This window comes from Cololabis saira, chromosome 17 (assembly GCF_033807715.1).
Source record: "Cololabis saira isolate AMF1-May2022 chromosome 17, fColSai1.1, whole genome shotgun sequence".
In the NCBI taxonomy this organism is placed as follows: Eukaryota; Metazoa; Chordata; class Actinopteri; order Beloniformes; family Belonidae; genus Cololabis; species Cololabis saira.
In genome coordinates, this window is record NC_084603.1 from 7,950,376 (window position 1) to 8,094,554 (window position 144,179).

Sequence of the window (144,179 nt, forward strand, 5' to 3'; positions counted from 1 at the left end):
AGTGTAATAACAAAGTGATTAATGCTGCCTGGAAATCAATAGTATTTTATGATTATAACCGAGGATTTAAACCTCAAGAGAATGAGAAAATAACTGTGTCTATGTTGATAAAAGCTCATTCTAAATATATTAGATGGCCCATTTCCCCAAAGATTAAGGAAACTCACTTTAAAATATTGTATAAAGTGTACCCGGTTGCAGAATTCCTTAAAAAAGATTCAAGTTCGAAGTTGATCAATGTGCTTTCTGTAATGTAGCAGATGAAACTTTAGAACATATGTTTTTCCTGTGTACTGTGTCCAGATCATGGATCTCTGGTTAGAATTAAGAAACTGATTAGTAATTAGAATAGAGGACATACCAGTCTTTGATATCTCTATATTTTTTTCTATATAGATAACTTGAAGTCGAATGTATCTGACATAATGAATATAGTTATTCTCATGGGTAAATATCATATTCATTGTAGTAAGTGGAGGAATAGCAAACCCTCCTTTAATTGGTTTTTAAATTATTTTAAATTATTCTTCTTATCCCTAAGAAAAATAGACTTCAACAAAATGGCTAAAAAGATTTGTGATGATATATCTTGTTTTCTGCTTTTTTGATGCATGCCTCAGTCCTTGCTCCTCTTTTTGGCACTTTTGTTTGCCTGATTTTAAATACTGTGATACTTTTATAATTTGTACTTTATAAAAACCCCTGTTTGTCTTTTATTTCAATATATAGTTAATTGTTTTTCTATATAGCTTTATATTTGACAGCATGTCATATTATGTCTACTAAGTATACTATCATCCTGATGTTTAATTACTGTCCTATGTTCTTCTTCTTCTTCTTCTTCTTCTTCTTCTTCTTCTTCTTCTTCTTCTTCTTCTTCTTCTTCTTCTTCTTCTATTGGCAGGTCGCAAACAATTTTAAGGTGCATACCGCCACCTACTGTACAAGAGTGTGTAAAATAATTTCATTTAGCCTGTTTTTAAATTCTATTTATCAGCCTAGTGGCTTTTAAGAAATGAATCAGTGCCTTTCTGGTGATTTCAACCCCCTCTTTCTCCCTCTGTTCCCAGTATCCCCCTCAAATTCCACTCACGTCCTGCCTCTCTGACTTTTTCCTGTAGCCTTTTTCTTTCTATTTCATATCTATTGCAATGCATTAGAATATGTTCACTGTTTTCTTTTACTCCACAGTTCTCAAACTTTTCACTGTCCCTTTTTCCCATAACATACAAAGTGCAATTCAATCCTGTGTGGTCTAGTCTGAGTCTTGTTATAACTATTTCCTCCCTTCTGTTCCTTTCTGTATAATTCTTTGTTATGATAGACTTTTGTATTTTGTAATATCCCTGTCCTTTCTGATCTTCCTCCCACCTTTTCTGCCATATTTCCATTCCCTTTTTCTTTATTACTGATTTACCTTCTCCTTTTCATAGTGCTATGTTCTATGTTGTTTTATTGTGTTCAATAAAGAAGAAAAATAAAAATAAAAACACGTGTTGTGGTTAAGCTTAAGCCCGGGGGAGGGTATACGTCATCGCAAGAGGCCTTCGCAGTCCCTCATGTCACCTGCCCATGTAGGGATAGAAGGGAATGAAGTGGTGGATATTCCGGCCAAACAAACACTCAGATCACACACACTGTAGATACTGAAATTCCATTATGTAGGGCAGAGGGTAAATCAATAATCAAGAAGCATGTGGGGAAAGTGTGGCAAGAATACTGGGACATCCAAGACACGGGAAGACAGCTCTACAACATACAGAAAACAGTTGGGTTGGGAAGAAGGAGGGGCAGGAACCGGAGGGAAGAGGCAGTCATTACACGACTCAGGATAGGGCACACAGGACTGAACAATACACTACACAAAATAGGAAAACACCCTGATGGCAGATGTGACCAATGTGGGCAGGCTGAATCTGTTCAGCATGTGTTGTTGGATTGTACGGAGCCCTTCTGGTGACATTTGAAAAAAATAAAATAATGCGTGGCCACGAGATAATTAATGCATGGCCACGAGTTATTAATGCGTGGCCACGCATTGATTATCTCGTGGCCATGTTATTACTACACTCGCCATACTCTTGCCCTTTAATATAAATAGACTATAATTACCGTTATTAATGATGAATAACCATCCCACCAAGGAAGTTGCATCCACGAAGTCCAGACAGTAGGTTATAATGCCATCCATGAGTAAAATAATGCGCGGGCACGAGATACATAATGCGTGGCCACGCATTAATAACTCGTGGCCACGCATTGATTATCTCGTGGCCACGCATTGATTATCTTGTGGCCACGAGATAATAACTCATGGCCACAAGTTATTAATGCGTGGCCACGAGTTATTGATGCGTGGCCACGAGTTATTGATGCGTGGCCACGAGTTATTAATGCGTGGCCACAAGTTTTTAATGCGTGGCCACGCATTATTTTATTTTTTTCAAATGTCACCATAGGGGCTCCGTAGGATTGTGAAGGATATGAGGTGGAAAGAAGGACATTAGCAGCAGCAGCAGAGGAAGCCAGGATGGCTTTAAATATGGGGAACTTGCTTGGAGCAGAGTCAGGAATTGTGCTCAAGCATTTGATGGCATATCTGAAAGATACAGGGCTACTGGAGAGGATTTGATGTCCTTATTTAGTTTTTGTTTTATTTTATTAATTTATTTTATTTGTATTGTAGCAAACTGTTTAGTGTTGGCTTTGGGGGCCTTCTTCAGCACCTTCTTGGGGCTCTTGGCGACCTTCTTGGGGCTCTTGGCGACCTTCTTGGGGCTCTTGGCCGTCTTCTTGAGCGCTGCGGGCTTCTTCACCTTCTTGGGGCTCTTCTTGGCCGCTGCTGGTTTCTTGGCTGCTGCGCTCTTCGCCTTCTTTGCTGCTGCGGGTTTCTTGGCGGCGGGCTTGTTGGCTTTAGGAGCCGCTTTCTTCACGGGAGCTTTGGCCTTCGTGTCAGTGTTCTTGCTGATCTTGAAGGAGCCGGAGGCCCCGGTCCCCTTGGTCTGGACCAGGGTCCCCTTGGTCACCAGGCTCTTGATGGCGGTGTTGACGCGGGCTTTGTTCTTGTCCACGTCGTATCCTCCGGCGGCCAGAGCTTTCTTGACGGCGGCGGCGGACACGCCGCTGCGCTCCTTGGACGCGGCCACGGCCTTCACGATGAGCTCTGCCGCGCTGGGGCCGGCCTTCTTCGGCTTGGACACCTTCTTCTTGGCGGCTTTGGCCGGAGCCGGAGCTGGAGCTACTTCTGCCATGTCGAGCTGCTGCGAGAGTCACTGCTAAATCATGACAGGCTGAAGCCGTACACCTTACCTCTGCCTGCACAAGCTGCACCTGCCTCCCCTCCCACCTTTGGGAGTCCTCCTGCCGTGGGGGCGTTGCCTGTCCCTCAGGCAGGGGAGTTGGACTATGGACTGTGGGGGGACTCATTGGAGCCTGTGCCCGGGCAGACTCGCAGGGGGAGAGTGGTGCGACAGCCGTCGCATCTTCGGGACTTTGTCATGTTCTGAGGTTCCAGTGTTCTAGCCCAGGAGATGTGTTTAAGAAAAAAAAAAAAAAGAAAAAAAAAAAAGACAAAAAGAAGATGAAAAAAAAAAAAAAGTGAAGTAATGTTGTTTGTGGGTCCAACTTTTGTGCCTTATGGGGTGCCGGACATGTTGGGGAGGTTGTTTTTTTTTTTTTTTTTTTTTTTTTTTTTTTTTTCAGCTTTGTCGAGTACTGCACGGGTTTGAATGCGCTGGGAGTGGCTGCATTGTGGGGGTTGTTTGTTTATTTATTTTTTTTATTTATTCATTTATTTATTTATTTATTTTTATTTTTTTTTTTTTGGTTGTTTGGTTTGCTCACTGGTTTGAGTATAGTGAAACGGGGACGTTTCTCAGTGAGGGGGGGACGTATGTAGCAAACTGTTTGTGTTGGCTCAAAAGGGGATTGTGTTATTGAAGGAGGGGGAGTATTTTATCCTGCCTGAGTTGCCGTACGGCTGTGACGTCATTCATCCTGTTCCTGTTTTTGAGTGTGGAGGAGGAAATAAAGAAGCGGTGGTTACCGAATCCACTTTCTCGGCTCCTGTCCCGATTATAAGTCTATGATTAACACCTACCGTACAGGCGAACCCAGTACGCTCGGCTACAGTATTTTTCTTTTTTTCTTTTTTCTTATTATTTTGTCTGCTAGTCTACTGTTTCACACTCCAGTCCAGTAGGTGGCGGTAATGCACCTTCAAGTTGGTTTGCCAACCGCCAATAAACACCATTGAAGAAGAAGAAGTCCATCATGTCAAAGTTACAACATGGTCGCCTTTGAGCTGGGAGCAACGATATCAAGTCCGTGCCAGCATTAGAACCGAGAGCAGTCATGCCTCGCTACGAGCTGTCCCTGATCCTGAAGGCCATGCAGCGGCCGGACACGGCGGCGGCTCTGCGTCGCACCGTGGAGTCTCTGCTGCAGCGCGGCGCGGTGGTGAGAGACCTGGAGAACCTGGGCGAGAGGCAGCTGCCCTACAAGATCACCAAGCACAACGAGAGGCACAACAGAGGCGCCTACTTTCTGCTGGACTTCTACGCCCCTCCCAACATGGTGACCGGCCTGCTGGATCACCTGCACCGAGACGTGGACGTGGTGAGGCCGACCGTGCTGAAGAAGGACACGGGGGTCGCTGACAGCAGCTGTTGCGGGATCCAGCAGTGACTGCATGTAAGACACGGCTGGAAAAACTGGAAAAACGAGGAAAAACTGTTTTTTTTTTCTGCCTTTAGCTTTTGTATGAGCATGTTTTCAAAAGTGGACCCATAGTCCATGGGCCAGAGCCCAAAATTTCACTGGTCAGTACCACTCAAGGTGACAAAACTTGATTATGATTTATTTTAAATATCCATGTCTGTAGATGATATTTTAGTATGATAATCCTTCCTGAGTGGCAGCTGTATCATAGTTATCAGCTCATGAAGTTACCCAGCCCCTTCAGAAAATTACATTTTAGATGCTGGTGCATATCCTGGTTTAGACTCATGTACAGGATATCTGTCGATGTTTCACAATATTGTCTTTGGTATCATTTTAAAGGGGACCCTTTAAGCATTCATTCAAGCTAAGATGTGAATCTTAGATGTGAATCTTTCTGACCAACATAGAGGTCACTGCAGCTCTTTAAACTATAAACAACACACATTTTTACACAATTTTCGCCTAAATTATATACTATCTTTTAGCCCTGTGTCATCTAGGAACAACAGAGAGACAAAATACAAAAACTGGAATACTCACAGCACCATAAGGATTCAGGAAATGTATAATATACCCATACTATATCATTGTTACAGGTCATGTGAGCCTTAAACTAGAAGAGCATCATTAGGCTCCTATGAAACTATAACAGCCACTAGGCTAATGTCCCAAACTGGTCTTTATCATGCAAATACAGGACATAAAGGACACCAAAAAGAGATCAGGAACAAGCTTAGTTTTATAAACAAGCATCTAAAATGTAATTTTCTGAAGGGGGTGGGTAACTTCATGAGCTGATAACTATGATACAGCTGCCACTCAGGAAGGGTTATCAAACCAAAATATCATCTATAGACATAGATATTTAAAAAAATTATAAGCAAGTTTTGTCACCTTGAGTGGTACTGATATCTGGTCTGGCCCATGGACTAACATGTATAACTATGCCCTGCATGGATTTAGAGATACAGCAAATGTTGCTCCTGCTTGCCCTTAAAGGAGCTTGAGGCAAGAATAAGAAATGACTCATTAGCGCCACGACGACCGTCGGGGTTCCTGCAGCCAACAGCGAAGCCGGCACGGGAGCGCGTGTGTAATCATGTGATTTTCAAATCAAGCTCTAAATATGACTTACAATGTTATCTTACCGGGTCAGTAGGAAATGAGCCGTCACATCCGCAGGACAGCGCGGGAAATTCCGGTCCGGAATTGCAGCACATTTTGCAGCACACAGCCTGTTCAAGGCAACGGAGAGATACGCTAGAGGGCTCATTCTTTTTGGTTTGGAACGCTTCATCTGACATTATTACTAGAAAACTTAAAACGTATACGAATTTTTTTCATAAATCCTGCCTCATGCTCCTTTTTTTTTTAAAAAGAGAAAAAAAAAAGAAATCGGACCAAATATTTGTCACAATTTGTGTTCAATTTTGTGCCAAGAGTTGCACATCTGCACATTATAAAACAATCTGCATAAGCCATTTCATAAAATGTATTATCCTGAGTGCAGACTTTGATTATCCTAAATTTCTGTCAAATATGAAAATGTTTAAGCAGTGTATAAAATAAGTTGAATTGTATAGACACGTCTACTTTGCAGCAGCTTATATTTTCCTCCTGCAGAATCTCTTCCCACCCAGAGAAAGTCCTTTTTCTGATTAAATTGTTTTTAAAATACTGTATATGTATTCAGCATCCAACTAATGTTGGTTCACTTCAAAATTGTGGATGTGACCCTTAAATCTTTCTTATATTTATTTAACAAAAGCATTTTTGGTTTTATGTAGGCCTACTTTAATGTCTCACAAATGTATTTACAGGACTCAGCCCTCAGTTATTGATAAAACATTCAAGCAGGCCTAACCATGTAGCTCAAACACAAGCTAGTACATCCCAAAAGCTTGTAATTGAGGAAAATAAAGGACCAGATGATCTTCATGTTAACTTATTCTAAACACAGTTTCGATACTGATTAAGATATGGTTATCCAAAATAGAGCAGCCCCCACTCTTGGAAATTTGTACAGGTCGTGAAAATCAACAAAAGCAGCCGACCAGATCAGCATATGTCACTACATCAAGTCTCTTAACTTTAAGGTTTTTAAAAATTGTAGTTGTACTAGCAACACAACAAAAGCATGCATCGGAGCTTGCATGCAGGCAGCAGATGATTTACTTGTATTCAGGAACCAAAATCTGGTGGGTTATTTTATTTTCATCCTTCTTTGGTAAGAAAACTAGGGGAAAATGCATTGTGCATAAATCATGTGACTAGAATATATTCTTATATAGAGGTGTGCAAATTTACTTTTTAAGGTCATTATGAAGATAAAGTTGTGAATGGGCAATGTCAGATTTTAAACTTGACTTTGGGCATTTAAAAAAATATTGTATATGAATCACATAGATGCTTTTTCTCTCAATATTTATATTCTGAAGCCATCAACCCTAAAGTCTCAGTAAGTAAAAAAAAAAAAAAGTCTAGCACTGTAATTTTATTATTTCCTTGCCACCTGTCTGATAATGATATACATGTCACCTGAACCCTTTGGTTCTCTGAGGATATTAGTTTCACACCCTGTCGACATTGCAGTAATCATTTTGAAAACACTGTGTTGTGCTGCAAATATGTGGCACTTTTGTGTATAAATGTCCGATTAAAATTAACAGGAGTGAAAGTTTCACAGTTGCTTCTGCTCACTTCTTTCGATTCCTTTTTAAAATATGCCTCTTATAGAAATTAGCCATTATACCATCCAAAACATGACAATGTGTAAGAGTAATTTTCTTCCTCTTAGACACGTGCTGGAGACACAAGAGAAGGCTGTCGATCCCAACACACACTTTTATACTTAAACTGAAAAATTACCAAATTGGTGATAGAGGTAAAAAGTTAGTAGAAACACAAATCGCTCAGTCGTGCGTTTCAGTCAAAGGTTGCAGATCATCTCATCATATCTGCAATAAGAGGAAAAATGCAAATTAAAAAATGTATACTCATAATGATAAAGCACAAACACCAGTGCTGCAGATATTTTATCAAGTTCAATGCAAATATGTCTCAACACATATCAAATTTAGTACCCCAGTGTGGCAGTTTGTTTCACAGCAGATATTTTCTTTATCGCAGAAACACAATATTAAAGGCAGTTTAATGGTGTTCTTAGTTGGTGCAGGAAGAGGAAGCCCAGAGTGACATTAAAGAAGAATTTCATGTACAGAAACTCAACTGATTCAAATTTTTAATCCACAAGGTGTTTAGACCGAAATATAAGTATCTTCACAAGGTTAACAGGTTTTGGGGTTTCAGTTCAGGCCATACGGGTTGTTTATAAGAATACTTCCTCTCCACAAGTGGGTGTGTAGAAGTGACATGCACATCATTCTGAGAATGTTGTACATAAACTCCAATCAGAATTCCTTTCATACCAGCTGTGCTGTTTTTTAAAGGCCCTGCTAAGTGCAATACAGTACTCCAACAGCAGAAATTATATAGTTGTTTTTTTGCAAATGCAAAAGTAAAATTATACATGGGCAGTTGAGACATGTTTCTTTGTGGGAAATTAAACTACATGCTGACTTAAGCCAGTGCTCAAAGTTCTGCCAAACTCAATCACAGGAACACATTGGATAAATTACTACTAAACATAAACCTTTCATTAGGAAACTATGGCTTTCTCCTTCAAAATGCTATTCTGCTGGGATTGAAAACACTGTGGCACTCAAACTGTCGCACAGATTTTCTTCTACTATAGTATTTCTCAGTGTCACCTCTTCGAGAGACACATAAAGAGATCAAAGGGTTTACAGAGAAACAAGTGTGAGACATCACTTTTGTATATTTATAGCTCTCACATGAAAAATGTGCTCTGTGCTTAGTTCACTGAAACATATTTTACTTTCTGTTTGATCACCTTGTGCTGACTGTACTGTAACCTAATCTTATGTGATGTTTGCTCTATTTGTTTTACAGATTTTCACTGCTCATATCCAGAAGCTGTACAGTGCGATGCTTCCTTCATCAACCCTTTCCATTGCTGTTGGCCTACATTTGGATGTTAAACTCATATGTTATAATAAACTTTTCATTTTTCTCATTTGTGAGCTTTTTTTGAATTCTTGGTACCGGTACTTCATTAAATCCACAGCGTTCATGTGATGTCCAGTCTTGTGAGGAACATTTTTGTTCTTGTCTAGTCACAGATGCCGTTTATGCAGTTTTGAAATGTATAGTAATCCAGATCTGGTCCCTGTCCCATGAGAGAAAAATAATTTAATAAATAAACAATGGATTATTTATAATTGTTTCAATAATTGTATGAATATCTTCAAACCAGAATTCTCTGATGTCAGATCAAGTTAAACAAGCTTGTTTTATTTTATTAGATCAAGTTTACTGCAGCATTTTTGGCTCTGGATCACTACATGGAAGGATTTAGGGATTCTGGACAAATTATCTTATATATATATATATATATATATATATATATATATACACACACTTTTTTTAACAAAGAAATATTTTTTTAAATATATAAATATATTAAAAAAATGGTGAATTACACTTCTCTGTGTAGAACAGAGGGAATGTGGGGGGTCAGTCAGTCTGACCAACAATGAACCAGACTGCAATAACCAGGACTGTGCAATATAACTGCAATATTACATAACACTTATTTCTTTTCTATCCATATAATTCTATTTATGGCACTGGACATTTTTTTTTTTTTTTTTTCTATTTTTTTTATTTTATCTTTATTTTTAAATATTTTATCTTTATATGGGCGTTTGGTTTTTGGGGTGTTTGATTTGTATATGACAGTGCTGTGTGAGTGAGATGGAGATTTCAATTTCCCCGAGGGAACCTGCCAAAGGGATTAATAAAGTCAAATCTGAATCTCCAAATGGATCAAGCTTGGAGGAAAAGTGATGATGAATCTGTTGTTGATCTGCGTTCTGATCCAGAACGCTGCCACCACAGTCCTTACAAACACCAGGAAACTGGACCACATTACACCGGTCATGAAATCACTACACTGGCTTCCAGTGAGTCAAAGGATAGAGTTTAAAATCTTTTTGCTGGTCTACAAAGACCTGAATGGTCTTGGACCAAAAATACATGCTTGATCTGTTAGTTCCTATGAAGCTCCCAGACCCCTGAGGTTCATCTGGATCTGCTTTGTTTTGTGTCCCAAGAACCAGAACCAAGCAAGGTGAGGCAGCGTTCAGTTATTCTGCTCCTCACCGGTGGAGCAAACTTCCTGTCTGCTCAAACTGTCAGTTCCTTTAAATCAGGCCTAAAAACATTACTGTTTACTGAAGCGTACTCTTAAATTAAATACTTACCTGCTGTACTCTACTGCCCTTACTTTTTAACAACTTGTGATTTTTATTATTTTACCTATTTTCTTATCATTTTATTTCATTGTATTTGTTATTTACTGTTTAATTGTGTCTTGCTGCTTTTTTTAATATTTTGATTACACTAGAAAAACAAACAAGACAAACAAGACAAACAGTCAAACGAAACAGTACAAAACAACAAAGTAAATGTTTTTGCACAGATTTCAATCAGGTGTGTGCGTATAAGGGTGGGCTTATGTATGTATGCACGTGTGTGGTGTGTATGGGTTAGTTAGTTAGTTAATTTTTATTTCGGTCAATTATAAACATAAAAATCAATAAGCAAGATAATAAACATTTACAGGTTTTTCTTTGGTCAACATGATGATTATTTTGACCGAAAAGTTATGGGCGTAAGCATAAAGCGTGTCTTGCCCACCTTGTAACATAATAGAATATGCAAAAAGAACAAATTAAGTATCATGAGGCTACACAAAATAATAATAATAATAATAATAATAATAATAATAATAATAATAATAATAGCTGTAATAACTGTAATAATAGTAATATTAATAATGATAGCTCTGAAAACAGAAAGTAAAAAGATGCTAAAGAAACCAACAAAACCAATTTAGGTTGTCATTTCATCTCATGCATGTGTATTGTGTCTATACATCAAATCCTACATACTATACATGCATATGGGTATGATGGGTGTTCTACAATGATGTTTTTTTAAGGAGAGGAATGCAGCCAAAAATAAATAAATAAGGAAATAAATAAGTAAATAAAGCTAAATAAAAAAATAGGGTTTAAAAGGGGGAGTCATTAATGCAGGATAAATGAGAGTGAAAAGGATGTGTCTGGCCGCTTTTAATGTTGATATAAAGCACCTTGTGTTGAATTGTGCTATACATATAAACTTGCATTGCCTTACATCGCTTAAAGCAGCAGAGTGATGTTTGATGGCGATGTTTTCCACAAACATCGCCCTTTATATTATATAGTATTATTATATATATATAATATATACATATTATGGGTGAAGGTCTCGATCTTTGACACCCTGAAGTCGAGGGGAGTCACGTGGTTCTCGGGAAGTCAGCTGACCGCCGCGTCATCGTTATAACGGCGTCACAAGGCTCCGCTCCTGCATTGCAGCTTTCGCCGAGTTACAGTCGACAACAGCTGAAACATACGAGCCCAAAACAGCGCCGTCATGCTGCTACTAACTCTGCTCTTCGTGTCCTCGGGTAAGATTTACAAGCTGAGCAAAAAAATATGATCAAAAATCAATTATATCGACGGGTTTTGAGCTAAATTAGCAGTGGTTTTGTTGTGTAACTAAGTGCGTTACACCAACGCAGAGCCTACGCCGTAGGTTACGCCGTAACTTTACGGCATAGTCTGCGTTGGTGTAACGCGGAACCATAAATCAGCCTTTAGTGTGTAATGGATACGCGGAAGCGGTTCAAGTAGCTTCAGCTTTTGGTAAACAAGTCAACGTAACGGCGAGACGCGACCTATGTGCGAGGTTATAATGTTATTGTTCGAATAAACCAACTGCTAATACATATAGAAATGATAAAGTAACAGTTGCCTGTAAGAACACGCAACTTGTGAGCTTCACTGTTGTTCCGCTTGGCCTTTTATTGGCCAAGCCTCGCTCATTTTAACACATCAGCAACTAAATGGTCTCCTAACAGTATTAGCCTTGGATAAACTAGTTTTTTTTTGTAAATTAAGGAGACCTTGCAATGAGATTAGTAATCTGAACAGTGGGTGTATTGTTATCTTGCATGCTGTTTTGTCTGTGTCTACCGCGGTTGAATTGGTTTGATATTATGAATTCAACACCCATAAAACTTGTGATACATACCACTGATTTTGGTCAAACCACTTGTGATGTGTTCATGGTCATCTAGACCATATATCACAAAACAGTAATTATTAAAAAATCATATTATGGGCTGATTTAATGAGGTTTAATGAATTCAACACCCATAAAACGTGTGATACATAACACCGATTGTTTTCATTAAACCTCATTAAATGAGCCCATAATATGATTTTATAATAATTACTCTCTTGTGATATATAGTCTAGATGAACATGAACACATCACAAGCAATAGGACCAAAATCAGTGGTATGTATCACAAGTTTTATGGGTGTTGAATTCATTAAACCACATTAAATCAGCCCATATATATGATTTTAATAATTACTTTTTTGTGATGTATAGTCTAGATGACCATGAACACATCACAAGTGGTTTGACCAAAATCAGTGGTATGTATCACAAGTTTTATGGGTGTTGAATTCATAATATCCAATATCAAACCAATTAAACCGCGGTTCTGTGCCTTCATGCTAAATGCTCAGTCCTGTGCAGCATGTCAGGTGTTTGTGTTGATAGGATTCAGGTTTAGGGTTTATAAAAAGACCCAATCCGCTGAAACGAGACACCTGCATTTCAGTTTTTCACTAAGCTTTTCAGAACTCGTCAATGCAAAGTTTTCGTTTCCTTTTTTATGTAACTCCCATGTTTTTGTCGTCTTTCACTTCAGCCTCTAATAGCTTTATGATCCTGTAGGTTTGTCAGTAAAATACCTTTCTTTTTTTTTTTTTCAACAAAGTTTAAACAAGTTAACTTATCATAGTGTTTGCTTAGTCTTGTGGTATTTGGAATATGGATCTGAGGTGACTGTCATCTGTTTACTTCTTATCGCGAGGCTTTCTCGCAGCCCACAAGTAATATTTTCTTTTTCAAATAAAAAACATTTTATGTTTTTAGTCCCTATCTTCAGTTTTATTCTTAGTTAAAATATTTTACAATCTTTACTCTTTCACATTCTTGCTTGTGTTACTCAAAGACATTCCAGTATTGACATGTCACAATTTGTCCGTGTGGTTTACTTTGTACCCGTTAATCCAATCTGTTGTTTTTAAGACGGTACAATCTGATTTCGATGTACAGTCAGTTTTCCTTGTCATGTGATACAAATGGCTGACATTGTGTTACACAAGTTTTCGTTTGACTCAAGATCATAGACACCTAGTCAGACTGCCAGATGTAGCAGAAATGTCTGCTGATTGACTAAAGCTTTTTAATGTTTAGAAAAATATTATTTCAGTGTACTTTTCCCACCCTCTCTCTCTTTTTTTTTTTTTTTTTTTTACTGTACAGTTTGTGCCCTGTGAAGGCTTTACTGTGATCCAAACAGCATATGGGGAAGTTGATCTCATTGGAAGAGCCTGTTTATATGAGAACAGCTTGTTGTTTTGTGTGACTGCTCATGTGACTCGGGTGGAGGGTGAACTGTGCGGGGGGACTTGTCTGCTTTGTGTTGGGTGATCAAGGTTTTGTCTCTGGAGCTTGAGCTGCATTGCAAATTCTTGGCTGTTATCATCACCACCAAAGTCCACTCAGAGTTTGAGTAATTCAAGTCCTGATGATTTAACATCCACGGTTAACTGACTAGTTTTCAGTTGTTTCATGTGAGATGGGTGTTTACTAAAGCATTTTTAAATGTAGTTTTTAAATATAGTTTCAAAGGGGAAGTACCGGTATTAGTGCAGGAAGTTTGGTGCTTCCCCACTGTTTTCACTTCAGTAAAATGGAGATCGGTGGATACTGTTTTTATGTACTGACTGAAAAGATGACTATCAATCTTAACCACTACAGCTCACTTCTTCATCTTTAGTTCATGTGAAAATAACTTGTTTTTGCTTGTTGGAAGTGCAGGGGAGGGGGGAAATGAGACGTTCTAATGCTTAGCAATTCATGCTAATAGGATTTGTGTGTGTTGGGAAACATTTGATCAAGCTATTAAATGGCCTCGTGCTTGCAGGGAGTCGACCTAGCTGACAGATTTCTCTTCCTGCATTGTTAAACTGAGTGTTGGTGACTAATATGGGGACTTTTCTTCTGAAACTCAAAGAATACCAAATTTTCTGCAAGTCTGTCATTATCGAACTAGACCACATTTGTGTGCAGTGTAATAATTTATCAATATTATTATTTATCAAGAGTTAATAGTCAGTTTAATGTATGAACTTTTTTTTTTTTTAACACTTTTGGAGGGGGTTGTTTTTAGATAAATACTTTATTAATCCTGAGGGAAATTCCAGTAAACTTGTCAACAACTTTCTCCTGGAAAATTGTGGGGAAGTTGGTTTCTGGCATCTCCAGATCTATTCAAGGAAGTGGTAAACTAAAAAATTTGAACTCTTCATATACCCAGCCTGACAAGTAATTCATAAACGCATGGTGGTTTTATCTCCACCTGAGAATTACCCACACTTGGATAGCTTGTGAAAATGTGGTTTAGATTAATTAAAAGGACCCTTTTTTAAAAATAAAAAACTTAAATTGTTTTAATTTCATTAAGCAGCTTACTTGGTTAAAGGTATATTGTGTAAATCTTCCAAAGGTTTTAATTATTCTCCTTAAATTTTTGTATGTGTCTACCGTACTTTACAGCCGTGGCAACCCCTCTGCTCGGCACTGAGCAGTGTGCTCGTGGCCCCCCCTACTGGTGTCAAAATGTAAAGACAGCCTCTCAGTGTGGAGCTGTGACTCACTGCCAGACAAATGTGTGGAACCAGCCCCAGATGGTGAGATTTATCTACATATTTACATCTACATTTAAAGGTGCTGTCAATATGTATTAAGACAGCAATGACATCTGCGCTTTCCGCTCTATTGAAATGTGACCAGTCGCACAAGCATGCTTCCTGTATTGGTTTCTTATTTGCATTATGGAATTTTTCTTTTAAAGCTGAGAAATGTTTACCAAATCTATAATTTGTATTACAATTGTCTGGCTCCAGAAATCGGTGCCATGTGACCTCTGTAAAGAGGTATTGATGGTGGTGGAGCAACTGCTGAAGGACAATGCAACTGAGGTACGAGCTTCGATCATTTAAATACGTTGTCTTCAAGGTTTATCAAGCTTTAAACACTGTTGGAGGATTATGATGGATATTTGTGGTTACAGGCTGACATTCTGAGGTACCTGGAGAAGGCCTGCCAGCTCATCCCTGATCAAAGTTTGACTGAAGAATGCAAAGAGATGGTTGATAGCTACTACCCCATCATCATTGGGATTATCACTGGGGAACTGGTGAGCAATGTTATCTGAACCATAAGGACTGGCATCAATACAGTTTTGCAAATTATCCCATGAAACTATTCAAGAGTTTGGTTTCTGTCAGTTTATCATTCCGCTTCATCTAAGTCTTTTGAGTGAATGCCTCATCTGCTCTTTGGCAATAAGGAAGAAGGGAAGGGAAACACAGAAGTGGCTCTGTGAACAAAGTGCAGTCAGTTGAAAAGGGCTATTGATGAGGAAGTGAGTTTAAGTCTAAATGGGAACAGAGCCGTCATTGTGTAACACTAAATCCCGTGATGAGAAGCATTTGCTGTGGTTGTCTCCCAGCGTTCACCTGCCACCTAGTTTTTAGTTGGTTTCCCCCCCTAGATGTTTGTGTGGTGGCGGCTTTGTTTTTTAAATGAAGATAAGTAAGCATAGATTATGCAAGTACTTGGTTAACGTGCATGACCTCCTCCCTCAGGATGATCCTGGTGTGGTGTGTTCAGCCATGGGCCTGTGTAAGTCCCAGCAGGCCTCTCTGGCCCAGGTTCACGCCCAGGAGCAGCTCGTGTCCAATGAAGTACCTCAGGTCGACCTCGCCCAGCAAGTGTCTCCCTTTCTCCTCAATGTGCCCGGGCTGCTGTATCCTCAGGAAAACCTCAAGCAGGAGCCCCCCAAACAGGAAACTCAGGTTCACAGCTCAACTCCCCTCTTCATCCAAAAGAATTAGGGCTGGGCGATATATCGAGATTTTAATATATATCGATATATTTTCAAACGCGATATGGTACGAGACAATATCGATTTAAAAACATTTTTTTTTGGTTTTTTTTTAAATGATTTTGATATAGCTTATTTTGTGACAAATTGACTTGAATGTTTTATTTGAGATTTGCACAAATGTTTTGTTATTTGCACAACTGTCAACCTCAGTGGAAAAGTCTGCCTGTTACCGTCTACATTGTATTAATTACAGTGTATTTTAATTTAATTGTTATGCAGGAAAGGGATATTTGTTTTATTTTATTCAAGAAGCATTTTTATTTTATATATGCAGGCAGTTTATTTTTATTTAATTTGTTTTATACATTTTGATATTGTGCAGACCTCTGTTAATAAAGGTACATGTGTGACATTTGGCACGAGGCTTTGTATTAAAACTGACTGTTTTTTTAAGGGTTTGCCTCAGAAAAAAATGAAGCTAACAGAGATGCTATGCTATAATGCTTTGGGGGGAAACCCCAATTATGGCACAGAAAGTATCAAGTATCGCCATTCAGCTAGAAAAGATCGAGATATGACTTTTGGTCCATATCGCCCAGCCCTAAAAAGAATTATAATTTTTTTCCCCCTTCCTTTGTGCCATTGTTGACTACTGTCTGCATTTGTCCCCACATCTCACCTGTAGGGAGGTGAGGAGGTGTGCCAGGACTGCATCAAGTTTCTGACTGATGCTCAAGCAGAAGCCAAGGCCAACTCCACCTTTGTCAATGCTTTAATTCAGAATATTGAGAGCCAGTGTGACCTGTTGGGACCAGGCTTGTCTGATATGGTGAGTGATGTGGAATATTTCTTAAATACACACTTTGTCAATTGAAACTCGTAGAAAATGTCGCCCATTGACTGTATTTTCTCGACCTGCAGTGCAAGCAGTATGTTGGCCAGTATGGGACCCTTGTTGTCCAGCAGCTCATGTCCATGGTGAGTCCTCAGCCCTCCCACATGCTGCACTTGACTGATCTAACATGTTCAGCAAAGTCCCTTTGTCTGTGTATATAAGCCACATTGCAACTTGAATGCTCATTACATTCTAATAGTCAGTGACAAGCTTGCTATCCTGTGGTCATCAAAACTAATGGCTCTGTGATAATTTGTACATTGTGATGGCGCTGAGTCCATGTTACAACAACCTGGTCTGCTGATCCTTATTTTATTCTCAGCTCTAATTTGCTTTCTTCTATTTCACATGTTTGTTTTTTTAAATTCTACATTTGTGTTTGTTTTTTGCATATGTCCTTTTTGTTTATGTTGCCTTTTCATTCTACTTCTTTTCCCCCCCCTCCTACTCTGAAATGTGTGTGCCGCTCCCCAGGACCAGGTAGGTCATTCTGCATTCAGCCTGTAGCCTTTTTAACCCTTAGTTTTGGTTCCCAGCGCTTTCACACCCCCCACTGGCGCATGTGACTAGTGATCTGAATTGTGAAAGTTGTTACGTCTACTGAAACGCCCCCGTGCGATGCCTCAGTTGGTTCTGCGGTGATTAACATTTTTGCCACTGTGGGTGTGTGTTGCTGTGTTTGAGCCATTGAAAGACTGTTGCTTTAGCCTTGCGTGGCGTACATCTGCACATTGCATGGATGGTATTTTTGTGGAATGACATGCAGATGACACATTTTTGCTTATGGCATGACTTGAAGCATTTCTCCATTTCGTCATGTGACTTTGAATTGAGTAGTGATATTCTGTCCGTCAGCAACCCAAGGAAATCTGCACCATGGCCGGTTTCTGTTCCGGTATGAAGAAGTCTGTTCCCATGCTGTCGCTGATTCCTGCCAAGACTGTCCCCGCATCCAAAGCTGTACCTGCATCAAAGCTCATCCCTGCCTCCAAGCTCTTCCCTGCTCTAAAAGCAGAATCTGCCGCTGCCAAAGTAAGTCATGGTAGACAAACTTGTGTGCTGACACTTATCAGTACTTGAGAATAAGATAAATCACCTATGGTATAGTATTTTAGGTGCTCATGTGATTAATATTTTGTGTTCCAGCCCCTGGTGCGTGTCCGTGACTCCCCAGGATGTGCCATCTGTGAGTTTGTGATGAAACAGCTGGAGTCTATGCTGCAGGATCAATCAACAGAGGTAGGATCCTTTATGACATTAAATGGACAACAAAGCTGCTGCCAACATGGATATATTTACCACTGATGTCTGTCTGGCTCATGTTAGGAGGAGGTTATTGCCGCTGTGGAGAAGGTTTGCACAGTTCTGCCGTCCTCCCTGACTGCTCAGTGCAAGGACTTGATCGAGACGTACGGCCAGGCCATCATCGAGCTGCTGGTGCAGGAAGCTGATCCCAAGACTGTCTGCACAGCCCTGGCGCTTTGCAACGGTGCCGGCCGCACTTACGTTGGTAAGTTCTCACTTATATGTTGGGAGAAATGTGGAGGTGATTTGCATCAGTGCAGTGTAAGTTTTAAAGTTTGGATTACACACAGCAGTCTCAAAATACTGAAATGTTTTGTTTTGTTTTTTCCTCCATCTGTGTGAGAAATGCCATCTCTTAGTGAAACATGATATGCAACTACAATAACAAAAACAATATTTTTAAAAATGGTTATAACTTAATTCTGTCCAGTGGCACTTGACCAGCATCGTTTCAAGGTGGGAGGCTACTGTGAGGTGTGTAAAATGGCTGTTAACTACATGGATGGCATCTTGGAGAAGAATGCTACTGAAGCTGAGATTGAAGAGGCTGTGAAGAAAGTATGCAGCTTCCTGCCCGAGTCTTACCAGACACAGGTGACGGCATTTGACAGGATTTTTTTTTTTTTTTTTTTCTCTCTCAGCCCCTCTTGTAAATTATTTGTATTAACATTTGCCTCTTTCAACAGTGTGACCAGTTGATTGAACAGTATGAGCCAATGCTGGTCCAGCTGTTGCTCCAGATGCTTGATCCAGACTTTGTGTGCATGGTAGGTGGTAGATGTCTTCCCCCTTTTTTTTTTTTTTTCTATATATATATTATTGGAATTCATGATTTTTAGAAATTTAACTTTTGTTTTGCAATAATACAAATTTATAATTTTTGATCAAATCTTAAAATGTGTTATTTAGCAGGGACTCAAAATGTTGTGTGTTACAGAAATTGGGAGCGTGCCCTGAAGCCGTGAACAAGCTTCTGGGAGCAGAGCAGTGCACATGGGGACCTCAGTACTGGTGCAAGAACATGGAAACAGCTAGTCGGTGCAATGTGAGTAGATGGGTCTTACTTACCAAAAACTGTCACTTGAGTAAAAGGGAAGCAAATATGCAACAATTTGGTAACAAATATCAGCAACTGATGGATAAAATGTGTATATGATCACAAATTCTGCTTTAAACTAAGACCCCGTCCACACGTAGCCAGGTATTTTTAAAAACGAATATTTCCCCCCTCCGTTTATAAAAAAATTTGCATCCACATTACATCGTTTTTAAAAAAAAAAACCCTTCCACACGTAACCGAAGATCTGCGTTTTCGACCACATTCATAAGCATTCTAACCTGTAGATCATCTGTGGCTCCCGGGGAAGCTGCGGCTCCGCGGCTCCTCCGTGGCTCCTCCGCAGGGCTCCGCGGTCCCTACGCCGTAGGGCTGCGCGTCGCCGCGTACCCTACGGCGTAGCCTCTGTGTCGGTGTAACGCAGTAAGCAGTGGTCAAGACCAGAGACCATTTATTTAATAAATAGAGAACAGATGCTGGATCATCTGTAGTTGTGTAGTAAACAAAAGTCGCACGTCAGAGCAGATTTGTTGTTTTGGCGCATAATGTGACGTTCGAAAACGCAAAACTCCGGTTGTGTGTGTCTACACGCATCTACATAAACTGAGTTTTCAAAAATCTTCACTTTGCCCGGAGTTTTTTTAAACCTTCGTTTATTTGCGTTTTCGTGTGGATGACAGGTCCAAACGTAGGAAAATATCTCCGGTTTAGCAGATATCTGCAGATATCCGGCTACGTGTGGACGGGGTCTAAGTAAACTCAGGTTTGCCTTGAAAATGTTTGTAACTACTTTTCTTCCCTCCTTCTCTTGTCTCTCAGGCTGTGGCTCACTGCCAGCGTCATGTGTGGGTATAAAGGATTCCAACAAACTGACCTGTAGGGAATAAAAATGAATACTGTAGTGCTGCTTCCCACTTTTAATTTCTGTTTTAATAGGCTCAAACAACTGCAGTGTTTTGATTAAATTAACTTTTGATATTTTAAATGTGATGGTGGAAAGGGACTGGATTTTTTTTTTTTTTTCTCCCCTCCTTGGTCCTGTGGGAGGGCTCGGGGTATTGGATTTGGAGCAGAGGGAGCTATTACATGTATGTGAGCTGAAATCAAAGCTTCAGTGATGTTTTTTTGTTTTTTCCTTCCTTTTTTGGTAATACCCAAGTTGTGTGTTTTTTGTTTTGTTTGGTGTGGGTTGGGATTTTATTTTGCTTCTTGGGTGTGGCAAAGGTTCAAACACAAATCGAGGTTTCATGTTCAGACTCCACCATCTTGATTTGCTTCATCTCTGGAAGATCAACTTCCTACCAAATCATTGTATTGACTGGCGTTACCTTTAGAAATGTGTGACCCCTAAACAAACCCGCATTTTATTGATGTTTTTACGAGCTGATAAGGAGGTTACCTCCCATTGTTTGCACTCTTCTTACTGTTTGTAAATCAATGTTTCTAATACACAAAAGTATCAAATGTCTGCTTCAAAGTCCTCAGTTGATCTCTGAACAATTAAAGTGTTCCAAAACCCCCTTTATTCTTTGTCCTCCTTTGCTGCACGCTGAATTGAGTTCTCCACCAAGCTTGTTCTTCAAATTATAGCCCACAACTAGGCAATTCTTTTATATTTGCCATTTATACAAATATTAACATCTTAATTTCTCTCTAATGGAACATGTAAGTGTTGCCTGAGGCAATGCAAAACACAGAAAATGAATGCAAGTCATTTAAATTTGTTTAATGTTCAGTTTTATCAGCAAGCCTCAGTTTTCTGTGGAAACGCAGCGCGATGTCCTCTGCAAAGGAAATCCCTGTGTAACCCAGAATGTAATTTCTTCAATTATATAATTGAATGTTCCGCAATATTTGAAATTAAGTTCTGGAGCATCTTGGTGTCCATTGTAGGCTGCAGCAATGTCACATTGCTGTAAACGTAGTGAGGTATGAAGGCGTTGCTGGACCAGTGAGAATAAGGAGCTTGATTCCTCGAGCTGACTATACTTGTGTAGTTGCTTACTTGTTGGCTCCTCTTCACAGCTGTATGATACTCGGATTACAGTTTTTAAAAATCCATGTTAGATACAGTGTACGATAAGCACGGAGAAAGCAGATCCAACAGCTAATCCCAGAGTGAGAAAGAATGTCATGATGACCCCTGTGGCTTCTGCCAGCTCCCGCGGTACCACCTTTGGGCCGTAGATCATGGGCAGGGTGCCTAAGTAACCATTGGTAAGACCTAGCAGGCAGTTAAAAACCACTGGGTACACATCATGGTTGAAGAGTACTCTATGGAGGTGGTCTCGTGGCTGGTAGTTGCAGAACATGAAAAGCGGTATCATGATGGAGCGACACAGCACCAGCACGGGCAGGACTCTGCTTGTGGGACCGGGGACCTGCACCCACGCCGTTGCCTGCCTGCCGCAGAAGTCCGCCACGTTATACAAGAGGAAGCTGGTGAAAGGCACAAAGTAAGTGGTTGTCCAGGGACTGCCACTGTCCACGTTGACGGACTGGATCCCTGACGATACGGCGGGGAACACGGAAATGGAGACGAAGAAAACATAGAAGACACACAGGCCAAGCACCCAGGACTTCTTGATGATGGTCTGTAGTGGTGGGACAACGCCCGCAGCGCTTCGGCCCTCACCGTTCCCTCCTGAGGTGATGGATGTTGCTGCCAGCATGTAGTGTCTAGAGGTGAGGAGCAGAAGAAATGGTCGTGTTGCTGATATTTCCAGGCTGACGAAACCATTAAAATGACTTAATGTAATTATTACACTGCAAGGATTCCTGCTAATATGAGTCAAGTAGCTGCAAAGTCAAAACATGTACAGAAATGTAAGCCCACTAGGAATGGGCGATATTTTACCGTTCACGATAAACCGCCAAAAAAATTCCTCACGATAAGAATCTCGCGGTAAAAACGATAAATTCCTGTTGATGACGTTAAATACACGCAGAAGGATGGGAGGAAATAAGCCAGAAAGAAAGAAAGAAAGAAAGGAGCCTGAAAGAAAGAAAGAAAGAAATGAGCCTGAAAGAAAGAATGAAAGAAAGAAATGACACAGAAAGAAAAAGAAATGAGACAGAAAGAACGAAGGAAAGAAAGAAATGAGCCTGAAAGAAAGAATGAAAGAAAGAAAGAAATGAGCCTGAAAGAAAGAAAGAAAGAAAAAAAGAAAGAAAGAAAGAAAGAAAAAAAGAAAGAAAGATAGATAGATAAATTCCCGTTGATGACGTTTTTGTGTTACCAACATGGCGGATCTGAGAGTGTGATAGATTTATAGTTAAAAAGGTGGAGTTGAATTGGTATTTTTTCTATCGTCATTTTTAGCGTTATCAGGATAAATGCCAGAAATTATCGTGATACATTTTTTAGTCCATACCGCCCATGGATGCTAGTGTACATTACATATGTATTGGGAAAACATTTTTTTGTGTCGAGGTGGAACTCACCGTGAATACTCCATCCTGGGCAAAATCAAGTATAAAATGATACAGAGCAGGATGAAGACGTCAGCTGTGAGGAAGTAGGCCAGCGCGTCGTCTGTCACATCATCAGCCACAGCTAGGTTTACTATTGATGCTACTGAACTCAGCGTGCCACCCATGGCTTGGCCTGCAGACAGAGAGAGGATAAAACTAAAGCTTAGGAACTGAGCATTTAGTAACCACACTGTAGAAGCCTAGGGTCTTTGTATAATCACTGAAATTACATTAAACATAACATAATTTGGCTCTGCTGATACAGCGGGGAGTTGCATTGGCTAAATTATACACGTTCAAAGAAAATGAAATTAAGCTGGTGATGAGTTCTCTGAAATATCTAAAGATATGACATCATGCAGAAATTGTTCACCCTCTGGACAAGTGGTAAGAGCTTCATAATGAAACTAATATTTGGGGGGGGGGGGGGGGGTGTACACTAGGAATGGGCGATATTTTACCGTTCAAGATAAACCGTCAAAAAAATTCCCCACGGTAAGAATTTGTATCTCACGGTAAAAACGATAAATTGAGGAAATGAGCCTGAAAGAAAGAAAGAAAGAAAGAAAGAAAGAAAGAAAGAAATGAGCCTGAAAGAAAGAAAGGAGCATGAAAGAAAGAAAGAAGAAAGAAATTAGCCTGAAAGAAAGAAAGAAAGAAAGAAGAAAGAAATGAGCATGAAAGAAAGAAAGAGAGAAATGAGCCTGAAAGAAAGAAAGAAATGAGCATGAAAGAAAGAAAGAAGAAAAAAATGAGCCTGAAAGGAAGGAAGGAAGGAAGGAAGGAAGAAAGAAAGAAAGAAAGAAAGAAAGAAAGAAAGAAAGAAAGAAAGAAAGAAAGAAAGAAAGAAAGAAAGAAAGAAAGAAAGAAAGAAAGAAAGAAAGAAAGAAAGAAAGAAAGAAAGAAGAAAGAAATGAGCCTGAAAGAAAGAAAGAAAGAAAGAAAGAAAGAAAGAAAGAAAGAAAGAAAGAAAGAAAGAAAGAAGAAAGAAATGAGCCTGAAAGAAAGAAAGAAAGAAAGAAATGAGCCTGAAAGAAAGAAAGGAGCATGAAAGAAAGAAAGAAGAAAGAAATTAGCCTGAAAGAAAGAAAGAAAGAAAGAAAGAAAGAAGAAAGAAATGAGCATGAAAGAAAGAAAGAAAGAAATGAGCCTGAAAGAAAGAAAGAAAGAAAGAAATGAGCATGAAAGAAAGAAAGAAGAAAAAAATGAGCCTGAAAGGAAGGAAGGAAGGAAGAAAGAAAGAAAGAAAGAAAGAAAGAAAGAAAGAAAGAAAGAAAGAAATGAGCCTGAAAGAAAGAAAGAAAGAAAGAAAGAAAGAAAGAAAGAAGAAAGAAATGAGCCTGAAAGAAAGAAAGAAAGAAAGAAAGAAAGAAAGAAAGAAAGAAAGAAAGAAAGAAAGAAAGAAAGAAAGAAAGAAAGAAAGAAAGAAAGAAAGAAAGAAAGAAAGAAAGAAAGAAAGAAAGAAAGAAATATTCCCGTTGATGACACTTTTTGTATTGGTATTTTTTTTATCGTTATTGGGATAAATGCCAGAAATTATCGTGATACATTTTTTTGTCCATACCGCCCATCCCTAGTGTACACAGCATTATAAGAATGACTACCTGATATGAGGGCCTGAGAGATCCTCATGGGAAAGTGGCCACTGATCCCGAACACGCTGCCAGAGAAGAGGTTGGAGGCTCCGCTCACAACAGACACGCTGACAAGTGTGCCAATGAAAAACTCGGTTCTGTAGTTTGACACGTCCACCTTCACCAGCACTGTGGTGACCACAAACACCACCAGGATGACGAAAAGGGAAGACAGGATTCGAATGTCTGGCGACAGCCTACGACACAGACAGATGTGCTGGGATTAGGTTGAATCAACAAAAAAGATGAAGCAGGCGGTTTTGTGTTGAGCTGTTGGAGCAGGTCGGGGAAAAAAAAAACAAACAACAAAAAACAGGCAACTCGTTGGTAAATGTACCTGAATACAATCATGATTTTGTTCAAACTAAGTGTACAGCACAAAGATACACAGCAGTGGAGCTCCTGAAGTGAATTAGATGACTATAATTCAGGCGTCTGAAGCCCTCGATAGAACAAATGTGGCCTTGTATAATGAAAACATCAGGAGACTAGGTCACAGTGTGTATTCTGTCTGTGTATTCTATGTGTGTGTGTGTGTGTGTGTGTGTGTGTGTTTGGGAAATCAACCTGTTGACAAGGATGTAGTTGAGTATCAGACAAAGTACAGAGGGCACCGTGGAGGCAATGGCCAGATAACTTTCAAAGTAGTCCTGTGATACAAGAGAGAACAAATACATTGAGAAATAGAGAAGAAAAAAAGTTCAAGAATTCACTTGAATAAGAAAAACAAACACTCACAAGGGATGGTGAAATGGTACTTTTTTGATTAAACTCCTACAGATATTCTTTTCTGTTTGTTCATTTATCAAAATGTCCAATGTCTCACCACCATAAGGACATTTTTCCAACATCTACATCAGTTATAACAGATTAATGGGATAAAAGTGTTATTTTTTTTTGTTCACCATTTAGATATAAAGATTACATGTTTGTAAGGTAGACTTTTCCCAAGTCTACCTTCATCTCACGCACCCTAAACAGCACATTTGGACTTTCTAATAGGTTGATTGTGTTGCAAAAGGATTTCTTTGAGATGTGAAAGGACATTTTATTCCATCATCTGTCACAGGATATTTACAGAACCGTGTCATTTGTGGGAAACTGCATGTCAGAAGCATGGAGAATCGCACATGGATACACTCAGACAACACATACAGCCATAACTGTATTTTGCAGGCCTTTTACTCACGCTGAGGTCCGAACGGTGCTCCTCGTCTCCGCTATGGTGAGTACCGTTGGAAAGTTTGTAAAGCCAGTAGTGTTTGGCTGTTATGAAGAAGTTCCAGGGAAGGAGGGAGCCAATTCCCATCAGAAAAAATGTGATGTACACTTTAGAGTAGGAGTCCTTTGGAGTGTAGCGCATGACAAGAGGTGGTGGGGAACGTTTGGGGAGAAGAGATGCAGAGGGACTATGGTCTTCAACTTCTTCATCATCAGTTGTGCTCTGGTCGCCATATGGACTTTGAAGGTAAGACGAGTTAACGCTGGGTATTACTGGTTCTGCGTGGGCCATTTTCACAGACAGGGTCCGGGAGTCTCATAAAGTAAACGTTAGTGATGAAAGGGAAGGATGAAGCAGCAAGAGCAGCAAAGCATAGAGTTTTAAACAGAAAGCTGTGGAAGAAATGGAGGAAAACGTAAAAAAAAAAAATGATTAAGACACAATGATGCTAGTGGAATAAAGACAACTTAGATGACACTTACTTTTAGTTGTGTTTGTGAAGAAGAGAAAGTAATGTTGTTTTTCCTGAAGCCCTTGTCTGGGCATGTCTCCATGCTGGTGCTTATTAAAGATCAGATCTCATCGAAACTGAAATGACAGAAGTAACACTCAAATTTAATGTATTACTGCAGATCAGCACGTACTTTCAACTTGCATCTCTTTGCAAAAAATGTTTTAGGGATCTGAAAAAGAAGTGCTGTGATCCTGCTTTGATCATGTCAGCGTGAAAACTGTGTGCACGAACAAACAATGGTTTCACACCGAGATTTCGATGTGGAATGTCACATGAAACATTCAGTCTTTTTCTCACTACACCAATAACAACATTTTGAGTCCTGGCTTTCATTAACTCTTGGCAGCACAGGGTGGATTTAAAGTCACTGCTCTCCTACAGTCTCAAATCAGTTGCTCAAGTCAAAAATTTAATCAAAAATCAATGAGTTAAGTAAGTGAAGTCATGGTTTGTCAATTCACACACGGTTGGGCTCCATCAGACAAAGCAGCTCAGCATTTCTCACTTCTCGTGTTTTAGAGCATGTGATTATTTGACTCACTGCACAGACTTTCTGCAGTGACCAACATTTTTTGACACATCTGTCTTTTCAAACCACAAAGTCACGTGAGGCTTTTCAACTATAGAGGTTAATAAATCAGAGAGCTAAGACAGGACTGTGTATATATATATATACACATATAAATACACATGCATATACATATATAAACAGCTCTGCACGAATCCAGCTTCTTTAGATAAAAATAAATCATGCATTTCTAGGTTATAAAGCAAAACTGCAGTATGATCGTGGAAATCTAACTTTGCAACCCAAGTGTTTCAACAATAAGGAACTAGTATATTTATATAAACCCAAGGCTGCAAACAGACGTGTCTTCCGGCATTGTTTGTTTTTGCCATGTAAAGAAACGCTGCTCCATGCAAAATTGCCCTACACATTCAATTACGACTTTCAAATAAGGATATTTAAGGGTTTTGTTGGTTTTATATTGGACACCATTTGCAACAGTATAGCAGGTTAATTATCAGCAACAGCTACACGTGTTAGCCCAAACAGACAGCCAGTGTTTGTCTGTAATAAACCAAATATAAACCAGGTAACGTACCTCATAACTGTATACTCTGTTACCCTCGCTTCTGTGTTTTCTTGAAGACAAGTCCTCCCACAAAAGCCCATTTCACAGCAAACTTAGTTTCTGGTCAGCTGATAAACAATGTTTTTCTCAAAGTGACTCTCGGCACAACTGTGATACTTCCGGCGAGATTTCTTCAAAGTTAAAGTTACTATTCAGTAAAAAAATGGAAACAGAAGACAATTAATTTGCATATTATATATCCATATATGTTACAAATATACTAGTAGTAATCCAAAGTGTGTTTGATAAATGTTTCGAAAAGTACAAATAACAATAATAATAATAACATGTTTTATTCTGATACTCAAAGTACCGGAAGTTTGATAAAAAAAGCCAAATATTTTTCCGGTGCAGCTTTTTATTACACAAGCGAATTTAAATTACTCGATTTGTAATGTTTAAACATAAGATACAGTTACATATATGCCCATGCACACATATTTTTACACAACATATATACGTAGTATCTGAGGCTCTCACAGCGTTTATAGACCATATATTCACTGACAAGTTAACAGCAAAAACATTGTAATACTAGTGTAATACTACTGTAATACTACTTATGCTGCGTTCCATTTACCTCGGAAGTCGGAACTCGGAACTGTGAATGACGTCACAGCCGAGTTATCCGCGTTCCAGTTACAAAGTAGGTAAACAAGTTTGTAGTTCGCATATACCACATGAAAAATGTAAATTACACTATAGCAGCATATATATGCCGAACAATACTTGTATACGACTGATTTAGTGTGACCAAAACTAGAATGAAGTGCTACGAAGCTCTCTTCTACTGTTTACAACCGGGGCAGCCATCTTGGAATGTGAACTCGGGGGTGGTGAAGACTCTCCCACTTTCCCAGTGGAAAATCCCACTTCGAGGGGCGTTCCAGTTGAAAATTCCGACTGGGAACTGGGAAATCCCCACTTCCGAGGACAAATGGAACGCGGCATCACATTTGATGTATTCCCTTAAGACTCAAGAGTCAAAAAATGCATTTAGACTATGTCCATGTGAGAGGGTATCTAATGAGCCTACATTTATTTTTTCTGTATTCAAATTTATTGAGAGGTTAAATTCTCTGATTGCTTGGGGGGTCAAAAACACATAAATAGTGAGCATTATAATAAATAAGAAAATCTGGGAGAAAGTGACATGAGATAATGTGAAATATCACTTCTGAATTTTGATTGGTGTAACAAACTATAAATAATGTAAAGGTTCAAACGACATTGGTTGTTGAGATTAAAGGGACAGCTCTAGGTTGGTGTAAATCATATCTATCTGACAGATTCCACTTTGTTCATGTACATGAGGTTTCTTCAGAACAGACAAAGGTCTGCTATGGCGTTCCGCAGGGTCTGGTACTAGGGCCAATCTTGTTCATGCAACCCTTTGGAAGTATAATCCAGAATCACGGCATACATTTCCATTGCTATGCTGATGATACGCAGCTGTATTTGTCTATTCAATTCAATTCAATTAAATTTTATTTATATAGCGTCTAATACAACAGATGTTGTCTCTAGACGCTTTCCAGAGATCCAGAACATGAACATAAACATAAACATAAACATAAACCCCCGAGCAATTATTATATAAACAATGGCAGGTAAAAACTCCCCTAGTGGGAGAAAAGCCTTAAGCCAAACAGTGGCAAGGAAAAACTCCCCTTTAGGAGGGAAGAAACCTTGAGCAGGACCAGGCTCATAAGGGGGGACCCTCCTGCCGGAGGCCAGACTGGGGGAGTCAGGAACGTCAGCAGCACACAGCAGGCAGGTGGAAGCCAAATGAAACAGAACCGTTGGCTGAACTTCAGGCATACTTAGGGACATCAAGGAATGGATGTCCACTAACATTTCCTCCTAAAATCTGATAAAACAGAGGTTATTATTTTTGGTCCCTGGCATTTTAGGAAGGGATTAGATGGTGTTGCGATGGCCTCCAGTGCTACTGTGCGAAACCTTGGTGTTATTATTAAACAGGTTTGTAAAACAGCGTTTTTTCCATCTCGGTAATATCGCAAAGATTAGGAGCATCCTTTCCCTGAAAGACTAATTCAAGCATTTGTATCTTGTAGACTAGATTACTGTAATGTGTTATTAGCGAGATGTCCAAGTAATACTCTGAATATCCTCCAGCTAATCCAAAATGCAGCAGCTTGAGTGCTGACAGGAATCAACAAGAGAGACCTCGTCTCTCCAGTGTTAGCCTCCCTCCATCAGCTCCCTGTAAAACTTAGAATCCAATTCAAAATGTCATTACTTGCGTATAAAACCCAAAACGGCCTAGCTCCGCGATATTTGCAAGACCTAATGGTACCTTATGTTCCTTATACAGCTCTCCGTTCTCAGATGGCAGGTTTACTTGTAGTTCCTAGAGTATCCAAATGTAGATTTGAAGGATGGGCCTTCTGCTATCAGGCACTGTTACTATGGAACCAACTTCCAATCTGGGTTAAGGAGGCTGACACCACCTCCACCTTTAAAACCAAACTTAAAACCTTTCTGTTTTGTAAATCCTATAGGCCTTGTTAGTGTAAACTCTAGTGTTTGTGGGCCAGTAGTCATAACCGCAGCTACAGGACAAGACAAGAGCAGTTCTTCTTAAATAGCTTTGTTGTAGATCTGCTGCTATAGAGCTACGCTGCAGGGGGATTCCAACATCATCGATTGAGCGGTGGCCATCACCTCTCCTTCTCTTTCCTTTCTTCAGATCAACCCTCAGTTATAAATAATGAGTATCTCATCACCATAATTGTTCTCCATTGTTCTTGTAGTTTGTTGTACTTGTCTGCCCCCTCCTTTTCTCTTCTGTGCATGTTTGCAGGCCAAAGCTTCAGGAGCTGCATGCTGACCTGCAGTCCCACCCTCTGATCACCCCACACCTGTCTTCCACCTGTCCCTATAGATGTCTGGTGGATGCCTGCTGACATTCTGAATGCAGCCCCCCCCCTCCCTACATCTGTTTATATAGACATCCCTGTAGTGCAGCAGCAAGCCATTGTGTCTGTGTCTCTCCTTACTCTGTTTTTCATTCTCTGTCTGATCTCTCTTTTCCTGCCCAGCTGGCCTCCGGCAGGAGGGTCCCCCCTTATGAGCCAAGTCCTGCTCAAGGTTTCTTCCCTCCTAGAGGGGAGTTTTGCCTTGCCACTGTTTGGCTTAAGGTTATTTTTTCCCACTAGGGGAGTTTTTTTTTTTTTTTTACCTCCCGTTGTTTATGTTTATGTTTATGTAATAATGGCTTGGGGGTTATGTTCTGGGTCTCTGGAAAGCACATAGAGACAACTTCTGTTGTAACAGATGCTATATAAATACAATTTAATTGAACTGAATTGGTTCAATGAACTTCATCCGAAGTAAAATATAATGGATTAATTTGATTTCGAGATTTAGTGATTAAAGGTGAACACAAAGGTATCGTTGTTGTTTGGAAACCTAATTTTTAATTTACCTTATTATTTTCTCTTTGACATCAGTAATATTTTTGAATAAGACTGAGTCTTTTGGCAAATAGCACAATGAAAAAGACTAACAGTAACATCAAAGTTTTTTTTATTTTTTTTTAATCTATTACTGTCAAAACTAAAAAGCTTTTTCAACTTTCATTATAAAACGACATTTTTTTTAAATGTAAAAGAAATCTTTTGGACCCAAATCTATTCGTCGTGTAAATTCCATAGAAATGAGTGCACTGAGTCCTGTTTGGCTTTATGTCCAGCAGATGGCGCTGCAGGGCAGCACAGCCTGTCACGTGTTACTGCAACTGTGTAAATAAATAAATAAATAAAATAAATAGGTAAATAAAAGCTATTTTAGCACTCAAAAGAAGAAATAAGGTTGAATATCCACTTCTTGGAGGAGATGTGGCAAGGAGTGAGTTTCTTTTTTTTCCTGAAGAAAAAACCTGCTGAGTCTTGACTTTCAGAGAAACCTATAGAAACCACTGGTTCAACTCGTCACTTAATTTGTCGCTGAACAAGAGATAAATCAATCACACCTAAGCTGATAAATCTGTCTCTCTTTCCTTCCAAAGGATGGGGAGACAGTGGTGCAGATTTTGTTAGCCAGAATACAAAAATGTAATCTTAGAAACTATTGTAATATATACATTAAATATTATACACAACAATCCAAGTGGTCACCAATGGTATCAACTTTCAATTCACCAGAATGAATTCAGAAACCACTACTATTACATCAAAATGCAAAGGAGGAATACATTGTAGATGTTTTTTTTTTTCTGGAAGCATACACATGCATCAGGTTCTCATTTTTACAGTACATTATTTCAATATAACATTGCCCTTGTTGTCATTTTTATTCAATAAAAAAAGTAACAAAAATATCCCCAGTAGACATAGAAGGGTTGTTGGATTGACTATGAAATCAACTGTTATATTACCATTTTATTCTTTATAAAAGGCTCATCTTACTCCTGCAATGACGGGTTCAAAAAGTCTCCAATTAGGCATGAAGTCAATTAATAAACATGTGTGAACAGTTGTCATTAAAACTATACCAGAGTGCACCATCACTGCAGATGACTCACTGAGATATTTGCTCTTGACAGAAGAGCCTAATACGACAATTCCCCTCACATCCTGCAGTCTTAAAAAAGAAATGAAAGACTGAGGTAAGAATCGTCGGTGTTAATGCCAAAACCAATCCTTGAAGGCCAGTATTAGTGTCTTTGTGTCCTTGTTAATGCAAGAGGCTGTCAGCCTGTAAGTTAAAAGCTTTCAAAGTTAAATGGACCTAAGGGGAATTTTCCAGTGGGGTGTGAAGTTAAGAGGGACAGGTTGAGTAGCTCTCTATTCAGTTTAAAATTGGGTGTAATTGATGAAACAGATGCCATTTAACAGTAATTTTGTCTTTAACGTACTAAGAGTCAAGCTCCAGAGAACCATTCAAATGGATTTTCAAGTAGGTTGGTTGACTTTGTAATAGTGGATTTTAATTCAACATTTAAAAAAGGAAAAAAAAGAGGCATAAAAGAAGAATCCACACACAGTGCTGTTAAACTAAGAAATATAATTTATTGCATAAAAATTATATTTAGTTACAGGTAAGAAGGCTAGACATTTACTTACAATTGGTACTTTACAGAGACACTATAATGTCACTGAATCCATTATGTTTCATGTAAAAATGTCTTCCTTCCTGAACAAAGGCTGAGTTTATCTCTTTGAAGGGAGCGGGTTCAAATCCAGTACAGCCCCGTCATGATTTACCCAGCAATATGGTCACAGATCCAGCAGACACTCATAAAATCTGGACGAATACAACACTGTAGTCTAGAACAAGCCAGTCTCTGTAACAAAAACGGAGAAGAGAGAAATGTCCTGCAGAGTTCAGCGGTCCAACATACTGAACTGGTTGCATTCAGGTATTTCTTTATGGCAAAGACCTGCAGGGCATGGGTTCAAGATGTCAGTCATGGCTTGTGCTGACGCCACTGCACCACTTTGTTTTTGTTTTCAGCATTTTGTAGCTTCATTGGAGAGCGATTGAACTCTTCCTGTCCAAGATGGAGAATTCCCACAGAGACCAGCATCTCTGAGAATGTTGAACCACTCTTAACCCAATTTAGGATACAAAATCAAAACCCTGTCAATGTCCTGATCTGAAAAAATAGAATTACTCTTCCAGGAAACAAAAGAAGTGGAGATGCTTCACTTTTCTTTTGTACTTGCATAGCACTTACAAAGAGAGATGACAGATCTTCAGATTGTGTACATATTGTACTGTATGCACACAGCCACCTGCCCACACATACCCATTCACTCACACAAGCACACACACTTGTGCAGCTCATTCACACAAAACAGTGACATGACTCACTGCCGAAGAGGAGGGATACTGACAGTGTTTTGGTTTATGTTGTCTTAAAGATATGAACACTTCTGTTTTTTTGTTGTTTTTTTGCCTTGAGGGGGAAAAAAGACTCAACACAGAATAGAAGTAATAATGATGGTGTAGATGATAGAAATTCATTCCCAACTTAAAAAGAAACAAACATAACAAACGAACTGATTATGCAAACAGCTTGAGGACCCTGACCACAAAGCAGGCGGTTCAGTAAAAAGACCAACATGTCTTCAATCTGAGCAAAGGGACACAGAGAGACTGACATAAGCGGTGGACAGATTGCGACATAATTCAGCTTTTGTTGAGGTAAATTACTGTATATGGCCCCTTGCTGCCCCGTTGATTCAAGATAAGGTTAATTTATTCTATAATCATCTCTTAACAGTGGAAACATTCTTCAGTTACAGCCAAGCAACATTCTCCCAAAACACCTTACAGTTAATTCATCAGGATCCTCCCTCATTTTGACTTATCATTTATATTTTACATTTTTTAAAGATCATCAGGTATTAAAAATAACATGAACATGATTTTGTTATTCACAACAGAGACATCAAGTGTTCACCTAACCTTCCCGTTTGGCCTGCTGATCTACTTGGATCAACAATAATACACAGCAGCTCAGTGGCCTAAATAAGCACAAACGATAACACAGGATCATAATGTCGACTGAGAAAGGGAGGGGAGAAAAAAAAGCAATCCACAAATATGGATAATAGATTAAAGAGCGTTCCCCAAAGGAAACTTTAAGGGATGATGCAGTTTATTCTCAGCAGATAGGAGTGTGGCAGAGCGATACAGGAATGCAAGGAGAGATGAAAGAGAAACACCCCTGTGAGTCAGAACGATATGCCAAGGCTTTGAGGCATTTGTTGGTACAATATAAAGAGTCAGTCTAGTTATCTGCCAATTCTAAAAACAAACTTTGCAATGCAATCTCCTACCACAAAGGAGATGCCGCCAATACAGCCAAAAGCGATATGACTCAAACCTTGAGGGCTCAATCCTTACACAAAGCAATTAGACAAGAAATCCTCGGCTGTGTTTTCCACTTCGTCCGTGTGCATTCTGGAGTGTGTGCTTAGCCATCAGAGGCTGCAGGCAGTCTGCTACCGCCTGTCCTTCACTGCAGAACGAAAACAGAAGTCCCTGCCATGAGGTGGGATGGTGTTGAATCTTGCACCTTCATGCTGCTACTGAATTATGGGTACGTCCACGTTTTGGGGCTGTGCTATAGTGTGTGCTTTATTGTGTTGAATGCATGATTTTTATTCATTTTTTCCCCCATTTCTTCTAAAGCACTTTTATTAATACACAAGAATGTAATTTTCAGTTTGTGAAAATAGTTGACACCACATTCGCCAGATGGGTTTCTACCAATTTTACACCTTGGTGCATTCAAAATCGGTTTCATGTCTTGCAGATGCAACATTGTTTTCAAGACTTCAAGCTGAATCGGGTCCGCAGCTGGATGGCCCGCACGGGAGTGGATCCCAGCTGATATGTAGTTACAGCGGCTGATCATGGGTCAGCAAAGGAGATGAGGCAGAGGTGACACGATACAGGTGACGCAACCAAAAATGCTCCGTGCTTGAAAGGTTTGTACCAGGATGTGCATATTCAAAGGCAGGTATCCTTATTTTCATCGCTATGGTGGAAAAACACTTCTTGCTTGCTCCTTTTGTTCCGCAACGAATCAACAATCCCCGTCTGTTGTCATGACAACTAGAACCTCACTTTTACCCATCTCCTCTAGTGCAGTCGCCAGAGAGACCAGGTCTGCGTCACCTTGGTGACACGCTTCCCATAAGTCCAGGAGAACACCTGTGGGGCTGGGCTTTGTGGCAAAGTAGTTCAAATACCTGCAAGAAAGATGAGGCAAGTGTGTGAGAACAAAGAAGGGATCCATTATCTATAACAAAGAAGTGAAGTCATTAACAGTGCTTGCATATACAGCTGGTAAAACTTAACCTTCAAAGTCACATATCAACATTTCAAATTCATAATGTAAAAATGTATGTTTTCTAGACATCAACATGGGAGACAGACGGATCTCACCTGTCAAAGCCGAGACTTCGAGCCAGTAGCCTCCAGTCACAGCCTCGAGCGCTGGGCACGTCCAAACTGGCACAGATCTTCTGGCGGATGGAGTTAGGCAGACGAAAGGCATAAGGCCCCACTTGAGAGGAAGGTAGGCAGCTGCCTCCCGAGGGGAGGGGCGAGTGCGGTGGCAGAGTCTGGTTTCACAGGGAAGGATTATGATTAATCTTTGAGTAACTTCAGCTTTTCTGTGCACATACAGAGTGATGCAAGTTGTCACCCTCACCTCCTGGATGTCCGTATACAGCTGGAATATCTGTCCCTCGCCTTCCACCTGCCGGACGCAGATCTTACAGGCGAGCTGCGACACCGCCAGGCTGCTTCTCTCCAGGCTGAAGGTGCAGTGCAGGGGCCTCTGACTCCCGCTCCAAATGTGATAAAATGGTATCTCCTGTCACACAAAGAGAGAGGCGTTCCAAGGGAACACCGGAGAATGAGTCTCGGACTGATTAAAGCGACTTTTGTCCTCCGCTGGACAATCTGGAAGCATCAATGAGACAGTTTCCATTGGTTTGATACTGGGAGTTTCTCACCACTGTGTGTCTTCATGTTGGAGTATAGATTTATTTCTAAAGCACAATGTCCATAAATTAGGACCACTATCAGATTTCCTGTTTGTTTATTCACAGCAGGTGCAGACTTTAATCTCACTGCTGCAGCCAAGAGAAAGGTAGGAGACAGCTATAATATTTACAGAAGCAGCGAATGGTCTGAAGTCCACAGGCTGTATTGTCTGAAAAAAATAGCCAATATACACTATCTCTCTTTAAAAAAAATGTATTATTGTAAACCATGTTTTGTCCAAGTTATTATTTTTGCTGATGCAGTACACCGCATTACACTGAACCCCCCCCCCCCCCCCCCCCCCATGCCGGTTACTCTTTTTTTTACTCGTTTTTAATGATTTGAGCTTTAACAGACATAGAAACACATAGAAACCAAATGCACATGGAAGACACAATTCAGGCCAAAAGAAGGGCAGCAATTTCAAGTTTTTGGCTTTGGTGCGATAGTATAATCATTACACAACAAATATCTTGATGATGTCAGCCATGCCTTTAGTTGACACATGGTGTTTATTAAGCTGTTGCTTTATTGCGGATTCATGCTGCTGATAAACTTAACTTACATGTGTGTGTTCAATATCAGGAGATAAGCATCCCTAAAGTACACCGTCTTAAATCCTTAAGGTTTTGTGTATCAGAAGTTTATTAAAAAAGAAATCCCATGTTTCTATGAAACCTACAGAAACTGCAAACCATAATTAAGCAATGTTTTAAAGAAGTGTGTGAGGAAAATGTAAATTATTGCTGCTAAAAGTGAGTCTACAGGCTATTGATTCAGTGGGTGTATTTGGCTCAGTTTCTATTTAAGAAATAAACGCCTGGTGTAATGTATAATGTTAGTGGTTCATCAGAGCCTGGATTTATCTTGAAATGTAAAGATCACATGATTGCTGTATGTCCTGGTATGTGAAACTGTCGATCTGAAACGAGGTATGCTTTTTCTTTTTCCACCCAACCATGCATGTAGCACATATTGTTACCTGGTACTTGGCCAGAAGTTTGCTTCTCCAGTGAGTGTGAGGAATGTCGTGGATGGACAGACGGAGATTGTGGTAGCTGTCTTTGAAAAGTAGCGGCTTGGGATCTTCTAGCAAAACTCCACCTAGACTCCTCTCCAAGTCCAGCACCTCCTGCACCGACACAGAGAGAAAACAGGCTCGGAAACAGACTCGGGTATTTCTTTGACTGCTTTGTCAAAACAATTTGTAAACCGCAGTTTCAGAAATGCCTGATAAAAATGTTTTGTGTATTTTGTCAAGGAAATGTGTGAGCTCGGTTTGAACTTAAGGAGCCAGGATTCATGCATTACAAAGTCAGTAAAATTCAGCGTCACATGTCCCGTCCTGGCAGATCTGTTATCACTTCACAGAAAACGGGCTGAGAGGAGAAATATTTCTCTGCTTCACGTCCAGGTTTCACTCCACTTCAGTTCAGTAGGGAATATTAGTATTATTTGCTACTATTTTGAGTTGTTGTTTCTCATGGGACAAAATGGTTTAATATATTGTCCCAAAATGTAATTTTAAGAAGTAAGGTAGATCTACAAGCTTGAAATGGAAATGTACACTTCGATTGCCTAGAGTCACTAAGGAAATAGGTTCTATTAACTTTAGTGTCCTTCAGCGGTAAACCTCAATATATCACAATGCTTTCTATTTGTCTCATTCTATTTATAGTTTTAATTATTTCATGCAGCACTTTTTAACTATTAATATTATTAGTGGAAGTTAAAACAATTTCCATGGCAGGACTCTGGTCGTGGATTCAAAAGTCCATTAGAAGATTAAATTAAATTTCCCTTTCCTTCAAAATACTACAAATAAGCCTTTAGTCATGTTTTTTTTTTAACTTAATAAGAAATTAAAAGCACATATAATGCATATGCATGACTTAAAAAAAAATTACTGAACCGTTTTGTGGATGCAGAATGATTTCAAATACCCAATGCCACATTCATTAAGCTCTAAGAACAATGAGTTGCTCGTAGTTTTTACATTAAATGTAATATAATTAATTGAAAAATTACATTTTACCAAGAATTTCCCTCTGGGCTTAAGGGTACATCGTTGAAAAGATAAAAGTTACTCACAAAGCAACTCAAACCTTAATTGAGCACCAAATTTAGTCAGAAGTAAGATGGCAAGCATTCAAATGCAGATACATTTATTCTAAAAGTCTTTTACTTTGACATGTTGAGGCCATGCATCACTTTGAAAAACGTTTTAAAAGACTAAACATAGTGCTTCATGGATTTTGTAGTCATCCCGCAGGTATTTGTGTGTTCTGTAATGGATGCACCTATGCACCTAACACAACTACCTCTCTCTGACAGAAAAGTCAAAACTTCAGAAACCTTCTTCACAGCAAAGTCAGACGGGAACAACCAAACATACACAATTTAAACCCCCTGTCAATCTAAAGTGTCTTTTTATGGACCGTCAGAGGAAGACACAGTCCCCCGAGTACCATGAAGAGAACATGAAACATTCACACAGGTGGGCCGCAACCAAGATTTAAACCAGGAACCTTCTAAAGGGAACACAATGGTTTTAACCACTGTGCTGTCTCTGCAGAAAAAATACCTGACACAAGCATACGGTGGGAGGAGTGTTCCTCAGACGCTGAGTCAGAGTTATTTTAACACTTCAGATAAGATCATGCAGAAATAATTTTCTGCTTGATTTCATTGGGGTTGCAATGCAATAAACTATAGGAAAAGAAATGAAAGTGATCAGAGCGATTACATACTCTACAAATGACAAAAATGTAATAGCAAGCGATAACTTGCTTGAAAATGGGTTTTGAGTGTATGGTCCACTAAATGAGCTGATGGTAGTAGGCTTGGCTTTTTTTTAGGCTGTTTTATGGCAGATTCAACCAGAAGCATTGCTTACACAGACTGGCCAGAAATGAAACAAATCTGAACCATTTTCCACATAAATAACTGAATGTAAAACAACTATCAGCAGGTGAAACGTCTGCAGCACAGTTGGGCTGCTGCTGTGTCTTTCTGTAAGATAATTTCTAAAGAGATGTTTTGTAATTTTTCTGAAGCTGACACAATTTCTAAACTCTTGATGATTTGTCTGTTACATCTTTTGGTAAAAATACAACACGGGAGTACAAATGTCCACCTCTGTTATTAGCAGACCGTTTTAAAGGGGTGGAGTCAGCATCTCAACCAAAGCTGGGCTATAAACAGCTTTTATCGATTCATTTGAATTTATAGCAATGCTTGAAAAATAAAAATCAATTTTTACACTAATTTGCATAATTATGGTATGGCACTGCCCCTGCTGCTACGAGCCTCTGTAGCTATGTAACACTTCCCCCTCGGATAGTTTCCTCTTTAGACGAATCGACGACGTAGCAGCTGGATAATTTTTTTGAGCATCTTAAAAAGAGGCATGCAGCTGAGTGGGAGAAAATGTGTGTGTGTGTGTGTGAGTGTGTGTGTGTCATGCTAACTACTGTCGGCTGTAAAGTTTGTCTACGGTCTGGAACAAATAAAGGTAGCATCATGACTAATTTTTTCCAGCATCTGAAATGAGTGGGAGAAGTGTGTGCCAGTCATTGAGAGCTACAGCAGACAGCGACACCGATCCAACACCCAGACAACACCAGCTGCTCACCAGCAGTTCCCCCTGTGATAAGAAGATGACCTGACAGAATAACATTGCAGTTGTGGCGTTTCACACCTCCAAGTTCATCCACCTGCTGAATACAGTCAACTGGTGGCTTGATGCTGCTTATCATTATGCTTTGTTGCTTATTTATATGATTATCATTTATTTCACAATAAATTAAGTATAAATGTACATTAAGAGTGCGCTTTAGTTATTCCAATATTTCAAACACATCTTTTTAAATAATTTTTTAATGGTTAAGAAATACTTATTTGAAAAATTGCTGTCTTCTGCATTTAATCTATTTAAATATTAATTGACTTATATATTCAAATTTGACTTAAAAAATACACCAATTAAAACTGAAATCAGGTGTGGTGTTAAAAAAATCAGTATAGCTTCCAGGGCACAAAAAAATGAAGTGTGATGTCAAGTTAGGTGGGAAGGAAACATGATGAGCCTGAATAATTTAACTTTATTCAGGCCTGTGATGTCACAGCGTACCCTGCAAAACTGAACAGCTTACTGAATAATATGGAAATTATATTTTTCAAAATATGCCCCACTTTAACGCACAATTTATCATTTAATCAACATTAATATCCATTAAACACACCAGTTAAACACACCAGTATTAACGTTGTGTTTTGACAGGGTGTAAATATTTTACTACGCATTCGATTCACTTATCTCTAGGATACAGTTTGGACATCTTTTACTTTGTTTCATTTCTGAATAAACAATTCATACTTTTTAAAAAGCATGTGCCATAACAGGAAATGGCTCAAACTACACCACCATGGTAAACCTGCCAGAGCAAACTAACTCCTTGAGAGGAGTTTTAATGCTAAATTCAGCATTAAATCTAGATTCCTTAATGTGTTCCCAGAATGTTTGTCAGTATTATTTACTTAAAGAAACAAACTGTAAACAGGAATAAAATGGAGCTGCTGAACAGACTGAATGTGTAGATATGTAGACGCATTTAAACAGACGAAAAGTGTGTGTACGAGGACACAAGCAGCACCTTGAGGGCATGTGGAGTGTCATGGATGCAGTAGATGCGGAGACTGTAGTCCAGGGAGAGGCACGGTGCCCGTGGGGCGAACAGGGCGAGCTGCAGACGTTTACAGGCCGGCTGCGGAGGGCAGGACTGGCCCACAAGGCCATACGTTCCCAGCTGCTCCATGAGGACGTGAGAACATTCCTCTTCCAGCTGCAGGTAACACGGAGACGACAAAGTCTCCTCCCCTACTGTGAGCACCTCCTGAGGAAAGAAGAGGGGATTATGATGCTCTGTCTGCCAATCAAAAGATATTTACAGTTTTCGCTTTAGCATTTAAAAGCTGAAAGATATACAGGACTGTCTCAGAAAATTCGAATATTGTGATAAAGTTCTTTATTTTCTGTAATGCAATTAAAAAAAACAAAAATGTCATACATTCTGGATTAATTACAAATCAACTGAAATATTGCAAGCCTTTTATTATTTTAATATTGCTGATTATGGTTTACAGTTTAAGACTAAGATTCCCAGAATATTCTAATTTTTTTAGATAGGATATTTGAGTTTTCTTAAGCTGTAAGTCATGATCAGAAATATTAAAATAATAAAAGGCTTGCAATATTTCAGTTGATTTGTAATGAATCCAGAATGTATGACATTCTTAGGGCCCGAGCACTTGCAGTGCGAAGGCCCTATTGTAATTGCAGGAATTCTTCTTCTTCTTCTTCTTATTGTTCTGACAAAAGGAAGGCCTTTTTGCCCCCCTAAACGTGCCCAAAAAGTCACCAAATTTTGCATGCAAGCCAGGTCTGGCGACAAATTTGATATTTAATGGTTTGCATTAATGGGCGTGGCCTAATGGCTCAACAGCGCCCCCTAGAAAACTTTGTGCCTCAAGCCCCACAATGCGGTTTGTCGTACATGCACGAAAATCGGTACACACCTGTATCAGTACACAACTTAAAGAAAAGTGTCTGGGCGTCATGTCGAGAAACCGAACAGGAAGTCGGCCATTTTGAATTAATCGCGTCATTTTGGCGAAATTGATGCCTTCCTTCGGCAGTTAATACGGCCCGAACCGTAACGTGGACCCAGGTGTGTTATACATCAAAATGTGCGTCTCCATCCTGCGACTACGCACATTACTTTTCTCTTTCAAAAGCGTTACCGTGGCGACGCTAGATGCCAAAAAGTGCGCCCACCCTTCATCTGATCGGTTCAGATAGAAAAAACTTTGCGCCTCAAGCCCCACAATACGGTTTGACGTACATGAACGAAAATCGGTACACACCTGTATCATGTCGCAACTTAAAGAAAAGTCTCTTGGTGCCATGGCCGAAACCGAACAGGAAGTCGGCCATTTTGAACATTCTGAATTAATCACGTAATTTTGGAGCAATATATGCCATTCCTTCGAGAATGAATACGGCCCGAACCGTATCGTGAACCCAGATGTGTTATACATCAAAATGTGTGTCTCCATCCTGCGACTACACGCATTACTTTTCTCTTTCAAAAGTGTTACCGTGGCGACGCTAGACGCCAACAAGCGCACCCCCCCTTCATCTGATTGGTCCATATTTGATAGTTCCCCAAAAGGCACCAAATTTGGCACGCAAGCCAGGCCTGGCGATAAATTTGATATTTCATGGTTTGCATTAATGGGCGTGGCAAAATGGCTCAACAGCGCCCCCCGGAAAACTTTGTGCCTCAAGCCCCACAATACGGTTTGACGTACATGCACGAAAATCGCTACACACCTGTATCATGTCACAACTTAAAGAAAAGTCTCTTGGAGCCATGGCCGAAACCGAACAGGAAGTCGGCCATTTTGAAATCTGATTGGTCCATATTTGATAGTTCTCCAAAAGTCACCAAATTTTGCATGCAAGACAGACTTGGCGATAAATTGGATATTTCATGGTTTGCATTAATGGGCATGGCCTAACGGCTCAACAGCGCCCCCTAGAATACTTTTCTCTGCCATAACTTTTGAATGGTTTGACATAGGAAGTTGTGGGTCGTGTCATGGGACTCTGTAATGAGTCCTTGAGCTTCGTTGGCCTTAATTAGCCCCGCCCCTTCTTCTGATTGGTTGTCCCGATTTTCTGCTGTAACTTTTGAATGGTTTGACATAGAGAGTCGTGGGTGGTGTCATGGGACTCTGTAATGAGTCCTTGAGCTTCTTTGGCCTTAATTAGCCCCTCCCCTTCTTCTGATTGGTTGTCCCTTTTTTCTGCTATAACTTTTGAATGGTTTGACATAGAGACTCGTGGGTGGTGTCATCAGATTCTGTATGGAGTCCTTGACCTTCATTGGCCTGAATTAGCCCCGCCCCTTCTTCTGATTGGTTCTCCCTATTTTCTGCTATAACTTTTGAATGGTTTAACATAGGAAGTCGTGGGTGGTGTCATTTCTGATATGCTTATGGGGGGCGGTGGCCGTGAGTGCGAGGGCCCGTTCATCGCTGCTTGCAGCTTTAATTGTTTTTGTAATTGCACTACAGAAAATCACAATATTCTAATTTTCTGAGATAGTCCTATAAATAAAAAAATCCCAATATACTCTCTTTAAGGGTGTCTCACCTCCCACGCCCCCTGGTGTGTTTGTGTCTTGAGTGTGAGGGTCCAGTCAGGAGTAGGCGTGTCCAGCTGGGCACAATGGGGCAAAGTGAGGACCACAGGACGGTTCAGCAGCATGCCAGACGGACCACAGCTCACTACAGGACTTAGTACGGTCTGACTGCCCTCAGACGGCAACCTGCAAATATCACCCACAGATGTGTCTGCTGCAAAACATCACACTTCACCACGCATCTATAAAAAGGCAAGTCCCTTGATGTCATTTGGATTTCTTTTTCTTCTAATTTATGTCTACAAGGAAAGTTCTATATCAATGATTTCACAGCCTCGAGCCTACCAGTGAAAAAGTTGTTGATTGAGGTGAGAATAAGGTCTATTCTGCCTCGTGGCTGCAAAATCTCAGAGAGATACAAAGGAATAAAGATGAAGGACACTCACGTTGTTTTGTCCCACTTGTTGATAATGAGGTACATCTCGTAGAACTTTCCCTGGGGGATGGTGCCGGGCGGGACCAGCAAACTCACACCTGAGGGAGAAAATGGTGCCACTTATGTGTAATCAACGCAGCTTGACATGACACAGTTTGCTGATACGTGAGGTTTCTTTGAGGGACATTGCGTTACCCAGTACTCGAGTTGTAAAAAAAAATCAGGGGGGATGGTGGATTTTATCATATGGGGACAGATAATTTGTGCTGATTACAAATAATATAATATTTTACAAATAATAGCAGTGACCAAAACACCTGCAGAAATACTGCAGGAATGACGTAGCAGCAGTTAAATGCAGCCTTCTGTAAGCTTTAAATATCCACTGGGCTTACATCAAATACATCAAAACACAACAATAAAAAACAGTTTTCTGAACTTATCAATATGACTCTGTCCTTCACAGGATAAGTAACATGGATCACTGCAAAAACTCAAAATCTTAACAAGAATATTTGTCTTATTTCTAGTTAAAATGTCTAATTTTAGTAAAAAAAATCTCTTTACACTTAAAACAAGACTCATCACTGGAAAAGACAACAATTTTCACCTGTTTCAAGTAGATTTTAACTTGAAATAAGTAGAAAAATCTGCCAGTGGAACAAGATTTTTTTGCTTGTAATGAGAAGATAAATCTTGTCCCACTGGCAGATTTTTCTATTTATTTCAAGTGAAAATCTACTTGAAACAGGTGAAAATTGTCAAATAAGTTATTTTTCTGGTGATGACTCTAAATGTTGAAATAGCAGTAAAACCACATTCATTGATGAAATGACATAAGGGATGGAAAGGGGGGGATGGCAGTTTTACAGGGAGGATGATTTTGACCGTTTTTATTCCAGGGGGGATGCCATCCCCCCTCATACCCCCTCAACTCGAGTACTGGCGTTACCTGTATTGGGGATGGCAAGGCGTCCTCCCAGGTTTCCCAGGGTGGCGCTGGTGCTCAGCCCCGGCTCTCTGGACAGGGTGTGGCTGTGGTACTCCCGCTCTCTGCTCACGGTACCAACTGATTTCAGGCTGAGGATCTCCCCGTCGCACGTGCCCATGTCAGCCGGCAGCTCCAGGGAGGAGAGAGTGGCCGAATTGTACACCTTGATTTTGAGGCTGGGAAGCGGGTCCAGCAGGGGCGAGTTGGTCATGGGGATTTTGTGGGGACTGTCGTTGACGCCCTGATGCAGGGAGAAGACCGGGCCGCGGAAAGTTCCCGCGGTCGCTGTGAGATCCGGCGGAGCGGAGGGATGCTGAGGAGGGTGAGGGTTATCTGCAAGTGGAGAAGAAAGGAGCTGTTCCCTTATCACGACAAATGACACAGGCAGCGCTGAAAGGGCTAAAAGTGACATGAGTGAAATGGATTAATGTTGCTAATTCATATTTGATGAGAGGAGCAAGCGAAAGGACACCATGACAAATGCTCAAAAATGTGAAAAATGCAATGCAGTAAAGAATGGAGAGCTGATGGAGCGGAGAGACGGTGCAGGGAAATTAATTCATGGGATGATAAAAATAGCAATGCGATAGTGAAATGAACTGTGACAAAGTGCTTCTGAAAATGTATAAAAACAAGAACAGATAGGCAAATAAATAATAAGAAAAAAAATTACTTCTGTACAAACATGTACTCTGTATGTAACTGAGCGCGTGTGTGTGTGTAGGTGTGTGTGTGTGTGTGGACCAACCCTGTCTGGGAGGCTTGTAGTTGCCAGGGTGGAAAGCGGCCGTGAGAGCAGATGAAGAATCAGTGATGTCTCCGTGGAGATGGCGGCATCTTCGACGATACGCCAGCACTCCCACGCACAGAGCCATGACCACGCTGAGCAGCAAGGCCACCACCAGGCCGGCGTAGACCGCTACCCCCATACCTGGAGCCAGGGCTGCAGAGGACCGACACATGCAGTTAAGACACGACGAGCACACGGAAACAAAGAACGACAGAGTAGCTATTGATGCTTTTAAAGTTCAGGCTAAAACTTTTGTTTGATCAGTTCAATAATCTATTATCAAGCTATGAAGAGCTGCTTCCTTAATGAAGAAAGAAGAATGAAATCTAGTCTTTCTTGTTGTTGTGAATCCACTATGTTTTGCATTTGCTTCACAATTATTCCACGTGAGCTCAGAGAAACTGCGACGGCACATTTGACTAAACAGAGACGGTCATGATACACAACTGCATATTAATAACTTCAATATTCAGTTTATGTTTTCATTAAAAAAAGTATGTAAAACCATTTATACCCTCTATCAGAGCCTGGTTTTGTCTTCATACCAATTAAAAGTTTTGTGTAATTGCTAACTTCTTCTGACACGTCTCAACTTCTCTTGTGCAACCATCTCCTGAGGCCGGATGCATAAATGTGGCATAAACACAGAAGTCATGTGTAGGCCTCTTCCATCATGCACTCATTTCTAAAGGAGGAGTGTGTTGTAAGAATGTGTCCAACACACACACTCTGCAAACCATGCAAATGTAGCCCTTTGCATAACAGCCTGTTCTCAGGCTTCTGCTCTCAAATGACAAGTGCCTCCCGTACTGGCTGGCTTCAACAGAAATGGAAATAACAAAACTAAACAAAAAACAAGTAAAAAAAAACCAGACAGATTTTTTTTCTCTGTATAATATGTTCTTAACTGACTGTAAGGGCCACAAACACAACAGATGCGTTCAATGGTCACGACGCAACGTTGGAGGAGTTAGCTAATGAGACTTTAAGAAAAGAGCAATAAATTGGGAATTGATGTTTTCGGTCACAAGTTAATAGTTGGGTTAATGAGTAATAGCCACTTTTATAGACTTCCTGGAGCTCTTCTTGAGTTGTGTGAAGAGCAGGGTCCGCTGTGGTCCCAGCCCTGTCCTTGTCCTTCTGTAAACTGCCATTTGTGGTTGTTTCTTTCTTTTGTTTTTTCTTCTCATTTGTAATCGGACCACTTCTGAAACGCCCTTTGATCAGAACCAATCACTTCTATTTGTTCTGTTTGTTATTTTAATCTGAAAGTACCAAATAGAGACAGATTTATTTTTCTTTGTCTGATTGATGAGTGTCTCGGATTTAAACTCAGTGAATTTCAATCTTTAAACAGCTCTGCCGCTGTTGTCACATTTATTCAGATATGATGCAAACAAAGTTTTTCTATGCAAATTAGAGATTAGAGGGACGTCTACTTCCATTCATAGCTGGATATGGGACTGAAAATAAGTCCTTTGCATTAGTATATAATATCAAGATGATTGAGATTTAAAGCTTCGACGTACATATGCACATCTTTTTCAATCTGCAAAACAAGTATCTTGTCGTGCATTTGTATTTAATCATGAAATCACTGTGTTTTATGCTTTTGGCCAAGGTATCTAAGGATTGGGAGTCTTTCTTGCAATCACTTGAAAACTGAAAAACAATCTCAATGTTAAGATTTTTATGTATGGTTAGGAAAAAAAAGTAAGTTTGAGGTAAACACAAGAAACTTGTGCTGTAAAGAAGCTATCAGTAAAGGCTTTAGCACATCTATACTATACACCTGAGAGAAGCAATAGAAATATAATTAATAATAAAACAACCAAACATAAAAAAAATTATTTAGTTACCACCTTCTATCAGTTTTTCCGTCAGAAAGAAAGCTTCAGGTTAAAGAAAATAACCCTCTTAATCTGTAACAGCATGGTTGTGAATACTTTGAAGTTTAACAGAATGTATCTGTGATAAAACAAAATGATCTGTGTTTTTGCTCCTACGGCTGAAGTTTTTCGTTCCCTCTCATTTCCACTTCAATCAATACCGGGATACACTTTTGTGCGTGATCACATTTTTCACGCGCTTTATGTCAATACCGTCCGGGAAGAGATCTGTCCTTTTTGCTATTAAGGTAATGTACAGCAGCTCGGGGAAGATACTAAACATCTCCTGGACAGTTTGGTGGCTGTTAAAGCGGACGCTATGTGGCATTAAAGTCCTCGGGTTTGACGCCCCGCTGCCCCGACCTTTGCTGCACTCCATCCTCCTGCTTTCTCTTCCTACATTTCTTGTGTGCCTTTGTTTTGCTCCGTGAAAATAAATAGTTAAAAAAAAAACCTTTAAGTGCCTTTTTTTCCCCCGTGCTAAAATCCTGCCTAAGCTCAAGCTGTAATGAGTCATATTAATGCTCACTACCCTATTATTACTGGCTCTGAACTATTGCAGCTCATCATGGAAACATTGTCTGGTAAACAAAATGAGGTGATTAAGCACTAAATAGGCTGGAACTTGAGCGGATGCTGCACAGATCTGATTCAGTAAAGCGATATTGGCACTGATACTGATGCTAAGTGGATCAGGGCCATGATGTGACCAATCCACATTAACTGCAGAGTCTTTGTCAGTGTCATTATTAAATTCGCTGTTTATCCTGTGAGTCACATCAGTTTAGTCACAGTGAATCACTTACTGGTTTACACCAGTAAACACATAAAAACGACACCAAGGAGTTCCCTGAATTCAGATAAATGCCTGTCAGTCTACACAGTCTACAAATAGAACAATAAAGCCATTTGATTTAGACTAGTGATGCACCGAAATGAAAATTTGTGGCCGGAACCGAAACCGAAAATAAAAATAAACACTTGGCAGAATACCGAACAATACCGAACATGGTTCTTCGCAGTTTTTCATTTATTTTGCCAATTTTTTCACCATTGCATAAATCAAATACATTTGATTTAGGCATGCTTTTCAAAGAAAAAAATCTTTTACAAAATTACAAGGTAGAAAATATTTATTGAACATACAAAACTGAACATTTTTTAATTTCCCAGCATTATGTTGTTTTGGTTCCACCTCCTGGTGAATGTTAGGTAAAATTCTTATGTGGTTACTTTTTGGTTGGCCAACGATTTATGTTTGTGGTGCGCAACCGGTACGGGAGCGGCCAGTCTATTTCCTTATATTACAACGCCGTTATTAATTGTTCGGTTTTTTTCCCACTTATTCCACCGAACACCGAAAGTGTTTTTTTGCCATTTTCAGCCAAACAATTTCGGTTACCGAACAATCGGTGCATCACTAATTTAGACTGTTTAAAAATAAATATTTCAAGTAAGTGTCCAACTCTAGCATGATATGATGCATCTAGTGTTCAGTTTAAAGACATATTGTTTCTCTGTTAACGCCAATCGCCCCAAAGAGCTCCCGGTTGCCAGCAGGGAGCCCGTCTGAGACCAGAAATGAGAACGGACAAGTAGGGTGAGGGGGTGTTTGGCCCTAACTTCACCTTTTCCCCGTTGAGTTCCTTCCCTCGCCCCTGCTGGGTGATTGGTTTTGACTGGTCAGCAGGCTCTCCCCGGCCCGCTTAGCTCTGACCCCCCAACGCTGGCGAAGCACGTGAGAGCCAGTCAAACCATAGAAGAAAAGAGCCAAGAAGACGAGGACCAAAGTTGGCGGGAGACAAAGAAGAGTAAAAAAAAAAAAAAAAAAGAAGGAGTAGAGAGGCTGAATACAGGAAAGAAGAGGGAAGATAAGGTTCTGATTTGTAGAGAGGACAGAGGGATTATAAGTGTGTTGAGAAGCGGAGAGGAGATAAGGATAGCTAAAGACACTGCAGAACAGCACAGAGAGTAGCAGAACGTGGAGGAGAGGAGAGCCGGAGGCAGGCGTGCTGGCAGAAGGGAGCTCCCGTGCTCACGTGGCGCGACTGAACTAAATCCGACAGCCGTCCGCACTTATTATCAGAAACGGAACAATAGCGAATTAGGTGCATTACTGTGGCTACTCTCCCCTGAGCCCACATCACACCGGGCCAGAGGAATTAACATCACTTCAGATGGAAACCAAATCACAGATGAAGTGGAAGTCGGTGAGAAATCACATGGTCTTCTCCGAGGAGGTGCAATGTGGCCGTATCACCCCTAAACCCTCGAGTTGCACTTTGTTCACACACCAGGTAAGACGGGATCACAACAATCGTAGACATGCTGGACCAGAAGGTGAAGCCTTTCATCACTAACCTGATCTGAGATGTCACAAAACGCTGCACACATTCAAGTCCACACGCTAACACACATGTGCTTGTTTGCCAACTGTATGAACAAACAGAGGCTCACACACACACACACACACACGCACGCGCACACGCACACGCACACGCACACGCACACACACACACACACACACACACACACACACGCGCACACGCACACGCACACGCACACGCACACACACACACACACACACACACACTAAAGACAAACAGTTATGCAGAAGCGAAAGAGCAAAGTCATGAGAAGGTGAACTTACGATGGCTTGCATGTTCAATAGAGATCTTTTTATCTGTTTGAACAGAAGAAAAAACAAGAGAAAAAGAAAGGAAAAAAACATAAAAACATAAAAATGGATGGACTAGTTGTTATGCAAATGAAAAATATGATAATTTGACGCAGTAAAAAAAATAGGAAAAGAAAACAATCTCTCATCAAAGTGAAAAGAGGAATGTAAACAGAAAGCGCATACTACTTGCAAGTAAAATCTTAAAAATAATAACCACCCGAGTGTTTGCCATTGTGCAACATAATAGTTTATGCTTTACTGAGGAAAAAAAATTGCGGATGATTGTGGAAGAGATCTGAGGCATTGAGATGGGAGCGGCCAAGTCCGGGGCTGTTTTGACAACGAACAAGGACGCTGGTGTTTGTGCGGTACATGTGGGCGCTGATATAGATTAAACTCATGTCTCGATACGCCCCGCGGGCTACGCTATCACCTCCGTCCTATGAAAAACAAACATCTCTCCCGACGGGAACAGTCATTTCAAAGATAACACCGATGTGAATCATAGCTGAGTAGTTGGAGGAATATCAAAACCATCTTTCAGGATTGTGTCACTTAGTAGATCTCAAATCAAATAACCTTTCCTCCATAGAATCGCCCAGAGTTTTCCGTTCGTCCGACAGCAATTAGAATCTAGCAGGATGTAATGAAGATTATGGCTTGTGAGGTCTCAGAGCATTTTACGTTTATGACTGGAGTATTACACAGTGGGAGCAATCAGAGATAACTTCTACTTTATTGTCTGAATATCATCGTGGCAGCTTGTGACCACAGAATAATCTTATTAACATGCAGGGAAAGAAATATGCCAGTCAGTGACCTGTAGTTTCCCAATTTATGTATTTACTGATTGTCTGCAGCAGAGTGCCCCCCCCGCCTTCCTGCCTCTCTGATGGAGCCACTTGAGTGCTTGTTTTCCAGTGGCCTCCTGAGAATGCTTGGCTCTCTAAAGCCAAATCAGACAAGTGTGTTTGTCTGATCTCGCTGCGCCGCAGAAGCCTATTTATGTCAAATGCTGGACAGATCTGAAGCGTGGCCTTGCTCCGAGTGTGCGTACGACGGCCCGGACTGCCCATGCGTTTCAGAGGCGCGCCTGCGTGCTCGGACATGTTGGCTTGTGTCTCTCGCGTGAGTCTTTGTAATGCACTCGAATGTATCTCAGCGCCTTTGTCGAAGACTGTAATGCACCGTCAGCTGGATTCCTCCCAGATCATCACGGGCTGCACATTGGGTGTCAGAGCGAGTCTGACTCACTCTCATATGCTCTTCCCCGTGATATTTTTTTCAACTTGGCCGCACCATGCTCACTTCCCACTCGATCCCGTCTCTTGGCCCGCATCCGCTCCGCCTTTCTTTTCTCCCTCTTTCCATCTGTGCTTTTTAGACGGGAATCAGTTGCCCTCTCGCTTTGTAAAGCTAAATTGTCCCTCATGAATCATCTGTCTGGGACTCTTTCTGCTTTCATTTCTCTGCACATTTGTGCGTTCACCTTCCTGCCATCGCCTAACACTTTAGGGATACAGTTCTACACGAAATAGCTTTGAAATTCGATACACTTTTAAAAACCGGCTACAACCGGCAGACAAATCACTGCAGGCAAGATTTTTCTATTTTCAACCAAACAATCACCTGAAGTGGCAAACAGGCTGGCGGGGAACTGACCACTTTAGCTACGTCTGATCTTTCAGATATTAGACATCTGAACTATTTGACTTGGTGATCTGAATCAACAGATGCCGATCTGAATTAAAGGGCAGAGGGAGGAATTTGGATACATCACATCAGACTAAATATTTACCCCGACTTGACATTTACAAAACAACCCCTGCACTTTAAACAAATTGGTCACTTACTTCTCGCGCACAGCCCCTCAGTGCAATTTTTGCTCTCCATCATGCTGCCACTGCAGTGTTTTCCACCATTTACGGGCGGGGGGTTTTGGCACTCACGGCTGCGCCAGTGGGTGCACTCTGTCCCGCAGGCGGACCACTTTGCCCACTCTGTCCAGCCTCCGTCCACTGGAATGACAATGGAGATGTGATTAACTTTACAGTTGGATGTTTCCATAGCTCCAGGTGCAGAAAGAGTGGGCTTGATGTTATCGTGGAGTAAGATGAAATGGCTGAAAGTGCTTTTTCTTTCTTTTTTTTGGCTGCTTTTAAGTCAGAATGGTGTGACAGTGCAAGGTGGTCCTGCCTGCAGCAGCGACGTGAGCCAATGCTGCTCTGTGTATTGCGACTGTTGTTCAGATTTGGTTTCATGTAAAGGGGATCCTGTGATGAGCAAACTTAAAAAAAAAAACACTTTCATTTTAACGCGAATCATAATAATCCTAAAAATGTGTGTGTCCTCTTTACCTGGGCACAGTGTGGTGCAGGTTACTCTCTGCACCGGCGGGCCGTCGCAGAAGGCTCCTCCATTCAGAGGGGCGGGATTGGTGCAGCTGCGCGTCCGGCGCTGCCAGCCCCGCCCACACCGAGCGTTACACTCTGACCATTCAGTCCACGAAGACCAGCCTCCACTCACTGACGGACACATGGATCGGAGAAGAGGGTAGCTCTGTTAATGCCCTTGTAAATCAATAATGGTATTGATAGTATAGATCAGGGGTCGGCAACCCGAAATGTTGAAAGAGCCATATTGGACCAAAAACACAAAAAACAAATATGTCTGGAGCTGCAAAATATGAAAAGTCTTGTCTAAGCCTTAGAATGAAGACAACACATATATTAGTTATAACTGGGGGATGATTTTGTTTTCATTATGCACTTCGAGAAAAAAGTCGAAATGTCGAGAAAAAGGTCGAAATTTCGAGAAAAAAGTCGAAATATCAAGATTAATGTTGAAGTACAATCTAGAGAAAAAAGTCGAAATGTAGAGAAAAAAGTCGAAATGTCGAGATTAATGTTGAAGTACAATCTTGAGAAAAAAGTCGAAATGTTGAGATTAAAAAGGAAAGGAAAAAAGAAAAAAGAGATAAAAGGAAAAAAAGAAAAAAAGAAGAAAAAGAGGAAAAAAAAGGTCAAACATTTTTGAAAAAGCTCCAGGAGCCACTAGGGTGGCGCTAAAGAGCCGCATGTGGCTCTAGAGCCGCGGGTTGCCGATCCCTGGTATAGATACATTCCACTATACCTTAGCATACACATGCATGTACGAGATTTTACCAAGCTGTTGCTAAGGTTGTTTTAAAAGAACAGACTGAGTTTCAGTTTTCCAAACTATACAATGATCCTTCATAAGACTCAAGTTTAGGTACAGATGTATTATGTCAAATGTTCTCATTGATATGCTAACAGTTATCAATCAACTTTGTCCACTACCAAGCTAAAGAAGACATGAAGCCGATGTGCAGCCCAACATTTCATGGTTTTGAGTCATGTCATGTCTGTTACCATAAACAATGAGAGTAGCCGTGCTGCTGCGTCTTTTGGCGACCACATTTCGAGCCACACACGTGTAGTTGGCCGTGTCTGAGAGTCTGGCCTGCTTGATGATCAGATTATGATCAATTGTGATCAGGAAATTGGAGTCCTGCGACGGATCTATGACATCCTCGTTCTTCAGCCAGTCCACCTGGGAGTATGCAAGAGGAGACAAAGAATCACAAACTGTTACAAGAGAAGGAATCTGCTCAAAATCAAAAGATATTAAATACTCGGCATATGAAACATCAGTCAAACAAGAGAAGGAAAAAAAAAAATCAGCAGAAATTTTGCAAAGTTTAATTCTTCCAATTGTTTTTTTTTCTTAGAATCTTCTGGCTGATATTTCTTAACATAAATCATTGTACAAATCAGCAGGTGTTTATGCATAAACATGAGTCTGCACGCCGTGCACAAAGCCATTCAGTAAACACCATAAACTTACAGAGTGCTAAGCTTTCGCAACACGCGGTAATGATCAAAGACTTCTTAAAATGTTATCATTCTTTCCGAGGAAGGGAGAAAACCGTTCTCCTACATTGGGGCCATCATATCATAGCTAACTGCTAAACCACAAACACAATCAATATTTATCGTCAAACACATTCTGAAATTTCTCTTTTATGCGCTCTTGTGGTTAAATGACTCTATTTTTCATATTTATGATGTTTTTATACTTTGGTGCTTCCCTATGTCACATAAGAATCATGTTATTAAGACCCTAAAAAGAACAGTACAGCTTTGTAAAATATGCATACTAGAGTGATAAAAATCTCCTGGTTCTAAATCTAAATAATTTCGATTTTTTACATGTTATGTTGTGTTTTTAAATAAATAAATAAAAAATACCCTCATTTGCTACGCTATTCTGCAATCAGGGTTCAGTGTTGAAAAATTATACACTGTTGATTTAAGCCTTTGAGCATTTTTCCTGAAATAACAGAGTATATTATTCACTGATCTTTATGTGATTTAGTAAGCTTTTTTTTTGCCTTTCATTGACGATGTCAAAATGTCAGTGATTTGCCCTTTTCTTCCCTCCCATTGCTCCATGCAGCTGCAGACTGCTGCGTGGAAATCTGTGCACCAGATTAGTTTCTGCTTTGATTTCTAATGATTGGACCTGTAGAAAAGCAGCTTTATGCTGTAAAAAAAAGAAGCATTTGTGCAGCATGGTCCCCATCAGGATCAAAAGCACAGGGTGTGACGAGGACGGTGACAAGGGGGAGTCGTGTACCTCGGCAGCGGGCATGCCCTCCGGGGGCCGACACTGCAGCAGCACCTCCTGCTCCAGCCGCACCTCCCTCCCCAGGGGCTCCTGCTCAAAGTTCTTCCTCAGATCTACAGGGGGCAACACACATGGAGTCTACAATTAATGAAAGCGTCCCCCTGACAGCAGACTGACATGCTGCTCGTCTCAGTGACAGGGGCTGCCACAAAGATACACTCCTACAAAAACTGGCACTGTGCAAAGTCCCAAAAAGCTTTTTGTCAGTGGTGTCACATTTTTCCCTCCAAACGCTCATAAACATGCAACGTGTCAATCACGCGTCCCCAGACCTCACCACAGGGGGACTGAGATGGAGTGCTACAGAAACATTTATTTGCATATATACTTAAGCTGAAACATTTCTCTTTTCGATTTCTGCCGTCCTGCCTGTCTTTCTCTGCCCTTGAGGTGCAAACAAACCACACAGCGTTGTTACTGACATGCTATTCGGACGTAGGCCCGGTTGCTCTTGGTGGTTCCGGCCGAGCTCCAGGCCACACACTGGCACCAGAAGTCCTCCAGCCCGAACAGCTCCTCCACCTGGGTCCGCGACACCGAGATATCCACCTCCCGCACCACCAGGCCTGTGTGCAGAGAGAGCAACAGCTCTGCATGAGGGAGGCATATTTTTCATAGCACATATAAATAATGCATTGGCCGCATGCCAAAAGCAGTTAACGTGCACATAAAATCCTATAGGGCCTAATGGATTATGTAGTTGAAAATGATGTTGGTAATCGAGTAAGATGTTTATCTCTGTAAAATACAAGGTGACATTACTATGTGTGTAGTCCTGTTGTGCATGTGTGTACCTGTGATCTGGTCCAGGCTCTCTCTGGTGATGTGATCGTTCTGATTGACCCATTCTCCGTTACATTTGAAGTAGATCTGGGTGGCCGGCGACGCCCGGCAGCGCAGCTGGACCGGCCGGTTCTTTACGATGAAAGCGTCCTCCGGCTCTAGCAGGAATTCGGGTAGAGGCTCCGCCGGCGCCGAGGGGAACGAGTCAGGAAGCACTTCGGTCTCGCTGTAGTCGCTGCTTTCTGAAAACACACAACGCAGAAGTGAATGAGATGCCTGTCCGTCAACAGAAATACCGGCGCGGCGAGTCTCTGACGGCATTTGGACGGATGATCTATCACTCACCCAGAACTCAGACTTCAAGAAAAAGTAAAAAAAACCCTATCACCCACCACAAATCATGGAGGACTAATGTGTGTGTGTGACAGCTTGTCTCGGGCGTCTCAGTACAACTTCAGGGCATTAAGTGTCTTTCAAGAGGGTATTTAAGGTGTTGACAGTGTGCGCCATAAGTGAAAAAGCACAGTGACCTTTTTGCCTCCATGTATTGCCTCTAATCTGTTGAAGGCAGCGCTGTCGCTCTGCTGTGTGGAGGAGTCCATGCTTCTCAGCTGTGGAGGAGAGCTGCTGACCTTCCACACGCAGGTTCTGTTAATCACACATTATCCACTGACATTTCTGATGTGACACATCGCTCTCGACTACGCTGCCAATCTCCATCAGTCATGGGCCACCCCGACGGATGATACCAATGCTGTAATCTTATCGACTTCTATCAAAGTCTGTAGTAGCAGACAGATATACGAGGTACATGGGCTCATTAATGTGTTATGTGCTACTCTTTAAAATTGATCTTTTATTTTTAAATGCAGTTTGTGTGATGCAGCCGTTAGCCTCGCTCTGAAACTGAGATCGCTGCGGACGCTGTCTGCTTCAGGTGAGACACTAACCGTTCCTGAGTACTTCTCATAACCTGATGGTTAATGTGATCAAAGCTGACATGTGCAGCTCAAGTAAAGTTCCACAACTGTACTTTTTGTTTAGACACGTTTCTGAAAAAGTGCTATAGGTCAGCAGGAGCTTGAAAGGTTGTCTTCCCTTTATGTAATATTTTCACTTCATCTTTTCTTTGAACTCGTCCCACCACTCTTCCTTTGGGGTAATCCAGTTCCTATACATTTTTAATAGCTCTGACCTTCTAATAGTAAACTTTCTTCTGCTTATGAAAATGATCTGAATTCAATAAGCATTAAGTGGAAGACGGGAGCAGAGTGCAGGAGATTGACCATGTAGATTCCAGTCAGGAGTTTCCAAAAAGATGTGGACATTAGGAATGGGTGATATTTTACCGTTCACGATAAACCGTCAAAAAAATTCCTCACGGTAAGAATTTGTCATCTCACGGTAAAAAATGATAAATTCCTGTTGATGACGTTTTTGTGTAAAACTGATTTATGGTTCTGCGTTAAATCCACGCACAATGTACGTGAAGGAAGGAAGGAAGAAAGAAAGAAAGAAAGAAAGAAAGAAAGAAAGAAAGAAAGAAAGAAAGAAAGAAAGAAAGAAAGAAAGAAAGAAAGAAAGAAAGAAAGAAGGAGAAAAGAGGAAGGGAAGAAGGAAGGAGAGAGCAGGAGGAAGAGAAGGAAGGAAGGAAGGAAGGAAGGAAGGAAGGAAGGAAGGAAGGAAGGAAGGAAGGAAGGAAGGAAGGAAGGAAGGAAGGAAGGAAGGGAGAAAACGAGGAAGGGAAGAAGGAAGGAAGGAAGGGAGGAAGGAAGGGAGGAAGGAAGGAAGGAAGGAAGGAAGGGAGGAAGGAAGGAAGGAAGAAAGAAAGAAAGAAAGAAAGAAAGAAAGAAAGAAAGAAAGAAAGAAAGAAAGAAAGAAAGAAAGAAAGAAAGAAAGAAAGAAAGAAAGAAAGAAAGAAAGAAAGAAAGAAAACAGGATAAATTCCAGTTGATGACTTTTTTGTATATCAAACATGGCGGATCTGAGAGCGAGATAGATTTATAGTTAAAAAGGTGGAGTTGAATTGGTATTTTTTTTTATCGTCATTTTTATCGTTATCGGGATAAATGCCAGAAATTATCGTGATACATTTTTTAGTCCATACCGCCCATCCCAAGTGGACATATCCAGTTTGGCACACTTTCTTCTTTTGACACACACACACACACACACACACACACACACACACACACACACACACACACACACACACACACACACACACACACACACACACACACACACACACACACACACACACACACACACACACCCCGACATGCATGCACCCAGGAAAAGCCGCTCTTTCGCACACAGCCATCTCCCAGTTCTTAAATCTCATTCTCTGCATTCAAGGGATAAAGAAAGAGGTGTGTGAACAAATACAGCTGCTTTCTCAGACTGAGACTTAAACCAGGCAATTTTGAAGGGCTCTTCTTTCAGAACGTATCGCGCCAGCCTCTGCAGCTATTCTACAACTGCCGAACAAGAGAAACTACTTAAAAAGCGAGACATAATCTCCTAATATGGGAAAGAGAGCACTTTCTGATTCCCATCTCACTGCTCCCATTAACGGCTCCTCGAGGAAGCTGAAGGCGTGCTGCACGCAGCTCAGAGAAGCAGCTTCCTCAGGCTTAATCCAGCGTTGGACCCACCGTCTTGCATCCGTCCCTGGGTTCCACCATTCTGGCTCTCACACTTGTTTTTCTCCTGTCAGTTTTCCCACCTCTTCCAGCTCACCTGTGACTCTAAACGACGCCCCTCGCCACTGCAGAGCTCTTGCTCTGCCCCATGTGGACATCAGCACTGCACAACAAAAGCCAGATTTATATAAAACAGCCTATTTTACAGCCACCAGTCCTCAGAAAGGAGGATGCCAATCACTGCTGCTCGGCGGGCGGTGACTTGCAATTACTGCCACAACACAAAGCAACCTGTTCGATACTTTAAAACAGAACTGCACAGCTCTGTATGAGGAGTAAAGCAAGATATGAGCATCATCCAAGTCAGAAGGGTCACGTATGAACACTGATGTCACGATGAGTCAACCAGTGTATAACACACACAACTTCAAAATCTCTTCTGAGGAACATCCTCCATTTGTGTTTGGTTCACTTAAAGGGAAAGTTCGGTTTTTTTACAACCTGGACCTTATTTCTGGCATTTTTTTATGGTTGTATACTCACCCAGAGGTGTTTGGTGTCATTTGGAGTCCTTTGGAAGATATTAGTTTTTTGGTTTTTTTGGTTTTTTGCGATCCGCTTCTCCATATAACGGTAGCGCATGAGGGCACGGCGGGACACAGACGATGCAGCGTCTAAATAACACATGATTGCCGCGAAACTCTTCATTTCTTTTATGAATCACTAGATCTGCTTCCAGGACCTGTTGTAACATTGTGGCGCTGTCTGTGTAATAAATAAATCCGTTTGTAAACAAGACCTCTGAACTCATGACGTCATCTCTGTGCGCGCGTCCCAGACACAGCTCCGTGTACAGCTGGAGTTCGCTACTGTTAGTTTACTGTTAGTTATTTGAAACATGTCTGAATATTTGTCAAATTCTGAGGTTGTGGACGACGACTTTGAATATGCAGCGTCATTTGACGTCACATCCGCAGGACAGCGCGGAAAATTCGGGACCGAATTGCAGCACATTTTGCAGCAGACAGCCTGTTCAAGGCAAAGGAGAGATACACTAGAGGAAACATTCTTTTGGGTTTGGAACGCTTCATCTGACATTATTACTAGAAAACTTAAAATGTATACAGATTTTTTTCATAAATCCTGCCACAATCCGGCCTCAAGCTCCTTTAAAGTAAATAGAGTTTTCAAAGCAAAAAATGTATTTCTAATATTCTTTTTATAATTGTTTTTATCACCTGTGCGCCACAAAATAAATGGACTCATTCCAAATACACCTGCTCAAGTCATTTATTCCTTTAGGCAAATTGTTTTATTCCCCTAAATACATTGCAGGGAAGAAAAAGACTCTCTGTGGTCTTATCTCGCATGAACAGCACAAAAGCAAAAGATGTAAACACACAGAGGAGGGCACGTACCCTCAATCACGCACGGCTCTGCTCCTCCCTCACAGGTGCCTCGTATCCACCCACTCAATTACACCATTTATTTTTATACAAGTACAGTAGCTTTCCCATACAGCCGATCACAGACGGGAATAACGAGTGAAAGTTAACATCTCAAAGTGATGTTTAACAATGCACATGAGCAGCATCCATCACTGTATGCCTGGCAGTTCTCTTCTCTCCACTCCCTTTACTAAGCCGTCGCCTCCACTCTTCCAGAGCCTGAATTCCCTGTCAATAATCAATTGTGTTGCCCCCTCCCCGCCCCTCACCTCCGCTCTGTCTCTTTGTCCGGCATTGATCGGTTGGCGTTCAAACATTGGCTGAAAACACAGCCTGTCACTCTCCGGGCATGACGGGAGGGTGCAGGAAGAGACAAACAGGGAGAGAGTCGGTGGTTCAGACGGAGACAGGATGGGAGGAGAGCTTTGCGTATGTGGATAAACCTCTGTCTGTGCAGTGTGTGTGTGTGTGTGTGTGTGTGTGTGTGTGTGTGTGTGTGTGTGTGTGTGTGTGTGTGTGTGTGTGTGTGTGTGTGTGTGTGTGTGTGTGTGTGTGTGTGTGTTGTGTTCTGGAGCCTGCAGGGAGGCACACTTTAATTAAAAAAACACTTGGATGACAGAGGTAGGAGACAGACAACTTATTTTCTCCCCCTGTCTTTTCTCCGGCATAATGGAGCTGGGGGTTTAAAGTGGAACCTGTGTTTTTGGGCCGGCATACAAACATCCATCAGAGCTCAGTGGCTGGCAATTTGTGAGAAATAGAGGAGCCTTGAAGAGGAGAACTCCTCGCTGCGCAGCACAGCAAGTCTTTTATTACTCTAATGACAGACAGCAGACAACGAGGCAGCAAACACAGCCTTCCAGTATTCTTTTCCAGAGCACACAATCGTGTGAAAACACACATGGCAGTAGGGCTGTTCGATTTTGCCCAAAAATAAAATCTCGATTTTTTTCTCTCAAAATCCGATTTTCGATTACGATTACGATTATTTTGTGAATTGACAAAAGGCAAAGAAATGATTTCAAATATGCTGTTTTTTTATTGAACATTTGCCCCATTGGGCTTTGAGTGCAAACTTTGCTCTTATTAAACCAAAAATTAATGAATAAAGTGCAAAACTCTGTAAAATAAGTTGAAAAAAAGTTTTAAAAAATATAATAAAATATAAAGTTTTATCTCTGAAAAAAAAAATCAGCAAATCAGCACTTGCAAACATACAGTAAGTTATATTTCCAATTAAATAAAACAAGACATTTTCTAATTAAACTAAACTGGGTCTTTGCATGCTAAATAATAATGCAACCCATGAAGGAGGTAGAGGTGTGTAATGTCAGTCATTACATTTGCTATTCACATTTGCAAGTTTTTTGCAAGGAACACGAGCCGGTCTACCGCATCTGGCTTGAGGGATGCCCGGTGGCATGTTACAACGCCCCCTCCTACACTAAAGAGCCTCTCCCATGGGACACTTGTCGCAGGTATTGAGAGGTATTTCCATCAATCATTAATATGGTATCAATCATTAATATGTGTGCAGACAAGGTAAAAAAAAAAAAAAAAAAAAAAAAAAAAAAGTGAAAAATCGATTTTACGATTTTCACGTTTTAACATCGTTCTAATTACATAATCGCGATTACGATTTAAAATCGATTAATCGAACAGCCCTACATGGCAGTGGACCAGTGGTGCTTATGCGGTGCCTTCTCACCAACTCTTACATACTTACTAAACCCAACTTTAGGTGAGGCTGCCCGTCCCTTTGAGTGGCACAATTTCAGCGCAGCGTTAGTGCGATTGGGAGTGACAGGCGCGGAGCCGGAGCCGCGCGAGAAGCCAGGACTGTGTGGGACAGGGAGGGAGACAGTGTGTGGGAAAAAGTGACAAGATGGGAAAACAAGAGGGCCGGCTAAAGACAGGTCAGGAGACACTCAGAGACGACGAAGCGCACACAGAATACACAAACAAACACGTAACATTGCTCGCTGAAGTATCTGGCGACGAAAGTGAATCACAGCACTGTCTGTCTTTGTCTGCTGCCTGACTGAAACTGTCTGCATTGCTCTTTGTGCCCTCTGTCTCTCTCCATCCTCTCTTTTCTGTTACCCCTTGTTCTCCCCCTCTCTCTCTCTTTCACACACACACACACACACACACACACACACACACACACACACACACACACACACACACACACACACACACACACACACACACACAGACATGGATCAGTAGCCCAAAGCACTGAAGCACATCTGCCCCGAGCCTGATCCCGGTAAGGACGCGGGGATCTGACGATGGACGGACGCTAGGAATGGGTGATATTTTACCGTTCACGATAAACCGTCAAAAAAATTCCCCACGGTAAGAATTTGTATCTCACGGTAAAAACGATAAATTCCTGTTGATGACGTTTTTGTGTAAAGCTGATTTTTGGTTCTGTGTTAAATCCACGCACAACGTACGTGAAGGAAGGAAGGAAGGAAGGAAGGAAGGAAGGAAGGAAGGAAGGAAGGAAGGAAGGAAGGAAGGAAGGAAGGAAGGAAGGAAGGAAGGAAGGAAGGAAGGAAGGAAGGAAGGAAGGAAGGAAATGAGCCTGAAAAAAAAGAATGAAATGAGCCTGAAAAAAAAGAATGAAAGAAAGAAAGAAAGAAATGAGGCAAAAAGAAAGAAGGAAATGAGCAAGAAAGAAAGAAAGAAAGAAAGAAAGAAAGAAAGAAAGAAAGAAAGAAAGAAAGAAAGAAAGAAAGAAATGAGGCAAAAAGAAAGAAATGAGGCAAAAAGTAAAAGAAAGAAATTAGGCAAAAAGAAAGAAAGAAATGAGCCAGAAAGAAAGAAAGAAAGAAAGAAAGAAAGAAAGAAAGAAAGAAAGAAAGAAAGAAAGAAAGAAAGAAAGAAAGAAAGAAAGAATGAGGCAAAAAGAAAGAAATGAGGCAAAAAGTAAAAGAAAGAAATTAGGCAAAAAGAAAGAAAGAAATGAGCCAGAAAGAAAGAAAGAAAGAAAGAAAGAAAGAAAGAAAGAAAGAAAGAAAGAAAGAAAGAAAGAAAGAAAGAAAGAAAGAAAGAAAGAAAGAAAGATAAATTCCCGTTGATGATGTTTTTGTGTAACAAACATGGTGGATCTGAGAGCGAGATAGATTTATAGTTACAAAGGAGTTGAATTGGTATTTTTTTTTATCGTCATTTTATCGTTATTGGGATAAATGTTGTGAATTATCGTGATACATTTTTTAGTCCATACCGCCCATCCCTAACGGACGCTCAGACACGAAAATGCTTTTAGTGACAGAAGCAACAAGGTCAATTAATATAGTGATCATCAGCCGTTCTGTAACATTGATTGGCTGAGCCTATGGATCATCCTTATCCAATCTACTTTGTTAATGTCATCCTTGCGAGGAAGCCCCGGGCTACAAGTTTCACACACAGAGGCAGGTCGAAAGAGACAAAGATGGATGGAGGGAAACAGTGTCTCCTTGCCTCCCTTAAAGGACAATTACACTGACTGATTGATATTCAGACTGACCTAATCTTCTTCAGGAGAAAAAAGACCCTTCTGGGTCTGGGTGTGGGGAGGGGGGAGGTGAGAACATGCGAAGACTGGGAAAAAAACAAGTGTCAACATCCAGAATGAGGTTTTGATGGAAAATCAGCGTATGAGTGAGGGGGCCAGCGTCAGTCTGTGAATTCACGAGTGTGTGTTGGCATCAGGTGACAGGAGCGCAGGTTGAAGTGACACAGCATCACTTCTCACATTAACAAAGGCAGACGGAGTGTGAGGAGTCATGCAGTTCATCCATCTGACTGCGCGCGCGGGCACACTCCAGTCAACTCTTACAATTTAAAACAGCTCTTTCGAGCGCAGGCAGGGGGCAAAATTGGTCATCCTTTAAAAGGAAATGTCATTAATTCACAAGTCACTGGCAGACGTGCCATTATTTTTATTTTATCATTACAGCTGTGAGGCGACAGGAGGCAAGAAAGCTGAATTTGACTTCCTGCGTAGAGGGACACGGATTCAACCCCGACTTCCCATTGGCAAAGAAAGTTCTGGTCCGGCTATTTTGACACAAGACGTGAACCTGGGGTTGCTTCACATGGCTCCGGCTATGCCGACTATGCACAACCTCTAACTAAGACATCTCTCACACCGGCAGGCGCACACCCTCCTCTGCAGGTGCTTCATAATTATGACTTATTTTTCCATCACTTTCAAAATCCAGGCTACCAGAGGGGTCTGGAAAAATGTGTGGCTGGACTCAGGCAAAATCCAGGTTACCAAATGGGTCTGGAAAAATGACTAAGTGTCACAGCACTTAGAATAAAATCCAGGTTACCAGAGGGGTCTGGAAAAATGACTACGTGTGGCTGGAGTTAAGCAAAATCCAGGGTACCAGGAGCTGGAAAAATGACTACGTGCCACTAGGAATGGGTGATATTTTACCGTTGACGATATACCGTCAAAAAAATTCCTCACGATAAGAATTTGTCATCTCGTGGTAAAAACGATAAACTCCCCTTGATGACGTTTTTGTGTAAAGCTAATTTTTGGAAGGAAGGAAGGAAGGAAGGAAGGAAGGAAGGAAGGAAGGAAGGAAGGAAGGAAGGAAGGAAGGAAGGAAGGAAGGAAGGAAGGAAGGAAGGAAGGAAGGGAGAAAAGATGACGGGAAGAAGGAAGGAGAGAGCAGGAGGAAAGAAGGAAGGAAAGGAAAAAAGAAGGAAGGAAGGAAGGAAGGAAGGAAGGAAGGAAGGAAGGAAGGAAGGAAGGAAAACAAGGAAAGAAGGAAGGAAGGGAGAAAAGATGACGGGAAGAAGGAAGGAGAGAGCAGGAGAAAAGAAGGAAGGAAGGAAGGAAGGAAGGAAGGAAGGAAGGAAGGAAGGAAGGAAGGAAGGAAGGAAGGAAGGAAGGAAGGAAGGAAGGAAGGAAGGAAGGAAGGGAGAAAATAGGAAGGGAAGAAGGAAGGAAGGAAGGAAAGAAAGAAAGGATAAATTCCCATTGATGACGTTTTTGTGTAACAAACATGGCGGATCTGAGAGCGAGATAGATTTATAGTCGAAAAGTTGGAGTTGTATTGGTATTTTTTTTATCGTTATCGGGATAAAAGCCAGAAATTATCGTGATACATTTTTTAGTCCATACCGCCCATCCCTACGTGCCACAGCACTTGCATGTAAATGATCCGCAAAGGCTGCACCAAAGGGTGTCCAGCCAAGGAGACTGAGAGTGAACCGTCTGAACATCTGTTTCAGGCACAGGTTTTGATTTCAGTACTTGTTGGCAACACCGACAGCACATTTATAGTATTAAAAATGAAGACTTTAAGGGGTCATTTTATTGAACTTATTACACGGCCACACTTGCCGTTACCCTTCACTGACTGCATTAGGACACGAGCAGGTTGGTGACAGAAGGCTGGAAAGCAGATCAGCGGAGAGGAAGAAGCCGGGCAGGTGACGAAGATTTGTAGTGACAGAAATGCTTTCCTTGTCCATCCACCATGTCCGGGTGGCGAGAGGAGAGAGCGCCTGAGGAGGTGCTTGTGTACACGCACGCACATGCACACGCACAACAAATGCAGAGGCTCGAGAGACCTCATTTACAGATCTGCTTGTAAATAAAGTGTTATCCCACGCTCCTCGCTGCAAGGTGTGTTGATCTAGAACCCTCTAATTGTAAATGAAGTGACGACCTGCCCTTTTTCAAAAAGGACTCAGCCTTTCGTGTCATAATAACATCTAATCAGCCCTGTCGGAGGGCATGCCATGGGAGGACACACCGACGCACATGTGTAAACATGTTATCCAACCTCATGGTTACAGACAATAAATAAGACAGAATGAAAGAGTGCCAGTCAGCAGTGTTTTGCACTGATAAATGGGTAAATGCTGCATAATTTTGCGGCGGTTTCATGTTAACCTCGGTGGAGGTAAGGGCTATGGATGATATTTACCCACAGTGTATACAGCAGACAGCCTACTCCAAGTAACTATGTTTCTGAACGCGTGGGTGAGTGTGACTGAGAGTGTGGGAGCACTAAGAGGATTTGTGTTTGTGTTGTAGTTGGGAGCCCACTTCTGCTGCTGCTGTTGGTGGGTTTGAATATGCAGAAGGGGGGTCCTCTGGGGCTGAAAGCATGCTCGGTCGCAGCTAGGGGGCGCCACCCCCCACAGAGCTCATTAATCATCGCCCATCGAAAAAAGTGTCCCTGTGTTGTTTGCATGTGCTCTGATGACCACCTACTGCATGGGAACAGTGGCATGCACGAGAAACCCTATCAATCACTATCAGAAGTGGAGGCACAGAGGGCAAGAGAGAGGTGAAGACAGAGGAAGAGTGGGTGAGACTGTGCGGTTTTCCCATTATCCTCTCCAAATTACAGAGCAAAGTCACAACTATTATATTTAGAGGTCAAACTTATATGGTGCAACGAGACAGCTCCCCTTCCTGTGTTTTGCAGACAATGCTGTATGTGTCGGGCGTCAGGCGCCACTGCTTGTCTGCTCCACCACTGTGTGGCTGCTTGATAAGAGTTGTGCAAAGCTACCCGGAGTGGCCAGTTGCCATGGTGGGTGTTCACATGGAGCCGGCTCCTCAAGAGGCCCTCTCTGAATATATCGTGCACAGACTGCAGCCGCTCACACAAACGTACCGTCTGCAGTCTTGCGCCACCTCATTTCCTCCATTTGAAAGTCTTGTTGAAAATGTGTCATCCTCAGTCGCCGACTGTACATGCGTGTGTGTGTCGCGAGTGCGTATAGTGACTAGGTGAGCACTACAGTGGGATGAGTGTTTGGAATCTGGGGCTGGTTAAATGGCCGTAATTACATGAGAAGATGAGCTGCATTCCTTCCTGAGGGCAGGCTGATTACAGGCCTCTTCTTTCTGGGCCCCTGTAATTACCCAACCTATCCTGCCTACCCTCCCCAGCCCTGTGCTTCACCCTCCATCCCACTGTACTCGCACGAGCTCTGCTCGGTTTCGGCGGGGCTAACCCCCCCCTCCCACCCCCGCCGTGGCCTCTGATCCACCTCTCTCCCAACTTATGCGACACCCCCCCCCCCTTCCCTTCGCCAGTTTGCTATTCTGTCATCTCTCATAGCTCCTCAGAGTGATTACTCCTCACACGCACACTTAGAGAGCACACACAATATCACAGTGGCCTCAAACACAGAGTTCATACTCTTTTTATACTGAAGATGCCATTCAGTGTTGCAATGGGAGATTCTTGCTAACATAAAAGCTTTGGAAGGGACGGGAGGGTCTGCTGTCAAATACCAATCGATGCTTATGGTCACCCCTTGAGAGCAGACAGCTCCTGCCCTCAAGGTAAATCCCTGTTCTCGTCTCTCTCTCACACTCAGAGTCAGGGTTGAATGCATGACCTCACACACACACAATCCCCAACCACACCAACAAGTCCACACCAGTTAGCAGCAACACAATAATTTGGAGACAGGGAGACAGCCAAATTACATGTCCTTCGCCCAAACTCACACAGTTGTTGAGCCAACCAGTCTCTGTAACGCCCTCGTTTGTTCTGTATTCGCCTGTGGAATCTATGGGAAACTTGTTTATATTTTGCACATTGATGCAAAAGGAAATAGAGAGATTTCCTTTTAAAAAATTGAAGATTTCAGTTTGCATACAAGTGTTTGGATGGTGCCAACGTTGTCCTGTTATAATGTGCTCATCCACACAGCGTGTGATTGCGAGACGAGTCGACCAAATGCGTCACAACATATGTGTTTTGTATTATATGATTTGACAACTCAGCTCCCCAGAGACAGGAAGAGAGCCGGATCAAACTTCCTGTACAAATCACATCAGACACCCAGAGCAGGTGATAATGAAGGGAGAGGAGAGTGTTAGAGGGGCTTATAGAGCCGGGTAGAGGGAGACATAAAACATCACAGGGAGAAGACGGATGGATTAAAAATGGAGAGTCTCGATCTTTTCAAGCATTATGAAGACAGAGAGCAGAAGGAAGGGAGACAGAAATAGAGCCAGGCAGGGAGAGGACTTCAGTAAGAAGTACAAGAAAAAATGTGAGGGATGGAGGGTATGAGCATGTAACCTAACTAAAGTGAGGCAATGATGGAGTGAAACGGGGAGGGGGAGGGAGGTAAGAGAGGACTTAATAGCGAGGCTGTTAGTTGGCTGTAAGTGGGAAGTCATGCAAAAGGGGAAGGAGGGGAAGATGGTGGACAGATGGAAGGAGTACGGTGGGAAGATTTGGACACGGAAACCCTGCTTGGGTGCAGACTGGGTGCTACTCTTGAACGGTGTGTGTGTGTGTGCGTGATCTGTGGGCATTCGCTATGGTTGCCACGACTGCCTGTGCTATTAGAGATGCCTGCTGCTGTAATGTGTTGTGACAGGGGCTGATTCTGGTGACTAACTGCTCTGGCAGAAGAGCTGCTCTGTCATACTAATGAACAGATGAGGAGATGAGCCTGATTGACAGCAGATCGACAGGCCATACGTGTGACCTCTCACGCTGACACACACACACACACACAGGAAAACAGAAGCTAAGACAGACCGGACGAACCCGCCAGCAAAACCTTGCTGTCATAAAATCTGCACAACACACTGCGCACACTAATGCCGACGTCTCCATTCCAACAAGTTTCCAACCAAGTGTGACAGAGGTGACAACACACGGACGAAGTAGAAACAAAATATGATCACAGCCCCGCACAAACACGGCAGGGTTGGCGTCCCTCTGTTCCTTCATTGCGTCCCATTGCATCAGAGAAATCCCTCGATGTGCAGTAGACGACAAGCAACGCCCCGCAGGAAGGCCTCTGTGTGCTCTCGTAAGAGCCAGACGAGATTTCTTTTTTTTTTTTTTGAGCTGGGTGAAAGCGACAATGAAGCTGAGGACTGTTACATATCTTTGACGTTATGAAACTCTATTACTATTCTGAGAGCAGCAACAAGAAAAAATACTCACAAAAGGCTGATTGGACCAAATGACACGGTAACAATGGTGTAAAATTACTGGCTAAGTAGATAATAAATGCTTTGATTACATCAAACTTGGTGATTGAATCTGACATAACCTTTAAAAACCATTAAACTGAAAATGCAAAAGATAGAGGTGGAACTAGATGGATAACCTAGGCAGAAAGAACGATAGCAACAGCAAAGATTAGGGCACTAATAGGAAGAAAATCCACGTTGGAGGAGATAAATGACAAGAAGTGATGTGGCGATTGGAAGGGAGGACAAATGGAGAGGCAGCAGATAGAGGTAAGATTCAATCTCCCAACTCTCCAGAATGTCAGGTCTTGCAGGCAAAAGTAGCACTGTGCAGAGGCTAATGGCTGTTTTATCCTTCTGATCTTTTTACTTCATTCCCTTTATGCCTCGCTTCATCATTTGCTCAAAATAAATTTCCCTCCCTGTGCTCAGCTCCGACACAGTTGCTCAAACCAGGCCAACAGAGAAAAGGCGAGAAAAAAAGAGAGATTTTCTTACAAAACTCTTGCTGCACCAAACAAAATGTAGCTCTCCTATATGCGTGTTTGTTATCCTGTTTTGATATGAAGTCATTGTTGTCATCATTGTTCCCAGAAAGTGGTGCCTATTTTGCATCTTCTACTACTGTTATTGTGGTGCTTCTTTTTTTTTTTTTCATAAATCTTTCAATCTTAGAGCAAGAAAGTGAAACCTAAATCCAGAGAGAGTTAAACTTCACAAGGAATGACGCAGTTCAACAGGAAGAGGGAAAATGCCACCACATCATTTGACTGCCAGGTAATCTTAGTGCGTTGCAGCAAACAAGGCGTAAAAGGTAACAAAAGCAAAGGCTTTTCCCACAGACTATCACTTTTAGCCAGACACACCTTTCCACATCAGGGAGATGGTGAAACGGCGAGAGCTGATAACTGGGAGGAGGAAGAACAGAGCAGGGGCACTGCTGCAACCTGTGCGCTTCCCTGTTCCACTCTACAAATGTAAATCTTGTTATGTTTCAGGTCAAAATATTGGTTCTTTCCCCTGTGTGATGAGTCAGCGCTGGAGCATCAATCATTCATGAGGCTTTGATTCCGCCTTGATGTCAAAGTTTTTTCGCTGCTCCTCACTGCAGCTGCGGGTACGTATCCTTGACCCAAGGACAGGATGGAGAGTGGGCTGGATTATAAAAAAGAGGACATCCCAGGGCCTGCAGCTAGGACCAGTGTGACTGGATTGGCAAGAATGGCGGTGATGGAGAGCAGTGATGAAGAGAGCATGACAAAAATCCCCTTGGCATGGACAAATAATGTAGGCAGCTGCGATTATGAGAGAGAAAAACTTGCCTGTGTATGTGTGTATAATATACTAAAAGAAGGAAAAGACGATGGGATGAAAGGAGAGGCAGAGAGCCACCCGCCAGAAGCCCAGGGCCAGCACTGACTGATGGTGACAGTGTGTCTGGAGTGTGACCCTGTGACAATAATGATGTGAGACTCTTTCCCGATCTCTGGCTTCTTCTTCTTCTTCTTCTGCCCGTCTGCCCTCCCTCTGCTGCCCCCTGCAGCACTGCATTACTTTGATCCGCACCCTGACTTGGCGGCCCGCTTTTGGCCCGGGTCAAATCAGATTGTAACGATGGTATGACTGGAGGGCAAGTGAAGCCTTTTGATCCTGCAAACCCTCTATATGCTCATTTGGAGTTTGATGCCAGCAACATGTTTCAGGAAAGTCGGGAGAGGGGGGGCATGTTTACCACCGGTTGCATTTCCATCAAGGATTATGATGTACACTTTGAAGTGGGAGAGCAACCCCAGCCTACTCTATTTATGTTAGTTTGCGTCTCCCACCTGTCCTCTCACCCTCTTAACCAGCCATGGCAGATGGTCGCCCTCTGGGTCTGGTTCTGCTGCAGGTGTCTTCCTTCCAAAAAGGTAGTTCTTCCTGTTGCCTGCTGTCCCGTGCATACTTAGGATGAGGGACAGAATCCAAATGAAGATTTAATCATATTTCACTGAATTTGATTCTCTTGAATTAGGTTAGAATTGGATAGAAATTGACTGTATTTATTTGACTGAATTGGACTATAATTGGATCAGATTGGATTGGACTGCATTTGATTGGGTTTGAATTTAACCAGTGTGTTTTCTCCTCATAGTGCCCCGAGATAACTTTTATTGGGAATTGGTGCCCTTTAAATAGGATGACTCAAAATGAGTTAAAAATGAAAGTTGCATTTCCATTTATATGAATTAGAAAAAATTATAAGACAATTGTCCCTGTAACGCTCACGTGAGATAGTTTAAAAAAGGATTCATGTGGATTAGGGCAGGTCGAAAGCGATGCTGACAATCTGTTCTGATATAATTTACACTTGACTCATGTGCAAGATCACACAAACGATTGCTGTCTTTACCTCCAGAGATTCAACATGGGGAACTTGGCATGAAAGAATCGTCTAGAAATCAGTCCCCAAAGACTTTTCTCTATTCCTCTCATGTATATGACTCACGCAGGTCCTATCACATTTGGTTAGCAACTACAACTCTTTCTATTCCAACCACGTGTAACATCATCCCCAACTTACGGCACGATGCACGCTGGTTTATTTCCTCCCATTTGTTTAATGGAAGAAGCATGAAGCAAATTTTCAATGAGGAAATGTATTCAAATTCAGATTAGCTCAACAATGGACACGCGGTTACTGGGCTGCCACTGAAATGCTGATGCAGCACAGTTGCTGTGCATGCATTTGGAAACTGTGGAGACGGAAAATCTGAAAGTGAAATGTTTTCCCATTATTGCTTAATATAGAATTTCAGTGCCTCAACAGTTTGAGTCTTCCCTTGACATATTGTTTCATAAGGCCTCAAATGTTTTCAGTAGGTGACAGGTCTGGCAAGCAAGCGGGGAACTACTCCAACTTGGATTCTTAAAGCATATTTTGTTCTCAAACCTGTCTTCAGTTGCCGGTTTCCTCTTAAAAGTACAATTTATCAACTCTGTGTGCACTTTTCTGACCCATATCATCAAACATGCTGGCTCTTAAATTGTGTGCAGATAATGAGCTGGGCAGTCCCTGTTCCTCTACCACACTATGACATCGGTGATCCCCAATATTAACTCCGAATTTTGATTCATCAGATCACGGAAAAGGTTTCCGCTTCACCTCAGTTCATCTTTATTCCATGCTTGGTGGAGTTTTAATTTGCATTTGTGAATGCAGCGGTGAGCTGATAATCATTTTCAGCCCATGTAATGATTTCCAATACATAACCGTGTCTGCTTTAAATGCAGTATCACTGGAGGGTCAGAAGATCCTGGCCATGTAACATTGCCTCTCACTTTGTCTCTTGTAGGCACAGATTAAAAAACAAAAAGACAACAACTTTTTACAAGCTTTTCATGATGAATTCCCCAAATTCCTTTCACGTCACTTAAAGAGATGCCATTCTTAAGTTGTTTAACATTTTGACCACAAAGTCTTTCATGGAGACAAAAGCACCACTCCATCGCAGCTCGAGGGCTGGGGGTTCGGATGTCAGCTCGGGGCCTTTTGGTGTGGAGTTTGAAAGTTCTCCCTGTCTCTGTACAGATCTTTTCTGGTTACTTTAGCACCCTGTCACAGTTTCAATCATACATGTTTTGTGATTCCAAGTTGTCTTCAGAAGTGCGAATAGTAATCCTGAGCATGCATGGTTGTGTGTCTCATCTGTCTCTTGCCTCTACACAGCCGGGAAACGCTGCTACTTACCCTCTTAAGTCCTGTGGAAAACTGTAACGTTATATGTAGCGTTTCCACACATGGCTTCTGCTTTCAGTGCCAGACTAGATTAAGAAATCTGAGTGTAACCCATATTTTTATCCCCCTATTGTTCAGACGGAGCTGCTCCATAGTGAACACATCTGAATAATTTGCAGGTTTGAATGTGTTTAGATGCAGGCAGGGAACTGAAAAAGTGCTTTTGAATCAACACCAGCCAGAGAATAATATATTGAGTATTTATTCAGATTAAATTTGAAGGGATTAACATGATTAATATTATGACTTGAGATCATTCTGATCTATTACCTTGGGACTCTGCCAGGTAACAATGGAGGCACATGGCCGTGGTTGCTGTGGACAGCAGGGCATTACGATCATAATGGCATTGCCCCACTGAAACTTTCACAAGCCCAAGGCTGTCCAGAGTCCCGGCCCCTCCTTCTCAATAGACTCCCAGCAGCGCTGTTTGGCTTACGTTGGGCATTTTTCTGACCAAAGCGCTTGTGTATGTTTTCGGTGCAATCCTTGGAGTGTGCGTGTGGCCTGGCCTTTTCAATCACTGTTCTCTTTTCTTGCCTCCCTTTCAGTCTCTCTTCCCCTTCACCCAGCCGAAGACAAGGCAGCGGTGCTGGTTAAGAGGTTTGTGTATCCCATTAGGATGATGAAGAGGCCTTTCATCAGCACACTCCCTCCAGCCAGGCGTTGACAGGAGCTTTACCTCGACAAGCCTCTCAAACACACGGCTCCACGTTAGACAGCACCCAGCCAAAAGGTCCGCAGGCGGTACACGTACTCACCGACAAACAATCACTGCTGCTCACACTTACACACACACACACACACACACACGCACACACACACACACTGTATACATTTTTTTTTAGCTAAGACTGGAATATTTAGTTACTTTATTAACGTTGTACTTCAGAATTTATATCTATTTCCAGTTACGAGAGCTCATCTAAAAAGGAGGGGAGACAAAAGAAGACTGTGGAGGGAAAAAAATCTTAACTGATTCTGACTCTGTACTCTGATCTAATTTTAAGCACGGGGCCACAAGAGGAATTACAGTGTAACGTCCGTTCGAGGCTTAATCCAGATGGGTAAAGTCATTTTTCAGGGGAAGCAGCGGCTGGAAGATAGAACGTGAGGACCGTAGAACAAAAAAAGACACAGGAACAAAGATACGGACAGAGACTGATGGAGAGAAACGCCAGACAGAAGAGCCACAGGATCAAAAATGATCTGGAATCTTTGGGCAGGTATTGATTACGTGGGGATGAAAGGCCAAAGAAGAGACCCTGCTTATAGACTAGAAAGCAGCTCACAAGCAACGGCGCGGTAAAAAGAAGTAAGTGAAAGCGACAAATAAAAAGCAGGCATGCAGATCATGGGTTTCACATGTTCTTTGCCTCAGACATGATGAAGTGAAGGCAAAACGAGTCAGTTGTTTGAAGAATACAGTCTTATAAAAAAAAATATATGCCAAAATGAATTTACCCTGAAAAGCTTGTAGAACCACCTTTAGCAGAGATAACTTTAAGTTAATATTTTCTGTATAATATTATCAGCCGTTCACGGTCTTGTGGAGACGTTTTGCCTCACTCTGCTTCACAATGTTGCTTCAGGTCACCGACGTTTGCAGACATTTGTTTATGCAGAGATCTCTTAAGGTCCCGGAGCAGCACTGAAGACTTTGGATGATTGCAGGACATTTATTCTTTCCTCGTTCTTAAAGCCATTCTCTTGTAAATCATCTCAGTATACGTTGTCCTGTTGCCTGACTTACCTTCAGGCAAAGCTTTAAATGCTGGACAGATGGTACAATGGCCACAGATTTGACTCGTATATACTTTGGTATACTGAGGAGTACTCAACTTTGTACATCTGTTAATAGATTTGCACATAAATCCCCTTACTAAAAAACCAACTCTAGATTCACAACGCCGTGTAAAACTCAGATCTGATCATAAAATGCGTGTATGTTCATGAATGCTAATCAATCACAAATTGGCAACACGCTGCTGCTGCTCATTAATTAGCATAATTCCCCAACCAGGGACCACCTTATAAGGAGCCGATGATTACTATGAAAAAGTGCATCCTTATCCTGCATGTCGACATGGCATGTGTTACAAAAAGAGAGAGAAAAGTAAGAGTCACTTTCAGATGCAGCAGAAGAAGTCATTTTTACTGAAGTGCAGCAGAGAAAATACATTTTATTTTGCTCTGTTAGAATGGGTTTGACAATGACCAGTGAGGCAAAAGCTTAGGAAGAGGTGACTGGTGTATTAATGTGGTGTCTTCTGTACAATGAAGCATTAAAGTCGTGAAGCAAGATGGTTCAATATGTTGTGAGATGCAAAGAAAAAAGAACATTACTGCAACTGAAGAGCAGACTCTAAAGGTGTGCAAATACTTGTTCTATTATCTGCTATTTCATTGCTATTGCATTGTGGGAGACAGGGAATATGTTGCTTTTGACACATATTAAGAAACATAATCTAAAGGTTAAGTGTGTAGGATACCCACCAATGAAGATAAAGGTGTTATATCTCTCTCTTTATTTTTCTAGGTTTTTCTCATTTTTAAAACACATTTTCAAAGATATTTGGATGTTATAAAACTAACAGTCCATAATACACATTCATGTTAATGAAGTCTGACATGACAGGCAATATTTATCTGCCTGCTTTTATTTACATGACCTCTACAGATGTAGATTTTGTTCAAAGTCCAGACTTACTAACGTTTTCATGAATGCCAAAGCATAGAGATTTTGCTCTGCAAAGATGTTAAGCGCAAATTTTTTTAGGCTAACATTTTATGAATGAAGCTAAATGACTTCAAAGCGCTGAGGTCCTGTGTCTGCGAAACAAGCCCAAATCATCACCCCTCTGCCACTGCGGTTAACCAGGTAATGAGGCGTTTTAGCTGATAAGTTGTGTAGGATTTCCACCAAATGTGGCACCTTGCATTATGGTTGTCCATAATGCACTGCATATTATATGCAGCCTCTTTCCAAAGCACATTGTTACCTCATTCTTGTGGCCTGTTTAGACCAAACTTTGCAAAACAAAGTGAAAGCGTCATGTTATTTTTTAGAAAGAAGGGAAAGAGTTTTCTTTTTTGGCAAGATTTCCAAAAAAGCAAAACCTTTACAGTATTTTTTCAATACTACCGTCATGAATTTAACATGCCAATTTAGGCTTGAGAGTCCCAGATGTAACCTTTTTTTTAATTTAATTTTCTCTGAACATTGCACAACCTGACTTTGAGATGAACTTGCTGGGACATCCACTCTTAGAGAGATTGGCATCTGTCCTGAATATTTAATCTGAGAAGATTTTCCCCCAGGGCAGCGAATCAACTGCTGAACTTCTGATTTAGCTTCCCCTGACACACAAGCAGACAGACATATACACGTACATCCAAATCAAGTGCAATACTGACTGTATTTTGCATGTTATACATAAATAACTACGTGAACTTTGATAAATAGATGTAATGACCTTAATTGAATTATTTTACATTTTAATGCTGCAACTAAATTGATTGCTGCCAATATAGATTGCTGCCTATAGTGATCCAGTTGGGAATAATCGTGCTCACTGCTTCATTGTTTCTTTAAGATCATTGCTGATGTCTGTCCTCCTTGACATTGTGTTAATACATACCCGAATGCTGTAGACCAGCAACCTGACAAAACTGTTTATATAAGTGCTAACACTTAATAATTATCATTTACTCAAGAGCATTTAGACAGCAGCGCCTGACGGCTCCCTACCCTCTGAGTTCCTATGGAAACAGGAAGGGCACACTTAGTTTTGCAGTCTGCATTTTGCTTTAGTTTTGATTCAGTTACTATTGACGCAGTGTACTGTAATATCTTCTATTGATATTTTTTAATTTCCAGGGGAAAACATTCATATGTCTGTGTGACACATGAGGGTTTACAGTTACAAAAACACACTAATTTACATTCGCAGCATCGTGACCTTTCATCCATGTGGTAGTCTGGATTATTCCACTTCACATAGATTAACTTTGTACAATCTCTTCTGAGAATTTTGGGCTTAAAGCTGTGACACCAACCAAGGATACAAAACCAGATGCATAAAATAAAATGAAGAACAGATATTAGATACATTCCTGGTAAAAAACTCAGATTCTCATATGTAAACAATCACACAGAGAGTAAGCACAGATCGGCAGACAGATGACGTCGGTAATATAAAAACCAGAGAGACCATTGTCCCTTAAAAGAAAGAAATATGAAAATAAAATCCTCTAAATCACAGCTCTACTTGAATATCCAATTTCTTTTTATTTGGCAGTGTTCTTGGACTGCAACCTTCAGTTAGCAATCACTTCAAATCACTGCTTGCCCCAGGTGTTCTGCGCTATGGACCCTCTGTCTCAATCATGGCCACTTCTGCAGGAAATCCAACACTGCAGCAGCTTCCACAATGAACTGTGTGGACATATTTGGAGTTGTAGACATCTTTGTTTCTAGATGTTTTTGACACCTCCTTCTGTCTGTGTTAAACCTGACTAGCGACAGCTTTGGCCACAACATCTACTCACCATTGCCATATTTTTCCCAAGTATACGTCTTGTGGGAAATATACCCGCCAGTCAGCTCCAGTGCGATGATTATTGTCTAAGATTTATCTCAAAAAAGGCAATGTCTCTTACATTTGTTGCCAATCGATTCAGTCTTTAAATGGAGGCTAATTATACACCAAATCATCCAACTATTCTTTATACCTGCTTCTGTTCAGGATTATTGGGATCTCCTGGAGCTTTATTGCAGCTGTCTTCATGCAAAAGGTGGCCCACACCTTGAACAGTTTGCCAGGTTATCACAGGGCAGTCCGGATTATGTGTATGGGTATATAATGTTGCTTAAATTATACTGAAGTATAGTATCAGTAAAAAAAATAGTTTCTACTCTGAGATATCTCTACTGGGCCACAAAACAACAAAAGCCACTTTGGAAATTGAAAGAAAAGAACAGCTTGACCCTTGCATGGCTGCAGTCAGTTGGGTCATTTGTGAAGCACAATGACAAGCCTGAAACATAATAGTGTTTATATTTTCCCACACAATTTACAATCTATTCAGCATGACCGACTTATGCAACTTACACTTTTCAAAACAACAAGGAACCATCTTTTAGTGCATGTGGCTGTGTGAAGAAGATTTGAGGAAGAACATCTAGGTGACTGCATAAGTCATCAGGCACATCACAGACATCATGAGGGATTTATGCAGCTCTGCCATATGAACTGCAGCATAATCAATGCAATAAGACAGTGGTGTCTCAGTGAAAAAAGAAAAGAGGAAGTGGAAGACTAATGTGAATAAAATAAGAGCGCGTCGGTAGCCTCCATTCAATCATTTGAAATTTATGTCTGACAAAGAGCGTTTATCAGCTTGACAGCATACTGAAAGTAGCTGATAAAATTCGATATTCATGTTCATGTCTGGGAATACAGTACATGTTATCATAGCTTACACTGTTGGAAATCTGTGGATGAGAAGTCCCTTCACCTAATGTTACGTCCTTCTTTCCTCATTATTGCCAGCCCCCTGTAGCTCTGCATCACTTTGACAACACACTGATAAAACATGGACAGGAGCCAAGGGTGCCAATGACGGTGCTGGGGATCACAAATCATACCGTCTACAGGGCAGTTTATAAGATGGGTACATAGTGTTTTTCTCACATGGGTTATTGTTTTCAGACATGCCATGGTTTAATCTAAAGTTGCAGCATAATGTGTGGGGCAGGTGGGAGTTACAGTGACAAGTTTCTTATGTGCCTTCTCTGAATTGGTTCATTCAAACAGCTCCCGTGATAGGATTGTTATTTCCTCTGGAAGTCAACTTGAGGGAAATCTTGTGGAGTGTTACATTACATTTTACATTCAAGCCTACCTATTGCATTGAGTTCAATAAACCAGGTACAAGCTCACAGATGGACCCTTGGGCTTTTCCAACCTCTTACTTCGTCTTCCCTGAGTTTGACAGGAGCAATGGAGCAGGAAAGGTTTCCATCCATTAATTCACTATCCACGAAGGAAAGATTTGTGTCAGTGTGATTGGACAATGGAAAAGTGTGCCACCCCACTTTTCGTCCGCTGTAGTCTCCTGAAGATGTTTTGTAGTAAAACAGAGTTTAACAGTTTAAAGGAGCATGAGGCTCCTTTTAAGAAATGAGACTCTCTAGCGCCACCCTTCGCCAGGACGGCCGTCGGGGGTACTGCAGCGAACAGTGAAGCCGGCACGGGAGAACGGGGAGAACGCGCATGCAGCGTCATGTGACGTCACATCCGCAGCCCAGCGTGGGAAATTCCGGCCTGGAATTGCAGCAGATTTTGCAGCACACAGCCTGTTCAAGGCAACGGAGAGATACACTAGAGGGCTCATTCGTTTTGTTTTGGAACGCTTCATCTGACATTATTACTAGAAAACTTAAAACGTATACACATTTTTTTCATAAATCCTGCCTCAATCCTGCCTCATGCTCCTTTAAAACGGTTAAAACAATTTCCTTTTTTCCCAACCTGGAAGTGGTTCTTTGATGAAGTTTTCTTGAACTCTGCGTCATTCTCACTAGCCTAATTAATTGTCGTGACATGAATATGGGTTCTTTTAATATTTGAAGTGCTACTCCCAAGTGACCTCGACAATACTGCTGCACACTGCTTAGATGAGTCAATGTGATTACTGGTGGAGCAAACTCTGCTTTAGTTCAATAAGGAAAATCTCTTCCACCTCAGCTGTGCTATTCCTAGGGTATATTGGCTTTTCCCCCGACACTGTCTTTGTTACTTCCAGCTTCACACGCTGTCATACACAACTCTTTCTTAATTCTGACAACACTACTATTTGTCCTGCCTTCTTTTTGTTTTTCAAATCTCATCTTTCGTCTGACATTCTCCCTCAGGCTGTATTTGCCTCAGCATCATCCCCTCCATCGCCACCTTTTCATGACACCTGAAGAGTCTTGCACAAATTTGCAGCCTCTTGGTCACACTGTTCATCTCCTCACCAGCAGTAAAAAGAGTCCTTATCCCCTTCTTTCCTTATTTCATCACTAAACTGTGATGAACAGTCTAAACATGAAACAAAAGTGTTTTCATTTTATTCTTCGTACTGCTGAGGCTCATGGCCATGAGGCACTCTTAGTTTTTCTCACTCCTTCTCTGTTTCTTGGATTAGTTAATCAGCACTGTTTGTAGCTTTGTGGCGGCCCAATGCAAGATGCTGCTTAGGGGCAAAAGATGATGGAAAGATTACGAATCCGTTAGATGCATGAATATGCAACAATCACAATCACCTAAACCCTTCATGGGCAAAACAGGCGACAGTCATGATAACCTCATATCAAAATTAAAATCTTAGGTTTAGCCACTCAAGCAAGATAACTGAAAAAAAAAGATGATACAAGGAAAACAACCATCTCCATATGTCGAAAAATAACTGTGTTTTAAAAACCTACTAGTTTATAGAATAAAAAGAATAATATAAATAGATGAAGTCAGCCAGTAACAGGAATGATGGCCACCTGTCAATAATCAAACATAGACCAAAGAAAGTAGGGCTGGGCGATATGGACCAAAAGTCATATCTCGATATTTTCTAGCTGAATGGCGATACTCGATATATATCGATATTTTTTCTGTTCCATAATTGAGGTTTCCCCCAAAGCATTATAGCATAGCATCTCTGTTAGCTTCATTTTTTTCAGAGGCAAACCCTTAAAAAAACAGTCAGTTTTAATACAAAGCTTCGTGCCAAATGTCACACAGGTACCTTTATTAACAGAGGTCTGCACAATATCAAAATGTATAAAACAAATGAAATAAAAATAAACTGCCTGCATATATAGAATAAAAATTCTTCTTGAATAAAATAAAACAAATATCTCTTTCCTGCATAACAATTAAATTAAAATACACTGTGCAATTAATACAATGTAGACAGTAACAGGCAGACTTTTCCACTGAGGTTGACAGTTGTGCAAATAACAAAACATTTGTGCAAATCTCAAATAAAACATTCAAGTCAATTTGTCACAAAATAAGCTATATCAAAATCATAAAAAAAAATTAAAAATTATTATTTTTTTTAAATCAATAAACGATATTGTCTCGTACCATATCGCGTTTGAAGATATATCGATATATATTAAAATCTCGATATATCGCCCAGCCCTAAAAGAAAGCAAAGTAGAGATTGTTCTGAGGAGATCAGAAAGAACATTCTAGACGAGGACAATAAAGGTAAATCTCCAAGCAGCTTGATGTTCCTGTGACTACAGTTGGACATTTCCTTCAGAAGTTTAGGATCCACAGACTGTAACTAACCTCCCTGGATGTGGACACAAGAGGACAATTGACGACAAACTAAAAAGAGGGATAACACTAACAGTAATCAAAGAGCTCAGAAGAACAACTTTCTAAAAGATTCAAGGTTAACTCCAAAGTCAAGGCACATTAGCGTGTGATCAAACCATCTGTCACTGTTTGAACCAAAGTGGACAACGGAGGAGGACTCCACTGTTGACAGGAAATCGTAAAAAAAGCCCGACTGGAATTTCCCATAATGCATATTGACAAACCACAATGCTTCTAAGAGAATTCTTTGGACAGATGAGATAAATATGGGACTTTGGGTAAGTTACATCAGCTGTGTACACAAATGAGAAAATGAAGCATTTAAAGAAAAGAAGAGTGTGGCTACTACCAAACATGGAGCCGGCTAAGTTATTACCCACCATCCTTTCTGGAGCTGCTTTGCTGCACCTGCAGGGCGTCTTGAGACAAATGTCTTAATACAAATGTGCTGCCCAGTGTCACAAAGCTTGGTTTCAGTCGCAGCTCATGGTTTCTCCAACAGGATAATGGTCCAAAACATGGTTAAAAACAGCCAAGAATGACTACGAACAAAACACTGGACTGTTCTTAATGAAATCAGTGTGACGGTTTTGTGCAACGCTTTTTAAATTAACGGCAAGGCTACGTGACAGGTTCCACGGAGTAAAGGGTGCTGAGTATGGATAACTGTACTGTGATGTCACAGTATTCTGCAAAGCTGAATTGCTCAATTAATTACATATTTTTAGACTCAGTCTGATGAAAACTTACTGACAGGATTGTGTTATGTCAGAGTTTTAGCAAGGATACTCATGTTTAAATTGAAAGGTGTTGTATTTCATTTTTCTCATGAAAGTCTGAGACCTTAGTAAAAGTTATCCAACAACTCAAATGTCTTAGGATACCCAAACATCTGCTTGGTGCTTGCACTGACATTCTAGACCGCGTTTTCCCCTCATGAAACATTACAGCATGCACGGCTAAGCTACTCTAAAAGTACGAGGGCATTAATATACATTACACAGACTCAAATCATTTTAATGGCTGTGGAGACACTGAAAGCAATCAGTGAAGCAAATAAGAAGGAAGGAGCGATACAGCAAATTAAAATGAATATGATGAAGTGAAGCTACCTGTGTATTTAAGGAGTGTGAAGTTGAAAAAGAGAGAAAGTTAGCTGAGCTGAATAGACAATTTGGGATGTGAGATTCCTTGAGTCATCTTGTCTTGGACTCATCATGTTCTGAAGTATTCTATATAACAGGGAGTGGAGATCAATAGCATCCATTTACCAAGGTGCAGTTCATCTAATCACCCCGCTTCACAAAGGGAACTGTGACAGACCCGGGTCTCTGGAGGAGAACACAGTAAGGAAATGTACACTGCAGCCTGGTCCATCTTCAAGTCCCAAACAGCTGTCTCACGTCTTCATCACCTCCAACTTCACATATGAGAAATGAATGAAAGCTTCGCCTCGTCTTCCTCCCACTCTCCCTCGCATGCAAATGCACAGACTCTCTTACATTCTCATATATTTGGAGAAAGCCGCATATCATCTGATCCATTAGGAATCCGAGGGTGTGAAGAACAGAGCCTAAAATACCAGCATGTTTCTCTCTCTAACTCATTGACTGACATGATAATGTTACAATAAATGCTCACTGTCCCTGTCTCCAGATGCAATTCTGTTATTCATCTTAATTGAGTTACACAACAAAGCAAAAGGTGGACTGCAGGCACGTAAAGGGCAAGGCGGGTATTTCTGGCCCAGGCAGTTATATATTTGGTTATTACTAATTAAAATAAAACTGGTTTCTTTTTTTAGAAATATAAATCTCATAGTCTCTATCTGGTGCAAGGGAAGTTTTTTCGTGATTTAAAGTGACTTAAATCAAAATAGTTACATGGAAATGAAACCATAATATTGGAAAATGAAGATGGCTTTAAGTAATAAATAGCTGAAAAAAGACCAAGATAAAATGTGACTAGATTTAATATTTAAAAGCAATGAAAAGGAAATCCTCTGTTCAAGAGACATAATGAATGACATGGACCATATTTTCATCTTCTCCACTCGCTGTGATTTTATGCACACACTGTGATTTATTCAAGGGTTCTCCAGTTAAGATTACTGAGCTTAAAATCAGAGGTATAAAACGCAGATGGTCTTAAACACTGTCATAAAAATCCAGACTAAACATGACATGTGAATATTAAACAGATAAACATGTCCCTGGCAGCTCAAATAAAACTGGAGCCTTGATTTTAATTGCATGAATATCGTCTTGCACTAAAGCAAACTCTTTTCTTCTTCTGTGTCTGTTGAAATGAGAAACGGTCCTGGTAACTAGTCGGTAAAGGCAGGTATTGTGTTGTTGTGACTTTATAAACTATCCCAAATCAGCTTATCGCCGACTTTCCGGGGATTCTAAATTAAATGCATGAAAGAGGCCGCCATTCTCCACGTTGAGCACATGCTCTCAATTTTCTATTTGGTGACACCTGCTTCTTATAAAATGCCTTGCGGACATTGGTGGTGCATTCTTATTACAACATCAAATCAGAAAAAGTTTGGAAAATGCAATTCATAAGTAACATTTTACATTTACAAGTATAAACTGTATGAACCAAAGATATTCTGTAATTTGGATTCACTGAACAGAATTTGGTAGAACTTTGGCAACAACACGCATCCATCTTCAATCTTTCAGAGTGCAATATTATAACACCCTCAAGAGAATGAAAGCATGCAGGAAAACTGACTCTTATTTCTAAAAAAACAAGCGAGAAAAATAAGTTGATTCATCAGGAGCTTCTTTAACGTTGATAGAGATATAAAGAGATTAGTTTATGTGTGTGACAGCTGTTATGTATACCATAAAAATAACCAGCTACGATGAAACTCCAATAGTCTAGGCTTTGTACTGTATATCACTGTGGGGTCGTTTTCAATGTATTTTTGGTTAAAAACTTCACAAATCTTTACTGGGGGTCAGATCGGGACTGCAGGCATGCCAGCTTAGTACCCGCACTGGACGTCCCTGGAAAAGATGTGGACTTAAAGGCATGATGATCTAAGATCTCTGTAGTTTAACTGCATTAATGACAATATCATGTGTAAGTTGTATGGTATCCCTGCACCGTCACAGACCCTGGTTTAGGTCTAGTTATTGGTAACTAGATGCCTGGAGAAAACTCGTCATCGTTGGTTCAGAACACGTATTGCTTCTTTTTCTTAAAGGAGCTTGAGGGTCCTTTTAAGAAAAGAAACTCTCTAGCGCCACCCTTCACCACGACGGCCGTTGGGGGTACTGCAGCCAACAGTGAAGCCGGCACGGGAGAACGGGGAGAACGCACATGCTTTAAAGGAGCTTGAGGCCGGATTGTGGCAAGATTTATGAAAAAAATCTGTATACATTTTAAGTTTTCTAGTAATAATGTCAGATGAAGCGTTCCAAACCAAAAAGAATGAGCCCTCTAGCGTATCTCTCCGTTGCCTTGAACAGGCTGTGTGCTGCAAAATGTGCTGCAATTCGGTCCCGAATTTCCCACGCTGGGCTGCAAATGTGACGTCACATGACGCTGCATGTGCGTTCTCCCCGTTCTCCCGTGCCGGCTTCACTGTTGGCTGCAGTACCCCCAACGGCCATCGTGGTGAAGGGTGGCGCTAGAGAGTCTCATTTCTTAAAAGGAGCCTCAAGCTCCTTTAAGAGAGAAAAAAAACATGGAATACTAATTCATCAATGTGTCCATCACAGACACGGCCTTTAGCCAAGGTTAGTGTATACTTCAATTTGTGCAGTAAAATAAAGTTGTAAGTATTAGTAGTAGTAGTAATTATTCATGATCGTCCCTCTATACTAAAGGCCTTGATATAGACCTAGTCCCTTGCTCATATGTTCATAAAAGCTAGTGATGAATGAAGGTTCTTGATGCAGTGGCGTCGCAGGGATCAGAGAGAGTGGCTGTCCAGTTTAGGCTTGTGTCCTTGCCTTGATATGCTGAAACTAGAGTAGATTCCTCGTATTGCTTGACAATAAACACAGGAGAAATGACGAATATTGTTCTAAAATATTTAAAAGATTATCAAGCCCATCCTACCATCTCTGTAAATTACCCAGCGTGTCAACTTTTAACTTTTATTGGATTTGTATCAAATGTGAAATATAAAAATATATACGTATTAACATCAATTTAAGCTGATAGGATAAAGCTTAACATTTCTTGGGATGAATCTGTCTCCTCTTAAGAAAACACAATAGTCAAAAAAAAATGCAACAATGCCGGTTTTTTTCCCCCTATGTCCCAACTTTTTCTGATTTAGGGTTGTATTTTTTGTTCATTTCCCAGAGACCGCACTATCTAGGGCAGTGGTCAGCAGTTTTAATCAATTTTTTCAACCACAGGGGCACTATGGCAGCCAAGAAATCCCTGCAGGACAGTAGGGAGTGGACATAGCAATAATAATAACATAAAATTTAATCTGAATTATGCTCTAAAGAGATTAGATCAAAATAATCCCCAGTATACACACAAGCGGGGAGGAGGGGAGGCCGCTTGTGATCAAATACAGGGACAAGGGCTGCATCTCCTTTGCGTGGATGTTTTTAGCCCTGATGGTTGGGGATTTGTGTAAAGTTTGAGTGATTCAAGTGTTGATGGTGTTTATTTTGGGAAACATAAGTATGGCTGGGGATACAAGTTGCTATTATTGAAGCACGATCAAATGTTCCTCAAACAAAGACTGATTTCCTCAGTGTTATGGAGGTACAGTTTCTGAACAAATCCATTTCCACCAAGGACAGAGGATCGAGACATTTTTCAAACATATCACCACCATAAGTGGAAAAATAAATATGGGGAAAATTGAAAATATTCACAGTCTAACCACCTGCTGGCTCCTCAGCTTTAAAGACAGAGCAATTCTTTTTCCTTTAATTAATTTACTCTCACTGACTAGAAACCATGTTGCATAACAAACTTTGCAGCTTAAAGGGAAAGTTCGGTTTTTTACAACCTGGACCTTATTTCTGGCATTTTTTATGGTTGTATACTCACCCAGAGGTGTTTGGTGTCATTTGGAGTCCTTCTGAAGATATTAGGAGTTTTTTGCGAGCCGCTTCTCCATATAACGGTAGCGCATGAGGGCACAGCGGGACACAGACGATGCAGCGTCTAAATAACACATGATTGCCGCGAAACTCTTCATTTCTTTTATGAATCACTAGATCTGCTTCCAGGACCTGTTGTAACATTGTGGCGCTGTCTGTGTAATAAATAAAATAAATAAATCCTTTTGTAAACAAGACCTCTGAACTCATGACGTCATCTCTGTGCGCGCATCCCAGACACAGCTCTGTGTACAGCTGGAGTTCGCTACTGTTAGTTTACTGTTAGTTATTTGAAACATGTCTGAATATTTGTCAAATTCTGAGGTTGTGGACGACGACTTTGAATATGATGGACGTCCTTACCGTTTTGAGCCAGAGTATACGGCTGAAGAGCTCACTGAACGGAGGACAGAGTGCGCGCACTCGCGATGACGTCATGAGTTCAGAGGTCTTGTTTACAAACGGATTTATTTATTACACAGACAGCGCCACAATGTTACAACAGGTCCTGGAAGCAGATCTAGTGATTCATAAAAGAAATGAAGAGTTTCGCGGCAATCATGTGTTATTTAGACGCTGCATCGTCTGTGTCCGGCCGTGCCCTCATGCGCTACCGTTATATGGAGAAGCGGCTCGCAAAAAAACTCCTAATATCTTCAGAAGGACTCCAAATGACACCAAACACCTCTGGGTGAGTATACAACCATAAAAAAATGCCAGAAATAAGGTCCAGGTTGTAAAAAACCGAACTTTCCCTTTAAGGATCATATTTTTGTTGATTAGCTCAGTTTATGGGAGGTCTCTGCTTTGCCCCCCCACCTATGCTGACTCTACATGGAGAGCTCAGGGATCAGAGTGGACGGCGACGGGGCAAACCTCGGGGGTCACTGGACCTGCCTTTCTGCTGAGCCGGCTATTGTCCAGCAGCAGTATAGCCCAACCACTCCAGGCCTATTCAGCAGCTCCTGCTAAGCGCAGTGGTATACCTCGGCCTATTGTCCGCTGAGGGATCTGTTTGAGCTACAGAAAAAAGGCTCACTTCATCTCCCAGCAAGTTCAGAGAAACACTTCGTCTCTGTGAATAGGGGCGGATTTACACAAATTAAAAGACCTGTTAAATTAATCCTGGACAACTCTAGCTCTTTAAGACGAAGGTATTAGACGTGAGTGTGCACAGGCAAAGTGTAAAGTGTGATTTAAGGTTCTATGTAGCATCTGCACTCACCGGCCACTTTATTAGGTACACCTTGCTAGTACCGGGTTGGACCCCCTTTTGACTTCAAAACTGCCCTAATCCTTCAGGGCACAGATTCAACAAGTTACTGGAAACATTCCTCAAAGAGTTTGGTCCATATTGACATGATAGCATCACTGCAGATTTGTCGGCTGCACATCCATGATGCAAATCTACGGTCTCACCATATCCCAAAGATTGAAAATTGAAATTTTGGATTTAGATCTGGTGACTGTAGAGGCCATTTGAGTACAGTGAACTCATTGTCATGTTCAAGAAACCAGTCTGAGATGATTAGCGCTTTATGACATTATCCTGCTGGAAGTAGCCATCAGAAGATGGTACACTGTGGTCATAAAGGGATGGACATGGTCAGCAACAATACTCAGGTTGACACAATGCTCAGTTGGTACTAATGGGCCCGAAAGTGTGCCAGGAAAATATCCCCCACACCATTACACCACCACCACCACCTGAACAGTTGGTACAAGGCAGGATGGATCCAAGCTTTCATGTTGTTGATGCCAAATTCTGACCCTAACATCCAAATGTCTCATCAGACCAGGCATCGTTTTTCCCATCTTGTGTTGTCCAGTTTTGGTGAGCCTCAGTTTCCTGTTCTTAGCTGACAGGAGTGGCACCCGGTGATGTTTTCTGCTGCTGTAGCCCATCTGCCTCAAGGTTCGATGTATTGTGCCATCAGAGATGCTCTTCTGCATACCTCGGTTTTAACGAGTGGTTATTTGAGTTACTGTTTCCTTTTCTATTTGTTTGAACCAGTCTGGTCTAGGGCTGTTTGATTAATCGATTATAAATCGTAATCGCGATTATGTAATTAGAGCGATGTTAAAACGTGAAAATCGTAAAATCGATTTTTCACTTTTTATTTATTTATTTTTTTAACCTTGTCTGCACACATATTAATGATTGATACCATATTAATGATTGATGGAAATACCTCTCAATACCTGCGACAAGTGCCCCATGGGAGAGGCTCTTTAGTGTAGGAGGGGGCGTTGGAACATGCCACCGGTCATCCCTCAAGCCAGATGCGGTAGACCGGCTCCTGTTCCTTGCAAAAAACTTGGAAATGTGAATAGCAAATGTAATGACTGACATTACACACCTCTACCTCCTTCATGGGTTGCATTATTATTTAGCATGCAAAGACCCAGTTTAGTTTAATTAGAAAATGTCTTGTTTTATTTAATTGGAAATATAACTTACTGTATGTTTGCAAGTGCTGATTTGCTGATTTTTTTTTCAGAGATAAAACTTTATATTTTATATATGTTTGCACTTAAAGCCCAATGGGGCAAATGTTCAATAAAAAAACAGCATATTTGAAATCATTTCTTTGCCTTTTGTCAATTCACAAAATAATCGTAATCGTAATCGAAAATCGGATTTTGAGAGAAAAAAATCGAGATTTTATTTTTGGGCAAAATCGAACAGCCCTAGTCTGTTCATTCTCCTCTGACCTCTGGCATCAACAAGGCATTTGCGCCCACAGAACTGCCACTCACTGGATATTTTCTCTTTTTTGGACCATTCTCATAAACCATAGAGATTGCATTGGGTGCCATCCCCCTTTTCAAATAGTGTGAGACAGACCTGTGAACGTTTTTGTTTTTTACTCTGTAGTTTCACCCCCAAACGCTAGGCTGTACCGATTTTATTTTGCAGTAATGTAGCCCCTTGTGGTGAGCTTCCTTTTGTTTGAGAAGGCTCTGGTTACAGACTGGAGAAAAGAATAAACAACGCATCACTCAAGAGGAGACAGGAGTCATTTTGAAGCTTCTTTTTGCTCCCACTGCACTGCATCTGTTGCCTGGGAAGCAAAAGGGAACACATCCACCGTATGTCAATCAAAGCCAGCTGTGGGTACTCGCTCCTTCAGCTGACCCCTCCCCATAATGGATATGAAATTAAACAATAGAGACTGAAACGGTTTTTGAACCAGGCTGGAAATATGTTTATATCTGCTGTTAAGTTTGTAACATGTGAGTCAATCAATAGAGATTGACTCACTTTTCCAGCCTCCAGCGGCCAGTAAAGGAGCTGCAACCTCTGTTACTTCAGGGTTTGCTTCAATCTGGAAGTTAGATGGTTGACACTTGGTCTAACTACAGACCAGTGGAGCGCCACTCTGGACCACAAACATGTGGGCCATTTTGCTATGGAGTACCTCTGTTACTGTAATGATAACCACTAGGGGTGTGCAAACAAGGGAACCTCACGATTCGATTCGATTTCGATTATTGGAGCTTCGATTCTTCGATTCTTCGATTATAACGATTGTGGATTCGATTCGATTATTGGAGCTTCGATTCTTGGATTATTGTGATTTTTAATGCTTTTTTCCATACAAGATTGATTTTGTCTTCATCTGTGGCTACATTTGTAAATAAATAGCCAATCAATTAACTCAGTTCCTCTAACAACACTCATTAAGTAAATAACAAGGTTTTTTGAACATTTGACATGTATTTTTCAAAAACACAAAATAATTTATTTTATGACTATGTAAACATTTGCTCTTTGACTTACTTAACTTTGACCAGGGAAAGCTGCACTTGCATGAGAGCCTCCTCTATTAGCGGAAAACACTGAAAACGGTCAAGCCCTGGATTTAATGAGTTCATTAATTCAAGTAAACAAGATATGTACTTAGTGTAAACATATCTGCCATATTTCAAGTGAACAATAAGAAAAGTGAAATGATTCAGCAGCTTATTCAGTCTGGAATCTGGATAGGATAACTTAAAAATGAATCGATTCCAAATCGTCAAGTGACGCATCACGATGCATCGACACATCGATGAATTACACCCACCTCTAATAACCACTCAGGAGTGGAGGTATACGTTTGGTGGAGTTCCACTTTCACCACAATCAGAATTTTCTCCTTTGACTTGATGCCAAGCCACATTTCTAGGAAGGTGCATGTTGGGCTACAGCAGAGGTTATGATGTCGGGCCCCCAGCTACAGCAGATCTAAGTCATGACTTTGACATAAACACAGAGTATATGGTAAATACCAGTACTGCTGTATGACCTCTGCAGGCCCCCGTCACTGTGCTCAAATATTCACTATGACACAAGTGAAAAGTGCTACAGCATGGGAAGGTTGAGAAGGGGAAAAAAGGAGGAAAAAAAACAATTTGTCCAGTACATGCACCAGCAGAGATCCTTTTGGTTGAAGTATGTAATAAGAGCCAATAAAAGCATTATACTGCAGTGACCAGTGGCATTGCTAGAAAGTTAGCAGTTCCCAAAGTACTGCCTAAGTGTCTGATCATGCACACAAAATGGCCATATCACACTCAGTAAAAACGCCATCTGGAGGCATCAGCACTTCTATGAGCAGAATTAAGTCAGAGTGCAGTGACTTTCTCATTTACTGTGCCTCCAAGGAGCCCCCATTATTAACTTCCCATAATGCAAATGTGCTTTGGGCCAATTAGCGGTTGAGCCACTACCAATGTAAGCCCCATAAAAATGCACCCTTCCATGATAATTCAACAACATGACTCATGGATAAGACTAGAACACCAGCCTGTAAATGTGTCATGATTATGAATCTGTACTTAAAAACGAACAGAGGGGCTGCGTATTTCATTCCCACAGCGCTGGAGCGGAGCCATACCTGTTAGTGTCAGAACTTCTAATGAAATAAATGGACTTGTGATAGTACTTATCAGACCTCTATAAGTGGCAGGTAAAGACAACGACCCTGAGGTGGATCAAAGGCAATTAAATGTCTCTTTTTAGCTCTCCCTCTATCAAGGGGTATTTAAAGAAAGAAGGACTGCTTTTTTTTGTTTGCTGAGATAGACGCCCTCATCCAGGATGTCTCTGTGTAATTACACACCACAGAAGACCTTCATCCCTCTCCTCTTTACACAGGGAGATGAAAGACATGAGAGACAGAGGCATGTAATCGCTCCTCTGACTGAAAGAGGGGGAGAGGAGGTGAGGGACACGAGAACGGAGGGACAAAAGGATGGCGAGTGCTGGTGGGGTTTTAATAAACCTCTTCTGTTTTTTGTTTACAGTCTCTCCTACCTCTCTCTCTTTCATGCACACACACATAGACGCAGCATCTATCGTTGACTGAGGCTTTCATTATTCTCACAGTTGCCTCGGGACAGATGTGTAAATTGTTGTGCTAATGTTAGGCCCACTACCAGGAGCTTAAGACGACAGGGGATTTACACGCCCCACACCACTGTATAGCTGTCACTCAAAAAACTCAAACCTGCAAGAGCATAAAGGTGCCACGAGCAACAACACTTCACACGCGCACAAACAAACTGCTGAGCGTTGTGTGAGCGTGTGCAGGTAATGTTGGTTCACAAGCTCCCGCACTGACGGCAGCGTGGGCTGATGATGACACATGCTCATATACATCCTATTTCCCTAGACTATTTATTGTCTTCTATCCAGCAAAAAGACTCCATCATTTCATCATAAAGAGCTTAAGAGCAGCAGTGAACTTCAATCTGTTGCAGTTTTGTTGTAAAAATCCCAGGGATTATTTATACCTGAGGGCACATGGTGGCAAACACCAGGAAGGTACCCGTCCATGTTCTCTGTACCCGAGTTTTGGAGCTGTTGTGACTACCGGCTAGGGCTGGGCGATATGGACCAAAAGTCATATCTCGATATTTTCCAGCTGAATGGCGATACTCAATATATATCGATATTTTTTCTGTGACATAATTGTGGTTTCCCCCAAAGCATTATAGCATAGCATCTCTGTTAGCTTCATTTTTTTCTGAGGCAAACCCTTAAAAAAACAGTCAGTTTTAATACAAAGCCTCGTGCCAAATGTCACACAGGTACATTTATTAACAGATGTCTGCACAATATCAAAATGTATAAAACAAATGAAATAAAAATAAACTGCCTGCATATATAGAATAAAAATGCTTCTTGAATAAAATAAAACAAATATCCCTTTCCTGCATAACAATTACATTCAAATACACTGTGCAATTAATACAATGTAGACAGTAACAGGCAGACTTTTCCACTGAGGTTGACAGTTGTGCAAATAACAAAACATTTGTGCAAATCTCAAATAAAACATTCAAGTCAATTTGTCACAAAATAAGCTATATCAAAATCATAATTCGAAATCGATATAAACGATATTGTCTCGTACCATATCGCGTTTGAAAATATATCGATATATATTAAAATCTCGATATATCGCCCAGCCCTACTACTGGCACAATCTTTTAAATCAATACAAAAAAATATAAGCAAAATACATCCATGCAACATGCATGCATTTTTTGTTTTGCTACTATCTAGTGGCCAAACTGTTCTAAAATGAAGAAGTTGCATTTTTTCTTTTTCTGTGGTTGCAAATTATAAATAGCACAGATGGGAATGTCCAGTCCTGCGAGCGACCTCCTAATACTGTACTGATTTAGACACACAGATGTAACCAGCTCATTTCAGTAATGACCACAGCAGTCTACTGGGACCGGGGCAGATTAGAGTGAAGTTGGAGACACGCAGACATATTACGAATTAGGAGTCTGTGAATTTACCAACATTACATACGAGGCTGGTTTTTTGTTGCTATAGGACATGTAAGATGAACCTCTTGAGTTAAAATATTTAAGAGCCCCTCTGTGGCTCACGTCAAAAAGAGAGAGTTTATTTGAGTTGACTTTGATGAATAATTTCATGAATGTCATTAACATATCTCAACTGAAAAACTTAAAACTTGCTTTGTTCCTGCAATGAATAAGGGAGGAGTCGGCAGAGAATGGCAAAACCTGAATACGGCTGAAGCAATTCCTACAAGAAACACCCTCCTAAAATACTGTGATATTAAAGGGAAACTCTTTCAGCTTTCTGATGATAACTTTCCCCTGCACTTGGACAGAAAATACCAACAGTAATTTTCTTCTTCTTCCAAGGCAGTTTTTGCCATAAAGGATCCGTTTATCCTGGCCTATGCATTGTAGATGGGATATAGATTAAATTGGTCTGTAATGTAATCTATGGTGGTCTCTTGTAAGTCTTTTCATGTGTCATTTGATGAGAAAGTGATCACTTTTAAACCATCACAAACCGAGTATTGATTCAGCTTGTTTTCCCACAGGCATCTCAGTCTAGACATGATATTGCCTTTCGTGTCTACTCACAAATAGTTCAAAATCATTTCTTTTTAAATCTCTCAATTTTTCTATGCAGTTCTTCCATGGAAGTGCAATTGACCACCGTTTATCAATTTCTTCCTGCCCTTTATTGTTGATAAATGTAAATACAGTTGATGTGAAGGTTTGCTTGTTGTGCTTGGTCACGATAACCTAATCACAATCTCAAGCTTAGTCAGCTCAACACACCAACTCACCATCTTCACTTCTGGCACTGAAAGCAGAATATCCCCAATCATATAGCTTCATTTTATTATTATGAATGTCACGAACAACCACCATGTTCTTAGAGTTCGGATCACTTTCTCCCCTGTGATTTTCATTCTTCCCTTCCCACCTTTAGTTCTCCGTGTACCGGACAGCGCTAAGGCCTCCGAGCGGCTCCAAACAACCCATCTGTTCAGGAATCTGCCAGGCTGCTGGTCTGTCTGCAGGTCTGCTTCTCCACAGGTATGTCTGTCTGTCCCTACATGATCCATGTTTGTCTCATTAAGCGACAGAAGAGCAGGACAAGAGCAGGCTACAGCGTGAAGGTTGAAGCTATAGAAAGGGAGACACTGCTCTGTGTTTAATGATCCTCTCACTACATCTATTCATCTTCTCCTGGCGGAGCAGAGGTGTGCTATGGAGATAGTCTCATAAGGGGGAGCTGCATCATGCTAAAACCCTAAGATGACTGCATGAAACATTCTTCAATCGTTTTCTTTCACTCTCGCAAAAAAACAAGGACCGAGTCAATAAAATACTTAAAATCTAGAAGGTGTTTATTGTGATGCGAGAAGATAAAACTGTCAACCATTCCACCACAAGAACCTGTCAGGCAGAAACTTCAAGCTGACGTTTTTTGATTTTCAATAAATATCTATAGTTCCTCCCACACACACTGAGCTGGTTGTGAAGTGAAGCTGACCAACAGCAGCAGCAGAGTCGGAGCAGAGACACCCAGAGTTAATGAACCCTCACCAGTCAGCATGGCTGTCCATCTGCTTTCATAATCCCCATAAACAGCAGGCCACGCTGCGCACACACAAACACGTACTCACAAACGTCATATTGCCATATACTACATGAAGAGTGTGATTTGCTCCGTGCATATGTTCGCGTCTGTGTGTAGGATTGCATGTTGCGTTGAGGGTGGAGGGCCTCGTACGTCCATGTGCTGGACGTCAACCCACCAGCTAATCTAAGCAGAGTGGCGAGAAGAGGTGAGGGTGAGGTCAGCTGTTGGGCCCATCTGGTCAGCAGCAGGTAAGAGGCTTGAACACACACCCGCTGACACACTTGATGCGCATGCGAGCTCAGACGCTTAAATCGTACTTTAATTACATGCAGGTACATCTGCCACATTATGTGAGATCTGTCATCTCTCTATTCACACATGGCGCTCATTTAAAATGATTCCAACTCTCCAGCGGCTGACGCCTGCCGGCATTTTGTAGTGAACATCGCATGACACCCCGCGTGGTGAATGCAGCGGGAGAATATGCCACAATTCTTGCCGTGCAATCGGAATAGCTGCCAAAACGAGAGAGAGACGCGGCGAGTGTGTTTGTGTTGCAGCGCGAGCAGAGAGTGAGAGTGCGACCCCACTGTGACCCGAGCAGAAAAAGGAGCAACACCTGAGTAATGCGGTTGGTTTTCCTATCGGTGTGCAGTCCACCCTTCACACATACACACACAAACCGAGTCAAGATGTGCTTGTCAGCCCTTGATTAAGACCTGCATCCAAGCGAGACAGAAATCTTTACTGCGCACTCGCAGGCTCGCAGTCACAGTCTCGGGAGGAGAAGTGAGAATTAAGTCGTAGAGCTGAAGACATGTGGAGGAATTAAAGGGTAGATGAGGCCAGATCTCCTTCTTTTACTGTTCTGTTTGCCATGGTTGTGATCCAAAGACTGTGCAAACACAAACACAGGGATTACTGCAGCAACTGTGGCTGTTTTTATCTTTTCGGGGATGAAGCTAGATTCTACACGGCAGACCTCTTCCCTCAGCGTGATCTTAAAAGCTCAAACTGAAGAACATGTCAGATGGAAAGAGAAAGGAGGGCAAATAGGCGACACAAATGGAGAGACAAGTATGGAACATGAGAAAAGGAAACAAGAGGAGGGACAAGTGGAGGGAGAGTCTGGGAGTACACTTGCCGACCTCTGATGAAGTGGCCAATCACCGCCCCTTTGTTGACAGGGACAATAAGCTTAAGAGACAGACATCACGCCGGAGCTCCACAACAGGCACTGCATTAAATCACACAGTAGCACACTTCTGACACGCAGCCAGTTTCACAAAATCCATCAATCCCACGAGCACACACACACTAGGAATGGGCGATATTTTACCATTCACGATAAACCGTCAAAAATATTCCCCACAGTAAGAATTTGTCATATCGCGGTAAAAATGATAAATTCCCGTTGATGACGTTTTTGTGTAAAACTGATTTATGGTTCTGCGTTAAATCCACGCACAACGTACGTGAAGGAAGGAAGGAAGGAAGGAAGGAAGGAAGGAAGGAAGGAAGGAAGGAAGGAAGAAAACAAGGAAGGAAGGAAGGAAGGAAGGAAGGAAGGAAGGAAGGAAGGAAGGAGAGAGCAGGAGGAAAGAAGGAAGGAAGGAAGGAAGAAAGGAAGGAAGGAAGGAAGGAAGGAAGAAAGGAAGGAAGGAAGGAAGGAAGGAAGGAAGGAAGGAAGGAAGGAAGGAGAGAGCAGGAGGAAAGAAGGAAGGAAGGAAGAAAGGAAGGAAGGAAGGAAGGAAGGAAGGAAGGAAGGAAGGAAGGAAGGAAGGAAGGAAGGAAGGAAGGAAGGAAGGAAGGAAGGAAGGAAGGAAGGAAGGAAGGAAGGAAGGAAGGAAGGAAGGAAGGAAGGAAGGAAGGATGGAAGGAAGGAAGGAAGGAAGGAAGGAAGGAAGGAAGGAAGGAAATGAGCCTGAAAGAAAGAAAGAAAGAAAGAAAGAAAGAAAGAAAGAAAGAAAGAAAGAAAGAAAGAAAGAAAGAAAGAAAGAAAGAAAGAAATGAGCCAGAGAGAAAGGAAGAAAGAAAGAAAGGAAGAAAGAAAGAAAGAAAGAAATGAGCCAGAGAGAAAGGAAGAAAGAAGGATAAATTCCCGTTGATGACGTTTTTGTGTAACAAACATGGCGGATCTGAGAGCGAGATAGATTTATAGTTAAAAAGATGGAGTTGAATTGGTATTTTTTTAATCGTAATTTTTATCATTATCGGGATAAATGCCAGAAATTATCGTGATACATTTTTTAGTCCATACCGCCCATCCCTAACACACACACACACCCTCACAAATATGTTCATTAAACATCATTAGTCTTGATTTAAATATGAAGGGGCAGAAAAGTAAGTTGTTTAAAAGTCCTGCTGCGATATATATAGACAGAATGATGCAGGGTCATTTGTGCTCCCTTTCCAATCCCCAGACTTGCACGCTTATGCTCACTACGCCCGCCCCTCTCCGAGGGAGGTCTACGTGTCATTCCCCTGCTTTAGCCCCGCCAGCTGCTCGGCGTGTGCTCTGCGACGTGGAAGAGTGCCGTCTCACCTTGCACGAGCCCCCAGTGGGTCCCGCATCCACTCAAACACGGGCATGACAAAGCACCACTTGCTCTCCTCCTTTACCCACCGTCAACAATCCGGGCACCTCCCACATTCGTAAGAGCCTTTAGGGCAGATGAGACTCTAATAAGCGTTACACTCAGAGAAATGGGATTTTTCACAGTGCCTCCTAAAGAGCAATTTCTAAAACTCTGAGAGGAAGCTGCCTAAAAAAAATATATAAAATGATGGAGGGAGAGGGATATGGATGACAGAGGTCGGTATATGTGAAACTATAAAGCTATTTATATGCCTGATGAGACTATCAAGAAACTGAAGGAAGAGGAAAAGGGAAATGGAGACAAGAGCAATAGCACTTTATTAATGTGGATGTGGTGGAATGCAGCTGCGTGTGCCAAATTCATTAAAGAAACTCACACTAAATGCCATTGCCTTCCCTAATGCGCCGCATGTCCTGTCCTGATGGAAACACCTTCAGCTGAATTTTCCTACGCTTAGCCAAGCCCATATGACACACAGTTGCAAGCACACACAAAAACAACCCTTTCGCAGATTGGCTTTGGTGTAAAAGTACTCTTGGCTTCCTGCCTTTTTGAAGACAAAAAAGCCTCTGCCGAGGAGATGAGGGGAATCTATATGGTCTGAAAAACCTCCTTTTTTAGACGAGGACACATGCAGAGAGTTGTCCAAAGCGCGGGCAGTCAAATGCTGACAGAGCCTCTGATCTATGGACCTCATTGCAGCCACTTTTACTATGTGTGTGTATGTGTGTGCATGTGTCTACCAAGGGGTAAAGGGGTTGCTCTGGATCTGGCTTGACCCCCCGTAGAGAATCCTGATCCTATTGGTCACGACGCTCAGAGTGCAGCCAAGATCTTAAATGAAAATTCCTGCACTAACTCACTCTCTCCTTCAAAGTGACCCAGCAGGTCTGCCAGTGTTTTACACTCAAATGGTGCTTCTTCATCAGAGGATGTAGCTCTGTTTTGCATATGAGTGAATGAGTGTGTGTGTGTGTCTTTGTGTCTGCGGGTGGGAGCTGTCTTTTTGACATTTGATGTCGCCGAGCTTGTCTTAGCATATCAATTGTTGAGAGAATCTGACATTTTTGAGCTCAGACATGCAGGTCAGATTTCCTTTGCCTGCTGTTACGCAACAGTAACATACCTCACGAACACACATTCGGACATTCATTCAAGTAGCTCCTGTTGATGCTGTGGATGAATGTGTGTGTGTGTTCTCTTGCTGTCCCCCTTTACCCCACACAAAGGGGCAGAAAAAGCTTTTTGGAGTCTCCTATTCATCTAAAGCACAATGGAACCCCGCAGAGGTTTTCTTCCTCTCTCCCTGTCTGCTCCACCCATCTGCCCCCACAGGGCAGGATGGGAGGGCAGGGGGTACCCTGTCCTGCCGGCGGAGCAGAAACTCAGCTCCCATCTGTCACTGAAACTATCCCTTCACCACCCCCGGTTCATCCATCCATCCATCCATCCCACCCCCTCTCACTCATTCCAGCAGGAACTTCTTTATTTTTTTTCTTTAACTCCACTCGTCGGCTCCTCCCAGATCTGTCCCAATGTCTTTTCTAGTTCATATGTGTCGACATGCAATACAAAATACACTGACGTAAGTTAATCATTTTTTTTTTTTCAGTGATTATAAAGAGAAAAATAAAAACAATGATAGTTTGACCCTTGGATGAGCCACTCAGTCCGGAAAAAAACAAGCCTTTCATGTATAAACAGCTTTGGAAGTTTAGATTAACCTGAAAAGGTTTTGGATTTCATTGTGATTTTATGAGGACAAACAGGTAGAAGAGCTCATCTGGCATGAGATAAACAAGACAGCTTTAACTAGAATACATAAATCCTTACAAAGACTACAAATACTCTAAGATGCTATCTTAGCTGAGGAAATTAATGGCTTGTCCTTTATAGTCATCAGGAGCTTACCGGTCTTTGCTCAAAACTTTTCTTTCTGCTAATAATTTCTTTCTCTATTCTTCATAGTCAGCTCCCTCCTCCATTTACCTCGCTGTTTTGCTCTCCTACAGAGCTCGTGCTGTTTGTTGTGGATTTATAGTCCCGTCTAACATGCACGGTATTGGCAAAGCATTAAACATGTCGAGTCTTAATACTGTGAGCTCTCTCCATCGATAAGAGCCTTAATAAAAACATCCCCCCGGTCGATTTGTGTGTCTCTTTTCACTTTCAATCCTCCACCTTCCGTCACGACCGTATCCTCCCTTCTTAACTACCGTTTCTTCTGCTGCGTTGCTAGCCACAACCTGGTTCTCCGGAGCACTGCATGCTTCACCACCTACTTTCTCCTTCTTTCTTTTCTCACCACCTCAGAGTCTGGACTGTGCCAGAGGTTTAATGATGCTTGAATGCCACTGTTAAAGTGTTTTCTTCCTCAGACTTTTCTCATGAAGGATATTTAAAAGCCATACCCTGTGATCAATGCATCTCAATGCGTCTCTCTGGGATTCATTTCTCTTACAGCCCCTTCTTCCTTTTTTTAAAAATGTTCCCCCCTCTTTGTTTTGAGATGGATTACCCTGCGAAAGCCTTTTCTTGTTTTGTTTATGTGCATCATCTGAAACAGCTCCCAGCTGCAGCTGGCACACTTGCTTGAAGTCCTGCAGTTTATAAATGTGCACTGGTGGCCTAAAATCCTCCACTATCTCCTATAACCACCCGTGGCAGTGAGACTGAAGAGAGCTCCGTGGCTGCTTCCCCTCCCACTTCTTCCACTTTTTGCCATCTCTGATGTCAAGAATTTGAGCATCATAAGCACATTTAAAATATTAACAAAGACCACTTTGCACATATGAATAATACAGCAGAAAGGGCAGCGGCTGGCCAGCGATCCCATCCCCTGCCGCCTGACGACCATAAAACTAATGCACTGCTTGAGGGTGGGATGTGGCCGAGCTGGTCCAGGAGCAGGACGAGCCTGTGGAACCAGTCGGGCTCGCGGAGACCTGTCGGTGGGTTTTTCTGCCATGATGCCACAACTACCTGTACAGGGCTCAGGGGGGAAGCAACAGCCTGCCAGCACTTTTGTTATGACTGCATGTTTCAGAGATACTTGAATCTAATCTGACATCTCAATCTGTTCAGTGTCTTTGAAGCCAAATCTACTTTGGTGTTTGCTGAAGGTTAACTTTGATGTCACATTCCTTTCTGTCCGTGTATCCAAACCCCACATTAATGCTGAAAAAAGCAAAAAAAAAACCCTAACAACCTGAAATCTTCTGACTGTGGAGTAAGTCAACAAATATTTCAGAAGCCTTTTTACTGGCTTGCATATAATATGAGTAGAAGAGTGTTGTTACACTTCACTGTTATTCAGGAGTAAGAGATTCCCACACTTAACACAAAATGAGACGGCACATTCTAGATGAGCGTCACTTTTCTTCCAGGGCTCAATGGGAGTGTCTGACATGCTACGCTCCGTAACTCTGAACACTTGACTGCCCCTTCGCTGCCTTACAATCCTCCTGTCTTGACCTCCCAGTGTGAATACTGGTGGACCGTGTTCTGCTCTAGCGATACTGGGCACCTGCTCATCTCTGGGTCATAAACTACGCATCGCACGCCTCGCTTATGTCAGTTTTCTCATTCTAATGAAGTCATTAATAATGGCAACTGGAAAGCAACACAGTGGCTGTAGACAAGTGTTCCTGGCAGACCAAGATAATTAATGTACATGTCAGCCCAGAGAGAGAAGCGCCAAAGCAGAAACGTGAGCTCAGCACATCCACACAACAGGCAAAAACTGAGACAGAAGAGATCTGGGAAAGAGGTTTTACACACAACAGGAGAGAAGATAAATGCAATCTGTCCCATCATGCCTTCTCTAAATATATCTCTGCCTTGCTCTCTCCCAGACAGAAACTTTACTGGGGCACACTGTGCCATTGTCCCACGCTGTCCCCCTCCTCCTGGTTCTGCTCCCTTTACAGGACCTCATTGCAGCCCTGAAATGCTTTTTATCAACATTTCTCATTTCTTATGTGAGGCTTTCAGAGCGGCCCATGATTTTAATAAACGTAAGCTGCTTTTCTGCTCCGCCTGTTCAGGATACAACACACGAGGACCTTAGAAGGTAAAGATGTGAGGGAGGGGGTTTATTTGCACTCAAAGAAGTTGTCATTTCTTTTAGATTTCATTTCTGACAGTGTATCAACAAATATTTACTGCTGTCACTAAAATGTGAGCTGTTCACTGGAGGGTCAGGGGTAGTCCTTTAGTCTTTTAGCAAAGCTAAGATTCTGCGTGCAAAGGCTTTCTGCATTGTTCTTTTTTGCCTGCTGTACTGTAAACCAAGCTTAATCCTCAATTCACTAAACCCCTCTGATTTCTGCCTTGTTTTTCAATCTGATCAAGCAAGGGGAGGGGAGGAAATGGCCACACTCCCCTACAAACAGGCTAAACTGAAGCAAGAAGAAAAAAACAAAGGAAGAAAGAAACAGCATTAACATAGCGAAGTCTTGAAGTGGCATGTTGATGTCCAGGTCTTGACCCATCCGCTCACAAACTCTGCCATGTGGGTCTCTGTGAGAGCTGACTAATGACACTTTGCAATCAACTGGCTGTTGTCTCTCAATCTAAGCCAGCTGTCCCCAGAACGCAACTTTCCCTAAGTAAATTATGATTAAGAGGTGGATGAGTCAGTATTTAAAAAGGAATCCAACTCAGCCAAACCACAGACAAGAGCCACTATATTTAGATGCCCCACCATGCATTAGTGTATGCTGTACAGTATATACCCGCGAGGTTTGTCAAGTGTTCTCAAGGCTTTGCTTTTTTCTCTTTGGAGAGGCCAAGAAGGCATGGAGCAAAACCTTAATTACTCCCTGCGCACCAGGGGAGTTTGATTTTTCCGCTCCAAGTGGAATAGAGAACTCTGAGCTCAGGTCTACTGTAAGCATCAAGACTTTGCTGTGTTTAAAGAAAAGAAAGTCCTCGTCAGCAGGCAGCCTTGGATCCCTGCACTGTTGTAGCAGCACAGTAGTACAGTACACACATGTTTAAATTCCCCCAGAGCAGACGCAGGGGTCTGAGGGTAACTCAGAAGTTTGGGGGGGAATAAATCCAGAGAATGTGAGCAGTTCAGTCCTCTGCGCATCTGTGAGCACAGCTGTTTGTTTTATTTATGCTCCATCACGTGCAGTGATAACAGCAAAAACGGATATTTAATCTCCAAACTCACCAGTGTCAGAAGCAGCATATCCCCCGACGAGGAGGAGAAGCAGCAGCAGATGAGCGGGTTCTTGATCCCGCTGCGTCCGCGGAGAGCGCATCTTTCCCGGGGACGCCGCCGCGGCGCGCCGCTCCTCCTGTCCAGGACAGTCTTTACCACGGGGAGGATTTAAACACCAGTAACTAAAAGTATTTAGATATGCTCTAGTGTTCTGGTAAACACTCAGACTAATCTTGACCGATGATGCAAACAACAGTGTTTAAAACGCATCCAATCGCAAAAAAGCGGGTGGATCTCTAGGAAAAGACTGAAGGGACATTAATTCTGTCAGCAAAGTTTTTTTTAAAGGTCCTCAGATGTAAGAATAATAAAAAAAAATGTCCAGGAAATTCCAGGTTCTCAGCTCCCTCTGCTCGAGCCGCGCTGCGCAGAGCTGCGACCAAAGTCACAGAAAAGTTTGACGCATCACTGCGTTGAAGGAAGAAATCAAATTAAACGATGGGGTCCAATTCCCCAGCAAAGAAAAAGTTGCTTTGCACCCATACACGAAAATAAAATACAATAAAATAAAATAAAACAGTGCCGTGGGTAGGTGGTGTCAGGTAAAGACTGGAACTCCACCGGGTGTTTGGTCTCGTCTCGGTCCGCAAAGGTGTAAACATGAACACGGGGAACAGCGCCAGCCTCGGTGCCAAGCTCCGGACTACCAGTCCCTGCCCGGCCAATCATATATCATCCTCCTCCTCCTCTCAGACTGAAGGCTGAACAAGTGAAGGTACACTAGTAGCAGGAGAGGAGGAAATAGATGTGAGGGGAGAGACGGAAAACCCGGACCGCAGAGCGCACAATCCGCGCTGGATTCAGCGGCAGGCAAGTCTTCACTAGTCACAGAGTATCTATCTATCTATCTATTTATTTATTTATTTATTTTTTGCACAGTGATAATACAATAATTTTTTTATCATACAAGGACAAATAATTTGTGCAGGAGTGAAAAGAAGCCCGAAGGGCTTATAAAAAAATCCTCCCCTCAATACAAAATCACCAAAACAAATCAGTCAATAGCAAAAGAATAGAAAGGAAGAAAGAAAAGGTAAAAGAAACAAAGAAAAATACAATAAGTAATCTATCTATCTATCTATCTATCTATCTATCTATCTATCTATCTATCTATCTATCTATCTATCTATCTATCTATCTATCTATCTATCTATCTATCTATCTATCTATCTATCTATCTATCTATCTATCTATCTATCTATCTATCTATCTATCTATCTATCTATCTATCTATCTATCTATCTATCTATCTATCTATCTATCTATCTATCTATCTATCTATCTATCTATCTATCTATCTATCCTCAAACAAGTGACGTTCAGTCAAACGTCAAGAATCCCCTTTTCCTCAGCTGCTCATGTTAATAATAAAAATAAGCACTGTAATAAGTATATAAACTGTATACGTAGATAATCGAGAATATATGACCACAATATTTCCTGTCAATCCTGCTTTCTCCATCAGTGGGTCATATTTTACCCCCTGTGGCCACAAGAGAGCAGCCTCTCATAAATGAGACCGTTCTCATTGGTATAACAGGTGAGTGGATCTTCTGCAGCCCTTTTATTGTGAAGGTCTTCTCCTCTAAACCTGGTTGGCGTCGTTGGAGTCTAATGTGACGCCCACAAGGGAGGACGATGGAGAGGAGAGAGTTGATTTGGGTGTGTCCTTGTTGATTATTTTCGTCAAAACCATCAGTGAAATGAGCTGATCATACACGTGTCCCATTTAATAGTGACAAAACAGTTTTTCTTAATTTTTCCAGAAATCATTTAAAGTTTTTTATTTTTTTTAATGTGGAGAAGGTTGTTCAGTAAAAAGGAACACACAAGTGGAGAATCCTAACTAATAGATATGCTTTTCAATGTTCTGATGATGCAGATGAAGATTCGTGTGGTGCATGTCCTTCACAGTTACGTCTCAGCCCAGGTTTCAGTATATTCTGGCTGATTTCAGACTGTGTACTCCACCATCAAATCATTAAATATCTTTTGAAACGGTGGTGTTCACTGAAGATGTTTTGCAATTGCAGTATTGTTTTTTTTAATTATCATTTTTCAGCAGTTTGCAACATGATTCACAGACGAAGAGAATAGAACAGCAATTCCTTTCCCTAAAAGATTATATGCTTTTCTCCATCAGTAATGCTGTTTTGACTCACACTGGTGGTCAATGAGGATAAAGTTTATCCTTGCATGACTTTTACCTCCAGACAGGACACATTCAAGTGTAAAATGCTCAAGATTAAAGACATAAGAGTATTCAAGTGAAGCTTGGAGTTTTTAAAGCCTTGGATGAGGCTGACAGAGAACCAATGTATGTGCAATGTGTGTGTGTGTGCGTGCGTGCTGTTGAGCCTAAAGCAGAGCTGTGCTCTAAGATGTGACAGCAGCTTGCAACAGAACAGCAGTGCCATACTTTGCTCAAATCCAACATCAAAGGTCATAATCCATCTGGGTGAATGATGATTTCCAGAGACTCTCTTCTGCGATGACAATTATGCTGTTTCCTGGAGATCCAAATTCACACTTTGGGTTATTTATTTATTCCTCAAGTCTGACTGGTGAGAGAATGGGTGCAAGAGAGACAGGAAGAGAGTGACAGTGACACGGATATACTGACAGAAATGGTGAGAGCAAGAAGAGTAATGTGTGAAATGTGTTTTCAGGTTGTGACTGAGACAAATTTCACTCGTGGAGCTGCAAATTCATTTTTTGTTTGCGCTTCTGTGCATGTCACAGTTTCTGATTATGCTTCTGTCCCAAGTGAGTGTTTATGGTTTGTTTTGTTCAGTATCAGATTTTGAAATTCAAATATTTATTCAATTATGTTTCATAAATACTTCAGGAACTATTTGGACACCAACAAAAGTTTTGTTATTTTATGTGTTTAGTCAAATTGCATGCTATAAACGTGAAGTGGGTGCATCACCTCGCTCTAATTTTGCAGTACTACTTATGGGAAATGGTCTGCAACAAAGTGCCTTTTTAACCTTGTCAAGGTTCTACAAAGCACTTTACAATGTGTTTCTCATTCAGCCTTTCACACTAACACTGCTACAGTAATTCTTATTATATGCAATGTGGGGGCAAAGTAGAGGTCTAGTGTCCAAGGACATTTTGACACGTGGCGGGGCTGAGGACCAACCATTCAGTTTAAGCATGACCTACTCTACCCGCTGAGCAATTGCCATTTTGTTTCTATTTCAGGCTCAAATGCAATCAGACAACTTAACATCTGAAATTATAAGATCACAATTGATTAATAAACTCTTTTCAGGGCCAGGGCTGTGTGAACTTAAACTTAAACTTAAACTTTATTTATTTGTATAGCACCAAATCATACAATATAAAATGCAACACATGGTGCTTTACATGCAGAATAAAATAACAATAAAAAACACAATTTAAAACATTCCATACGACCCCACCCCCCACCCCCACGCGTACACACACACTCACTCACACTCATATACAAAGGTGAAGGTTGGAATCTATCGATAGCTTTCGTCCTACATGATATTTTTCCAAGCCTTTATTACAGTTGTCTTCAGTTATTGTTTATTTGTGAGTCAAATTAAGTGGAATGATATTATTTTTATCTCCAAATGAAAATCATATAGTTGCAGTGTACATTGAAGTAGACATGAGGTGATAAAGTGCCTAGTAGCCTGGTTAAAAATCTCCAGAGTCCATCATGAATGCATTTGAGCGTTATGCTCGTTGCCTGGCAACAACAGTGGTGATAATGCCAGAAAGCAGCACCAGCAGGAAATATAGGTATGCTGTCTAAGTTGACAGCATGAATGGACACCTCAGAGGCAACAGTTCATGCTCTGGGGTGCAGAGATGCTCCTTCACCGTCAAATGCCCAGGATCACAAGCAGTGAAAGCACTCCTGCCCCGTTTATGTTGCTCTTTTGTCCCAGTGTATCCCAGAGTCCATGTAGAAAGATCTTAGTATCCAAAACATGCTAGTGCCACATCTTTAAAAACACAGTACTCCTGCTGACTCGTATCAGCGCTACAAGCTCTCATAGTCTCCGTTATGTTCAAAATGGGAAAAAATGGTCAAAACTTCCTTTTTTGGTCTCAATTTTTCTCCTGCTCTACATAATTGACCTCTGCTCATCAACTCATCTAATTTTTTTTTTTTTAAACTTTTGCTGAGCTAAAATGTATTTCCTTTTTTCCCCCCTCATCTGAATGTACAGTATTCTTTTTTTTATCTCAGTACACTCGACTGGTTTGTTGCAGCCTAAGGATGGTTCACTTGTACTGAGAGCTCATTTAACAGAAGGCTCTACTTACCGTACATAGAAACAACTCCAGAGCTTTTAAGTGGCAAATATATTCTGAAAGACCAGCTTATACAGTACCTGTTCTGAAAATAGATTTTCTATTAGTTGTCTAATTACCATACATTTGAGGGTTCTACCACTTAAATCCCTGTAATTCCTAAACTCCTCCAGTTTGGAGATATGTATATATATATATATATATATATATATATATATATATATATATATATATATATATACTAATACCAAGGTGAAAAAGTCTGCATTTGAACCTAAACTTAGTACAATTCCATAAGTCTTCCTCATATGTAGGAATCAAAAATACATGTATGGAATTAAACATAAATTACACACTATATCGCCTAACAGTGATTCACTAAGCAGGGATCCTTTGTTAGTTTTATATTAATGAAGTTCTGACCCATCCCCTTCTTTGATGAGGTCATTCAGGATGTTATCATTTTGAAAGTTCTGATTAGACATTGTGCCCTCTCTTTCTCTTCTCCTCCAATTATTTCCAAAAGGATGACATAGTTGAACTTGTCATTAGTTTCAATATTATGTTTCTCTTTGCTAAGACTAACTAATGATATAATTCAAGGGCACCTGATGGAAAACTTGAGAGTAACACTAGGGAAAAGGAGAGGCATAATCGAGTGGAGCTCGTGCAGTGCACCGTAGAGAGGAAGCGACAATAAGAACGCTAGGGCTATTATTAAGGCATAATAGGTTATCCAGGACTGCCTAGCACCGCTGACTCTCCGCTGCTTTGTGTTGCAGGCTTGACATAAAAAAGGATCAAATTGCCTATCTCTATAAAACAGAGAGGGGGTCTAAAAATAGGAGACATGCTCTAGAAGTTGCTGTGGAGATAATTGAATATTATTTTCAGGAATGATTAAGTTGACCCATCCAGTAGACTAATTATTTTTTTTGCAGGCCGTAACCGGACTTGGTTAATAGATATTGGTAGCAGTGAATAAGGGAAAATAAAGCAGCCAATCTGTAGGCTGTCTGCTGACCAGGAAAACAGTATCAGTGGAAAAATGAATAATACCCATCATTAGAGTTTGGCTTGAGGAATGAACACCGATTTATCTTCTGGTATTTCCATCGTGGTGTCCTGTGTTGTTGTAGGAAGCAGTGTCCTATTTTCTCTAGATCAGTGGTTCCTATGTCACCATGTGTTCCATGTGCTGAAGTTCATTTGGAATCCAACCGTGCTTTCCCTGTTTTGTAAAATGTAACTAATACCTTATAATATTTGGTAACGATTCTTAAAAAAAAACAAAATTTTTTATTTTTTTACCCGTCAACAGTATGATGAAAGGCATTATCAATACATTTATGTAACACTTTCCCACATTGAGTGTTTCTTAACGCATTACAAGGACTTCTTAAGATGTGTATTAATTATATTGACACAAGTAATTGATTTGTAACAACATCCTAAACACAGTTTATATTAGATTATACTGAGTAAATTCACAAGAATGCATCAGATGAGCCTGAATTTCTCATAATTATTTCAAAATGACTAAGGACACAAAACAATGATATCTTAACATTTATGCATTTATTTTATGTACGTATTAAAATTTGAGCGTCTAATCGATTTAAAGCAAGGTGTTTATTTATTTTTTTATAATTAATAATGCATTAGCGATCAGAAATAATAGAACTGCACTGGAAGTTATGCTGTTTTGTTTTCCGTCACAGCTCCTCCAAACCATGGGTAACCACTTTAGAGAAAATGAGTCATTGTTGTGCAGCGGCAGAGGATGTAAAGCACTAGAAAAGCAGATTACTTTTCCTCTGCTACTTGTTCACAGGGCCCAAATAGAAGTTACTCAGCCATCGCTGCTTATCTGACACAGATGTTCAGAGAGCTAAGTCTTCCACTGATGACACAAAAGTGGTTATCCTTCATCCACCTCATTCTGCAGGACAACCAACTGACACAAAGGGAATGAAAATGCATCAGCCATGTACAAAATCACAACCTCCCACTGTGCTCACTGATGAAATTAAATATTAACTTTAAGTCTGCAGGCTCATTCATCAAACTGGTCCATATGTATTTCCATAAATGAATGGTCTGAGCTTGGACCAGCTAGATAACAAGTCTGCATCCTAATCCAGACAGACAAACATACTGGTCGCAACCAGATGTGAGACACTGTCCAATGACTGACCTTATTTAAATGTTGTCACCCCCAAAATTCAATTCAAGCAGGCCGTTGAAAGGCTTAATTTAAATTTAATTCATTTTACCTCACAGTTTGGATTATTTCCATAGCTCCAGTCCACAACAAAAACATTATATAAAAGGCAATTTGCAAAAACATTTCAACAAGTTCAGAGCAAGTCTATTCACAATCCATGTATACAATCCATTTATAATCAGTTTATATTCCAATAAAATCCAATTCATTGTAATTCATTTATAATCCAATTAAGATATGCAGCTAATCAGCTCATTAACTGGAAATGCAATATTAAAACATTTCACGTAGCAGACGATTTTGTTTATTAACTTGGCGTATGCATAGGCGCCTACCTTGTTGTGTACTTCAGTAATACGTCTGTTTTTAAGATTTATGTGAACTGCTGCAACATCACTGCAATTTCACTCTGCAGATTTCTGACACTGAACTTTAATGAATCATGAGAGTCTAAGCTGTGTTCCTCCACTTCTGCACTAAAATCAGAGGGGGAGTTGTTCTATTTATATCTTATGTCAGAAAGAGAGAGAGAAAGGGAGAGAAAGAGAAAAAATGACATATCTTCACAGTATACAATTTAGTGGACTCGTGCAAGCATGATTCACGTAGCGCGGTGACAGTGCCAGTAATAGAATTATTATGTTAAAAACTGGTTTGTGCAATAAAACAAATCACAACACAATGCAACTTTTTCTCTTTTGAACACCGAGGCTCTGTCAAGCATCAGTCTAGCAAAAGAGAAAACAATTACTCTTTTGTCAGAGAACTAAAGATTTTTTCTTTCTTGTCTGATTTCAAATTTCCTGGTAAATCATAGTCCAAAGTTCATCACAATCAAATAAACCCAAATCTATATCAATCAGACGTTCCCAGAAAAAAATACCTCAGTATTCAAGACAAGCAATACTCATGAGCTTCTGTGTTCTTGTGCCTCGTTTTTTATACTGTTTTATTTGGATTTTACTTTTTTCTTAAATATCAACCTTGAAAACATTCAGCACTCTTTCCACAGAGGCAAGATATACAAAAGATGTGTTCTGTCTTACACAAGTAATTAAATAGTCAGATACACAAAAATAATTGTAATAAAACAGCAAATAACTTTTTTTGAAAGCTCACATAATTACATTTAAATAATTACTGAGTTAATTATTCTTTTCAACAGTTGTATGAAAATACAAGGCTTAGGGTTCATAAATAGATACAATCATTTAATGTCTCTAATAAACACAACTGAAATTATTACAATCAAAGGATGAATGCACTGTGATGCTATTACTGACACACACTAACACATAACATAAATCAGCAAGCATCTTTTTGGGTCTTATAGAAGTCTTATGAACTGTTACTTGACGCTTATTTTAAGGTCTTTGAAATAACCTACAAAACAGCACATTTTCCCACTTTGCCATCTCGCTTATTTAATTAATATTGCTTTGTGTCACCCACAAACTTCAAGGCAAGCCAGTTTTCACCAGAACAATCCTCAGGGCTGTAAACTGTTGACTAATATCATTCATATATTTGTTTAGCCGTGAACTGCCTTGGTCTCGAAACACAAACAATCCAAACTAAACTAATTCATATGCACCTCAGTTTACTGATGTGTGAGCATGTGCAGATTGGCTGTTAGTGTTCTGTACAGATGCTCACATGGGCGCGTCTGCATGTACATGCGGTGTGTCCAGATCTGTGTAAAGGGACGTCACCTGTCCTCCGCTATAATAATCCCCTGGTGCACCTGGGCCTTTGAGCTTCAGGGCTTTTAGCAGATTGCATATGTCAGAGTTAGGACAATTACACTGATTGTTGCCCCCGAAACGCTGCCCTCTCTTTGCTTCAGGAGCAGAAAAAAGCTAATAAGATTAAATGTGACAGAACAATGTGGAAAATAAGCGAACCTGTGATAAAGCTAAATATACATTTAACTGCACTACACTGTACAGAAACATCAGCTTGACTAATGAACAAAAATAGTTTTTATACCGGGAAAGGTCACCTGTCTTAGTGCATGATGAAACTGCCTTTTTTTTTTAATTGACAAAGGTTTGTTAGCTTCGTAAAACTTCCTGAAGCAAATCTTTCTAAGAAGAAAATAACACTTTTATTGCTGGATTTAATTTGATGTCAAACACGTGTGTGTTGATATTTGAGAACTTCAATGCTCATCCTATTTTTCAATCGCCATCTTAGCTCTCTTCTTAGCCGTGCGTGCATCACTAATGAAGAGCAGATCGTGGAGGAATCGGAATGTTTGTACCCAATAATTGGGGAAGATTGTGGAAAGACAGGCCAGTCCCAGAGGAATGAGAAAACGATTCGTATCAGTCTGTGAAGATGACAAATGTAGCTGGGATGTGCTGCACATTGAGGAATATGGATCACCATCGCAAAACCTTTGCCTGATAAATAACCTTTGTACATGTCATGCATCATTCTACACATCAAAACTGTAGCTAAAAAAAAAAAAATCTTTGTGAAGGATGTTCTTATAAACATCCAAGAGAAGCAACTGTCAGTCATACCAAGATTGAAAATAAGGTGGAACGCTTATCTTTTTAAAGCAACCAATTATGCTTGTGTTCCTTTGAAATTCTGCAAGTTATTACACAAAGTGCATTGTTTGACACAGAAAAGTAAAAATGTGTGCAAATGCTGTAAATGTGTTGTTGTGAGATGGTGAGACTGAGCTTCAGTGAAGAGTGTGGTGTGAACACTAATTAAAGTAAACATCTGTTGGAAGTACTGTAGAAGCTCTGACAGGTATCAAGCTCACAATCATATCCTTCTCCATTCCAAATCCTATTATTATGGACACATCAAACAAAGCACATTTTACACAAAAGGAAACATAACTCATGTCTCCAGAAGGCTCCGTATGCAGAAGTTTGTTAACTATTGTGGGCCTCTGCAGGTAATATCTCGGTTTATTAGTCCTGATATGAGCCATAAACCCAAATTTTGTTTATGATCAGGGCGTCAGGGCATTGTTGAGTGATGATATTTCACGAGGGAAGCATTATGTACACTTCATAATATTGGCTGCTCAGTATATTCACTAGTCCAGTCCAGACTAGGTTTTATGGGAGCAGAGGGCTTTAGGACACTATACGTCAGAGTTTCATCTGAGAGAGCAACATTATGCTTCATTTATACTATGTACTTCAGTTTAAGTGTGTGTGCACATTAATGTGCGTGTGTATGTGTAGATTAATGACCACTGGCATAAGAAATGGCACAGACGAGTGTTATACACAAACAACTACTAGTTTTGCGACGATACTGGGAAATGCCTCAGGGCGGAAACATGACTTTTGCTGTCCTCTGTTACTCCCTGTATCCCTCTCCCTTCATCATCCATAGCTCCTGTTCACCTGTACCACCCCACTAATGACTGCTCAGTGGCTACGAGCCTACCATGCATCATTTACCCGGACTCCGGAGAGGCAGCAATAGATCGAGCTGTAAAGAAAGAAAGGGAGCGAAAGAGGAAGGAATTCTCGATTCGTGCAGGTAGGACGGCTGAAAAATGATGCAACTGTGTTCTCAAAAAAGGAACAGAAAAGAAAATGAGAATAAGAACAGGAGATGACAGAGACATTGATACAAGCCTTTATGTCAAAAGTGGAGTGAAGGAGAAGGAGAGAATAAGCTCCGGTGGATCAAGATTACCAATCACAGTCCTGATCTGGTGGGAAACATTGACAGCTCTGGATGGGAATAATAATCCAAAGCTGCCACGGCTGCACTTCTGCCTTCCACAAAGAGTGTGTGTTTACTGGCATAAAACATAACTACTTTGGCTTAATGCTGTTTTTTTTTTAATTTTCACTTTTTTATTTGTTGCTTACATAATCATACACAAAGGGCTTGATGATTGTGACAATCATCAAGCCATTAACATCGTTAAAAAATAATAGACACGCTATATTTGAACTATATACCGTACATATAATGTGATGTGTAAATAAAACAGAATGCTGTGATTTCCAAATCTCCTAAGTCAATATTTTATTCACATGTTTTAAAACAAATTGAAATAAAGAAGTGCACTATTTTATGAAGTGACCCGTCTCGAAAAAATTTTCCGCTGCTGTGTAGCATCCACTCTTCTTTGAACATCGGTCCATATACCGTATTTTCACGACCATACGGCGGGTGAAGCTGATCCGACCTGGGACGGAGTCCAGAAATCCCTGCTCCCAAAGCAGCCGGGAACCAGGAAAATTTAGCCCGAGATCGCTGCGTCGCCGCCCCGCATCCCCACGGCGGAGGATCCGGGGTTCCTAACCGGAGGTTCTGAGCGGCGGATCCCAGTCCAACCCGCCGGGGAATGAACCAGGCGGGGAATGAACCAGGAAGTCGGGAGGAGCAGCGCGCATCACTGCGGCTTCAACCGGGGAATCTGACCGGTTCCGACCGGCCGGGACCGGAGGAACCCGCCTGGACTGGTAGCAGAGGCTCCCGGGGAAAGACCACCGGCATTTCAGCCGGATCTGCCCCGGGGATGCGGCGCGCTGGCCCCGCAACCCCACGGCAGGCGCATCCTCGGTCCCCGACATGCAAAACACACACGCGCTGCAGAACACACACACAAGTGTGCTTATTTAAAAATAGAGCGGGAGCAAAACTTAGTTTGATTGTATTTTATTTCACTTTACACATCAAGCAAATCCTTCAAAGTCTTCATCTTGTTTCCGCATTAAACAGCTCAGTGGAGTCTCATTCACGTCCGCAACTCACGGGGGCTTCACCCGCCGCCTTCTCTTTTTACCGTTCTCATGGTGGCCGGCCTTACATTACCGTAATTCAGGTAATAGATATGGCGCACCATTTCATAAGGCGCCCGACACATTTAAAAAAAATTTAAAAAAATTAATGTGCGCCTTATGGTCGCGAAAATACGGTACAAGTGTTTGGGAAATGAGGAGACTAGTTGCTGAAGTTTTGGAAAAGAGATGTACTATTTTTGTCTGTTTGGATTCAAGTTGCTCAACAGCTCTTAAGCTCATCAGGTTGTCATCCGGCTGGTTTATCAAAGCCATACTTCTGTAATGGATGTGGCAAGTCTTGCTGAAAGATGCAAGGCCTTCCCTAAAATATGTTGTCTGGCTGGGATCATATGTTTCTCTAGAACTGGATACATCTTTCAGCACTTATATTTTTTTGCCAGATTTGCTAGCTGTTCATTCTGTAGATGCTAAAATAAACCCATCAGAGAGGCAGACTTTTAAAGCAAGCGCTGTCAATCAGGATGGTTCCCCTCCCCTTAATCACGCATGCCAGTTAATGTGGCAGCCATGATTCCTGAAGAAATTTCAAATATTGAGTCATCTGAACACAGGATAGTTTTCCTGTGAGATCATGTCCGTGTACACCTTCGTCTTTGCTTCATTCCTTGCACACCAAATTGCTTTCTGGGGTGTCGACTCTTTGACATGTTCCCAAACCCATGTGGTGATTTCCTTTGCTCAGTCATTACTGCTTTTTAATGCGCTGTGACACAAGGGCTGAAGAGATCAGCAGCCTTGTCCCAAAGATTTCTCTACTTTCCTGAAATCATGTAATGAAATTATGTACTGTAAAAATTAGATATCCGCATGTCTTCACATGCTGGGAAACATTCTGAAATTGGTTTTTAATATTTGGCACAGCTTTGATTTCTGCCTATCTTTACAGCTTCGCCTCACTGAACTCTTTTTTCAGGTCTTTGCCTTGTTGCTAACAGATGTTAGTTACAAGATGTTCTTCCAGGTGTATATTTTTAGCACCATTTACTATTTGTTTTTATATATATATTTTTATCCCCAATTTTTCCCATTTTCATCACCCAGTGCTCTACCTAAGCTACAGTCCTGGGCATTGCTCTCCCTCTACCAACCCCGGGAGGGCCCTGCACTGAGCTCAGGTCTCCTCCTTGTCCTGAGGAGTGAGCAGGCCGCTTCTTTTCACCAGACAGGGTGGGGTTTCTCCGGCCGGACGTAGCGCGTGGAAGGATCACGTTATTCCAGCCAGATCCTCCCCACCCCATCTGGCGCCCCGGCTGGCCAGAGGGGCAGGGGTGTTTCTAGACTTCCCGGGGGCCCTAGGCAAGAGAGACCACTGTCACTTTTATTCTTTTCCTCCTCTTCTTGTTTTTTTTTCATGTACTGTTTGTTCTGTTAATTTTTTTCAAATTGTGAATCACTATTGCTGCATGTCAATGCTGGCTAGTAAGGGGCCCCAATAGGGAGATTCTTGACTGTCCTTGCAGTGGGGGGTTTCAAGTTGTGTCGCTGATATGGAGCGATATCAGCCGTCTGTTGGGCCCCCTACTATCCACTAGCCAGTGACAACTTGGAAAAGGCCCTGTGCGGGGCATTTCTGATGCATTGTGTTTGCAGCGTCTAAAGTAGTTCCGTTATTTTGTCGTCAGCCGTCCCTCGGTGCCCCCTTCAGCTCGGTGCCCCATACTTACTATTTTTAAAACATTTTTTTTATTAAAGATGTTTGTTGCCCAGCATGTACGAACTATGTTGAGACATGTTTTTTCATGAAGTATTTTTCATGGGATTGTAAAATGTCTCACTTTGAACATATTACCTACTCTCTGCTGTGAATAAAATATGACTCCACAGTTTTTACAATAGCAGGACGAAGAATTCTGTTTCATGTATCACACTTCTAAAAATCATTTATGTGATTTTAAACGCAACAACAGCATTTTATCCAACACGTTCAAGAAACTCAGATTTTTTACACTCCACGAAACAAAGACAGACTTTCACACTTGGAGTTGTGATGAGAAGAACAGGAAATATCACCTCTGCTCAACAATCACAGCTACCGGTATTAGTTGGCAAGATTTTCCTTCCCGAGAAATGATGAAACATTTACTTCACCACATATGCAACTTGCCCAGAGAAGAGTCAGCAGCATCCTGTGATGTGTCACAGCCCAGCATGATGGTTTCATTCTTGACATCACAGTTTCAGCCAGTCGGAACGATTTAATATTTCAATTTACCTTTATGGGCATAAAGTGGAGAAAAAGGCAAGCGACAGATTTTCCACATTCCTCATGCAAGCTGAGCAGACTCTATTATTAGGTGTCTGACTAGATGGCCAATCAAGTTGATAATGATAGGTTGAATTTCTGCAGACAGTGGAGGGAGAACACAGGCGCTGACCCTGCAGTACTGCCATACAGCGGTCACCTTATTAGGCTATAAAAAGCTAAGGTGTAGGCGTGCTTTGTTTGCCTGCACATGGTCTACCATCACACCAATTTCCCCTCATTTCTGCCGGTGGGAGCCAGCGGGGAGGGTGGATGAGGCAGGGAGAGGCAGAGACAGGGAGACAGAATGATGTGGAAAATGGGTGGAAGGGAAACGATAGCACTTTGGACCACTAAGTGCAACATCTCTGATGAATTACACTCCATAATAAACATTAGGTTTGTTATTAAATTAACCTAAATTAAATATACTGAATATAGATTCCCCAGTTTTTAATAGGGACTCATGAAATAGACTGTGCTGTGTAATTACAATGACGAATGGAAACGGGATTCTGTAAATGGGGCTAATCAGTGTTCTGTTCAGTTGTGTGCAACAACAAGTAAAAACAGCATCACATCAGAGGTTTATTTTGTTCCCAAGACTTCTCGTGTGACCTTTACTTCCAAACTGTTGAGGTGCCTTTTCCTTTTCATTTCAAGGGATGCAAATCCCTCTGCGGTTAGCAGTCAAATCCATTCAAAGCAGTCAGTTGAGGTTGAATCCACAGAAGCCTCAAATCAGGAAGTGGAGCATGTGCTGCATGGAATAAGGAGGTCACATGTGTGGTGGGAAAGTGGATGTTAGAAATAGCCAAAAGACATGGATGCAAGCCTTTCAGTGAAGCCCTTTAATGTGAGATTTGATTAAAATATGCCCTGCCCATAAGAGTATTTCTTGTGCTTTTAAGTCCGCTGAAATTACACAAATGCTAAATGTTGATGTCTTAGTCAGTTGTAGAACTACCTGCAACCAAATCACTACATAATTTTACCTTTAGAGTCACTGAAATTACTATATTACATAAGAATAATGGTTTGTAGTCCTAAAGTTTAAATCCAGAGTCACAATACACAAAAGTACTGACACTTTTATAGTTAATGTTTCAAACAGCCTCCTTATTGCCAGGGATCTATAGTCCTTGTGTTGGTTGGTTCTTCTAGATCAGGGATCGGCAACCCGCGGCTCTAGAGCCGCATGCGGCTCTTTAGCGCCGCCCTAGTGGCTCCTGGAGCTTTTTCAAAAATGTTTGACCTTTTTTTTTCCTTTTTTTCTTCTTTTTTTTCTTCCTGTTTCCTTTCCTTTGTAATCTCAACATTTCAACTTTTTTCTCAACATTTTGACTTTTCCTCGAAATTTTGACTTTTTCCTCAACATTTCGACTTTTTTCTCGAGATTGTACTTCAACATTAATCTCGACATTTCAACTTTTTTCTCGACATTTCGACTTTTTTCTCGAAGTGCATAATGAAAAAAAAAGTCTTCCCCTAGTTATAACTAATATAGCTACATGCAGCATGTGTTGCCTTCATTCTAAGGCTTATAAAAGACTTTTCATTTTTTGCGGCTCCAGACATATTTGTTTTTTGCATTTTTGGTCCAATATGGCTCTTTCAACATTTTGGGTTGCCGACCCCTGTTCTAGATCCCTATCAGTGTTAGTAGTTCTAAAAATGTCTATCTTATCACATAGGTACTCTCCATGGTGATAGCTTGTTTTCCAGTGCAACTGCAACGAACCTTGGGGATTCTGGGACCAGGGGTTTACTTTTAATTCATTTTTTGAACATAAGAAAAATAAGTCTTTCAAATGCTTTACATCTACATAATTAGCAATACATTCCTCAAAGCAATACTGAAAAATTGGTCCATGCATTTATCACATCTAGACTGTTACAATCAATGTTTTCTACCTGCTTCATCCTGTCTGAGGCCAGTGCAAGCTGCGGCTCCTGTGGAACCAGCTCTGTCATACAGCATCCCATACCGCAATTTTACACTTACATAATGTGTATTGATAACGTTTGCCGCACCAGTGTGTCGTGCTGTTTGCCCAGTAAGCAGTTTGGTGTTTTGTAAATAGCCGGCAGCATTAAACACTGAAATGTTACTCTTTGCTTCTCCAAAGGAAAGAAACAGGTAAGTAGCAGCCAGGTGCAGCTAATCAGCTACACTTGATTGCCTGATCATCAGCAGGTGCGAGCAGCTCAGATGCTTCTGCAGTTTACCAGTTATAAATGTTGGGATGTGTGATTGACAGGAGGGAAAGACAATAGCATTAATATCACTGCCTATTAACCCGGAAAGGTTACAAAGTCATTTTTAATCAATTTTTCCATCACTCTAAAGGGAAAAAGAATATTCAGAAGTGGAAAAAACAAACAAACACCAAAACAAACCAAAGACTGGTTGCAATACCAAGTGCAGATCATTAAAACTGTCCACAAATCAATGCCCACAAACTCAAAATAACTTTTAACACTAAAGTCCAACACAGTATATTGAAAAGGAAGATTTTAATATTTCTCTTTCTTTCCTCCAATGTAGAAAGTGGGAGACTGGATCGAAAAGTCATTATACTGACGCCTGTAATTTTATACAAAATAGGATTATACAAAGTTGGATTTTCAAAATTGGAGCAGAGTTTAAAAAAGTGTATTAGATTTCAGATTTGAAATGTTTTTTTGTTCATCTTTTATGATTTACTCTGTACTCTTACAGTGCTTTATATACTGTATGAAAAGGTTCTGCGCGTGTGTGTGTGTTTGTTATTCCTCTTCTTGGCTTAATGGTTTGTTATTTTTCTTATGTTATTCTTTCTAGTGGACCTTAACTTAGTTTACTTTAGCATGCCCCTATTTGTGTGGGTTTTTTGCCCCTATTTATGTTTTTGCATTATTTAACATTTAAAAGATCTCCATCTTTGAAGCAAGGGTGTGACAGTAACTTAATTTCATTCTCTGTTCTCTATATGATATACTCTCTCTCTCACTCTTCTCTCTCTCTCTCTCTCTTTTATGTATGAGACTAAAATATGTTGCAGTACAACACGTCCCGGGTTTGTCAATGTTGTGATGATGTCTGTACGATAAACCGTTGCCTAGCAACAAGCGTTCAAAATAAAATTGATTTTTTTTTTTAATTGAAAGTTAAATATTGCAAAAACCGTAATAACTAGCATGATGAAGTTGTACGGTCCTTTAGGGACAATCGGGCCGAGTGTTTGAAAGTTTGAACGATGTCTCTACGATAAAGTTCGGCCGAGCAATAAGTGTCCGAATTTTCGCCTTTTTTTTGCTTTTTGGCAACTAGCGTTGCCACGGTAACCCCTATTACTGAGATGCCCATCGAGGCACGATGGAGACGCATCCAACGATGTATGACATGCATGGGTGCACGTTGCGGTTCGGGCCGTATTAACGGACGAAAAAAGAGTGCGGAATAAGAATAAGAAAAGGGAAACCTTTTCTGTATACCATTATATCGCCTTCATTTTCATGTTTTTTCTCATTTTTTCGGGCGTGTTTTTTGGGGATTTTTTTTCCCACATCAGAGCGGGGTCATGCTGTACACCCCCTGGTGTGACGTGGGACTTTTGCGACCTTAGCTTGTTAGCAAAATGCTAGCAACAATGGCCTTTGGGCCATTCTGGACGATTGCAATATATATATATGTATATATATATATATATATATATATATATATATATATATATATATATATATATATATATATATATATATATATATATATATGCGCATATGCCACAAAGCTAGGGCCACTAGCTACAAGACAAATAAGGACACTACTGTGCGTTTTTCTGAAAGGAATACGACCCTCTTTGTCTGAGACAAAGAAAGGGAGGAACCAGTGCACTCTAGCAGGTCTTAACCTGAAATTAATGAGCAAGTATCACACCAGCTTATAGGGAGCAGACAGGAGTTGAAAAGGTGGACATTTGATGCTGCAGGCACACTTGCTCCTATTACCTAGTACATGATTTTTATTTGCAGAATTGCATTGTAACTGTGCCTTTTCTTGAAAACTTCTATCTCTGTGAATTCTGACCTCCCTTGCACTGCAATCTCAAAAGTTCAGCGATGCATATAAAAAGTGCAACAGCAATGTAAAGAGCAGCAGGGATGTGAAATTGAAACATCAGACCTGCGGTCCTTCTCGTGTCACACTTCCTGGGGTTTAAGCTCCTTCTGCAAAGAAAAGAGACAAAAGAATGATCAAAACTCCCTAAGAGTGTGAGCTTGCATGCTTCCGGGTTCTTGCATTCTCTTTAAAAAGAACACCACGGCCTTTCATCTCACCCCCACCCCCCTTTGTATCTATCGTCTCATCCTTATGCTTTATGCTCATCTCTCTGAGCAGAGTTCAGACACTGGGGACCAGTTGAAATACTGGAAGGTCCCACTGTAGTGCTCTAGTGAAGTAGAACATATACTGTAGTGAAATATAAAAAGCCCTGGCTTTCACTCAACCAAAGCTTCCCTTATATTTCTTTTCTCGCTTGCTTTTATACTCTGAGGCTTTGAAGTGATTTATCTTACTTTCTTATAATCAAGAGATTATAAGAAAGTATACGCTAATCAAGAGATATTACAGACAATGTTTTTGTTTTTAACGTTAAGCTGAAGAGCAGAAAGCGATGGGAGAATAAGCAGATGGATGAAAAAGGACACAAGTGGTCACATCTAGAATATGATATTTTAATAATAAAGGATGCAGCCTTCCAAATCACCACTGGAGAAATCAATATAAGAAAAAAAGGCAAAATAAATGAAAGGAAGGAGGATGCACCTGGATCAATAGACTTTCAGGTGACTGATAGGAAATAGGAGCCCTTCTGTACTTGTGTATACATGTGTGTTTACATTGTGTGGGCATTAGTGGTTACTCTTAAGACCAATATCGCATGGCTGTAAGCCTCGCGCATATTGAGAATGTGACAGTCTTTCTTCTGGTTCAGCACAGTGCTACTGATCCCCTCATTATTGACTGTTGAGTCTGAGGTATTTTTCAAAAGAACAAGGAGAGCTGCTCGCTACAAACGGGCCTTGAAGTCCATCAATAAAGGAACAGAAAGACCAGCAGAGAAACAGAAAACCACACCACAATCAAAATACACCTACAATAGAGCAGGCAATGTTAGGGATGAAAGCAAAAAACTACAAAAAAATAAAAAAACTCAAAGTGAAACATACATCATATCAGTTATTTCATCATGAGTTTATTGGTAGCATTTCAATCTAGTGCTTCCACGAATACAAACAAATGGATTTGGCAAGAGAACATAATCTGTTGTTCAGTCCTGATTACTATGGTAATTAATCCACACTGATTTCCTCATTTTAATTAACATAATGAGATACTCAAAGTCCCATTCTGCTAACAGTGACCATGATCTTTAGTTATGTATTGCGTACAGCTTGAGATTATTATTGTAGTCAGGGTGAACGGGTGTGTGTGACCCCGTGGAGTGACTTCTACCTGGCTGACAGGAACAGTCAGCTGCTTCAAATTAGATTACACAATCACAAACGTCCCAATCACGGCTCATGCATAATTCAGCCCCCCCTTGCTTGGTTTTCATAATTACTTAATTAATTCCCAGCTCTAAGGAGATAGGGTAGTGCTAATTCTCCAGCCTCCCCAGGGGCTTCTCAATGCTGCCATGGACGTCCTGTCCCAGGATACACTGCGGCAAAATAGAGGGAGGCTTCCCAAACAGCTGTGCACGCTGCAACGATGGAGTTAAATTTGTTCTCTTAGGAGAAGCTTCACTTTGTTCTTTTTTTAGCTGTTATAGCTCGGGATTCAGGATTCTTACTTCCCTGTAAAGCTCTCAGCTGGAGTTGTCTGCAGGGAAAGTGTCTCCATCCCGCTGTGAGAAACATCCAGCCCACACCTTGTGTTTCCTCCAAGAGCAAAGAGAATGACTTGTGACTGATCTGATGCTTGAAAGAATGGAGCCATACTGACTTGCATGCTTTTTACAAGCAACGTATGCTCAGTCTGGTATAGCTGCTTCTTCATCACTTGTTCTTTCAGTAAGTTAATGTGATGTCTCATGCAACGGTTTTGAACAGCAGGCAGGGAAGCAAAATAAAAAAGGGAAGCAGAATGCACTCTAAAAACGCTGCTCCAGTATCAAGCAAACCCATATTTCTATTTATTTCCTTGACTGCTTTGATATCATGTAGGGTGCCCGATGGTTAAGGAAGAAGTAGCTTATATCGTAAAGTGGAGGAGGAAGCGTTTGAAGCCACATTCGCTGTATTAATAATAAAGTTAAATACATTGAATCTAGCATCCTTCCCTGGATCTATGAAAGAAATAATGGATTTTGTTTCTTCTTTTCTGGAACAATGAGCCCCTTTAACAATCACAAGAATCATAAGCAGCGCATCTTTAATTCCCTTTAGCTTTTAATTTAAAGAGTAATGAATCAGAAGATTCCTACCGGGCCGAGAGCTCCTTAAACGTTGATGAATGAATACAGTGAATGTAAACATAGCGGGGCTTATTTAATCACACCTCCATAGCCTCTGTAGTTATGGCAAACAACATCTATTACTGGAATTATGTTGACCCAAAATGAGAGTGACCACGGCCTTTTTTTCCCCCCGTCTCCATATGAAGAATGTTCTGTCACTTATAGGGCTGTAATTAGCAATTATCCGTAGAGTCAAATCATTTCTTAACAAATTAATTATGCGTCCACTGAGAGGCTAAATCATCACAGCCGAGGCCGTGTGTCAGCATTGTGTAGTCCGACTGGTCACCGGCTGTGAACTACATACAGTGGGACTCCAGTGACCAAACGGTTTCCAGAAAGTCATATAAGTCAGCGAGAGACCAAAGACAGATGGAAAGCACTCTAATCAATCAGTGATTTAACTCAGGGCTAAATCCATGTTGATAATTAGAGCGAGTTGGGCGGCGGACGTTCCCCAGCCAGGTGCCTAGAGGTCCTCCGGAGAGCTGAACTGTCTCTTCCCTTCATTAACTTTTCTCGTCCTTTCCCCTTGTCCGCCTGATCCTGCCAGCAGTTAGGGCTGCTGGGTAATTCAGTCTCCAGTCTCTGAGGTGACCCCGCGCCGCAGGGCTAAGGGAGCTGGAGATACAACGCTTCTTTTTAACCTCTCTTGGACTCTATTTTTCCGTGTTTTCAGAACCACTTTTGCTTCTGCAGTTAGCTCTTTGTTGCAGAGGTTGTGTTGAAATGGTCTAAATACCATGACCTTTCTCTTTTTTTCTGACTCTCCATCCACTCTTTTTGGCAAAAAAAGTCAGAAAAAAGGATGTAGCTTTTCTCTTTTGTATTTTTATCTTCTTTCTTCACTCCACATCTCTGTGCCTGTCCATCTGTCTGTGTAGAAAATGCAATTTTCTCCACTCTCACTATTTGCTGCACTTTATGGGGCTTTTATTGTAGTTTTTAGCTGATTGCTCATATTTATTTGCAACAAATGCAATGATGAGGTACTGATGTGAATGTTTTGGGCATATAAATGCAATGCCCAGCTTCTGTTTGGCCATTAGGATGTACTGCATAGCTTTCTTCTGAACATATTTCCCCTTTGTCTTCATAGCTGATAGCCCGAGATTAAGATTTCAAGATAAGAAAATCAAAAAGATAAACATCACAAATGGCCATTAAAGATGATCTTAAGCCTTTAATATGTGGCAGAAAACTGAACTATCACAATCTTGAAAGTGCGGAGCTTCTTGTTTCACAGATATCCAGCTAACAAAGCAAGGGTGCACATATTCACACACAGTAATCAATATGATTTCATATTATGGTCGGGCACATTGCCATTAAACCCGAGTTACAATGTGATTATTGCCTGTGACAAATGAAGAGGTTATATTCCAGCTGTTAAACAGCTCATAGCTTTTGATAGGAGACATATATGATCAGTTAAGGTGCTTCAGGAAGAGACATGCAGGCTGCCTTTCTGTCTCCTTACCTCTGTTTTAGTCTCATTGTGACACAGAGACTGGTTATGTACTTTGAATGTAAATGCACTATTTTTTAAAGTTGGAAGGGAAAAAAAATACTAAAAAACAGTATCACAGTTTGTACTCTTCCACATGTAAATCAGCATGAACGCTTATGTCGCCACTCAAAACATGTTTTTAAAAATAAACTCATCTGTTGTTTTTTTTAAGATGTTACAAAACATTGTTTCATTTGAAACGAGGATGCTAAAATATTTGCGTGCTAATGATTTATTTATGTTGCATACGATCATCACTTATGATGAAGTGCTGAATGTGAGCTCCAATCCGATAAAATGAATCCATCAATGTAAAAGCATTTCAGATGACGTTAAAAAAAAAAAAGAAGTGAGACACGCGAACACAATGTGTGTGCACACACCCCGGCGTTTGCTGTGACACACATCACACATTCAGAGATGACAGGTGCAGAATGCTTCACTGAGCAGCTTTGGTTGCTGACAGAATGTGGCAGGCTAGCAGGTATAAGCAAAGCGATGACTGTCACCTTTAATCTTCCAAAACTGCATGCACACACACACACACACACACACACACACACACACACACACACACACACACACACACACACACACACACACACACACACACACACACACACACACACACACACACACACACACACACACACACACACACACACACACACACACACAAACATGCATACACTTAACCATTCCCTTCATATGTTCAATACATTCTTTTTTCTGTTCCACTCCCTGCATGTTTGATTTCCATCCTGTCTGCTGGATCGGGAACCGACGTAAAGGCAGTGACTTTCGTGATGTTCATCTCCAATGCCATCCCTTCTCTCCTCCACCGGTGCACACACGCTGGAGGTGCCGCTGTAACATCTCACCCCCACCAGGCCCAGGCAGGATCCTGCAGGGTGTGCTTTAATCACTTCCTCTCGCCTTTCCCTCTTTGTTCATTTGGGTGTTGCTGCCACCTAAAATCAGTTGGGGGAGGTGGAGTGGGAGATTAGCATATCAGGGGTTTAGATTAGTGCATCTGTTGTGTGTACATGTAGTGACAGAGGGTGGTAATGAAAAAAAAAGACCCTCCCTCCCCCACACCAAATCCCTCTACTTTAATAGAAGGAGTTCAAATGGGACCAGATGGAGGTGCAGAATGTTTTTTTCTCCTTCTTTTTCTTTTAATCTCTGCTTTACAGGTAGAGGGAGTGAGTTGTTATTTCAATTTTAGTGCAAGAGTTAGGCATAAATCACATGAAAAACATGCAACTAGCACAGTGATTAAAAAAAAACCCAAACAAAACAAAAACAAAAAAATCTGACTCAGAATGGCTTAATTTAACAGTTCCACGGTGTTATTTTTGTGCCTTTACGCTGACACACGATCACTGATTTCATTCCCCTGAAGAGACTAGATGTCTTCTTCTTTCTGATCTAGAAAGTTCTCCTTTCTATCTGCTCAGGCGTTTCCTGCTGGTGCGGTTGGTTTTGGCCCTGGTCCAGTTAAGCCGGCGCTGCCCACTGCCACCCGATGGGAGGCCCAGGCTCCATGTCACTTGCGATACGAGAGCCTGACCGCTGGTGCCCTTTTTCTGCCGCAGGGCCAAAGAGCTCCTTACCCTCATGGATTTTTCATTTGTGGATCTAACAGAATCAATGTAATGTTTTACCCTTCTCAGACAGGGATCATGGATCAGCATTTTTCTTTCACCCTGCTTGTTTCTTTGCACGCTTTAGTTCGTGTGCGTGTTTCATACTTTCTTTAACCCGTCCCTGCTCTATCTGCCCGCAAGAAACCACATGCCCTTTTGCTAGTGTTTTGCCTCCTCTTTCTGTCATGCCATGGCACTAGTAGTGTAAGCAGTACTCGAGTTGTAAAAAAAAATCAGGGGGTATGGTGGATTTGATCATATGGGGACAGATAATTTGTGCTGATTACAAATAATATAATATATTACAAATAATAGCACTGACCAAAACACCTGCAGAAATACTGCAGGAATGACATAGCAGCCGTTAAATGCAGCCTTCTGTAAGCTGTTTTCTGAACTTATCAATATGCCTCTGTCCTTCACAGGATAAGTAAAATGGATCACTGCAAAAACTCAAAATCTTAACAAGAATATTTGATCTATTTCTAGTTAAAATGTCTCATTTTAGTAAAAAAATCTTATTACACTTAAAACAATACTCATCACTGGAAAAAACAACAATTTTCACCTGTTTCAAGTAGATTTTCACTTGAAATAAATAGAAAAATCTGCCAGTGGAACAAGATTTTCTTGCTTGTAATGAGAAGATAAATCTTGTCCCACTGGCAGATTTTTCTACTTATTTCAATTGAAAATTTACTTGAAACAGGTGAAAATTGTCAAATAAGTTATTTTTCTGGTGTTATTTTTCTGGTGATGACTCTAAATGTTGAAATAGCAGTAAAACCACATTCATTGATGAAATGACATAAGGGATGGAAAGGGGGGATGGCAGTTTTACAGGGGGGATGATTTGGACCGTTTTTATTTCAGGGGGGATGCCATCCCCACTCATCCCCCCTCAACTCCAGTACTGAGTGTAAGTACATGAAGCTAATGCACACAGCCTGTTTACTTTTTTCTTTTTTAACTTAATCAATCATTAAACAGGGTTTTTATCCACCAAGGTATTTGTTTATAAAGACAACTATCTCTCCCTGGAGCTCTCTCAACTCAGCCAAAAAGCTGCACAGGGAATAGCTAAAGCCTCCCAGAACACTAGACAAAGTAGGATCCTCTTTGAAAAAACTAAGCTGATTGAACTTCTCTTTAAAGCAGAGAATGGGACCATTACAGACACTTGCTTTCCCACCTGTTCTCTATCGGACAGAGAAGCTTGGAAGCAGATCCTTTTTTTCCTCACTTCTTGTGGCTCCTTGTTTCCTCAGAGACTCCTAGTTGGGAAGGATTCATGGTTATAAACAGTGTACTTCACTGTGACAGTGGCTGCGTTACGGGGATCCCAGCTGAGCGCTGCTACTTCAAGGGCTTCGCTGCACACAATGTAAATGACTCCTTTATTGTGCTCCCTCAGTGCTGCGCTGGCCAGCAGACCATTGGAAACAAATAATGAATCACATTTTACACTTCCTCAGCGGCGGAATGGAGAACTATAATGCAAAACTTCACGAAACTGCGCCTAACAAAATGTGGACACACTGCATTGTTCTGCTGGTGGTGCGAACCACGTGGTTGACATCCAAGCACAAGATGGAAAATAATTGCATTCTCACAAAACTCTCCGACAAACACTCCCTGCAGACCCTTGGGTCAGGTAATTGGAATTTCACTTAGTGCCAGCACACCATCAAGTAATGCACTGGGTTTGTGTTGGCCGCTGCTCAGACTGTGTTGCATTAGGAATTGAAAACCTCCCACTGAGCTCTAATTACCAGTCTCTAGGTAGTTTGGGAGTAAAAGCTGGCTATACAGGGACGGAGGGTTGGGATGAATTTAATAATAGGAAGAAGTAATAAACATAGTTTAATTTATCTGAATTACACATTTACACAATTACACATATTACAGTATGTACTCCTATCACCGTATTATAGCTTTTGCTTGGGGATACACAAGATGCGGGTGTGTAATGCTGTCATTGCTCTGCTGTTACACATGCTTTCTTACACGCCAGCAGTGCTGAGCGACCTCTCAAATGCTGTGATGGAAAAATACTGCACCAAAAAGAAAATGCTGATGAAATAAAGAGTGGCATCTTCAGTAAAGTCTCAGCACTAAAGAGGGTTCGTGTTTGCTGTTGTTGTAGCTCTAACTGTGAATAGCGTGAAGTAAAAGGCAGAAAGCCTCACTGCTGAACATTTATTTGCAACCTGCAGCCACAAACACAACTGTTGTTGAGGAGTGGAGCGTTCATATGCCATCCCTGGGACAAAGCAGTAAAACAGGGAAGTCCAGAGCAAAACGGCTTTCCATCGTAGGACCAACAAAATCATAATTGCATCATAAATTATTAATCTAGTATACTGTACTTTGTGTTTACAATGATAAAGACAAAATAGCCACAAGTGGTGAACGATGTATTTATATTCATTATTTGAATAAAAGCACTATTAAAAGAATCTCTTCATGAGAAAAAGTCAATTAAAACCAGAGCATCAGCGAGACAGCATGCTACAGAAATAATTAACACTGTTTGAGCTAATCTATACACAGTTTTTAAATACAAAGACAACAGATATGTTTATGTGTTAGAGAAAAGAAAATAGATAGAACCGCTTTTGTCCAAAAATATTTTTTCATAGCCCTGTGAAAATAAAGTTTATATGTGGCAATAAGGCTCTGTTTTAGAGCCGCCCTTCCCTCTCACGTGCACATGTGGAAGCGGCAGCAGCAGCCGCAGCAAAAAAGACCCCCCAAGAGTACAGAACAGGGCAGCCACATTGAAGGGAATGACGATGATTAAGTCAGACACGGATCTGAGAGGAGGCGCTGAGGTGGAGGTGGGATGCATAGCGGCTCGCAGAGGAGGAGGCCAAAGTAAGCAGGCGAGACCTCACAAAACAAAACATGCTGTATAAAACTGACCAAGTGAATTCACAGAAGAGAAAAGGCCAGTCGATCGGGACATGTGGCCTGGCATCAAGATCAGCTGATATATCGCTATGTGAGCTGAATTTGACTACAGTACGTATCCGGCCTCAACACTATGCTTCATTTCTGCAGCACAAAACTGTTCTCAGTCTTTGGACTTCTTCCTCCAATTTCTGATTTTACATGAGGTATTGGAACATTTAAGCGTTTATTGAAATATATTCTGGGAACCCATCTGCTCGAGTCTGATGAGTTAGTCACTATGTAACTGCCAATGCTTTGGTGCTTCTGGTACAAGCAGCAAATAACTTGATAACTGACAAGCAGCCAAAACGTTCTTTTCTGTGTGCCAGTCATTGTTCAGATACAACCTAAAAAAGATGAAATGTCATCAGATGATAGCCAGTGGTTGTGAGATCCTATTTTGACCTCAATTTCATCCTTATTCTTTTACATTCGTGCAACTAAATAAAACCATATAAGATATAGAGAAAGGCACTCTTGTCTGATAACCACAAGTTAAACTTCTCAAGGAGCAGTGTGCATGATTTAGTAACAGTAGCTACAAATTTTCCAGGCTGCAACCACCACAATAAACCCTTCGTCTTCCTTATATTTTCAGGCTTCAGGAGAAATGACAGTTTCTGCAAAAAATGCACGAACCGAGCTCTCCAGAACCAGAGTTTGATTGCTTTACACTGGGCTACAGTACAAACAAGTGTGAAGATATAAGATGCTCATTCATACATAACAAATCATTTTTTTCTATTTTAACATGATTCCTCACAAACGAAAACAATACAAGCTATTGAAACTACGCTCCAGTCAGTGGTGTCCACTAAATGTGATATCAGAGCCTTAATGTGCATCACTGTGCATTAAAGTGAAAATAACAATACCATGGATGCTGGCGTGGTATTCTGAGTGCAACACCTCTTTTTTCATGTATTAGTTCTCCACCTACTTAGGATATGCACATTTTTGTTTGTCTCTAAGGTATGGCCTCTCTTACAAACTATGCCTTTCATAGTGTTCTATGTACACCACCAGCTCCGACTGCTGATTACTTGCACATCTCTGGTGAGCATTTCATCATGCGGTGGTCTCATGTCCCAGCCGTTATATGCTACAGCCAGATAGTACCGATGTCTAGCATTATTTCCAAGGCTCCTGAGCCCATAGCCAGGGGAAGTGTTAAGGTCAGGAAGAAAACAGTGCACGTCTAGTTTCAGCTCCTCATTCTGCCTCCTCCAGCACATATTAAATCCCACCCACTCCCCTGGATGGTCGAAGGGCCATAAAAAGCTCTGCAAGGGAGAGAGGAAAGGAGGAATCATTACCTGCAATTTATAAACCATTAAGAGCCATATTAAAAAGCCTGCAATCTAATTCACCCAGCAGTGGGCTCTGGCAATGACGGTGGCTGAGGGGGAGAGGAGAGTTCATTTAGGGAGTGTGTTTTTGCCACTTGGAGTGAGTGTGATGTTAATAGGGTCCAGGGAGTCACCTCTAGCCAAGGGAGGCTGCTTACCTCTGCACTGATGCTGGAGTCAGCAGAAGGGCCTGAAGGGAGAGGATAAAGGCTGATGCACAGAGAGACAGAGATGGGAGAGGAGGGGATAAGAGTATTGAAAAGATATGACATCGCTCACCCGTCCCTCTTCATCCAGCTGGTCATGTTTTAAAAGTACTCGTTATGAGGTTTCTCAGTTGTAACACTTTGGTCAGGGTATGCAGGTGAAATAAAGGCAGTAATTTGCCTCGTCAAGTTCATAGAGCTCTTGGTGAGAATATTATTACATCCTTATGTCGTATGGACAAGCACTGCAGAACTTTATTCTAGATAGTAGGGAAGGAACAAGGGCTTATCAAGACATCAAAAATGTTAGAGGGATATACAGTGAGATCTGTGCAAAATATTGTTGAGGGCATCCAACTTTGAACATTACTCGTCCATAAAAATGTAAGCCATGGTCTGATTGTTACCCCCAGTGAGCACAGAAGTTACCAGAGATGGTACCTGCCATTGTTTATGTAGTAATTGCTCGGGGGTGATGCTCTGGGTCTCTAGAAAGCTCCTAGACAGCTTGTTTTGTATAAATGCTATATAAATAAAATTAGATTGCACTGAAACCTGATTACCTGAGATATGTGATGCCAAAGTCTTTACAGACTAAATCAAATGTTTATTTTGCTCGAAAACAGGAGTAATTAAAAAAAAAAAGGAAAAAAAGATGAATTCTTTAAAAGGTACCGTGTTCCTCAGAAACACACTCGTTTGTTCTTTGGTTGTCTTTGTTTTGCTACCTCGTTTCCAGAATGCGTGTTGCATAAACAGATCAATACAAGGTCCGTTGTGGTCCACAGAGCAAAAAGCTACAACAAGGAGACATTTAACATGGGTTGGTGTAAATATTGGAAAAGCTGAACTAAATACAAAAACACAAAATCCAGCAACCCTTATACCCATGAGTAAGACTTTTAATCTATGTACAAACTACATTCATGTTTAGAGGAACAAACATTAGCTACAACACAGTCTCAGTCTTTGGCATGGTGACTTTTCCTTAGTCACAGATTTGTAGCAAACAACAACAAAAAGCTCAACAAGAGTCTTTGCTGGGCAAATGTGCTTTCAGTGAAATTATTGAAATTGTTTAATGGAACTTTTCTATTTACAGGAAAGTGTGTCTCTGATGGGAACGGCTCTGAAAGCTTTTACGGTGCAGATGGAACTTTAACTGGTGTCTCATCGTTCCATCGTGTTTTCAAAATTCAGATTTTGGCCATCCATTTATGAACAAATCGAAGGTATTATCCCAGTTTTGGTTCAATAGACAGACACACCCTCGACTCATGAAAACAAATAAGGTTGTGACCACAGACCCAGACTGCTTGATGATCCTCCCGTAATGCACCCCCCGTCCTCATAATGGTATGTCATTAACTTAAAGAGTTTCCCTCCCATTTCTTTTCTCTCCCTGTACCTTCATGCCGACATGTCAGGCTCCAGAGCTGTGGCTACCACCCTGAACAACTTACATAATGTCTGTTTGTTTGAATCTTTGTCTCTTCTGTCTCCTTTTTCTTTTTTTTCTGTTCCTTTCCTAGCCAGTCCAGGCAGATGGCACCTTTCCTTGAGTCTGGATGTCTGGACGGTTCTTCCTGTTAAAGTGGAATTTGACTCTCCCCACTGTCGCCAAGTGCTGGCTCAAAGGGATTATTTGGGTTTCTCTCGATGTAAAGTGCCCTGAAATTACTGTACTTGTGAAGTGGTGCTCTATAAATAAAACAGAATTGAATTGAATCGAACTTTAGCGGACAGAGTTTACTGTATACAGTTTACTTTATACTGTCTACGGCATTAGTATATAGTTGAAAGTGATAATCGCCTGAGGTCTGTTTAGATTCTTGTCTTGGATTGACCCACTTTTCTGCATTAGGACTGTGGACCTGTGCCTGAACAACTAACAAGCTAAAATATCTTCATTGTATGATAAGATAGATCAAAGTGTAAAGAGAAGAGATCATGATTTACATAATCAGGATGGATTTGACCAAGAAAAAACTTTTAAAAAAAAGCATTGGAAGATATATGTACACAATATACACTGACAAAAAATAAATAAATCAATATCTTTGTGCTTGAGAGCATATATTAGCTTGATGAGGTGTCTACCAACTCAAAATCTCCACCATAAATCAACCCCCAATGGTTGGGGTCCCACGGGTTAGAAACGTTCTTATTTAGTGAGTTGTTTGGATATGCAGAGTTCTGTTACATCACTGACCCAGCTGGTGTAGACTTATTCAGCCTTCACATCTCAGTCTTCACCTATGATCTCCACCCACAATTTCAAATTATGCTGCATTCAGTGTACAACAGAAGTTGAAATGCTAATTCTCATGAGGATTTGTATAATTTACCTAAGAAAGATGCTCATAATGTTCTCTTAAAGGTTTATTTAATGTTTAATTTCCTTGTTGGAGTTCTTTAATTTAACCTGTTAACCCCTAAGAATTTTAGAGGTGAATTTCGCCTGAACAGGCCTATCCAAATTAAATTAATTATTAAAGGAAAACATGCATAATCTCAGTGTGGGTAGCTAAAACCTCACAGCATACATTTCCAGTGTCAGAAAAATTGTGAATGTTCACATGCCTACGCAAATTGTGATAAACCAAAGAAAAAAATCACCATGATAGCAATGCATATAATTATAAAGACACCACTGCCTGGATTCAGCAACTCCTTGACGACAACTGTCCCAAGTTACATGAGAATAGCTTAAAGCACATAGATTTTATAAAGGTTTTAGTGTGGAAAGTACCAGGCTGACTTTCCATTTGGCCCCTCGATACCTATACTGTGCCAAAATGTGCCAAATGTGTTTTTTACCCTTTTTGAAGGGAATCTGGCTATAAAATACTTTGATGATTTGATGATACATGATTTTGTAAATGTAAAATCTCGGTCCAAAAATCACTGCGCTCTGTGCGGGTCTCTCGGTGGGGGTCGCTCTGTGCGCTGTGAAACTGTGCGTCACGGAGCCAAGATGGCTAGAAGACGGTAGAAGCCTGATGGATGAAGTCTCGTTCAAGTGTAATATAACGTTTGAAAGCTCGCAACATGTAAAATGTAAATGTTTACGTAAATTCCAAAAAGCCAAGAGAAGTCAACAAAATGGCCGCGAACAGCAGGATATGAAATGAATGAATGAATGAATGAATGAATGAATGGTTTATTTCGGACAGAATACTTTGAAACATTTACATGTTCGTTTCACAAATAAAATAAAAGGTAAATAGAAATGTCCGAAAAAGGAGTACGCTGAAGCCAAGGGCTTATTATAGCCTATCCTGTGCAGTGTATATCATTTGGTGGATGATAATACACAAATAAGAAAAGAAATATATAAAAAGAAAACAAAGAGAAACTTTCATTGCATTATATTATATAAAAATAGTGAAACCAATAATGCAAAAAAGGGGTATATAGTGGTGCTATTTTCATGTTAATCTGTAGCCCCTTTCACACAGAGATTCCGCAATATTGGTGTAAAGAAGTCCTGCCAATACGCCGCCTTTGTTGGTTCACACAGAACCATACAACGCCGGCATAACGCCGCTCCCGTCTGTAAATTCACACAGCATGCCGGCGTTCCGCAATCAGAGGCGTGACGACAGCGTCAGCGTCTAGTGGCATGCCGGCATGCCGGCTGTGTCATTCACACAGACCCCGTTTCGGCTCTGTGACTACCTCCGCTGCCGGCTTATTGGTGGGGCCACTTGGCCCCCCCATTCCGCCTCCGCGACTTTCACACAGAACAGCGAGGCGGCTTAAAGGCGCAACGTTCCCGCCTCGAACTGGCTGTGTGAAAGGGGCTTATAATAGGCTATACCAACATAATTAACACATTTCTTTATAACTGTTTATCGTTTTATATTTAAACATTTTTTTGAAAACATAAATTGAGGTACACATTCTTAAATCCTTATCACAGCAATTCCACAATTTCACACCTTTCACGGAAACACAGTTTTCTTTACTTAACTACTAAATGATGGCGCATAAAGCAGTTTCACTACTATGAAGGATTAAGCTGTGAATTTAGGTCAAAGAATGGTTTGGATAGACTGAAAATGACAATGAAACGGTAAGGAAATAACATATACTGCTCTTGGTCAGAATAGTTTTGGGATTTGCTGACATACTGTGTAATGAACACGCAATCTGATGTGCAGACTGTGAATGTGAATTTTGGCTTTCTGTTTGTTTTGAGGTTGGCATGAAGAAAAGATTATGTTCAGTATCATCTGAAAGTGTAGCTTATTAGTTTCATATGATAGCCACTATGTTGGGGTGGAGAAAATGGATCTTGCGTTCTGTTGCGTTTTGTTGCGTATGTTGCTCGGGTTGGGGGCGCCATCATTTGTTGCATATGTATTTTGAAGTTGTTATAAATCAAATACTTTGTTGACAAAACGTACTTGGAGTTTTGACATATTGGCTTTAGGGCTTCTTGTTTGAGAAACAGTTGAATGAAAATACCCTGACAGCACTTGAGTAACTTTTTCCACACATGAACTGGTGCATACAGCTGCCAAATAAGCAACATTTTTACAATAATAACTGTATATGGCTGAACTGCAGAGAAGTAAATTGTAAGTATTTTAGAGGTGAGAGGCAGTTAAATCTTCTTTCCTGGTAGTTTGGTGTGTAAGCTCTCAGCCTCAGTGCTGCATGAAGCAGAGACACTGCAACCCCTAAGCTCAGATGCTAGGAACAGAGCTGTAAAGACCTGGATGAAAAGAAAGCTTTTGTACTGTATCTCTGTGGTATTTTGAAGAAATGTGTCACAGAAATTTCATAAAAACTCTGGAAAGTTGTTTAAAAAAAACAACCCCAAAAGAAATCATGTTATTTGACAGTAAATACTGGTAGTGACGGGAACACCGCATCAGTATTTGGCTCATACTCATAGACACTAATGGGAATTCTTTGTGAGAAAAACATTTTCAGTATTCTTAGTCCTAAAAAAGATAAACTAAATCTCTCTCTTATCTGTGCTGCTCCAATATGCAGGGACCACAGAGTCTTGTCTATGTAGTCATTATGGGGAGAAGGTCGTCAGGGTCAATAATTGTGGCGTTAAGAGCGTCTGGCCGGAGCCTAAGGCCCTCTCTCACTATATCATAACAACAACACAGTCAATATGTTCAGAATTGAGCCCTCATGCAGACCACTGCACAAATCAATATTCTTAAAAAGGTTACACATCAAAGTATTAAATACTTTATTGATCCATGTTCAATATGCACTGCTTGCATGAAAATCAAAAGATACTTTATCTCTGTTCTGTTGCACAGAAGTGGTTAATACAAATCATTATATGGACTACTTGTGTCAAACAGCAAATAATTATCATTAAAGCTGGATGCAATGATAAGTGGACATCTTAATTAAAAAACAGCTCTCATGTTCCTCACTGCTGTCAGTATTTGTGGAAGAAAATGTTTTCCTCAACAGACCTAACTCCTTCCCAAACCTAACATTAACTGTGTCATCACATGTCAGCTGAATGTCTCTCAAGATAAAAGAGAAAGTGCTACACAAACCTGCGGCACACAATAAAGCTGTCACAAAGTGTACATGCAGGGCATATTGTCAGAGCAGGGTGCGGGGAGTAAAACAAAAAAACAAACAACCCCCCCCCCCAAAAAAGTAAAAAAAAGATTGTGTCCTGAAGAATTAGTATTTTGAGTTTGTGAAGTGTAAATCTGGCTGCAGGAGTGGATAGGTTGTCAGAGATAAATGGATGCAGCGATAGAGAGAATCAAGGTTAACAGTACAGTAAACACAGACGATGCAAGGTGAGACAGACAGTCAATAATTGTTTGCCAGAAAGAGTAAATTGGTGGTTGTAGTCGTCCTTCAGCGAGATCTAAACGTTTGAGATACTGGAAGAGAATGAAAACTAGGAAAACTGAACATATGGACTACTTGGATCAATCAAAGGTGAAAATGTTTAATAAATTACACTATAAGTGGTGAATTAAAATAAAACGACTTTTCAGTTTGATAATGTTCTTGATTGCTTGTTGGACTGTCGAAGCAGGAAATGTTAGAACATCAGAGGAGCGAGGGTGATGGTAAATATAATGTGAGAATGCAGGGATGCAGAAGGACAGGGCAGTAATAAGTAACTAGAAGCAGTTTTGAATGTGCAGTCAATAGAGAGACAGAAAATAGGAAAAGAAAAAATATCGGAAAAGGACACAGGAGAGCAGGATAGAGTAAGTGGGATTGAAATAAAAGGGAGTGACAGTGAAGAATGGAGGCAGTTAAAGGTATCTGCCAAGCAATCTGTTATTACAGAAAGAAGGAGACAAACAGCTTCTTCCTCTCTTTCTCTGTCTCTCCCCCTCTCTCTCTCTGTCTCTCCCCCTCTCTCTCTCTCTCTCTCTCTCTCTCTCTCTCTCTCTCTCTCTCTCTCTCTCTCTCTCTCTCTCTCTCTCTCTCTCTTTCTCACTTTTACTGCAAAATAAAGACACTCATCAATTTAAATCAGTAGGGTTCCCGGACCTCACCTTTTCTCTTGTCAGATCCTGTGTGGCGAAGGTGTGTTCCTCCCTCCTCATGTCCATTCATCACACAGAGGAAGAAGACACCTCTCCTGGGGCATCCTGGGTAATCTTGCATGGCCGGAAACGTGGCGATGGTGAACGGATAGCGGCAGGGCCTTTTGTTATTTACTGCTCACTTAGCCCCTCTGCACCCTGACACACATGCAATTTATGAGGACAATCGTCAAACCCACTGTGCTCCACTGGAGCACTCCCTGATGGATGTACACAGAGCTGGAAGAGGTGAGAAAGAGAGAGGGACGGAGGAAGGAAGAGGGGATCTGGAAGACAAAGACTGAGGTTGGGATTTCATACAGTTTTCATTATTATAGACTGTGTTTCACAATATAGTCTATCATGAAAACATAGTTTAAGAAAGATTGTTTTGTGACACAATAGGCATCGAGTTAGAAGAAGCACATTCTATTCATGCACTTTTCTCTGGCAGCTTACGTGTGTGGTCCCATGACATGATGTGAGAACTGAACTACCTACTCATATGTCTTCTGAAATGCCACCAACACACGAAAATGTCACCAGAATGTCAGCAACTCCACTGTCTGTATATTGAGCTTTTATTTTGGCGATACTCCCGTACCTTGTCTTATCCCTGCCCCTTTCGTCCTGTCTGGTCATGTACAAGCCTCACCTTTACTGTCCTTTTGTCCATGCCATACCCTCTGCTTTGCCTATTTCATTTTTTTTTTCTTTCTTTCCCTTTTTCTTTTTTTTCTCGCTTCTTGCTCAACGTTCAGTAAGTGTTCAGCCATAACAATCCATTAGAATAACCACCGATAACAAGTCAATTTTCATAAAAGAGAGGGATTAATGAGCTTAACCCTACTTATGTTCCATCCATTTTTGTGCTGTAAATCAATAATCCCGTAATAATCTTCTTCAGTGGGGCAACAAAGCTCCAGGAACAGCATCCCCTCTCTCTTTGTGAGTTATTTGAGCTGGCCTGCTTTGCCTTCTTTGTTCTTTATGAAGCTCTCTTTTGGGATTGCTAGGACCAAACACATGTATTTTTAGTATGTTCTACACAGTCTGGTGTGAAGCAACACGAGGGACTGGTGAGACTCCAAGAAGCTGAGAACACACAGGCTGCGAAGGGAGGAAGAGCAAGGAAATGGGTTGATATTAAAAGTGATGGTGCCGAGAGAGCAGGAGTGAACATGAATTGCTATGGGAGGAAACAAGCAAGTGCAAGAGATGCAGTAGAGGTAAGGTAGATAGTTCTGCAAGACCCTGTTTAATTAGCCTTTCCTCCCTCTTTAATTGTGCTCTCAGGTATAATTGTTCTCTCACCTTCTCTCTTGGTATTTTATTCTTTCATTTAGATTAAAATGGTACTGAAAAAATCTATCTATCCATCTATCCATACATCCATCCCTCCATCAATAGGATGGAGAGAGTTTAATGCAGTTATTATCAGTTAAATGGCAAGTAAATTCTGGACAGGTTGTTATTCCACAGGGCCAACTTTCTTTTATTGATAAACCAAATGTTGCACCTCTCAAATTTTCCGGGGGTCCGCCACAGTGAAGGCTCTATCCTCAGAAGTGCAGAAATTGCTGTAAAGGATGGACAGCAGATTTGCACATGAGGATTGCAGCAACTGTTATGAAGAAGTGGGGTCCAAGCACAGAGCCTTGAGGCTCTTAATCAGGACCTGATTAAGTGTGGCCAAAGTAGTTGGATCAGAGGGTGAAAAGGATGCTGTAGGTGACAATGTTAAAGACTGATGGGGTCTACTGAGTTGAGGATGCAGATCTGGCCAGAGTCACCTGCAATAAAAAGGTAGTTGGGTTGGTTGCAAAAGTTTTAATTGTAGAACAAGTAGAGCAGAGCCAAAACCAGACTACCACTATTTTTTATCCTTTTGTTCCTTTAGTAATTTTTCATTTAAACTTACATTGCATCTGTTCTTAATTGTAATATGAAGATGGAATGTGTGTGAACTATTTGCTCTTACTTCAGCGCTGTCATGACAACTAAAGGTATTTTTAATTCTGAAAAAATACGAACATGTAGGTAGCTGTTTATCTGCAGGCACTTTTCTTCATTTGCCTTCATTGTGATGACCATTGCTAAGTAACGACTTCATGTAGACCAGTGGGACAAGCCACAAATTGGAGGGTGTATAAAATCAACTACTTGGATGGCGTGAACAAAATGAGAACACAATGTGAAAAGTAAAAACACTGCATTTCTTGTTGCCATTTGATGTTTCACTATAACGTAATTAAAATACTTCTATGCAGCTCTGGTAATAAAACAGTAGGCTATTAAAACTGTATTTCTTGAGAACTAATATCTCTTGAAAATGATATATTATAGATATACATTTTGTTTCTTCAAGACTGATTTCTGGGTATCACCAGCAGGGGAAATAAAATCCCAATATCAGTGAAATATGTGAAATAAGCAAAACCTATTTAACAACAATGTGTAGTGGTGAGATGTTATGTGTTTAGGTATTAGCCCTGGAACATTAAAAAAATAATAAGCACATCTGTTGAGGAAGTATACAGAACTGAAAAAGTTAATAAACTAAGAATGGGATGAAGGATATACAGCATATATGTATTAAGGTCTTATGGAATTTATGCAGCTGTTTCTTTTTTTCTAGTCACTGGTTTATACAAAAAAAGAAATAATATCTCCTAAAAATCTAAGGCATGGCTTGTCAACCTGCTAAGTTTACGGTAGGTTTATGACAGAATTACAGGGAGCGGCTGAAAGTTTTTCATTTGAGCAGAAGCTTATCAATTTCCATGACGTGCATGTCATTGCAACTCACCGCGTGTTCCCATTCCCTGTTCAATGTCTCTACTCTACCCATCACTCACCACGTCTGTATTTATTCATTTATTTTATGTATATTATACTATTGCTGCTGTGACAAGTAAATGTCCCCAGTGTGGGATAAATAAAGTATATCTAATCTAATCTAATAACTCAATGCGTATATTGGAGTGAATTTTCCATCAAAACAATCAGTTAAAGAAATCTGTATTTTGTGCAGTGATCTTTTTGAGTGTCAAAAAATGGATTCAGACTACAGACCAATGAAAAAAACCGATATGAATAGCCATGCTCTGTTGTCGTTGGAAAGGATGAGCGCAGGGCTGGGAGTCGGGCATGGGTTTTGTTTGAAACATGCATGAAGAATCAGTCTCGGTAGCATCCTGCAGACCTTGCTCCCTGCTCTGGCTGTCCTATCGGCATGAACCCAGAGAGTGGTAGGAGAGAACGAATTGGTTCACGTGCCAGCACCAATCCCCACTGTAATGCCTGTCTCAGCAACAATCTCTGCAACAGCGTTTAGAACCGGAGGTAATAGCCCAAAACATACCCTGATGCTGCATTTATTCCAATAATGCAGGCACATCTAAATCCAAGATATCTACATCTCTTTCTGTCTTTTTCCAGATTTGAAAATATCACTGTACTAAACATCCATCAGAATGCTGGTATAAGAGTATCATCCTCAGGTGCTTATATGTTTTGTTTGCACGGCCTACAATCACGTCATTTACAATTAAGCAGAGAAATGTGGGAAATTCAAAATTCAATCAAATTCAAAAATACTTTATTAATCCTTGACTGGAAATGAATTGCTGCAGTAGTCAAATAATCAGGGATGTTGCCTCTGACAAAAAACCTACACTTCATGTTTAAGTACTATTACCTTTACCCGTTTTGAATTTGTACTGTAGCACATCAACAGTTTGGATTTTATTATTGGAAAACAGCAAAATGGGCAGAAATAGTGGAGTCTGAGCCAGGCTGTAAAACTGAAAGCTCTGCTTCTGTAGAATAAATCTCACCACATTTTTTTCAAGGGTCTACATTATGCTACAAATGAAGTGCAACATCTTAAGACTGCGACATGATGAGATGAGGATAAGAGACTTGTAGTTAGGATGAAGAAACACTAGAGGCCATCTGCATATGTTATTAAACAGACCCGCATTAAATCCCAAAAGTGGGAAAGAATCCAGCAATCAAAGCACATATGGCCAACGACGGGTGCCTGAATTATCCTTCAAATGTAGGTTAATGAATTCAGAAGCAGACTGTGCTCACGGACATCATATCTTTATAACCTGACAGACACACCTGCCAATCTGAGGCGTCGCTCTCTGTGGGAGGAGGTGGATTACCGTTGAATAGGGGGACTGATCGATTAGCACCTCAAAAGGAAATCCCCTTGGATGACACCCCCACCTTAGATGCTGGGACACTCAGAGCGGGTCCACTCATCAGAATCCATCAGGAGCTAATGACACCCACTGAGAGAGTTATTAAGTCATGGACACCTTCTACAGCAGGGCCCCATGCCTGATACATTAATTACAACCACCGTCTGTGGATATTTGAACTTTCAGATATCTCCATGGATGTGTGCAAAAGTGTATTTATTAGAGGGCTATGGCATGGACGAGGATGTTACTACCCTGTGTGCGTTTGGCTTCGGATATATGCCATAACCTTTATGTACGCCAGTGAAATAGGATACATGGATGAAGCTGTTCTGTTGGCGACCATGTCTATTTATAGCTCTGACAACATACAGAATTACATTCCCTTAAAGGAGCATGAGGCAGGATTTATGAAAAAAAATCGTATACGTTTTAAGTTTTCTAGTAATAATGTCAGATGAAGCGTTCCAAACCCAAAAGAATGAGCCCTCTAGTGTATCTCTCCGTTGCCTTGAACAGGCTGTGTGCTGCAAAATGTGCTGCAATTCCGGACCGGAATTTCCCGCGCTGTCCTGCGGATGTGACGTCACATGACGCTGCATGCGCGTTCTCGGCGGCGCACGAGTAAACATTGGATACGCGTTTGAGTCATGGAGGCAGCTTCAACTTGAATTGGGACTGAAAACAGATGCTGACATGGCTCATTTCCTGCTGACCAGGTAAGATAACATTGTAAGTCATATTTAGAGCTTGATTTGAAAATCACATGAGATTACACACGCGCTCCCGTGCCGGCTTCACTGTTGGCTGCAGGAACCCCGACGGTCGTCGTGGCGCTAATGAGTCTCATTTCTTATTCTTGCCTCATGCTCCTTTAAAGTCAAAAAGTGAGGTTTTACCGCAACCCCTGTTTGACTGTCTAAAATATAATGATATCAAACGTTCTCTGTCACTGTTTTTGATACCCCCTGGGCTGCTGGATGTCGGGGCTCTTGGCCTTCTCTCTCTTCAGGCACATTTTCAGTGGTGACTCTTTAAATATACGTTTGATACAGCTTTTAAATTTGATCAGTTGACAATTTTTTTTTGTTATTTCTGTTTTTTGTTTCAGCTGAGGCTAACAGCTAAAGTTAAGGCTTGCCTTCCCTATAAAAGCAAATAATAGGATTTTGAAATCATCCTCCTATAAAACAGAAATGCAGCAGAGACTAGTGTGGTTTGGTCCCTCTTCCTCTTGCCTGTTGAAAGGTGACCAGCCGCATTTAGCACCAGCTGCAGGACTTGGATAGATGATTGGTCCACACATACATACATTACGATAATCGGGGTGACACTTTCAGTATGTATCACTCACTCTGGTTCTCCATATAAAAATTCCAAAATACTTCATTAATCCCTGAAGGGAAATTAATTGTTGCAGTTATGATTTATGATTTAAAGGAGCATGAGGCAGGATTGAGGCAGGATTTATGAAAAAAATCCGTACACGTTTTAAGTTTTCTAGTAATAATGTCAGATGAAGCGTTCCAAACCAAAACTAATGAGCCCTCTAGTGTATCTCTCCGTTGCCTTGAACAGGCTGTGTGCTGCAAAATGTGCTGCAATTCGGTCCCGAATTTCCCGCGCTGGGCGGCGGATGTGACGTCACATGACGCTGCATGTGCGTTCTCCCCGTTCTCCCGTGCCGGCTTCACTGTTGTCTGCAGTACCCCCGACGGCCGTCGTGGTGAAGGGTGGCGCTAGAGAGTCTAATTTCTTAAAAGGAGCCTCAAGCTCCTTTAAGTCTTTTCAGAGGTTCATTGTGGAGGTTTATCGCTGTGGGCAGGAAGGATCTCCTGTAGCGGTCTGGGTCGCAGCAGATCTGAGGAACCCTCTGACTGAAGACACTCTGACACACTGTTGCTGAATCATTGTGTTGTGAAGAGGATGCTCAGAGTTGTCCTTGACCTTCTTCATTTTATGAAGTATCCTCCTTTGCACAACCAGCTCCAGAGTCTCCAGAAGCGTCCCCAGAACAGAGCCAGCCTTTTCAGTTTGTTCAGTTTCTTTAAGTGGCTGCCTCTGATGCTGCTCTCTCAACAGATGACTGCGGATGTGAATGACCTCTCCATGTTTATCTCATAGACGATATTCAAGATCTCGCCTCAAACACAGAAGAACCTAACCTTCTTTGAGAAGTAAAGTCTGCTCTGTCCTTTCTAATAAACAGCATCTTCATAAAAGGTTTGGGACCTCCTAATTTGAAGAAGCTGCAACAGTCATGCTCCAGTCAGAGTGTAGATGTCAATCCAAATGCTACTAGATGTGCTCAAAACAAGACTCATAAACAGGGATGATCAAGCTTTTTGGGTTGACTCCTGCTAAATTATGCAACAGCCTCCCACTCCATCTATGGTCTGCTCCTATAGAACTCTTTAAATCTTTATTGAAGATGAATCTTTTCTCTTTGCCCTTTGTCTCATTATTCAGTCTTTTATCCCAAAGATTTTTTTCTTTTAACCATTTTGTCATTTTAATTATATGGGGTTTTATTGCATAATATTTTTACTGCTTCTAAATATTGTTTTATGATGTGTAATGTACTTTAGCAAATACAATGTACTTTCCACTGTGAAGAGCTTTGCATTAGATGTGCTATATAAATAAAGCTCAAATGACTTCCCCATTCATTAATCCGACCAATCCAACAAGCAAATGCAAAAACACCAGTTATTTTACACGTGATGCTGCCATCTATATGCACAAGACGGCCTGAGCTCAGAGTGTTCTCATTCTTGGTTCCAGGATGGTGCAACAAGCCATCAAATGCTATCAGAGTAGGAGCTTCAGTCTTTATCAAGAATCTCTTGAAGACACATCTTTTTGAATAATGCCTCTTCTTATAACAAGTCTAACAGTCTAACACACCTAACCTACACTTACTTTGCACTTCTATACCTCTTCTAAAATGATTTACCACTTGATGTGTGCGCTCGGATTTCCTGCTGTACCAAAGCTTGAATGACTGACAGTAATGTAATGTAATGTCTGCCTGCCATCTCTGCAAATAAATAATACAATGAGGGCAGTGCAAACATTTATTTTGGTGGGATACTTTTGTGCTGCTGATTACTCATTGCCTACATGACTTCATCACATAAACTAGGCTTTTAGATGCCCTAATATAATTTATTGGAAATTGAAAACGGTGCTTCCACATCAAAGCGATGCCACGCATTCACGAGGTGACATCCTTTCACCATCTGCGGTGTCACCGTCAGAGAGAGAGGAACTGCATTTATTATTTATGAGAGGACCAAGATGGGGTTTTATTACCTGGTTTTATTGCCTAACGAATGAAGACAGTGTGAAGGTGAATATTTATTTCTATTAATTAAGTTCATTAAGATGACAGGATTTGCTTCCGTCTCCCCTGTTGTTAATTACATTTATGCCGACACCACACGGCTGATGTGATGAATACAGATGTCATCTCTGCACAATCAGTGTGAGAGATTGAGTCCCGCACGTGTTTGCATGTGCCGTCACATTCAGCACAGTCAGCTTACATCGTGATTACACCAAAGTAAGTGCTGAAAAAGTTTAACAACGATGAGGAGAGGAGAAGAGCTCGCCACACAAATATCTCTCTTTTCTCACTTCACACATTAGCAGCCGCTGAACTGTTTCCCGTGTTATACAACAGAAATGAAATATGTGTAATCCCTTGAAATGAAAAAGACATTATCTCTTATTGTGCTTCACGTGTCTTTATTCCAAAGCAGCCCAGTTCGACCTGCTGAGTGAGCAAACCTTCTCTCTCTATCTCTTTCCCTTCATCGCGCTCACTTCTGCTGCTGCAAATGGGAAGGCGACCAAGGGGTCTGCACTACAAGCAGCAGATTAAAGGATTACCATTAATTAGATGTCAGGGACAGAGCAGGGCTTTGCCTGTCTTGGCCATGATACAATATCTCTTAATCTGCTGTGCTCTCGGAT

General features: G+C 41.1%; 5 protein-coding genes across 6 annotated transcripts; 2 read left to right on the forward strand and 3 right to left on the reverse strand.

Annotated features, from left to right (window-relative positions):
* Nucleotides 1-2,539: 2,539 nt before the first annotated feature.
* LOC133463782 (histone H1-like) lies at nucleotides 2,540-3,512 on the reverse strand. Its single transcript, XM_061745498.1, has one exon. It carries the CDS (start codon nucleotides 3,249-3,251, stop codon nucleotides 2,667-2,669), a length of 585 nt encoding a protein of 194 aa, XP_061601482.1. The 5' UTR covers nucleotides 3,252-3,512; the 3' UTR covers nucleotides 2,540-2,666.
* Nucleotides 3,513-3,996: 484 nt separating this feature from the next.
* mrps6 (mitochondrial ribosomal protein S6) lies at nucleotides 3,997-8,818 on the forward strand. The gene is made up of 2 exons (XM_061745452.1): nucleotides 3,997-4,692; nucleotides 8,695-8,818. The coding sequence occupies exon 1, from the start codon at nucleotides 4,354-4,356 to the stop codon at nucleotides 4,684-4,686; it is 333 nt and encodes a 110-aa protein (XP_061601436.1). The 5' UTR covers nucleotides 3,997-4,353; the 3' UTR covers nucleotides 4,687-4,692; nucleotides 8,695-8,818.
* A 2,360-nt stretch (nucleotides 8,819-11,178) lies between these two features.
* On the forward strand, nucleotides 11,179-20,670 carry psap (prosaposin). Its single transcript, XM_061746221.1, has 14 exons — nucleotides 11,179-11,320; nucleotides 14,553-14,686; nucleotides 14,903-14,977; nucleotides 15,070-15,195; nucleotides 15,647-15,856; nucleotides 16,574-16,717; nucleotides 16,810-16,866; nucleotides 17,639-17,815; nucleotides 17,930-18,022; nucleotides 18,110-18,293; nucleotides 18,519-18,682; nucleotides 18,775-18,855; nucleotides 19,026-19,133; nucleotides 19,965-20,670. Exons 1-14 carry the CDS (start codon nucleotides 11,287-11,289, stop codon nucleotides 19,998-20,000), a joined length of 1,623 nt encoding a protein of 540 aa, XP_061602205.1. The 5' UTR covers nucleotides 11,179-11,286; the 3' UTR covers nucleotides 20,001-20,670.
* Nucleotides 20,671-20,856: 186 nt separating this feature from the next.
* slc29a3 (solute carrier family 29 member 3) lies at nucleotides 20,857-27,227 on the reverse strand. Its single transcript, XM_061746222.1, has 7 exons — nucleotides 27,096-27,227; nucleotides 25,958-26,063; nucleotides 25,443-25,867; nucleotides 24,821-24,903; nucleotides 24,224-24,450; nucleotides 22,590-22,752; nucleotides 20,857-21,824 (listed from the first exon to the last, which is right to left on the reverse strand). Exons 3-7 carry the CDS (start codon nucleotides 25,764-25,766, stop codon nucleotides 21,209-21,211), a joined length of 1,413 nt encoding a protein of 470 aa, XP_061602206.1. The 5' UTR covers nucleotides 25,767-25,867; nucleotides 25,958-26,063; nucleotides 27,096-27,227; the 3' UTR covers nucleotides 20,857-21,208.
* Nucleotides 27,228-32,189: 4,962 nt separating this feature from the next.
* unc5b (unc-5 netrin receptor B) lies at nucleotides 32,190-102,400 on the reverse strand. Of its 2 annotated transcripts, XM_061745534.1 has the most exons (17): nucleotides 101,656-102,400; nucleotides 55,156-55,386; nucleotides 54,784-54,927; nucleotides 54,311-54,414; nucleotides 53,044-53,224; nucleotides 52,009-52,176; nucleotides 51,505-51,669; nucleotides 49,622-49,654; nucleotides 45,041-45,235; nucleotides 44,254-44,625; nucleotides 43,312-43,399; nucleotides 42,877-43,051; nucleotides 40,313-40,552; nucleotides 36,640-36,789; nucleotides 35,320-35,484; nucleotides 35,052-35,230; nucleotides 32,190-34,855 (listed from the first exon to the last, which is right to left on the reverse strand). In XM_061745534.1, the coding sequence occupies exons 1-17, from the start codon at nucleotides 101,744-101,746 to the stop codon at nucleotides 34,690-34,692; spliced, it is 2,847 nt and encodes a 948-aa protein (XP_061601518.1). In that variant the 5' UTR covers nucleotides 101,747-102,400; the 3' UTR covers nucleotides 32,190-34,689. The 2 variants fall into 2 exon arrangements, with proteins under 2 accessions (XP_061601518.1, XP_061601519.1); XM_061745535.1 differs by lacking the exon at nucleotides 49,622-49,654.
* Between the last annotated feature and the right edge of the window lie 41,779 nt (nucleotides 102,401-144,179).

What these genes read in the sequence shown, in the direction of transcription:
- mrps6 (XM_061745452.1), top strand. Translation starts at nt 4,354, where the DNA reads ATGCCTCGCTACGAGCTGTCCCTGATCCTGAAGGCCATGCAGCGGCCG.
- psap (XM_061746221.1), top strand. Translation starts at nt 11,287, where the DNA reads ATGCTGCTACTAACTCTGCTCTTCGTGTCCTCGG. An exon ending in TGCCGGCCGCACTTACGTTG is followed by an intron (nt 18,294 to 18,518) that starts GTAAGTTCTCAC and finishes AATTCTGTCCAG; the next exon opens with TGGCACTTGACCAGCATCGT. An exon ending in ATCCAGACTTTGTGTGCATG is followed by an intron (nt 18,856 to 19,025) that starts GTAGGTGGTAGA and finishes TGTGTGTTACAG; the next exon opens with AAATTGGGAGCGTGCCCTGA.
- LOC133463782 (XM_061745498.1), bottom strand. Translation starts at nt 3,251, where the DNA reads ATGGCAGAAGTAGCTCCAGCTCCGGCTCCGGCCAAAGCCGCCAAGAAG.
- slc29a3 (XM_061746222.1), bottom strand. Translation starts at nt 25,766, where the DNA reads ATGGCCCACGCAGAACCAGTAATACCCAGCGTTAACTCGTCTTACCTT. An exon ending in AGCACCGTTCGGACCTCAGC is followed by an intron (nt 24,904 to 25,442) that starts GTGAGTAAAAGG and finishes CTTGTATCACAG; the next exon opens with GACTACTTTGAAAGTTATCT. An exon ending in AACTACATCCTTGTCAACAG is followed by an intron (nt 24,451 to 24,820) that starts GTTGATTTCCCA and finishes TCTGTGTCGTAG; the next exon opens with GCTGTCGCCAGACATTCGAA.
- unc5b (XM_061745534.1), bottom strand. Translation starts at nt 101,746, where the DNA reads ATGCGCTCTCCGCGGACGCAGCGGGATCAAGAACCCGCTCATCTGCTG. An exon ending in CACACCAGGGGGCGTGGGAG is followed by an intron (nt 40,553 to 42,876) that starts GTGAGACACCCT and finishes TTCTTTCCTCAG; the next exon opens with GAGGTGCTCACAGTAGGGGA. An exon ending in TGTATACGGACATCCAGGAG is followed by an intron (nt 35,231 to 35,319) that starts GTGAGGGTGACA and finishes CTGTGAAACCAG; the next exon opens with ACTCTGCCACCGCACTCGCC.